Here is a 109,713-nt window from a genome sequence, read left to right on the forward strand (position 1 = left end):
AATTAAATGTCATGTCATGTTCTTTATTCTCCAGTCTTTTTCCTTAGCCACTTGATCACCTATTTCCATCTCCTTGAGCCACTGAAACCTATTTTCTCCTCCTTAGGCCAAAAGAAAGAAAGAGACAAACAAATAAAACAAATAAAAATATCAAGTGACAAACACTGGCTTTTCTCAGGCCAATCTGAAAGGCTCAGTGAATGTGCCTAGATATTCCTGAACTACCTAGGTGGACACAGTCTAGGCTCATACTGGGATTTCCTCTGCACACCTTGTACCAGCTAGGCAGAAGGCAAGCTTGAAGGTGTCAACTCTGACTCTTTGAGCCTCTGCCTCTGAGCTCCTGGGATCCCCAGCAGCAAGTACAGTCCCTTCTCAGAGGCCTGAATCCCACCTTGCTGGGTCCTTCCTCTAGGCTCCTAGGTTATGACAAGCCTCATTTTTTCTCTTTTCCCTTTAGATGGTAGTTGTTACCTGGGGTTACTTGTCTCTGTGTTACCTCAGTGATCACCTTTGGCTTTTTTAGGTCTTTTACAGCCGACCATTCATTCATTCATTATATTAAATGATCATAATTTATATGACTGGAGAAGTTCTGTTTTCCTGACTGGCCCCTTGGTGGAAGGAAGCTGACTTCATGTGAAGGAACCATGAAGCTAACTCTGGGAGTTCTTGGAGATAAGAATCCTTCTCTGCCAGGCTGAGAGATCCTTTGCTGAGTCAATATTAATAAAATAGGACACAGTTAGGAAAGAGCAAGTTTTCCAACTTCCTTGCTCCAGCATTTTCTATTGGCTGAGCCTGACAGGGAGCCACCATATGGCACAGGAGAAATGTGCTTTGCAGAGTCAACCCCAGTATCACAAAGGGTAGGTTTGAAGTTGAGCTTTAAAAGTGCATATGGACTCTACATAGCAGGCAACAAGTTATAACACTGGAGTCATACTATCGTGTTTTCATCTTTGCTTTATAAAATATTTTCTATTTTATTCTACCTAGCACAGACCTATTGTTAACATAAAATAATGATGCTGCTTTAAAGAAAATAAGAAACAGTTTCTTCTGAGCCAAATATAAGTGACTATGGCCTGGGAACATGGATTCAAGTTACTCCAAATGATGCATTTCACCATGGAAGAGGTTACAAAGAGTTTTATGACTACAGAACAAAAGGAAATCATAAATCAATACATTTGCCAATTATGTTGGTTAGAATATCAGGTAGGCATCCACACCAGAAAGTGGGGAAATTTCTTGTATAGGTTTCAGATATTATCACATTCTTAGCTTTAGAGCTGATAGAGGCTGTTGACCTGCTAAGTTTAGCAATAGCTTTGGAGAGACTTACCTATTAGTCACCAGAAATATTAGGTCAGATATAAAAGTTAAGGTAAATGGCTAAAATAGGACCCATAATGACTCAAGATGATTTTGGGTTTCGACCTATAGCATTCCATCTCTCCACAATCGCTATGTTCTAGTCAGCCAAGTTCAGGCAGTCTCTAGGATCTTTAATGAATGCAGCTTATTCAGAGAACTTGAGTTCATACTGTAAATATGCAAGGGATTAGGATATGGTAGCAAATAAAATCAAGATGCTTTCAGCTTTTAAATCCCCAGATAGACAGTAAGCAAAATAATGTAATAAGATGGTTGGGTGTTATTATATGGAAAAATTGCCAATTTGTACCTAATGTAATTGTCCAAGTATTTGGAGTTGGAAGTGTTTTCTGGAAGAGCAAGGTTTAAGTTGCAGCCTGAAGGAGAGATAGGAGTTCAGCAGGCATTGGGAACTAGAGTTAGCATGGGAAGAGAAATGTGGGACAGTTGTGAATAGCATAAAGAGGAATGAAGAAACAGTAGAGTATTTCAGGTGGAGAGTAGGTCACATAAAATGACATATTTCTCTAGGCTGAAAACTCCTTTTGTATTATTGTGGTTTTTCCTTTTTACAGCAAAGCAAGGAAAAGGCAAATTCATTTTTATATATTGTTTTCATACATTATTTTTACTTTTTCAGTTTTGTGTCTCTGATTTTAAAAAATAGTCATATTTCAGCTTTACCTAAAGCATTCAAAAATAAAAAACATTAAAATGTAGTTTTATTTTATTTTTTAAATCTTTGTTTTATTTATTTATTTATTTATTTATTTATTTATTTATTTTTATGTGATGCTAAGTATCCAACCCAGTACCTCACATGTGGGAGGCAAGTGCTCTGTCACTGAGTTAAACCCCAGCCCCTAAAATGTAGTTTTATAGTTGCTATAAAATATCCTTTCATAGTTCTTTAAAATGGAGCTAGAAAATATTCTATTTAATTTATTTAATATATTTTATGTTTACATTTTAAGTGGTAATAGGAATGGAAAGCTGTTTATTAGTTTATACATAAAATTTTCAAACAAATCCTTGAAGATGTGAGATGTGAAATATTTTTCTACAAATATAATAACAAAATAGCATGAGTTATTTCACAAGTCTATAGTCAAATTCCTAACTGAATAAATAAGCACATAATAACTAATGAAACAACATCATTTTTTAAAAAGTGTTTTAGATAAATTTCTAAGCTAGTATAAATAATGAGAAGCAAGGAAGGAGGGAAGAAAGATTAAATAAAATGCCCATTTTATTTAGTCCATTGTTTTGAACTAATCTCCTTCCCTGGGCCCCATTAGACCAGACTAAAAATCAAAATAAGTCACTTGTGCTTAAGTTTCTAATTACCAATCTGAAACTAAACTGTATATCTGACCTTCTGAGGAATTAGAATCAGAGCAATAATAGCCAAGTTTCCTAAACAGACATAACAATGAAGTTATCTCCTCTTTCATCCTTGCACAAAAGAAGTAACCTGAGGGCTGGGGATGTGGCTCAAGTGGTAGCGCACTCGCCTGGCATGTGTGCGGCCCGGGTTCGATCCTCAGCACCACATACCAACAAAAGATGTTGTGTCCGCCGAAAACTAAAAAAATAAATATTAAAAATTCTCACTCTCTCGCTCTCTTTCTCTCTGTCTCTCTCTCTTTCTCTCCTCTCTCACTAAAAAAAAAAAAAAAAAAAAAAAAAAGTAACCTGAAATAATCTGTTAACTAATAAGTTATTTCCTTATTGTTCTGTCTTCCTGCATGGTGAAGGAGACAAGCCCATGATGAGAGAGCCTACAGAATGGGAGAAAATTTTCAACAGCTTCGACAGAAGAATAATATCTTGGATATATGAAGTACTAAAAAATTTAACACCAAAAATATAAAACCCTTCTTATTTGAGATATTTCTCAAAAGAAGAAATGCAAATGGCCAACAAATATATGAAAAAAACATTCAACGTCCCTAGCATTCAGAGAAACACAAAGCAAGACTGTAGAGATTACATTTTACTCCATTTAAAATGGCAGCCTTCAAGAATACAAGTTACAATAAATGTTAGCCAGGATGTAGGGGAAAAAGTACACTCATGCAATGTTGGTGGGACTGCAAATTGGTTGGGAGAACAATCACTCTTCAAAAGAGCAGGAGTGGAACCATCATATGATATATATAATTTCTGCAAGTATATTTAAGAGATAGCCCTTACTTCCTACTAGTGCACAAAATTTGATTCAAGGGAGAATTATATTTCCAAACTCATTTAAGAATAAGTCAGGAAAATACATGCAATTGCAATTTAAAAATGATGATAATGGCCAAAGTAAAAGAGAGTGTTCTTTAGATTTATTAATTTTTTAGGCAAGATGATCATTTGTGTCTTCCTGTTCATAAAATCTAAAAAGAAAAAACTCATTAGACAATTTTTTTGGCCTACACTTTTTTAAAAAAAGCTCATTCTTTTCATTTTGTGGCTAATGTTTTCCTATTATCAAGACTGTGCATACTTTTAACACCCACCCTCAGCATATAATTTTTATTGTTGTTGTTGAGGTCTGAGTGACAACTACATTGATACAACTGAATCATCCTTCTGCAGGCCTGTCTTTGTTATCAGATTGGTTTTCAAGTAGATTTATACATTTAAAAAGAGTATCCGTTGAACAAGATTAGTCTTTGCATAACATGACATTCACCCAGCAATTGGCGATAGAACTTTCTAATCTCGACCTGTGAACCCAGGTAGACAGTAAGCTGACATATTGCTAAGCAGTTCTTTTCTTTCTGGTTATCAGATTAAGCCACCAGAATGGAGCTGGAAGGGTGTTGTCATGAAAGTTTACTGGATTTAGGCCAAGTTTCGACCCTCCTATGATGCCAGGATTTTCCAACAACCAAGCCAAGTTAGGTCTTGCCTTAATATAAAGAGAATTCAGAAAAACTGTCAACTGAGAGGTGCAGTAAAGAATCAAAAAGAACTTGCTGTTTTCTTGGATTTATATTGTAAGCCTAAAAAGCATTCCAAAGAGAACTATAAAAAAACTAAAATGGGGCAGGGGGTATATGAGCACTTAGTTAGCCAGTTTGATCCCCAATACTGAAAAAAAAAAGTAAAAGAAAGGTTGGAATAGTGCAGTCTAACAGTGTATAACTTTATAAAAAGAAGAAATAAGCCATATGCTATATAAAATATCATATTGATATATGTTCCCTAATTAAGATATTCAAAATACATATTAATAACATAGTGAACATCTAAAGTCTTATCTCTGAGAAAATGAAAACAACCACAATTTAAAGAGTCTTTTCAGAGGAATATAAAGAGTTTTAGTTGTTGATGAACCTTTATTATTTATTTATTTGCATGTGGTGCTGAGAATCGAACCCAGTGCCTCACACATGCTAGGTGAGCGCTCTACCACTGAGCTACCACCCCATCTCGTGCTGTGTAATCTTTACTGATTATGAACATACAAATGTGGAAATTGACCAAATTGCACTCACTTTTCAGAAAAGAATTCCCTTTTTCTTGGTGGAGAAGTAATGCTGAAAAAAAAAGAAGAAGGAGGAGGAGGAATAGGAGGAGAAGGAGAAGGTGAAAAGATTTAAAGACAGACAGACTGCTGTGTAAACTTTCCAGGCGTTATGGAGAGTGCCCTCCCTCAGCTTTGGACCAGTCTCCCCATCCATCTTCTTTCCCTCCCATTTCTCCAAGCTACTCTGTTTCCTCTTGGCCTCTTGCTATATATGCCATTGTCATAAATTACACAAAAACAATAGCTGGGGATTTAGCCCCAATCCTGTCTTCTATCTCCTAGATTGCTATAATCTCAAAGTCATTGAATGCCTGACTACTCTTAAAACCGAGCATGGATGTTTTTTATTTATTTGATTTTTGTCTTTGCAGTGCTGGGGATCAAACACATGGCCTTACATATTCTAGGCAAGTGCTCTACCATGAGTTATACTTGTGTCTGGTCATTGGTGTTGGCTATTATCTGAGATTCCACCCAGTTCAGCACTGTTATATTTAACCATCACCTCTATTGGTTTTGGAAGAACTATTCAGTAATCATTTGAGCAGCGAAAGTAGAAACTTCTCATATTTTCAGACCTAGTGAAGGAACCTAAACATGTACTTTCTGGTTTTACATTCAAAGATCATATTTGCTATGATTCAAGAAGAAGGGCAGTGAATTGAATTTTTCCATTTATTTATTTATTGTGGTGGTGGAGATTGAACCCAAGGCTGTACACATGCTAGGTAAGTGCTATAACACTGAGCCACATCTCCAGTTCTCATTATTATAATTTTTTATAAAAATATCATAAATGATCTACATTAATATTACTTAGAAAGGGGACATTTTATCAAAAGTTTCATTGTTGAGTTGTGGTTTTTTAGATAAGCATAAACTTTTGAGTAAAATATCTGTTCCTTAAAATTTCCAGACAATTAATGTGTTGGGTAACATGTGAAAGAATGGGGACTACAGAATTTCACAACAAGACTTTTCCAGTTAGAAAATCAAGTCCTTGTTACACTAGCTTGCCTGAGTTATTTTAGTATAAATTTTAATAAGAGAATAAAAAGATCTTTTGTGATTATTCATGTATACCTAGGAGGCAGTTTTCAGAATTGTGGCTAGTGATAAAAGGAAATCCCACTAAAAGCCATCTTTCTCAGCTTTTGCTCCTTGTCATACAAATGATCACGATCAATGTGTTTGCCATTGATTTATCTATCATTAACATTTTTGTTAATTGTGAGATCTGCAAGCATGAAGCTGTTAACATGGTGGTATTTATTAATGTTTCCTGTGAAAATGTTTTTGGGATGATAATTATTCTGGTTACCTACACAAGGGATTACTACACAAGGGATTACTCTAGAACTTAGTGGCTTAAAATAGGGACAACATTTATATTTGCTCATAAGCCTGCAATGTGGATAGGATCAGTGAGAACAGATTGTGTATTCTGCTCAGCATCAGCTGGGGTGTCTGGAAGGCTGGTGTTGGGATCATCCAAAGCTTTGTTCATACCTGTGTCTGGTCGTGGGTGCTGACTATTGCCTGGGATTTCCCCTAAGGCACTGCTAGAACACTATACATGGCCTTTCCATGTGACTGTTTGGTTTCCTCACAATATGGTGGCTAGATTCTTAGAGTGATCATGCCAAGAGGATGGGTGGAAGCAGTATCCCCTTTTATGACTGCTATGGTCTGGATATAGAATGTGCCTCAAAGGCCCATGTGTTAAAGGCTTTGTCTCCAGTTTTTGGAGCTATTGGGAGAAGGTGGAACCTTCAAGAGGTGAGGCCTAATGGCAGGAAGTTAAGTCACTGGGAGGTATAACTTTGAAGAGGATATTAGGACTACAACTACTTATGCTTCCTGGCCACCAGGAATGGAGCAGACCTTCACTTTTATGATGTACATGCCACCATGGGCCCAAACAACAGGGCCAACCAACCATAGGCTGAAACCTCCAAAATAACCTTTCTTCTTCTTCAGTTGCTTTATCTTTGGTATTTGTTTCATCAACAGAAAGCTAACTAACACAAAGACTTAACCTTGCAGGTACATAATACAGCTACCACAGTAGTCACAGATCCACCCAGTTTTAAGGAGAGGAAATATTTCTCTTTGTTGAAAAGTCTTCATTTCTAAGTGGAGAAGTGTCAGCATTACATGGCAAGAGCATGTTGGGTGGTATGTACAGATGTGGTTATCTTAGGAAAATATGATCTACTACCACGGTAAAATCCATACGGCTTGTTGTTCCTCAGGGCTAATTCTTATTCTATTTATAGAAATGCAAACTTGGCTATAAACCTTTCAGTTTTATCAATGTATTTATGTGTATGAGTTGCTGGGATTACAGGCACAAGCCATCATGACTAGGAAAAGTTAATTCTTGCTTAATTAAACCATACCTTAGATTTCCATGTCAATAACACCTTTAGTTTGCATTGTACTGTACAGTTTAATAAGTGTTTGTACACAGTCTATTTCATATGAGGTCTTTAGCTTCTCCCTGTCTTTTGCTTTTTACAGATTAAACAGATGAATAATAAAAATTAATTTCCCCCTTCCTGTTCATTATTTGGCTTTGCCCATTCTAAAAAAATGTCTTGTAATATGTTTGTGATAAGATACTACCAACTCTAAAAATAAAGTTAATTTCCACCTTTAGTGGAATTTGGTAAATAAAAATAACTTAGAGATAGCAATTTCTAGTTGTACTCAACTTTTGAAGAATATATTATATGTGAAGTAATTTGAATAAGTCTAAGAAAATTTCACAAAGAATAGATTCATGAACATTGGTGAAATTTTTGTTATATTTATTTTTGTTCCTAGATTGTAACTAAATAGAACTTGAAATAGCACAATGGTCTGATTCGTGATTTTGAAGATTCTTCTAGTCTAATTAACAAATTAAAAATTTTAATCATTAAGAAAAGATATCAAAAGAGTACAAAGAAATAAAAAAGAAGATGACTAATCATAGTGACCCTTTCCTGAGAGACATAGAAATTAGGAGCCAACTCTTCCAAATGATCTTTGGTCAAATAACAAAAAAAAGTGACCAGTATCATGTGACCTCTTTTCAGTGCAAATTTGTTTTGGGAGAACATATACTGCAAAAATCCATCGTCCAACACACAGGCAACACTGTTGTGTAACTGATCCATACCCTAATTCTCAGGGCGAGTGGCACTTCCAACCATATATACATATTCAGGTGAAGAGGAAATGCTTTCCTTCTATCTTCCCAATTTTCCTTCTTAAGAAAATCTAATAAAAACCTTCTTCTGTGGCTTAAATTATTTTACTCTTGTTTTCTCGAGAGTTTTTTTAGAGTTAGGTTCTCAACATGCCTTGATACTCTACCCCATCTTCTCCTTTTCAAAGAAACAGAGCATGACAGGACAAAGAAGGGAAATTCCTGAAACAGTTTGCTCTTCTAAATGGCTTCTAATGAGAGCCTTTTTTACCTTTTTAAACCCTGCCTTTTATCTTGAATCTTTTTTTTTTTCTGTTTTAAATTTGATTTGCAAATTTTCTTTGCTTTGACTTTTCCTTTGGAAACTAAAACTGCTTTGCCCTTTGATTTTTCATTAATATTCTGTTGGTGCCTTGGAGCATTTTGTACTGTGGATACACCTCTTTCCCATGGCTAAATAGGGTTCTGTGGGTCTCTAAGTTATACAAACACAGAGTGTGTTCAAGATGAAACTCAGAAATGAAAAATTAACTGATGATAGAAAAAGTCATGGGCATAACAAGGGATGTCCAGCAAGCCTGAATTCAGACCAGGTTGGGTCTAGAAAATAAATAGTTCATGTATTCTACTAAAGCATCCTCATAACAGCTTTCTTTCTTAAAGAATACTATGTTCAGGGCTGAGGTTGTGGCTCAACGGTAGAGCACTGGTCTAGCAAATGCGAGGCACTGGGCTCAATCCTCAGTACCATATGAAAATAAATAAATAAATGTCCAACTACAACTAAAAAAAATTTTAAAAAATAATACTATGTTCAGAAAGAATGGTTGGGTGGGAGCTGTTGTTTTAAAGATTTCCAGATGGGTTTGGGCACAGTGGCATGCACCTAACATCCCAACTACTTGTCAGGGGGATCAACTGAGTCCAGGAATTTGATTCCAGCCTGGACAAAATACAACAAAGAGACATCCTATCTTATAAACCAAAAATAAACAAACAAACAAACAACCTAGGTACTGGTGATTGAACTCAGGGATGCTAAATTGCTGAGGCTGGCCTCAAACTTGTGACCCTCCTTCCTTCTGAGCCTCTGAAGTTGCTGGGATTCCAGGTGTGCACCACTGTGCCCAGCAAATTTTTAAAATTAATTAAAAAATTAAAAAACAAGATTTTTGGAGTTGGGTATATCGAGGAATATTGGTAGCTTGACTCTGATTTCTTTAGCAGTGTTGACAATAGTAAATGGTTCCAATGCCCAACGTGCCTCTTTCTCTGTCACCAAATTATGGGAATTATAGAAGCTTCTCACCACTCATGACAGTGACAGAAAGTCTCTACCTTCAGATTGACTGGATATTTACCAAGAACCACTGAAAGGGAACTTTTAATGAAAGATAATAGCTTTATTAATATATAATTAACATATAATGTAAATCCCCAGTTTTATAGTTATACATAGTAGAGTTGGGTTCATCCTGAAAAACTCATATGTGCATGGAAATTGATTAACAGTACAGCTTTTAAAACAGCTTTTGATATATTGACAAAGTAGTGCAATTGTTTCCACAATTTTGGAATAGTTCCTTACCCCAAAAGAAACCTCTGCTCATTAGCTGTCACTCAGCATTTCTTCCAACCACCCCAAACCTAGGCAGCTACTAATGTGCTATCTCTATATATTTGCCTTTGCTAGACATTTCACATAAATGGAATCATAAAATAATTTGGTTTTTGTTTTTGGCTTTCTTCATTTACTATAATATTTTCAAGGTTTATTCATATTGTAACTTATTATCAGTACCTTACTCCTTTTCACTGCCAAATAATATTCTACTATATAGATATCCTACATTTTATTTGTCTGTTCATCTGTTAATGGACATAGAAGACCTACCTTTTTTTAACTATTATGGATAATGCTGCTATAAACATTCAAGTACAAGTTTTGTGTGGTCACTTTATTATTTCTTTGGGGTATATAGAGAAAAGACTCATTTAATCTAGAAACGGCTCAGAGTCCCTATTTCCATATTATTTGCTTTTTCATTTCTCAGTTTCTTTTTCCAGACTTCTGATCACATTGATGTTTCCAAAATCATAAACTTTTTATATTTTACAAAACATACTTATTTTCTATGTTATAAGTATAGTTCACAGTCATTCAACAAAATTTGTTTCATGTAATTCACTATCCTGGGTGCTGGAGAGATAATATAAACGAAAGAGGGTACCTGCCTTGAAGTAACTCAGGTCTAGTTGGGAGGTGGATAGGGGTAGATGAAAACATGGACAACTTAAATATGTGTTATAGCCCAGACAGAGGGTATTCTGAGTGCACAGAGGAGCACAGTTATTCTGCCAGAATCAAGGAGTATGTTTCAGCATATGTGATGCTAATGGGGGGCTCCCTGAGCAATAAGGAGAACATGGGGATAGAAGGGCTTTTGAGGCTGAAGGTGTAGCATGTGCCAATGCCCTGGAGCAGGGAGAGCATGGCTGGACTTGAGACCATGAAAGTAGGAGCTGTGGCACAGAGTGCCTCCAGTGGGGTGTAGCTAAGATAGGGAACCAGGAAGCAATGAAAATCACATTGGAACTCCTTTGAAATTCTAAAGGGTTTGGACTTAGAATCTTTCCATTGAAAGATTTTACACTGGGGGATTAATTACTGCTAGAGCATTTAAAACAACAAGAACTGTTGAAAAAGTGAAACGTGTAAAGAACTTCTGAAATAGCTTTATTATTAAACTTCTTGACAAGGTACTTAACAGCTAGAGAGCCTGAGACTGGGGGTTGAAAGACTCTCCCATAGAAGTTTTCGCCCAGGTGTGATTGTCTTGCTGGTATTCCCCATGTAGTAGTTTAGAGGACTTTTTTGCGTTCTGTTTTGTTCTCTCAGGGGTTCACTCTGCTTTATAAAGTTCATGACCCCACTATTAGCTTTCCAAGGTTTTGATACGTTCTGCAGTAAGCTCTCTAATACCACCCAGAGATTTTTAATCACCCATGGAATCTTCTTTGAAGATCTGTTCCAGTGTCCCTGAAAGACCTCCTTGTTGGTTTAGTTATACTATCAGCCCTTCTGCCAAACAGGGAATCCCTGGATGGCTTCACTTCCTTGGCGGGCAGAGCTTTGCCCATATAAGGTCCCGTTCACAGAATCGTGTCAATTTTTACTCAGATTTCAGTCTTAAAAAGAAATAAAGAAAGGAGGAAAGAAATTGGGAAAAAGAAAAATGAATAATATCCGAGGAAAGTCAGGGGAAATTACATAGAGGAAGGTGAAAATACATTAGCTCTGGGCACGTGTGGTGGCACACACCTGTCTTCCCAGCTGCTCTGGAGCTTGAGACAGGAGGACCGCAAATTTGAGGCCAGGCTGGGCAACTTAAGGAAACCCTGACTCAAAACAAAAATAAAAAAATAAAAAGGACTGGGGATGTAGCTCAGTGGTAAAGTGCCCTTGAGTTCAATCCCCAGTGCCAAAACCAAACCAGACAAACAAACAAAAAGGAAAGAAAGAAAGAAAAAACTAAAATCAGAGATAGAAAGAAAACAGCCTGTATTCTGTACTCTGGTAGCTATTTATGCATTCCTCAATGAATTTTAACATTCAACATATCAAAATCCTGAATTTTTATTTATAGCTTCAAAACAGGACAGTATAAGGGTATAGAGGAAATATTTGAAATGTATACTTGAAATATACATGTTAGACACACATATATATATATATATATATATATATTCATATCTGTGTTGGTCAGCTTTTTGTTGCTGCGATGAAATACCTGAGATAAACAACTTAAATGAGAAAATATTTATTTTAACTTACAGTTTCAGAGGTTTCTGTCCATGGTCATGTTGCCCCATCACTTTGGGCCTTTGATGAGGTAGAACATCCTGGAAGGTGGGTGGCCGAGCAAAGCTGCTTACCTCATGGCAGGAAAGAAAGAGAGAGGAAGCAGGGAGGGGTAAGGGATAGAGGACAAGATATACCTTTCAAAAATATGCTTCCAGTGACCTACTTTCTCCAGTGAAGCTCCATCTCCTACCATTTCCTACACTTCCTAAAAGCCTGTTACATCAAATGATTAGTCCATTGATGAGATTAGAGCTTTCAGGATCTGATCACCGTCCAAAGGCCCCAACTCTGAACTCTGCTGCACTATGGATCAGGCTTTTCATACATGAGCTTCTGGGGAGTATTTCAGATCAAAGTCATAGAAATCAATATCTAAGATAGATACAAAAATTCCATTAAGTATTTTTTTTCATTTTTCTTCAGTTTTCTAAAATTCAGGTATAACTCACATAAAGTGTATAAATCTTAAATGTCCAGCATAATAACATTTTAGGCATGTATAAAAACTTATGATTCATGCAAATCAACACACAGAAAATTTCCATATCTCATACAACTCCCTTTAGGTCTCTCTCCCCCAGCCCCATTGACACTCATCTCAGAAGTAATCCACATCCTGTCTTCTATAGAATGTTTTGCCTATTCTAAAATTTTATCTAAATGGAATAAAACAGCAGATACTTTAGGTCTGGCTTCCTTGGTTCTTACTATCTATGCTTGTGAGAGTCATCTATGTTGCTGTATTTATATATCTACAATATCTGCTCAGACAGTGTCAATCCTCCAACATGACTTTTTCTCAGATTATCTTGGCTATTCTAGGATCTTTGCACCTCTGTTGACATTACAGAATTTGACTACAATTTCCACAACAAAATACTAGTATTTTGAATGAGATAACACTGTATATAGACTTATTTGAAAGGAATGGACATCTCACCTACTTAACATAATAGTACTGACTTTTTGAATTCATAAACATGGTATATATTTTAATTTAATGTAATTTTCTTTATTTCCAGCAATATTTTCTAGTTTGGGATATATATATATATATATATATTTCCTTGTAATTATTTGGGTATCAAAGGAGTGTGTGTGTGTGTGTGTGTGTGTGTATGTATTTTTTTCCAGTCTTGAGGGCAAACCCAGGGCCTTGTGCATCCTATGTAAGCAAACGTTGAGCTGCATCCTTAGTCCCTGAGATTCTATTTTTATACTAATGTATTTCTTTTTAATTTTTATTTTTCTATTGTTTGTTCATTTTATATATTAATTACATAAATTTTATATAAGATTTTATAATTTCATACTTTGTATATAAATTATACAATGTGTAAAGTATACAATTTTGTGTATTATTATTGCTAATTAACTTCTTAATTTTAATGGTTTAATTGCATATCTTTATCTTAAAAATTTTTAAATTATTATATACAGTTGCATCAAGGTTATATAAGAAATATTTAGTATTAAATAATTAAAAGTTGTGTAAGATCAGACACTAAATTCTAGAAAGCATTAAAAGAAATTAAAGATCTATACAAATGGAGAGACATAATGTGTATGTGTTGACTCAACGTTAAAATGTCAATTTTCCCCAAATTGATGGACAGAGGAAGCAAAATACTAGCTAAACATTCAGAAGGAACATTTGTAACAATTGATAAGCTATTTTTAAAATTCATTTGAAAATGCCAAGGGCATAAAAAGAGCTAAAAGAACTTTGAAAGAGTTGGAGTAGTAATACTACCTGATTTAAAGATTTACCAAACCATAGTAATCATGAGAGTATATAGTACTGGTGTTAAGTTAGGTCAGTGGATCAGGGTATCATTGAAAGAGAATGGAGATTCCAAAAATAGATCCACTGTGGAAAATGATTTTTTTTTAATGGACTAGGGATTGAACACAGAGTCTCACACATGCTAGGCAAGCATGCTCTACCACTGGGATACCCAGCCTTTTTTAATTTTTTGAGACAGGGTCTCGCTAAATTGCCCAGGCTTGAGATTCTCCTGCCTCAATCTCCAGAGTAACTGGGATTACAAGTCTTTGTCACTGCACTCACCACAATAGATTTTTGATAAAGATACAAATGTGATCCAGTGGAGAAAGGATGTCCTTTTTTTTAAAAAAAAATGGGCATGGAACAATTAAACATTTGTATGCAAGAAATGAACTTTGATCCAACCTTGTAACTCAGTTAGGAAAATGTATCCCAAAACTAAATGTAAACCCCCAAACTGTAAACCTTTAAAAATACAGGGGAAAGTGCTTAGATCCCATAAAGATTTATTAGATTCAAAATCAATAACAAAATCCATTAAATCAAAAAATGACTATTTGGACTTTTATCAAAATGAAAAACTTTGTTCAAAACTGTTAAGAGAATGGTACTGTTAAGAGAATGAAAAGATGAATCACATACTGGAAGAAATATTTCCAAATTACATATTAGATAAAGGAATTGCATTTCTCATACAAAAAGTACTTTTCAAACTCAAACACAAATACCCAGGTTGGTTGTATAGCTTAGAGTTAGAGCATTTGTCTAGCATACCTGAGGCCCTGGGTTTGATGCCAGGCACTATAAAGAAAAACAAACCAACCACCCAAAACCAAAACCCAAAAAGCTGGAGATGTAGCTCAATGGCTTGCCTTAGGTATATGAGGCCCCCGAGCTCAATTTCCAGCACCACAAAATAAACAAAACACCATATTAAAAATCAACCAAACTGGAAATCCATATGCAGCAAACTGAAAATAAACCTCTATCGCTCACCATGCATGAAACTCAACTCAAAGTGGATCAAGGACCTAAGAATTAGACCAGAGACCCTGCACCTAATAGAGGACATTATTATCCTAGCTGCATGGTTGCGCATATGGTGTGACGCTGCATCATGTACAACCAGAGAAATGAAAAGTGCTGCAATTGTGTACAACGAATCAAAATTCATTGTTGTCATATATACTTAATTAAAATGGATAAATCAATTAATAATGAAAAAAATCAACCAAAGACTCAAACAGATGCTTTATCAAAGATGGTATAGGAATGTCAAAAAGCACAATATATTTTGATCCCATGAAATACTGGAAGGATGAGAAGGCTATGGAACTTCATCATTCTTGGAAATGTTATGTTAAATGTTAGCCATTTTCTTTAAAAAGCTAAAAATTATCTACTATATCATCCAAACATCTCTTCCTAGGTACTTACCCAAGAGAAATAAAGTTTATGTCCATACAAATATTTGAACATGATATTTATAGTAGTCTTATTTGTAGTAGCTGAAATTGAAAACAACCCAAATATATATTAATAAGTTAATGGAAAAACAAATTGTTGTGTATCCATACAATGGAATTCTCATCTTTGATACAAAGGAATGACCTATTTATTGATTTAAGTACCTACATGGTTGAATCTCAAAACAATTATGTTGAGTGAAAAAGATAAAGAAGAAAAATATACTATATGATTTCATCCATATAATATTTTAGAAAATGAAAACAAATCTATAGTGACAGGTGATCAGTTGTTGCCAAGAGCCATGGTGAGGAAATAGGAAGGGGCAAAAAGCCTTGAATATTTTGGAATTTTTATATTCTGGATATAAAAGTACTTGAGGAATCTCTTGGGATTCTGGATATATTCATTATCTTGATTGGCTTGATGGTTTTACTAGTGTACATATGCTAAAAGTATACATATGTTTACTTAGTATACATATGCTTAAAGATACTAAATTTACACTTCATAAAGTGATACCTTCATAAAGCTGTCAAATTTTTTTTCAGTAATGTAGTTAAGCTATTTTCACCAATTAATATAAAAAATGAATTCTTTACTTGTATACATATGGTATTTGTGAGTTTTCTCATAGCAACAGAGTCATCACTATATTTCTCTTTTTGTATTCACTCATTCATTCAGTAAACATTTAAAATTCCAGATATCAGGATGGTAGAGAAACAAAGATACAGCTTTCTAACTAGTGAGGTAGAGAAATAGCATTTATTGAGTACCCATTGTGTCACAACTAAAGATATTCTTATATATCCATTTTACAGATGAAGAAATTCAGCTCAAAGATGTTAACAGACAGAAAGCAGCAAAATTAGGCCTCCAACATTATGGTACTTTCCAGTAAGCCATAGTCACTCCTAGAGAGCACAGATGCAGTGGGTCAAAAGTCTGATACTTTCTGAGGAAGTCAGTGAGGCCTTTGCTATTGGGACCCTATGGTTTGAGAAGCTTTGAGGTGCTCCTGAATTTAGAATTTTGAGGGATTGAGTGCATTCTTGATGACAGAGTCAATTTTCATACCACCTCCCAGGCAGAAGTGTTCTTTTCTTATTCACTGCTCCTGTACCACTTTATGTGGTCAACTCATAATTCATTTTCTTCAGTGAGTTAGTTCAGTAAGTTGTATCTAAATTAGTTACTGATGATTACAGTGGAAGGGAGGCTGCCATTTATATTTTAATAACAGTATTTTTAAGCGTCTTCAATGTTCTGTACTATGACCTCTTCCATGGATAAATTATTATTCACAACTCTAGAAATTAGATAGTATTACTATCCCCATTTGTCAAAGAAACAGGCTGCAAAATAAAAAATTATTTAAAGATGTAAACAATAAAAAAACTTAAAATCATACAAAATTAGCAACTATATGTTTTTTTCAGAAAAAATTTTATCTCTGAGCTGTACTAAATAGCAGTGATAGTTAAAACATTTCTTAGTCAGACATATTCAAATGCAGGTATAAATTATCTTCTAAGCCACTTACAAATATGAGTTAAATTTGTATTACTCTCATTATTTCTTTCTATTGTGGATTATCAGAAGCTGAGCAAGCTCTTAATTTGTTTCTAGAATTTGACATTTGCCTTTGATGCATAGTATCACCATTTCTAAAACACAAGCTCAAAGGAAGTGAGCATGATAATGAGGTTGGCTTTTATATAGCATTATTAACTTTATGTTCTAAGGAATGAGGACATTTAATAGCAGGTTATAGATTTAGTATCCCCAACATTCATCATCACCACCTAAGGCCAGTGCTATGTCTAAAAAGGTATATTTAATATGCTTAGCATGTTACACATGATTATGTATTCAATGAATGTTCGCTGGATACTTCATGACATTGACGAAGATCCTTTACAGAGCTAAGAGCAGATAGTTGTTTACTAGACGTGTTAAAGGAGAATGGAGTTCCTATATGAAGTCTTGAATTATTCAAAATCAGATTGGCCTATTGTAGCCAAATCTAAATTCAACCATATATTTTTATTTAAAACTGATGTCCCCCTCCACCTCCCAAAAAAGAAAAAAAAAACCTGGCCTATTTCTTATTTTGCATTTTATACAAATTTGTGAGCTTAACCATGTCTCAAAGATGTAAGTTGGATAAACCAAGCCCTACTCTTATTGAGTACACAGCAGCTTTTTCAGGATATTATCAGAAATGAAATTTGGAAACCCAGAATGCAGGCGTAAGTCAAAGATCTCTGCTGGTAACACGTAATCCGGGCTAGCAAATTGTAGGCGGCGGAATTTCCCAGCTTTGTAAATCCACGTCAGTCAATTTGCCCGTGGGCGGGGCCGCTCCAAAAACATTCCTTCCATGCGCATGAGTGCGCATGCGTCTCAGGCGGAGTGTGACCCTGAGAGGTTGCCGTCGCGCAGTGCGCGAAAGACGTCGCGCGTGCGCAGGCGCTTGGCGCAGAGGCCTGCCGGAAGCCAAGATGGCGCGTAAGTGGTCTCCAGGCCGCAGTTGGCGCCTAAAGAGTATCTGAGCCGGGTGTTTTCGAAGGTGCTGTGGCAAACGCCCTGTCTTGCTGCCATGGCCCGGCATCGGAATGTCCGAGGCTACAACTACGATGAAGGTAGGTGACAGGGTCACGCCGGGACATTTTTACTATTCCAGCTGGGATTCCAGCCCGTTGACATTCACTTCAATCCGAGTTCTTAAATAGTGGCGCCCGGCTGAAATTCTGGGAGGCCCAGTTGGGGAAATAACAGGACGTTTGAGAGCCAGCGAATGGTGTTAACTCGCAATTTCTGATTTCTATGATTTATTTAGGGGAGGGGGAAGTGCCGCACAGCTTCATATAGGAAGGATATTTGGCGAGGTTAGGATCCGATGATATTAGGCACATAATATTATAACCAATCCCGTTGTTTTTTCCCTGGTTGGGCACTTGCTTGTCTCCATCTAACCCTGTTTTCCCCTTTAGAAATGTTCATAAAAAGTTGCTTATTGGTAAAACACTGATGGACTTAGAGCCATGTTTAACCGATCTGTAATTATGTTAGATTTACATGGTAAATCTTTCTGTGTCTGTCCATATGTTTTTACTCTACAGCTTAGCTTGAAGTAATAGATGGATTTATTTTTCAACGAATTTCAAATAAAAAAATGTATGAGCCAGTAGAAAAGATACTTAAAAGACTCACAGAACAAGTTCATCAGATAATCTCGAGGCATGTACTCAGCTCTTCACTATCAGTATTTGATATACATATATTTTGATATGGAAGTAAAAAGTAGTGTTAGGATTAAGGGCATGGAAATGAACTTATTGACTTTAAAAAACTGAAAAGAACAAATGTGTGTATGAACACTGTCTAGTAGTTTAAAAGTAGTTTTCAGAGGAGGATGTTATGCAGTGCCTAATTATAGGTATTACCAAGCATCATTCAAACTGAAAAATATAAACACATATGGACTAATGCAGAAGAGGAATAAAGACCTATTGCTTTGTAAAGTGCAAAGCATGTAGTGTTTAATATATTGGTGGTTTTTATTGGCACCTCCAGTAGTTTTTGTTTTAAAATATCAGTGTGATCTGGTAGTTTTAGGCAACTAACACTCTGTGCTACATTTGGAGACTGTGACCCACTACATTCTTCCTGGTATATGTTAGAATGGAGGTCCTTTTAAAGTAAGTGTTCTGGTGGTTGTCAACATTGACATGTGGACCACGGACTCCTGGGAAATGACTAGACTGGGAGCTTTTATTTTTTTGGTGAGACATTATTCTGCTATGTTGCTCAGGCTGGCCTTGAACTCCTTCAAGTGATCTTCCCACCTCAGCATCCTGCATATCAAGAACTACAAACCTGTGTCACTGTGCCTGATTGGGAGATATTTGTACAATTATAAAATAAATGACATGAATAGGTTTTATTATTACTCATTCATTTCTTTAGTAGCCATCATTTCCTTAAACAACCAAAACTGAGTGCTTAAAGCACTAAAGCTGGGGAATGACATTAAGATATTGAGGGTAGTCTAAGAAGGAGATAATAAAAAGTAACAGAAAATAATGAGAGAGACTACAAAAAGTAAGGATAGTGCTATGGAGGCTGCAAAAAAGAGTGTCTAATTCAGAAAGGGTTGGGGGTTGAGGTGAAGCAGGATTTCTGTGTGAAGGAAAGTTTGCTGGTGGAGAGGTTCTTGGCTGCAGGGAGTGAGTGCTAAATATCTTCTCATCTTGGCCACCTGAGGTCAGGTTGCCATGTTTTCTTTGGAACAATTGCTGACATCATAACCAAGCAGTTCCTGTAGCATGGGGGGTTCATACCCCTGTTCTGCTTATGAAAGTTCATACATCTTCAGGGTCCAGTTTGTTTCTGTTCTTCCTAATTAAGCGTTCCCTTGCATTCTCAATAATAATTAAAAAAAATTCACATAAGTAATTTAACCTCATTAGCATTTGTGCTCTAAAATACTTTGAATAGTACTTTACATGATTGCCTCAGATACTAGTTTAAAAGCCCTACTTTAATTTTATATTTGATCCAAATAACATTTGTCTAATTTTTCTCTGCCAATTACATTTGGTATTAGCCTTTAAGCATGATGTTTTTAATGCATGAATACCTTAAAAAATTGGCTAACTTCATCCTTTGTTGTTTTGGATGTTATATTCCTGGAGATCCTTCCCTAGTACCCCTACTCCTAATTCTAGTTTTGTTCATATGTGTGTTTATATCATTGTGCTGTAAATCTCATGTTGAGCACTTGTGTAGTTTTGTAGTTGTCCATTTTTTTTTAAAATATGTATTCCCTGTCAGAATTTTGGTTTGGAAAGGGTTGAAATGTGCTCATTTTTGTACTGCAAGTGCCTCCTAAGTAGTCCCTGTTCCAGTGTTAGCATCTATTAAATAAATGAATGAATACATTTATATATTCCTTGTGGGTTTTAGTTCTTAATAGTTTGACTCATTAATTTATATTAAAACAAATAATTATTTACTGTCATATGTGTGCCAGGGACTTGGCTAAACCAGTTCTTGCCCTGATGAAGATGATATGCCCATAGATTAAAACAGGAGTGGTGCTTTGAAGACAATAAATTGAAGTTGTGTGCTAGAGGGCAAAGGTGGAAGGGAGGCTTGTTGCATTACCCAGGTCAGGGAAGACTTCTGGAAAGTGATGACATTTAAGCTGAAACCTTACCAAGGAGAAGAAACAACTTTAGGGAGATCTGGGCAAAGAGCATGTTCCAGTCAGTAGGAAAAGAGGCTAGTTAGCTGTAAAGAAAGTGAGCACAAAGCTATTTAGGGGTAAGCTGATTTTGTAAAGATTACTTAATTGTATAGTGAAGAACTACTGTTCTTGGACCTAGACATGCTAGTCAATTCTATTGAAAAGAAGGATTTGTCTATAGAGAGTACTTGGTGAAAAACATGGATGGATGGCTTAGTTTAAGATTTTGTCAACACTGGAAAGACAAATTTATTGCTATAGGATTATTGTTATTTTTTGATAACATGGAGTGAAAATTTGGGAAAACATTAAAAATCAACCTAAAAGCACAAGAACCATGTATGTTTTTATATATAGAATGTCAGTAAATACCTACTTTGTAAGTGAAATACGTAGAATTTTTTGAAAGAGTTGACATTTCCAAGTTTTGACAATTTATTTTGGAGAGAATTTAGATACAGTATTAATAAGGGAGGACATAAAAAGAACTTGTAAATTAATTTATTTCTTTTTTGATTTTAGATTTTGAAGATGATGATCTCTATGGTCAGTCTGTAGAGGATGATTATTGTATTTCGCCATCAACAGGTGAATTTTTAAAAACAATTCAATTTCCTTAATTTGAATGTTAAAAATGTCAAGTAAATACTATTGTTATTCTAGGGCCAGAGTGTTCTATATTACTATAACATGTAATATTTAAAAAGATAAATGTATATTGATTTTTTTTACCCATGAATAGCATTTAAAGTTTTGACACCATCATTTAGTTTTAACAGTTTGAAGAAAATTCTGAAGACTATGGGTTTTCAAATATTCTTTACAACATGCAATTAATCTAAATACACTAAATGGTAATTTAGTTAGTAATGAAGTTCTAAAGCCTCTGGAGGCAGACAGCAGTTAATTTTATATCTTTAAGGATATTTTGAATATTAGAGAGAGATGTTGTGCATCCACTTTTTTTTTGTAGTACTTTAGTGTTTTTTTTTTAAATTGACACAATAATTGTGCATATTTATGGGGTACAGTATGATATTTAGTACCTTAGATTATCTACTGTTAAGCAGTATGGTAAATACACCAACTACCCATAGTTCAGACATTTTTTTAGTGGAACCAGGAATGACTGCAGGGGATTTCTACCCCAGCCCTTTTTAATTATTTATTTTCTTGAGACAAGGTCTTACTGAGTTGCTGAGACTGGCCTTTAACTTGAGATCCTCCTGCCTCAGCCTCCTGAGTCACTGAGATTGCAGGTGTACACCACTCTGCCTGGCTATTTCAGACAGTTGATAGAGCCACAGAGAGATTTAGAGTTCAGATTCCTATATGATTCCACATCAGAGCTGCATCTTTTATTCATCTGTTCAAAGATTTCTTTGCTACCATATAAACAAAATACTCCTTTCTAGTAAAGACTGAGTTTTCTTTAACCTTTCTTTTATACATTTTTCTTCACATCTTAGCTATTATAGACAATGGTTGAAAATTCCTGTTAAATTTTAATGTAGCATTAAAAGGGGGTATGATTTAACTATTGCTAGGTGTTACAGAAGTATAATTCATTAAACTCACTTTCCATTTAGTTTAAATGTTTATTATAATAACATTACCTTTAGAGCCCTTTGCTATGGCCTGAATGATTGTCTTCTCCAAATTCATATGTAAATCTTATTCTCAAGGTGATGATATTAGGAGATGATAGGTCCTTTGGGAGGCGATTAGGTCATGAGGGCAGAGTGCTCATGAATGGGATTAGAGCCTTTCTACAAAAGGTCCTAAATAGATTCCTTTGCCTTTCTACCTTGTGAGAACACAGCAAGTAAGTGCTATTTGTGAGCCGGAATGCCTTGATCTTGGGTTTCCCAGCTCTAGGACTTTCAAAAATAAATTTCTGTTTATAGGTTGTCCAGTTTATATGATATTTTGTTATAGCAGCTTGAATGGTCTAAGACATTCTCCTCATCATAATTATTCTATCGTGTACTGAGATGCCCTATAGACTATACCTGCTTTAGTCTTATTTTTAGACTTTGAAGACCAAATATACCCCTTTTGAGGCATAGGTATGCTCTAGAACTTGTCTTTAATATTTCTATTCTTCCTGTCATCTCTTTCCTGTTACTTGTTATTCTGAAATGCATCTGGTTTTATTTGTAGGGCTGCTCTTAAGATCAAGTACTTTACTTATGTAACCTAATCATGATCTTTTCTCTCTCCCTTTAATGTTTCACTTTTGTCATTCAGGATTCTGATAATAGAAGAAAATTTTACCAGTTATTTTATCAGAGAGAATTTAATACAAAAAGAAGTTGTTATCCAGGAATTACAAAACAAATGTTGCAGAAAGGACAACCCAGATATCAAGAATGTAGTAACTATAGGAAGAATTTACCATCAGTAGTTCTGTATAGAACAAACAGATGAGGTTGAAACTGATCTTTTGAAGCTTGTGGGATCTCCTTGGAGATAGGACTCAGACAACAAGGAGGAGTTCTGCTTTGCCTCTGAGGTTCACCTGAGGTACTAGGGAGCCTGGCTGATGCTGGTGCCTCTGAAGTGACTTTTTGAAGCTGGGTTTCAGCCTTTTGAAGAAATAATTTCAATTTACTCTCTGCTGTGGTGTTTAGGGAGTGAAGGGGCAAGTTGATGTTGATTCTGGGAATTTTGAAAAAACTGAAAAACTTAAGTTAGTTACTGTTTACTGGAATAAACTGCTTTTGCAAGATAAAGTATTGCCAGGGCGATGCTGACCAGAACAAAAAGCAAAAGGGAAGGAGTGTGTGCTTTCTTCCTTCAGCCTTGTAGTCTTCCTTTAGCATCTTACTGGATGCTAAAAAGGAGCCAGTTATCAAAGAATAAATGTACTTTGTAATACTTGAACATCAGCATCGCAAAGCTGAGTAAATGTGGGTTGGAAGCTGAGAGATAAGTTAACAACCAAGATTCCTTTAGAGCTCCTTATTGAGGGATTCAAAAGAAGACATTTTATAGGGATATAGGCATAAAAGAAATTTCCCTTTTTCCAAGGATCCCCCTAGGCACTTGCCCTTTGGGGCTCATACAATTCAGTGTCAAAGTTGACTAGGCACTTTAAACTTTGGAGGTAACAAAGTGATGCCTGGTATCTCTGTCCTCATTACTCACATTCTAAGTGCAGTAGAAAGCAAGGTACATTTGTGTAACTGAGAAGATGATGTGGATATAGTATTAGAATTGACTTTTAAAACGATCTCTTCTGCAGTGTAGACAGTGGATTGAAAGAGGTACATGAGCTAATATAGGCAGATTAGTTAGAAGACTATTATACTAAAGTATATAAAGGATATTAGGACAGTGTTCTCAAAGTGTGGTCCCTGTACCATCATCATGACTGGAGAGTTTGTTAGAAATGTAGTTCAGAGGTGATGGTGGAGGGAACCAAGAGTCAGAATCCTAGGGTGAGGTGAGACACAGCAATGGTATAAAAACCCCACTAGATTGTGTTTTTGGCTTGCATGGGGAACAATATGTTTAGGATAAGAGTGGATTTGGACAAGAGATTTACAAGATTTACAAGAGTTGAGATCTTCAGTACTTGAAACTTGGTAAATATGGCTTGTATAAGGGTTGAACCATTCATAGAGTGATTCCTGAAAGACACCTTACTATTGCAGGCTAACTCTCATTTAGGTAGGCTTTTCTGGATAAGTAACATTTACTATTGAGTAATGAACTAATAGTGCAAAGGTCAGGCCTTCCAAAGTTGTTTTTTTGAGATTTGCATTTGTGGCCTAGCTTTCTTGAGGACAGAATCATAGTTTATCCATGTGTCTCTCAAAGCTCTTGATGAGCATACGTTGATCTTGCATATGTTTGTATTCTAGATAGTCTGGCTATGAGAGTCACATTTTTTACACATCAACAAGTCCAATATCATTATCAAAGCAGGAGATAGTTAATTCGAATTTCTTTCACAAACTTGTATATTGAGCAAAAGCATGTGAATTTGGATGTTTTATTAAAAAATTTACAGAGTAGCAGTAATATCAGATTAAAAAATTTAACCTCCTCTTCAGTGGTAGGTTTTCAAGTAACTGCCAATATAAAATGAATAGTTTAAGAATACCTTGTTCTTAAAGAAGCAGCTTGCTATGGCAACATCAGTAGGATTTACTGTAGTGGGAGTCATGGGCTTTGAATTTGATCCGTATCTCTATTAATAATATCCTAGTTGGTGACTGAATACTTTTTGGAATAGTGTTTGGGGATTGATGGACAAGTGAAGGTTTGAGAAGCTCATCAAGTAAAAATTAACCCACATATTGAGTCTCCCCTCCATATGTGTTCTACTTCTAAATTAAAATAATTGAAATAAAAACACACAATTGTCTCATTGAAGTGATCTTACTAATAGTCTATTGAAGTCTGTTAATTGAGTTACTTTGCCAGTTAATAGGAATTTCTCTCTAAAATGTATCAACCTGTATATATTGTTTTGAATTCAACAAAGTGCAGTTTTCCTTATGGAAAGGTGATTTCTAAATGTAACAGCTTTTTTTTTTTTTGTTTCCTTTAGAAAGATTGGTTTTGATACTGAGTATTGAATGAATATAAGTTGAGGAGCAGGGTAGATACTCAGATAGTTTTACAGCTCTGTAAAACTACGAGTGTCTGTTTTTGTATCAACTAGTATGATTAGAAGTAATCTATATTTGCTCTATCCTGTTTAAAATCTTTATTGGATATCAATTTAGGTGTAAAAAAATCTCTCTTCTAATAAAATTTCCTATTAATTTGATATAAGGCAGCTTATAAAGGCCTGTTCACAGCTGACTGCAACAATTTGGTGGGTGGGTGAACATGAACCTGACTGGAATCTCCTGGGAAGGCTTCTGGCAGATGGGAACTGGGCTGGCAAATTTAGAGAATGGCATGTTAGGTAGAGCAAACAACATTGCTTAAGTAGTGGCCTCTTAGTGAGGTTTGTTTCCAGAGACTCACAGGATTCACAGAATTTGCAGCATTAAAAAGAACTAGGCAGGGAGAAGTAGGAACCAGATTGTGAAAGATGTTTTAATTTTGGGTTTGTGGTGTCAACTTTATTGGAGCTTTTTAAGTCAGGGGGATGGTATTTTAGGCAGGTAACTGATGACAATTTACAGAATGGAGTATAGGTAGGGTAGATGAGAGGGGAGATTTACAGATCAGAGTTTCCTAACCTTCCCAGTGGTCTGAATCAGTGCGAGTAATTGTTAAAAACATAAATTTCTTGCTCCATTCCAGCACCACTGCATCAGAAGCACCAGGGGATGAGAGAGCTGTACCTCTGCATGCTCACATGATTTTGACCTTAAGGTGTTTGGGGAACAATTTTAGGTAGTTTCAGGAGTTAGGTTTTGAATTCTCTAAACTTTTATGTTTGTTAAAATGCCTTACATTTGAAAAATCATTTTGTGTATCTGTTTTTTTCAGACAGCACTTCCATTGTAGTGCTTTAAAATTTAGAGTTTAGAGAAGAACAACATTTTATATCTATTACCATGCTTTTCTCTGATTTAACTTTTATTTTATTTGTTGCCTTTGGGCTGTCATTTCAAGCATTTGGAATGCTTCCCTTCTCTCCCCCAGTATCTATTTTTCCTACAAAAGTTTTCTCGACTTGTTTTCCTCCCTAGCAAATCTAACCATTTCTACTTCCAAAATAGTGGCAATAGCACAAGTTTGTGAGTTGGATTCATGTGTGAGGGAAGGTGCAGTGGTATTAGGGACCCTCCTCTGTCAAGAATAGCTCCTGTGAGGTAGAGTAGAAGCCTGAACATCGAGAACTGTCTCTTCCCTGTCAGTATTTTCTAAGTAAAACTTGTTGAGGGAAACATCATGATTTTTTGCCTCAATGTTTGGGTCTTAGATTTCTTCCTTATAGCTAGAGGTAAGAGGGAACATGAAGGAAGTACATTTGTTAAATTTAGGCTAAACTTAATACAATTTAAAGGGCAGAATAGCAGTTTGTAAATCACAGACTCAGAATGGCCCTTTTTCCATTTTTTAGTATATTACACTATGTTAAATCTAAGATGTCTTAGATTTTAAGGCATCTCATTACTTAAAAGAAGGGAGAAACATACACATACACAATATAATATGTGTATTCCTGAAATTCTTTGTGGTTTTCAAAATTAAATACTAAAAATAGCTCATGGGAAGTAGGAGGATCAGGACAGGCCGCTCAACCTACAATGTATGAACAAAATCTAGTTATCTTAATAAAAAATGCTTGCACATTTGAAAAGATGCATTGACTTCTCAGTGAAGAAATACTCCAGTAAATGTAAACCTGGTATACTTAAGACAAATTGTAAAAGCTTGATAGAAAATGAAGAAAGGGTTGAAACTAATGAATAATGTTGCAGAAGCAAAATACAGATCTTGGAGACGCAAGCAGTAAGCACTGTCAAACAGGGTACTTGGCCAAACTGAGCCAAGAGAAGAATGTGAGGCTATGTGGCACTATAATACAACTAGAGTTGCAGTATTATATTTGTTTTTGTTTGGTTTTATTGGGTTTCAACCTTATGCTATTACATTGTGTTGCAGAACATTGAAGTGTTAGGGGAAAAGTTTAAAAAATTAAAGCATCTTTAATGTTACATCCTCATCATTCCTCTGTGTACCTATTAGTATGAGCTAATTTGTGATAAGGAAACATGCATTATAGAATAGGTTGAATTCTCTCAACTTCTCTGTATGTCTCTTACTCAGTTCTCCTTCTCCAAGATTTCTTCTACCTCTTCAGCTTTTCCTGTTTTCTTACCTCCTTTATTAAAACTGCTTTAGAGCTGGGCACAGTGGCACACACTTGTAATCCCAAGGGCTCTGGAGGCTGAGATAGGAGGATCATGATTTCAAAGCCAGCCTCAGCAATGGTGAGATGCTAAGCAACTCACTGAGACCCTGTCTCTAAATAAATAAAATACAAAATAGGGCTGGGGGTGTGGTTAGTGGTTGAGTGCCCCTGAGTTCAAACCCCTGTACCAAAACCAGAAAACAAACAAAAACCAAAGCAAAACAAAAAACCCAACTGCTTCATTCTTCACTTACTAATCCTCTGCAATACTTTCCTATCTATATTATTCTTTTAGCTTTTAAAATATGTTGTTACATTTTCCTTTTTTGCCTTTCCTGTTATAATAAAGCCATCAGTTTATACTCTGAATTGAGAGCATCTGTGCAATGGCCTTCTCAGTATAGGTGTTACACATAAGCCATAGGTTGTTTTTTTTTTTTTTTTTTTTGTACTGGGAATTGACCCAGTGGTGCTTTACTGCTGATCTACATTGCCAGCCATTTTTATTTTTTATTTTGAGACTGTGTCTTTCTAAGTTGATGAAGCTGGCCTCTAACTTGTGATCCTCCTGCCTCAGCCTCCTGAGTTACTGGGATTACAGGTGTTATCATAATATTCATCTTGGGCCATAGGTTTATGTTCTGTGTATTATTTGTAAATTTTACATATGATTTCCCTTTTATAAGTAATGCCTTTCTGAAAACATGTACAAAAGTCAAATGTAGGCATTTTATGTGAGGGACTTAATATGTTACATGTTATTAAAGAAAGCTTAGTAATGCAAAACTCTAATAATACCTTGCCTTTTGGATATTGTATTTATATTTTTGCCCTTCATAACATTGGTTAATTTTATTCTCTTGTAATTGAACAATCTTTGAGACTGATTTCAATGGACCATCTAGTTAAGGTAGTAGAAGTGTTAGTATTTTGGGGGTGTGTGTGATGATTTTTCCTTTTGCTATTAGTTCAGTAATAGCATTCAAGGATATATTGGCACTGTGATAGAGTGTCTTTCCTCCTTTTAATGCAATATGTAATACCTCATAATATCACTCACTAGTGATGACACTGCTTGTATTGTAGAAGAGCACAGCCTGATGTCTGAAAGTTGAAGGTTTTTTACAGTGTAAGTGAATGATTGAATGAATATTTACAGTGTGAGTGAGTGATTGAAAGTATACATTGTTCAAAAAATTAGGACATATTTTTGGTCATGTCCTAATTTTTTGGGAATTGAAAACTATTGCTAATTTTCTTAATTATACAATAAGTCTTTAGTATTTTATAACTGAGCAAATAAGTATTTTTTAGAACTTTTGTTAAAATAAAGAGTTAATGAAAAATGTCAATACCACAGCATTCTTCAATTACTTTACATTCTAGCTGCTCAATTTATTTACTCACGACGTGACAAGCCTTCAGTTGTTGAGCCTGTAGAAGAGTATGATTATGAAGACCTGAAAGATTCTTCCAATTCTCTTTTGAACCATCAGCTAAGTGAAATTGATCAAGGTATAGTAAAAAAAATAGTGTTGTCTATATTTATTGCCTAAAAATAATTAATAATGAAATATATTGAATTTTAATTTTATTGTGATTATTCATAATAGTGACAGGACAGTAATGATACAAGAATATCTCATCTTCAAGGAAAATTTACATTAAGCATATTTTGAGTAGAATATTTAACTATGTGATTGAAAGTTTAATTGTATGGCTACTGTTCAGTAGCGGGAATTTTTTATCTAATTTTCTCATTCTTTCATCTTTCTTTTCCTTAGGAAAAAGCTCCGGGGGCTGGGTTTGTGGCTCAGTGGCAGAGCGCTTGCCGCGCACGTATGAGGCACTGGGTTCAATCCTCAGCACCACATAAAAATGAATAAACAACAACAAAAAAATAAAGATATTGCAAAAAACAAAAAAAAAAAAAAAGAGAAAAAGCTCCAGTGATTTGTTATAAGAACATTTTTAAGAATATGTATTGTTTCATAAGCTTTATGGGGAGTTTATGATTAGAGGATAGAAACTCTCTTATTTGCAAAGATTTTTAAGTACCAAAAGGCTTTAAAAAAACAAGCTAAAGGCCCAAATAACAGCTATGCAAGTGTCCTGATGGTTCACATCTGTTTAAATTACACTTCAGGTTGGAACTTGTAAGTTCAATGGAAGTAACATTGGTTGAGCTTTCTTACTTTCAACTCCTTTAAACATTTTAACAAAAGTACTTATATTTTATCTTGTAAATTTGAAACATGATGTTGCTTCAAACATTATTTAAGCACAGATTGATAGTAGAACTGAAATGGCCAGATATATCACTATGTATCTGTTAACAGTAAGCAGGGATAAGCTGATTTGCTCTTTTTCTGCAGTATGACTTTTTCCTGTAAATATTTATAATGAATGAGAAATCTGTGAGCTGATCTTTAAATAAGTCAACAAAATTATGCCAGCTGCTAAACAAATCAAGAAAAATGGAAAGAATACATAAATACATATAAAAATAGAAAGCAGAAAGACAAATGAGACAGAAGAAATAAAAAAAACAATTTCTTTATCAACTCTGGAAATACATTTGAGGGTTAGTCTCTGTGTCCTCTATTCTGTACCATTGGTCTACCAGTCTGTTTTGGTGCCAATACTATGCTGTCTTTGTTACTATTATTCTGTAGTATAGTTTGAGGTCTGGTATAGTGATGCCACCTGCTTCGCTCTGCCTGCTAAGATTGTTTTAGCTATTTTGGGTTTCTTATTTTTCCAGATGAATTTCATGATTGCTTTTTCCTGTTTCTATGAGGAATATCATTTTGGGATTGCATTAAATCTATATAGTGCTTTTGGAAGTATGGTCATTTTGATAATATTAATTCTGCCTATCCAAGAGCAAGGTAGATCTTTCCATCTTCTAAGGTCTTCTTTGATTTTTTTCTTTAGGGTTCTGTAATTATCATTATCATTATATAGATCTTTCACCTCTTTCATTAAGTTGATTCTCAAGTATTTTATTTTTTTAAATATTTATTTTTTAGTTGTAGTTGGACACAATATCTTTATTTTATTTATGTGGTGCTGAGGATTGAACCCAGGGCCTTGCATGTGCCAGGTGAGCGCTCTACCACTGAGCCACAACCCAGCCCCCCCCCCCAAGTATTTTTTTTTTTTTTGAGGCTATTGAAAATGGGGTGGTTTTCTTTGTTTCCCTTTCTGTGGATTTGTCACTGAAATACAGAAATGCCTTTGATTTATGGGTGTTGATTTTATATCCTGCTATTTTGCTGAATTCATTTACTAGTTCTAGAATTTTTCTGGTGGAACTTTTTCTAGGGTCTTTTAGGTATAGAATCATATCATCAGCAAATAGTGCCAGTTTGAGTTCTTCTTTTCCTATATGTATCCCTTTAATTTCTTTTCGTGTGTCTAATTACTCTGGCCAGTGTTTAAAGAACTATGTTAAATAGAAGTGGTGAAAGAGGGCATCCCTGTCTTGTTCAGTTTTTAGAGGGATACCTTCAATTTTTCTCCATTTAGAATGATGTTGGCCTGGAGTTTAGCATAGATAGCCTTTATGATGTTGAGGTATGTTCCTATGTGAATAAAAGTTGGTAGAGAAGCTATTATGTGAACACTTCAGTAGTGTTTTTATTTATTTGTTTTTGCATTACTGGGGATTGAACCTAGGGGTGTTTTACCAATGAGCTACAGTCCCAGCCCTCTCCACCCGCCTTTTAAAATTTTGAAATAGAGTCTTTCTAGTTTGCCAAGGCAGGCTTTGAGCTTTTGATCCCTCTGTCTCATCCTTCCTAGTAGCTGGCATTATGGATGTGTGCCACCACCCTTGGTTTCTATAGTATTTTTGAAAAAAGGTGTTACAGTTCCCATTGTGGGATGAGAAGACAGAAGAAGACAGGAATAAAGTATAAGTTTCATCCTTTCGTCTGCTAGGTATGCCTCTGTGAACAAAGATTAAGGAGTAGTGTAATTCAAAATCATGTTTTAGAAGGAAAGTTAAACTTCCAACTTTATATATAAGTAATTGCCTGATAATAGTAATAATGATTATGGCTCACTTTTACTAAATGCTCTCCAGGACTGTTCTAAGTGTTGTTCAGTTATTAACATATTTAATCATCACAGAAACATTGTAGGAAAGCTATTGTCCTTCTTTTTACAGGGGAGAAAAATGATACTCAGGAAAGAACTTGTCTGAGGTTGCACCAGCTAAGCCAACTAATTCTTTAACCTCAACTTTTAACTGTCTCTTTTGTGTAGAAAATAGTTCTAAAGTGAGAAGAGATTCTGATATTCACTATGCCATGTATTCTGTTCCAGTTTCAATAAGTCATATATTTATCAAATTGGTGTTATTTTCCCAACATTGCTCACTTGCCCTTTAAAATAAATCTTGGACTAAGCAAGTCAGAATTGCCCAGTTACGTGAGGAATTTACTTTCAATAATTGAGACATGGAGCAAAGTACCAAATACCTTTTTTTTGTTCTTGAAACAATTACAGTATTGCTAGCAGATTCTTTGTTTAGCATGTAAGCATATAAAATGAAACATAATTGAATTCTGTGAAATGATTTGGTGGAGTAGGAAGTCTGTCTTAGTGAACTTTTCAAGGCTATGACCCAAACAACTTGATAGTAGCAATATAAAGGAAGAAATATAAATTTTAGCTCATGGTTTCAGAGTTTTCAGTTCATGGTCTGCTTGCTCTAAGGTAGAGATGTTGTGGCAAAAAGGCATGGTGGTGGAAAGTGCCCAGCTCATGACAGCCAGGAAACGGGGTGGTAGGGAGGCAGCCAGAGGCCAGAAGCAAAGGACAAGATACTGTCCCCAAGAGCATGCCCCCATCCCCTACTCCTGCCACTGTGCCCCACCTGCCTATACTTTCTACCATCTCTTAGTAGTCAGTCAGATATTAGTGGATGATTTGATTAATCCACTGATGAGGTCAGAACCCTCATGATAAAATCACTTCCCGAAAGCTCCACCTCTCTGGACATAGCTACATTGGGGACCAAGTCATTAACACATGTGGGTACATTCCACATCCAAACCATAACAAAATCCAAAAGCCTCAGTTCTTTTTGATTATTGCTAACTTCATAATGCTGTGATTTTCAATCTTCATAATTTTTGTAATTTAGAATTTGCCCCATATGACTAACTCATAGAGTTATTGTATTACAGAAGGTGTGCATGGGTCTGAATTGTGAAAATTGCCAAGTGGAATAAAAATATAAATGAGTATATTCATTCATTTTTATTCACTGGCCCTTAGGTACCAGGTCCTATTTTACTTCATGAATATTGTTAATAATTACTTTTTATAATGACATAATCATAAGAAATAAAATCCTTGAATAGTTTGGACAACTCCAGGTATGAATTTTTGTGTGTGTGTGGTGCTAGGGACCAAACTAGGGCCTCATTCATGCTAGGAAAGCATCCTACCACCAATTGACATTCCCAGTTCTTAAATTTTTTATTTTAGAATTAAATATTTATGTTTCTCTTATTCTATTAGACTTCCTTGTTATGCATTTTGCTTGTTTTTTAAGAGTCATTTAAGGATGACTTGAGTTGGCTGGGGAAAACTGAATTAGCTTAAAAGAAAACTTAAAAGTAGTAATTTATAAAATGTAAGAAATATATCTAGTTATCAGCGCAGTTAGGAATAGTGTACATTGGCCCTCCATTTCCACACATTTGAAAAATGGTTAGTATAGATACCATCATTGCTTTCTGAAAATAGATATTAGTGTGTACCAGTTACATTTTTTTCAAGCATTAGTCAGTTTTATGGGAGAGACATTTTATCATCATCATGAGATGAAAATAGATATTATTGTATACAATTTATATGTTTTTCAAATAGTATTATTCAGGAACATTTAGTATAATGACAATAAAATTGTTCCTCTGGTAATAAGGGAAGAAAGGTATATTGTAGAAAAATATGATCTTTATAAATAATTTTTGCTAAAGAAAAAGGAGAGGTGAATATCCTAGTATACTCTCAAGTCCTTTTTATCAGTTTTTAAGATTGGGGTTCTTTGGCGCTGTTTAGTATAGTTTTTAATCTTTGTTGTCTGTCCCAGCTCGTCTTTATTCGTGCCTTGATCACATGAGAGAGGTACTTGGAGATGCTGTGCCAGATGAAGTACTGATTGAAGCAATTCTGAAGAACAAGTTTGATGTGCAGAAGGCTTTGTCAGTGGTTCTGGAACAAGATAACATGCAGAATTTGAAGGGAAAGAGCGAGAGAGCAATATCTACAGGAAAGACAGTAAAAGGTATGACTTTATATGTTCCCTTTTTGTTGTTTTATGTAGTTAATGGTTTTAGAGGGTCTTTAATTTGCTCAAGTTGTTAAAATATTGCATGTTACAGTTAACTCTTGATTATTATCAATTGATTTTCTGTCGTGAATTTTCCAACTGTGTTCCCTTCTCTGTTACAGCCTATTTTTTGTTTGTTTGGTACCAGGGATTGAACCCAGTGATGTGTAACCACTGTCCACACATCCAGCCTGTTTTTTATTTTTTATTTTGAGGCAGGATCTTGCTAAGTTGCCCAGGGCCTCTCTAAATTGCCGACTTTGAACTTTTGATCCTCCTGCCTCAGCCTCCTAAGTTGCTGAGATTATAGGCTTATGCCACCATGATGGCTCCCCCCCACCCCTTAATTCACTACTTGTTTGCATAACACAGCATCTAGGAAATAAAATCAGATAAGCCTTTTTTTTCTTCTTGGGTTTAAGAGAACTTTTTAATTTTCTTCAAATCTAGTGAGATAGAAAATAAAAATTAATACCTAGCCATTTAATGTTTAAAAAACCCTTGATGCTTATAGCATGTTATAGCATATATAATTTCATTTTATTTAAATATTAAATACTATAACCACTAGAGCTATACTACTATTCCATTTCATGCCAAGATTTTTAATTTTAAATTTGTAGGATTTGAGTTTAAATTGGAATTTAATGGATATAAGAAGGGAACTGAGGTACCATTATATTAATCAATATGATATCTGCTAGGTGATTTACTAACTGATTTGATAATCTGTGGGCTAGAATTTTACTACAACATAGTGGCATATAATCTGTTACCATGAAATAAGAAGTGTTTTTTGTGGGGAAGGGATGTGGATATATACTTTTAGCTGACCAGTGTGGGAATGAATCAGTAATACATTACCTGTATTTATAGTGTAGCCCAGATCACAGTAGATATTATAGGGAATTACTTGTTTGCCTGTTTGATGTGTTTGTATGGTGTGTGTGTTGCTGGGGATGAAACTCAGGGCCTTATTCATGCTATGCAACTGCTGTACCAGGGAGCTACGTTTTTAGGTGTGTGTGTGTGTGTGTGTGTGTGTGTGTGTGTGTGTGTGTGTGTGTTTTAATTAATTAACTAATTAATTAAATTTTTAAGGTTTTTTAAAATTGATTTTTAAATTTTTTAAAAGTTTAAGCTGTGTTGTTTTTAATGCATTAAAATACCACTATTTAAAAATGTTTTGACTTTGAGACAATTATAACTATTTATTTAGTTATGGTAAAACCTCACTTTATTAAATTTATGACAATTGGAACATTGACTTGGTACTTACATTTGTAAATACCATGAATTAAGTATGAAGGTTACTTTTTAGATTATTAAAAGCAGGTAATATTCTTTATTATTTTTTTAGCATGTTCACTTAATGTTAGATAATGATCAACTATTGCTTTATTCATGTTATAATCAAAAGAAACATTTAGTAATTAAATGCCTCATTTCATATTTCCTTTTGGTTGCTGTGGCTGTCTTCTGCATATGTCAACCTATTCATCTGAAAATTAATGGCTCTTGTAAGGTAAGGAGTCTTATTTTCTTCTGAAGTTTCAACTGATAATGTTCAAAGTTCTTATTCTCAGTCACAAAATCATTTGGATTACAGTAACAAACCCTTTGATTCAGTAGCAAAACATGGATCACATAATTCTTTGGTTGTACCAAGTCACTATTTACTTCATAGGAAAAAGAAACTTGACAGACCTAAATGTGAAAAGAAGCTAGAATCATGTAAGTTAACAAAAGAGGTTTCATTAGCTGACCTAATTCATGATATGCCAAGAGATTCTTATCAATGTCAGCCAGAAGGCAGATCATCATCCTCAAATGATTTGAAAAGGCTGCTTTCAGAGAATCTAGATGCTGATTTGTTAAGACCTCATGCATCTGAATGTGTTTCCAAAGATGATTTTGCTTTCAAAGGAATACCAGACTTAAAGACCTTAATGATAGAGAGCACAACAGATAATAATTCTTTATTTATTCAAAACAGTTCATTATCTGATTTCCAAAACATTCCAGTACAAAACAGCGTGGGAAGTTTAAATAATCCTTTGCACTTAAGTAGCTCATTGGAAAATACGACTGGTGATAATCTAAATCCTAGTAAAAAGACTGAAGTTGGAAATGTTTCTTTAGTTGAACAGAGTGCCAAGAATTGCATTTTAAAAAATGACAGTTTGCAGTTTTCCCAATGTAAAAGTCCATCCCTAGCTGAACTGTTTCAGGAACACAAAGAAAACCATCCAAACCAATGCTTTACTTTATCTAATCTTTGTAACCAGTCATCTGCCAGTTTTACAGATCTAAGTTTGGGATCCTTTCCCCTGTCACAGCTAGCAAATCACTGTCAGTCTTCTTCTGGAATATCAGAATTAACAGGATCTCTGTCATCTTTGGCATTTCGTAAAGCTTCTCCCACAAGAGACCTTGAGAATTTGTCACTTTCTGATTTGATTGCAGAAACAATTGAGGTAGACAATTCTCAGATTAAGAAAAATTCTTTTGAGCTCAGTTTATCCGAAACGAGGTCTCCTGGAATAGATTCAAATATTGATCTTAGTGTCCTGATAAAAGCTCCAGATTTTGTTTCAAAGCCTATAGTTGATCAATCAATTGCTCCAACACCAGGAACTGAAGTTCTTAGTTCAAAATTAGGGAAGAATTCTAATTCTGCTAAAGATAATAAGAAAAACAATAAAGGCTCTCTGACTAGGAAACCACCTTTTTCTCTCTCTTGGACCAAGGCCCTTGCTGCTAGACCTTCAGCTTTTGCTTCAACACTGTGTCTTCGTTATCCACTGAAAAGATGCAAGCGGCGCACCCTTGACCTCTATAAGACTTTTCTTTATAGTAGACAAGTTCAAGATGTAAAGGACAAAGAAATAAGCCCTCTTGTAGCAATAACACCATTTGACTTCAAATCAGCATCTCCTGATGACATTGTAAAAGCTAATCAAAAGAAAGCATTTACTAGAGAATAGTAGCAAAAGGAAAACTTGGGTTACTGCTGTAGAACTTTTTATTTGAAATTAATTTAATGTCTTTGTAGGATCAACTTATATTATGGGATTCAAATTGTGACTTTTATTAAAATTATCTTATGTCAGTTGATAACAACTTAAGTTGATATGTATTTTTGCACTGAAATTTTTTTTTTACTCTTTCTTCTTGTAGTGATAACTGGCTTTATTTGAGTTGATAACGAGTATATGTTTACAAAATGGGTATGGAAACTTGATATTGTGAAATTGAACCTCAGATATTTTTATTTGGTGTTCAACTTTATAAGTTTTTACGATGGGATATTTTCTTCTATAAACTATTTTTGTGCTTTTTTCTTAAACAAAAATGCCACCATTTGGTATTATTACAGTGTGAAGATTATTCTTATGATATATGGCATAGAGTAGTTGAGACATAATTACATTTTAAAATATTATTGGTATCATTCCCAGTTTCATTATTTTACTGAATGTGAATATTAGAAACATTTCTATTAGAAAATCTTAAAATTCCTGACTTTTGAGAGTACTATAGATGCAGTTGAAATACATTTTCGATGATAATAAAATGAAAATCTTTTAAGGGTCCATGTAAATATTGAAGATGAATTAATGCATAAATTATTTTTATACATTTTCAAGACCATTTGTTCTAATGTATACTTTAAAATAAATACATAGAAAGTGTTTTCAAGAATGGTTGCATGTTCTTTGAATAGATGGTTTTACCAGATTTCCTAAACTTTTGCTTTGCAATAAAAAATGAAACATGGAGTTACTGACACTTGTATACACTGCAGTGAAAGTTTCAGTAATGGCAGATCAAATAAGAGCTCTTTTAGTTAGAAAAATAGTTTGCAATTCATCCCTTACCAGCAGTCGTCCTCAACTAGTAGTCAGAATCAACGGGGGAATTTTTTTTCGAAATAGATATTGTGGTTTCCCTCCAGACCTACTGAATCAATCTTTGAGGGATGGCACTTGGGAATGTATGTTTCCAAGATGATTCCCCAGGTGATTCTGAATGTCTGCTTATATTCAAGATCCACACCTTAGAGAAATAAATCAGTAGAATGGAATCACTAATGACAAAATATCTGAGCAACTTAACATGAGGAGGAATACCAAGGAGAATAGCTTATTTAGGAATCATGGTCTTTTGTATAAAATGATGAAGATATTTTTAGTGTTTCTTGAAAAACATTTCAGTAATATCTCAATGTTTTAATATTAAACCCCCACTCCCCAGTACTGGGAATTGAATATCCTTAGCATTTTTATTTTGTATTTTGAATCAGGGTCTCTAGTTGCTGAGACTTTGAGCTTGTGATCCTCCTGCCTTAACCTTCCTGATTGCAGGGATTATTGGCATGTACCACTGCATCTAGCTAAAATGTTATTTCTTTTTTCTTTTCTTTCTCTTTTTGGATACTAGGGATTTAACTCAGGGGCACTCAACCACAGAGCCACATCCCCAGCCCTATTTTATATTTTATTTAGAGACAAGGTCTCATTGAGTTGCTTAGTGCCTTGCCATTGCTGAGGTTGGCTTTGAACTCACGATCATCCTGTCTTGGCCTCCTGAGTTGTTGGGATTACAGGCATGTGTCACCGTGCCTGGCAAAATATTATTTCTTAATGAAAACAAAATAACTGTCCTTTTTCCAGTAAAGAAAGATGCTCCTCTGGCAACTATTTGACAGCGCATCTGATAACATTTTATATTCTTGTTTATTTTCAGAATGACTTTCCAGTATTTTTGGTGGGAAAAGTTAAGATGGCATTATGTTTTTATTGTTCTTCACAAAATGCTTTTTGATGTCTTGTAATGTCTTCAGGTTTTTTTTTTTTTAAAGTGATACTGACGTTTGAATCTAGAGCCTTCACACGTGGCAAGGAAGCTGTACACCAGCTACATCTTCAGCCTCAAGTTTTATTTTTAATTTCTTATTTCAGTGTACCTAATGCAGATGCTTAGGATGTCATAAAATCACAAGCTGTCTAGACAAAGTGGTGCATCACTGTAATCCCAGCTACTTGGAAGGCTGAGGCAGGAGGATCACAGGCAGGTGCTCAATGGCAAAGCACCTTGAGTTGAATTAGGTACAAAATATGTTTTAAGATCAGTTTTAAATTTGTGTTACCCTCAACTGTTGGGTTCATTTTTCCAGTCTTGAACCTTGATTAAACAATTTAGTAACTTTGAACTATTAGTGTACAACTCTAATTTAGATTTATGTATAGGAAGTCTCTAGAAGTGAATATATTCTGAAGTTGTAACTGATGATAATTCCTAATAGGTTAAATCCTCCACAAGTGCTTCACTTTGCCCGTGAATTTGAAAATATTTTTTTAACCCACACTGAAGTTGAATAGTGGTACTGTTTTACTGTCTTCATAACAAACTAACATTCAAATGGAAGTATAGTACTTTAGGTCATGGAGCAGAACCCTTTTGTTTCTAATTAATTGAACCACTGCTTATAAAATTATTTTTTTGGGGGTGGGAAAAATTCTATATTATGGAGTGATAAGGGAAGGCAAAAGAGTATTTTAAATAAGTCTTCAATCTTCCTATTTTGCTTGTCTTGGCTACTGGTCTATCAGGCATGTACCTGACAAGCATTTGCCATGTAGACCAAGGGAATGTCACAGTCTGTGAGATTCAAAGGGTAGAACTAAGAAGACTCCTTGGTAAAAAGACAGGTGGCAGCTCCATCATGGAGCTGTGACAATTACTGTTTGCTTTAAGTGCATATTTTGCATCAGCTGCTGTTCACTGACTGACTGCTATCTTGGTAGCTCAGGTATGCTGAATGTTTTAGGTTTACTTTATTTTCCAGTTCAAATACCAACTTTGAGGTATAAAACTTTTTATTTGTATTATAAAGTGCATTAATATTTTAGGAATAGAAATAATTCTAATAAAAAAATTATTCATTTTGCTCTTCATTTTTTTTTCTTTAAAAGATCTAATGTTGTTCATGAATGTTTTGTCCTTTTGCTTTCTAAAGTCTTTAGTTGACTCTTTGGTTGTAGTTCTTCTTACAATTAGTTGCCAAGAACTGGAGTTTCATTTCAATTCAGAACACTAATTTCTCTTTATTTTACCCTTTCTATCTTGCTGACATTCTTACCTATTTTCTTCCCTTTAGCTTTGAATTTTCTTTCTTAAGCTTTTTTCCTACTTTTTTCTTCTTATAGAAATATGGTATTTGCAGTGTTTTTTATATTTAAATTTTGGCATTCAGTGAAAAGGTCATGAAACTAATTGTCATACCAAGGATAAAACTAACAAGATGCTTTTCTTTGAATGTAAAAGGAAACACTTAAGATAAACACAGTTAAGAGAAAAATAATGAATTCTTATATGATTATTTAGTTTTAAACTGACCTTAAGTAAATATTGAGATTATTATATATTGAGAAAGAACTGTGTATCAGCAAGCTTTATGTTTCATGTACTCAAAAGTGTATATTTGATTATAAAATCAATTTTATGGTATCTTAGAAATTGTTTTCTATTATCTAAATAATGGAATGTATATAGACAATGTTGACTAGACAGGGAGGGATTAATATGAATTTTTACACTAGTTTTCTTCTATCTGTATACATGTATTTACTATTTAAGGCTCAATTTATGTAGAATTTTAATTGTAGATTGTAAAGGATTTGTCACATTTTAAGCATATATATACAGTTTTAGAAGAGCTACATTGAAAGAAAAGTAATGAATTGAAAGAAATTATAATCTGAGGTTTTCTTAAATCAAATGTGAAAGCATAACAATTTATATTTTAGAATTTTCTATATAAATTTGATTTCAGAATGATATTTTGATACTTTATGCAGAAGGTATTGCTTTATGTTTCTGTAAAACAAATTTTTAAAAAAATTCATTGGATTGTAAGGAATTTCTTCTAAGATATATTTATAATTTTGCTTTCCATGGGGTAAATTGTTTTGTGCGTGCGTGTGTGTGTGTGTGTGTGTGTTTGTGTATAAAATATATATGTATGTGTTCGGAAATATTGTTAATTACTCTATAGGTTATGGCAAATATTGATCATGTTATTGCAGAAGTGATAGTGGAAGGTAAAAGAAATGATAAGAGTATATTTCTGATGCTGTCATGCCTGATTTGCATTGCATGACTTAAAAGAGACCATTTTAGACCCAGGAGATATACTATTATTAACAGATTCTTATTCTGAATGGGAGGTTGAGTATTGACATGTAAACACAAATTACATTTAGCACGGTGTGGCTTATTATATTCATCAAAGCAGACATCTGTATTAGTCAGCTTTTTTGCTGCTGTGACTAAAGGACCTAACCAGAACAACTGTAAGGAGGAAAAGTTTGTTTGAGGGCTCATGGTTTCAGAGGTCTTATTCTATAGAAGGCTGCTGGTTCCATTCCTCCAGGCTGGAGGTGAGGCTGAACATCATGGCCGAGTGTGTAGGAGAGAGAGGCAGCTCACATCATCAGAGAGCAGAGAGAGAGTCTCCACTCATTACATACAAAATATATACCCCGTAGTAATGCCCCCAATGAACCAATCCTCCAGCCACACCCACCTCCCTCTAGCTACCACTCACTTAATCCCATCAGGATTAATTCACTGATTGGTTAAGGCTATAACCCGATCATTTCTCCAAACCTTGCATTGTCTCACACATGAGCTTTTGGGACACACCATGTCTAAACCATGCATCTTTGTCTTCCTCATCCAAACTGCCATTCTTCCTTTTTTTCCTATCTTTGTCATAAGTGACACTATCATCTTAGTAGTTGCCCAAACCAAAAATATAGCATTATTCTCAATTCCTCTTACTTTGCCTACTACTCAAAATCAATTACCATTCTTTTTATTTCTGTCTTAGGAAGAAGTAAATATTTGTGTGTGCACATATATATGCGTAAGTGTTGATTCTTGTTATTTGGGGTAGTCACTGTCACTGCATCTGCAGAATTAAGAAATACAACACTGCTCCCTATCTAGGAAATACAGGGATAGGTTCCTGTGAGCCTCTGATCATATTTCTGTGAATCACTCACTATATAACCTTGTTTTCTATGTGTGTCTATTTAAATACGCCTTATATATATCACTGGTTCATTAACTTGGAAATCCTGGTGTATAGCACATAATTTAGGCCTAATCTAACACATTCTTTATGCATAAGGCACATTATAGCCTTCTTGTACCTAGACACACTAGACTGCACTTAAGCACTACACTTGCAAACCATTTGAAATAGCAAAATTACCAACAACAAAAATACTCCACAAAAGTAGAAAAACATAGTAATAAATAGACCATAGAAAGTATACTTGTTTACTTTATGAGAGCTAAAACAAAAAGACATAATGTTATCTGTTTTTTCACTTGAGAACTTGCATGTTGGTGACTCAAATTCTTCATTGCTCTGCACATGTATGCAAGTGACTGCCAAAATGTTATAAATAGTAATTTTGGGGTTTCAAATACATTCTAGTGAGTAGGAAAATTCACAAATTTGGAATCTCTGAGAATGAGAATGCAGAATTGCTGAAATACCTAACTGGTTTTATAATTTTTCAGTTTATTTTCTTTTAAAATACTTACAAATAAAATGGTACAGTTCAAGTAATTTTTCTAAAAGTAGATATAATTTTCTGTTTCCCTGTCCAAATCCTTTTATTTCTGGAACCCTTTTGTTAGCTGGATCCTTTCTGTGTACGATGCCCCCCCACCCCTCTGGCCCCTGTACCCAAACCTACCCTAGCCCACCTTCCTGATGTTCCCTTTCTTCTACAGTGTTTCCCTTCTCCCTCTCCCATACCCCTGGCTCCTTTTATCATCACCCTGTGTGGAATTGTAACCCCACCCTCATACATTTACTCTGTTTCTCTTGTAACCCTGTTTAATTGTTCCTCACACCATTTATATCATCTGGTGTGTGTGTGTGTGTGTGTGTGTGTGTGTGTGTGTGTGTATTTTGCATAAATTCTTATACACAGTATTCTTCTAGGAACTTTACTTATATATATTATGCATATGTGAGTGAACATGTGCACTTTTACACAAGCAGGAAACTGTAACACATTTGTACCATTTAAAGCATTTTGCAAATCTTTCTGTACCAGCATTTATAGATCAGTCTCATTTGTTTTAAAAAGCTGTATAGAATTCTATGATATGGTTGTAACATCATTTTTATAAACAGAGTTGATGAACATTTTAAGTGTTTCCAGTTGCTATCACTAATGATACCAAAATGAACATTGTACATTTCTAGAAATTGAATTTCTAAGATTCTCACAGATGGGGTAGGTATTATTACTTTAGGTATTATGCTAAACTGATAATTGAGAAACTTTTTTTTCATTTTTTAAAATATTTCTTTACTTGACTGAGGCTCACTGCATTATCATGTATTTAAAGCTATTTGTCTTTTTTCTCAGAACTGTCGCTCTTAAATTTTGTTCATTTTTTTGTTTTTCCTGGATTATCATTTGTCAGTTTTAGGGGCATGTGTTAATTGTATTTGTAAACATAATCTCATGAACATATTTTTTTAATATTTATTTTTTAGTTGTAACTGGACACAAAATCTTTATTCTATTTATTTTATTTTTATGTGGTGCTGAGGATCGAACCCAGGGCCTCACAAGTGCTAGACGAGCAATCTATCGCTGAGCCACAATTCCAGTCCGCATGTACATATTTTTATACTAAGGAAATTAGTTTTTATAATTATTATGCATGGAAAATATTTTTATAAGACAGATTTTCAATCTTTATACATTTATATTTATCAATCTCTTTTTCTTACGGTTTTTTTTTGAGAATTCTTTTTTACCATCTTTAGGAAATGGAGAAATAAGATAAGTTGCAAAGTCGTATTTAAGAGGGAAAAAAAGTTGGACTGAAAGTTCTTTGCTATAAGTTAATTTAAAATTAAAATCATTATTTCTTATACCTTTGATGTTAATTTTTTAATATTTGTATCTTTGATCCAGTATTAAGAGCAAACCTAGAAGTCCATTTTCCTCCCACCCACATCTTTTCCTCTTTTTTTTTTTTTTTTAAATTCAGAGATGTAGACAGAGATTTATTGAGGAAAGCAGAAGCACATTGAGAGGAGAATGCAGGCTGTCTTGTGAGTGAGAAGCAGCAACCTCTTGGTGTGGGATGTAAATATTTCTTAAAGAATGATTGCTAGGGGCTGGACTAGAGGTGCAGTCAAGGCAGAGTTACACAATTTTGCACCAATTTTCTCTGTTGCACATTGTCCTCACATTAGTTTTTGCAGACAAGGATGGGTCAAGGGTGTGGGCGAAGGGTATGGGCTGGGTTGCTTAAGAGTTGCAACTGTAATGGGTACTTTCTGTATTTCAGTAATTAATGGGCATTTATCTTGCATTTCAGTGGTTTGAGATTCGGTATCTCTCCCCGCCTTTTTTTAAAATCCCCAAATTCCTAAGTCATCCCTCTCTTCCAGACTTTGATACCTTGATCTTAAGGGGTTTCGAGGGAGAGCTTTCTTCTGTGACTGTTTCAGGCTTGCCAAGGGGCAGTGATCCTGCCTAGTCAGGAATCAGAAGTCTTATCCTGACTGATCTAAAGGAGATAAGACACTGTTCTCAGTTGCCAGGATGGGTTGGAATTCTTGTCTTGCCATCCACTTAATATGGAATTGTTGTAACCAAGTCACTACCTCCAAAGATCCTGGTAAGGGCTATCAAGAGGTTTCACAGGGAAGAGATATCTCTGAAGAAGAGTCTGAAGGGGAAGAGGGAACTCCATTCAGAACCAGCAGGGTTCTTGGCATATGTGAAGGAAAAGAACTTTAGCACATGCCAGTCAGAAGTATAGATAGAGGTTTATTTAGGAAAACAAAGGCACATTCAAGATTAAATGTGGATTGTCTGGAGATTGAGAAGCAGCCAATGTTTTTCTTATTCATGAAAAGGTGGATTTGTCATCCTACTTTGCCAAGTTACTGAAAAAAAAATCAAGCTACAATTTTTATTGGGGTGTATGATGATGTCAAGACATTTTTGGAATAAAAGAATATTATCTCTATAAATGCTAAAGGCATTTATGTTTAAATGTTAAATTAAATGTTATATTATTATTTTAAAATTTCTACTATTTATCTAGCCTTGTAACATTCAAACATCTCGAGTTTGTCGTGGTGGATTACTCTTTTCATGGATTCATTTTATTCTATTTAAGATGATTTCATTTATTAATAAAATTAGTTTACAATTGTGTATGTACATCTTCTGTTGGATTTTGATGTTTCCTTTGATATTTTTATAGATTATTTAGAAAAAGTTTTCTTAATCCTTGATTTAAATAACATTAAAATTATGTATCGTAGTAGGATTCATCTTGGTGAATTGGGAGTTTTTAAAGCTTTAGTGTTCTTAGAAAACCATCCATTTCATCCAGGTTGACAAGTGTGTGAGTTTAGCATTGTACCAAACATTGTCTTTTATTCTTTTAGATTTCTTCTTTACCTGTGGTTAATTCTCTGTTCTTATTTTGTATATTGTTTTCTCTTTTCTATTTTTCCCTTCCCCTCTGCTCAACGTTTTTCCCTCTTGAATATTACCTTGCAATTTGTCTTGTCTTCCCTTCACCCCCAAAATTAGCTTTCCTAAATCAATAATTAGTTCTACTGGTTTTAATTCATTACTTGTAAGTTTATTTTTCTAAGCAGAATATTTAACTTTAAGCATCTTTAATTTTCTCCTAGAACTTAATTTTCGTGTATAAAATTTTAAAAAGAAAAATGCAGAAAATAATTTAAAATAACAGTATGCATAGCTTCAACAGAAGCAGACATTTTGCCACATACATTTCAGATCTCTATTTTAAGAAATTACTTGTAGATTGGAATTCTAATTTATCTTTTTCTTGTTCCTACTTGATGGTTGAATGTACATTATTTCAAAAATGCTCCTATTATGTTCCTAGAATCAGTATTTTCCTATGAATAGTGCATTTGCTTTGGCTTCTGTGTTCTTGTTAAGCCATTGGGTAATTATTTTCTGGGTAATCCACAATTTTTCTCTCATTTTAAAGCCAAGGGTTTGTCTGAATTTTAAAATTTCCAGGTTGTTTTGGGAGTTTTATTGTTTTTGTTATGATTACTAGTTTCATTATATTGTTAGCAGAGATGGCATCCATATTCTCCTTTTTGAAGTTTGGTGAGATTTCTGTGTCTTGTGTGTGTGCATGTGCGCATGCTTGTGTGTCCCCATTGTAATTTTAAATGCCTTTATTGGCACTTGTCAACATTACTATTCTATTTTCAGAATAAAATATTTCTGTTATTACTTTTTAAAAAAACTTGAGATAGAGTTTGGTATTATTTAAAATGTTTCCTTGATTGGCTATTGGCTGAGAGAGATGAACTAAAATATAACATCCTTGCATTTTTATTTCATCTTATTTGCTACAGATTTTACGATGTAAATTTCAATCATATATGAAATGATAACTGATCTTTCTGTGGGTTTGTTGTTTCATTCATATCAAGTCCCCCTTTTGCTAGTTTTATGCTTTTTGCCTTACATTGTTTCTTTAATATCACGATTATCACTTTTTGTCAGTTTTATTTGTTCATTTTTTCTGCTTTCATTGTTCCAAGTCACTTTGGTTTGGTTGTGTCTCCTAAACTTATATATACTTGGTGTTGTCAGAGACTTTTTGTTTTAATAATGAGTTTTTTTACCATTTATGGGATTAATATAATAGACATAATACTGCCATTTTTAAGAAAGTTGTGGTCTTCTGCATTTACATATTTTGATGTGTGACTTGTGTTTGTTTTGATCATCACATCTACTCTGGCAGTTTGGACATTTTATAGTTTATAATATAATAACATACTTGAACTTTTAATTATTTAAGAGTTTGTGTTGATGTCTCATTATGAAAAACGAAGAAACTCATATATATATATATATATATATATATTTTCCCCCTATTTTATAATTTTCATTAATATTCTAAGTTCTTAGGTAAGGTTTTCATGTTTTATAATATTTATTTAAAATGAGTCCCAATTTTAAAAATTGAGCTTATCAGAGTTAGACTTTCTCTTAACTTATTCTCCGTTAATTGCCTGAGTTTTCTAGTTATATTATTGTTAGGATGTATAATATTTTCATTTTATTCTGTACTTAAATTTTTTTTAGTTTTAAAATGTAGTTATTTTTAAATTAATTAATTTTTCTCAATTAGACCTCTGTTTGTTTGACATGGTTCAATCCTCACCTTTTTCTCCCTTAAAATGTACATATGTAAGATATTTTCTAAGTTAGTAAGTATTTGAAAGTGATTTTGTGGCCTATATTTGTAAGACATATTGACGAATAATAGAGTTCCCTCTGTTACCTGCAGGACACTACAGTTGTTGCTCCACTGTTTTCTAATATTGTCTCCTATGAACTAGCCCAATTCTGCCCAGGGTATGGCAGTATGGCAGTTTCTCTGCCTCTGTTGTTCTGAGCTCTCCTTAGGCTTATTTAATTTTCTAGTCTTTCTTCTCTTGTTTGTATTCTTTTCTTTCATCCTTTGTGTCTTTCTTTTAAGCTTCTCTCTCAGAGATAGTTTCCTTGCTGTAGTTGATATAATAGAATTTAAAAACAAAATTTTCTCATTGACATATAGTATATTCTTTATCTGCTTTTATTTTCCTTTCATTATTTGTCCTTAGAATATCTTTTTATGCTTCTATGTCCTGTCCAGTTTCCCTATTTCTCAGTTTGAAAGGGAAGGAATTCTTTTTTGACATCATTGTGTGAAGAAGAATAATGTAGGGAAGAGTATAGTGATTGAGCTTAGTCTAACTTGCTGCACACTCTGTCCTTGGGTCCTGTTTCAGCAATTTTATCAACATTCCATTTTCTCTCTTTGAAGCAAAACTGAACCTCTAAAAGTCTAACAGTGAAATTTTCTTCTTTTTTTTTTTTTTTTTAAAGTTTCCTTTTGTTTGGTGTAGATGACTTTCAAGATATTTCTTCAGCCTTTACACATTTTCAGATCTTCATTTTTTCATGATGGCTCTTTTGTTGAGTCCTGAGAGGAATGCCTCCAACTGTGGAGAACTGTGCCATCTGGACAAAATCTGCAGTCATATGTAACCCTGCCTCTCAGGGTATCAAATGTATCAAATATTTGTCTGGTGTATGCTCTTCATAATTTGTGCTTTGGTATTAGGACTTTTCTACTTTTATTTTGGAAGAAAAATAGGATAGAAATAACTTTGCTATGATTTTTTTTAATCTGGATTTTTCTCCCCAACAGTATTTTCCAACTGACACTAGAGGCTTGTGAATAATTTTTTTCTATGCATGTGATTTGGCGACACTTGTTCCAAAGGTTTAGAAACTTAGGTGTAATGATGCCATGATCCATATCAATCTTGTACCATTAAACAATCTAGAAGGACATTTAGTTCTCAATAAGAGAATTTTAAAATATTTTTGTCTTTTAAGAATTTTGGAATATTAATTTTTTAGTAGTTAAAAGGTTAGCCTTTTGTAGTAATAACTTAGAACTATATGATTATTAATGTATCTTCTTAATTCAGGCAACATTTTATTTCATTTTGTTAACATTGATTAAAGTCACCAGTAGCAAATACATAAGAATGAATTGCTAAAAGAACATGTATTTGAGGAGTAAAATCATGGGATAACCTTTTAGCCTTTTTTTTTTCCTGATATTTTTTTCTTGTCACCTTAAACCTACCAAGGGAGGAGAAAACATTCCTCAAACTATAAAATGGAGTAACACATATTCTTAATTATTTTTCCATAGAAAAATCAGGAAATGAAAATACATATAGCATTATTATTGTAAAGAAAAATCATTGAAAATTAAAATTTTATAATTAGACATTCTAACTGGAAAATCAATAGGATAGTTATAGTGTTATTGTGTGAAGTGAGATTTCTCTCTTATGATTGCTCATTCTTTTTTTAATATTTATTTTTTAGTTGTAGTTTGATACAATATCTTTAATTAATTTGTTTATTTTTATGTGGTGCTGAGGGTCAGACCCAGGGCCTCGCCCGTGGTAGGTGAGCTCTCTACCACGGAGCCACAATCCCAGCCCCTGATTGCTCATTCTTAACTGTGGGTTTATTTTGATTCTTTTAGAAAGTAGTTGATGTTAAGAACAAGGAACAGGGAGGAAAAAATGGTTCTATAAATGTAAAAATAATTGTGTAATTTAAATTTAATATTTTTATAGTTCTCAAAATTTTTATTGCCTCAGAAAAAACATTTATATGAGTTAGATTATTAAGAGAATTGGTTTTTAGAAATGATGCCAGCTTTGCAGAAGTACATGTGTATGTGCTTTATAATAGAGCTATTTTTGATAAAGTTTACTTTAATAAAACTGTTGGAAATATATTATGCATTATTTTCCTTTACCTTTGAATTTCATCTAGTTTTCTGTTAAAGTATAAATTTTATTTAGAAAATAAAGTGTAATTTTATATAATGAGGATATAGTTATTTTCTAGTAGTGTTTTTTTTGTAGTGTTAGTCTGTTAAACAAATGTTTTACAGTGTATTTGTATACTGAGATTTGAATATATGTACAGTATTATTTATAACTGTATTCAGGTCTTGATTATCATATTTTTGAGTCTTAATGGCAGACTATTCCCTAGAGAAGAGCCAAGAAATTTTAAAAAAGCCAAATGTATCATGAGATTTTTATGCTATGACTAATTTGAAAAGTCTATATTATGAATAAAAATTATTAATATGAGAGTCTATATAATTCTAAATCAATATGAACTTTGGAATAATGGACTTGAAATGTTTCATTTTACTTTAATTCTTTAGGTTGTTAAAACAGGCATATTTGACTGTAACTCCCCTTTAAATATATTTTCTCTGAAAATCATTTTAACTAATTCATCTCAGAGTATTTTTATTCAAACAATTAGAGGAATTTTATACTCTTCTGTACCCATAAGTTTAGAATTAATTGGCCTTCTGCTTAAAATTATGTGGGTTTTTTTTTTTTTTTAAAGGAAGTGGTTAATTTCAGTGAAAAAACTTAAGTAGTTCAGAATGTTCTCAGATATGTTCTAAGATTCTCTTTGTATATATACACCTACACTGGAAAAATTGAAACACTAATTGCCTAATTTAAAAATAATTTGCTTTAGACTCTTAAAACAGCTTTTTATCAATATCTAGTATGAAATATGAATCATGAATCTTACATAGTTTTCTTTTAATTCTTATTTTTTTGCTTTTTAAAATTTTGCACATTTTAATTAGATTATATATATTTACATACTTATTCCATTCTAAGACAACTGTAACTATTTCTAATAAAAATTTTTATTTTTTTGCTTCCTGTATGCTGAGTATCAATGAATGGTTTAGCAGTTGATAGAATGGAAAGAGAGAGGATAGATCAGATTCAGTTTAGCCAGCATTTGTTGCATGCTTCTTTATTTTAATCAAAAGTACTAGCTATTGGGGACATAAAATTTTTATTTCCAGCTTTTTCCAAGGAAAAAGGGCTAGATTTCTGATTTAATGGAAATACCAAATATAGTGCTGTGAACATGTTATTTACTTGTTTAAAAATTTCATTTATATGTAAAGTTTTCTGTTCTGGGAGTTACTGCCTTTCAAGGGAAGGTAGAGATGTGAATTAATATATTAAAGAGCAATCATGTGTCACATTTTGTATATGTTTTATTTGTTCATTACAAGAACCTGTGAGGTTGGTGGAGAAAGTTGAGGCCTTATTTCAGTTGGTTATTTAGAGCCAAAGTTTAATTTGAACACAGTTCTTTGGATCTCCAATCCCTTTTCATTGTTACATATTATTTTCTTGCCACAAATTTTTTTTTTTTAATTATTGGTCGTTCAAAACATTACATAGTTCTTAATACATCATATTACACGGTTTGATTCAAGTGGGTTATGAACTCCCACTTTTACCCCGTATACAGGTTGCTGAATCACATCAGTTACCCTTCCATTGATTGACATATTGCCACAAATTTTTAAAAATATATTTTTCTTAGTTGTTGATGGGCCTTTATTTTATTTATTTATATGTGGTGCTGAGAATTGAACTCAGTGCCTCACACATGCTAAGCAAGCACTCTACCACTGAGTTACAACTCAGTCTCCACAAAATTTTATTCTGTAACAATGTAATCTGGTTTTAATGATAAGTATCCTAAGGATAAAATTGAATTCCTTGTCAGAGGAACTAGCTTTTCATCATTAAGCTATATTTTATCTTTTTAGATTCTTTTTGCTTGTATTATATCAGTTTCTAAGTTCTCACAAATTAACAAATTAATCCTAAAAAATGAAGCTGTTTTCTTATTAAATTTGAAATAACTTTATAGTCTTTGATTCCTTATGTAAAGCAGCAATTCTGTTTGATTTAAAGTAGTATAAAATTTAGTTTTTTAATAGCTGCTAGCTTGGTGTTATTTGTTAAGCACAAACTTATAAATTAGATTGTTAAGAAAAACTAAGGGTTGAGGATGTAATTAAGTGTTAAGAGTGTTTGCCTGGCATGCTCAGGGCCTGGCATGCTTCAGTCCCCTCAACCACCAGATAAAAAAGTAAAACTAGAAAATTTAAATGGACCAATACTTATTTTTTAAAAACCCCAATTCCATTATTGAGAATTTAGAATTGTTTAGCAAAACTAGGAAATTCAAATGAATCAATATATATTTTTAAAAAAACCCAATCCAATTATCGAGAATTTAGAACTATTTAGCATTTTGATATATCTAAATTATACTAGGTAATATTAATGGGTACTAACTATATACTAAATATTGTACTGAACTCTTTATCTGCTCATCTCAGTAATATTCATAATAGTTATGCAGTGTAGAGATTACTTTTATCTTAGTTTTACACATATACAATCTAAAGCTTAAAAATGGCTAGTCAAACTAGTAAGTGGCATAACTGACATTCAGAGCAACATTAATACCAAAGTCTTCATTTTTGTATTTTGTGTAAGTTTATATATAGAGAGTGTATTAATACCTCTACTTTATATATCTATATATCTATATCTATATCTATCTATCTATCTATCTATCTATCTATCTATAATCAGCAAATTAGATTTCTTAGTATTCTATTTTTCAGGTTTCTGGTTATTTATTTAACCAAATACCTATCAGGGGTTGGTTTTAAAATTTATTATTATACAAATGAATTAATAAACATTTTTGTACATTTGTGCATTCTTAATTATATCACAAAAGATACAGATCTGGATAAAAGGTAAGGATATTTTTTAGGATATATTCTGAGGTTCTCCTTCAAGAGGTTTGTACTAATTCACTTGTCACATTTAATTATTAATCATAATAGCATTGATGATATTATTTTATAAAGACTAATTATACTACATGGAAGGATTTCATATTCATACTGAGGTTTTTACTTGTTAACTAGTGAACCAGAGTCAAAGATAAATTATGCAGTTTTTTTTGGGCCTGCTGTGATGCCATTACTTATGTGTCCCTCAAAATTGTGTCCATGATGCATTTAGCTTAGTGTTATGGGTTAAATAACATTGTTAAAAGTACTAATAACCTATGGGAAAATAGTATGTATGTTGTGTTTATATCCCACCCTTCTGCCCTATCTAGAATTTATCTGTTTCTCCCTTGTTCCTCCTCCCTACCCCACTATGAGTCAGCCTCTGTATGTCAGACAGAACATTTCTGTGTTTGGTTTTTTGGGATTGGCTGACTTCATTTAGCATGATATTCTCCAACTACATCCATTTACCTGCAAATGCCATGATTTTATTCTCTTTTATTTGCTGAATAATATTCCATTGTGTGTATATGCCACATTTTTTTTAATCCATCTATTGAAAGGCATCTATGTTAATTTCACAGTAGCTATTGTGACTTGTGCTACTGTAAACATTGATGTGGCTGTGACCCTGTAGCATGCTGTTTTTTAAGTCCTTTGGGTATAGACTGAGGAGAGAGATAGCATGGTCAAATGGTGGTTTCATTCCCAGTTTTCCAAGGAATCTCCATACTGCTTTCCATATTGGCTGTACCAATTTGCAGTCCCATCAGCAATGTACCTTTTCCCCCATATCCTCTCTAACACTTAATGTTGTTTGTCTTCATAATAGCTGCCATTCTGACTGGAGTGAGATGAACTCTTAAGAGTAGTTTTGATTTGCATTTCTCTAATTGCTAGCAATGATGAGCATTTTTTCATGTATTTGTTGATAGATTGCATATCATCTTCTGACGGGTGTCTATTCAGATCCTTGGCCCATTTATTGATTGGGTTATTTTTTTTTTTTTTTTTTTTTTTTTGGTGTTTAGCTTTTCGAGTTCTTTATATATCCTAGAGATTAGTGCTCTATCTGATGTGTGAAGGGTAAAAATTTGCTCCCAAGAAGTAGGGTCTGTATTCACCTCAAAGATTGTTTCTTTTGTTGAGAAGATACTTTTTAGTTTGAATCCATCCCTTTTATTGATTATTCCATAGCTTTTGAAGTAGTAAGAAGTCTTATTGCTATAAAATGGTCACAATATGGTAATTCTATTATTAGATTATAATTTTATGTCAAGGCTTTAATCCAATGTAATATAGAATATGAAATCTATTTATAATTTTTAAAAAATTGTTGGTTCAGTGATATTTACATTAAATTGAAATCTAGTCACAAGAAATTTTTTGGATTTTTTCCCTTCTTTGTGATAGGAGATGGATGCTGCATGATGGATTTTATGAGGAATTTATAAAGTTATATTATGAAGTGAATAATTCATATCTAACAAATCACAGTTGGTGCAGATGTAGTATTGCAGGAAGTGGTTTATTCTCTAGCTTTGTTGGTGTAATTTCTCAATATGTGTGGTAACTAGAATTTTAATGTTTTTTTAGATTTGGTGAGATGATTTCTTATTTGAGGTAGGTTTTCTAATGAAAATTTTAATACTGATTTCTTTGAAGTTTGAAAATTTATTTTTTTTGTCGCTATATGTACTAGTATATTGAAATCCATTTATAGGAAAAATGATTGTTGGCAAATCTATTACCTGGAAAACCCCTGTTTTTAATTTTTTTTTTTATTTTTTAGTGTTTTTTAAACTTGAGGTTTTTTGATCTCAATGACTTTAAATGGTGAATTAGTCTCTTTAAAGGAGTTTATTGTGAATTAATCTGAATGTTTCTAAACCATATAAATATAGTAAAAAATTTTCTTCTTTTGAAAACTTTCAAGTCACTCTTCTGCAATGTCAAGGTAACATCTATTGTATAGGGAATTGCATCCAATGGCACTCTTATCAATGAACAATACCCCATTCCTTTTTATTTTTTGTTTTGAGTCCAGAGTTACTGAGGCTGGCCTTGAATTTGTAATCCTCTTGCCTCATCCTCCTAAGTCACTGCTTACCTCAGAGTGATATATTCTTGTCAAAAAAGAGAAAAAAATTCATCATAATTTTGTTACCCTAAGAAAACAGTGAGAGTTTAAAAAAATTTTTTAGTTTTGTTTATTCTTAGGCCATATTTTCTTTCAGGTTTTTATTCCTATTCATTTTTATTCTTTATGTTACAGTGTACTTACATTTTAGATCCTGTACTTTCAATCTTTTAATTATAGATAATATGTGTGTGTGTGTGTAGTGTGTGTGTGTTCTGTGTGTAGGGATGTATATATGCATATATTTGTGGGTATTGTCTGTGTACACACATTTTAAAATATGCAATCATTTTTTAGATTCCTGTTTGATGTAGAGAGTACTGTCAAAACATTGACTAAAAATTATAAAGGCATTTGTAGCTTAGCACAAAAATTAGTGTTGTAATTTTTTTCTATCCCTAATAGCTTTATTGGTAAACTAATAAACATTTAAGTAAGAAATATAACCACTGAACACATTTTCTTTCATAAAATAGAAAACGTGAGAAGACATCCCAGTTTTCACCTTTATGCTGGTATTGCCAGGTTACGCAAAGTAAAAACTAGTGTTTTATACTAGTATTTTCACATCCATATGTATTATTCAAATTTTATTTACTTATTTATTTATGGTGGTACTGGGGACCATACCCAGGGTTTTATGCATGCAAGGCAAGTGAGTGCTCCACCACTGATTTATACCCACAAGTCCCTACTCAAATTTGAGATTACTTAGTGCCATAAGTTTACTGTTTAAAATTGTCTCTTATAATATTACTCACATTTAGTTGTATATTTTTGTGAAAAAAAGCACCTTGATTATTTTGATTGGGGTTGAGAACATTAGTCCCTAGACAACAATTTTCATTTTGTAGTACTCTGTTATGTTGATGATAGTATTATGATGTTCAAACATTTTGTATTTGTCATTTAGAGAGTGAGATTCTCACTGAATAGACTAAAAATTTACTTTAAAAAAGAGACAATAAGGGCTACATCTTAAAAGGTCTTCTGAAGTGTTCAGTTATATTTTAGTTATGAATCTGAAACCAGTCTACAAGAAGTAGGTGGTTATAAGTTGCAAAAAATGTTAAAGTGGCATGGCAAATTGTTTAATTTACTTAAGCCTCACTTATGCATCATTAAAATTAGTTTTATACCAGATAAGTATTCTTAATTTTTTTTTTGTTCCTGTCTCATGACACCTGAGAGAAAGAAGTGCTTGTCAACATCATTGTCTTCCAGTGACAGTGATTTTTAAGGGGGAAGGAGTAAAGATGTCTCTGTTCTTTTCATCTTCCTGTTCCTCCCAAAATGAGACTAGCTAGATTAGAGAATATGTAACCGTTTTTCAAGTGTAAAATTATACAACTTTATTATTTATTTGGATGTCTAATATGTACCAAACACTGGATGGTATGTTGTAGAAGTAACTTCTGGAGCTCAGGTTTAACTGCAGAGGTAAGGCACATACTATATTTTAATATTTTATAATATAGAGAGAATACAATATACTGTACCCAAAGCTCTACAACAGAGGCCTTTGATATTCAAGTCATATAGTTTTGACATGAAGCTATCATCTTTTAGCAATTTGGGATTATTACATGTGAACTAAAATTAATCATAGTGCTGTGATGTGTGCCTTAAAATCTAAATATCATTTTCTTCTTAAAAATCACCATAAGTAGCTGGGGTTGTGGCTCAGTGGTAGAGTGCTTGCCTAACATGCATGAGGCACTGGGTTCAATCCTTAGCACCACATAAAAGTATAATGTCCACCTAAAAACTAAAAAATAAATATTTAAAAAAATCACCATGAGAAGAATAAGAACACAATTTCTAGTGTTTATTATTGAAGGAAGTATAATTTAGCCTTCTAGTTTCCTACTGGAAATTAAAATTTAATAGAAATTTTCCTTTGTTAAGCAGAGAATAATCTAACTGCTAGGTTGTAACTATATACAGTATATTCTTAGATTTGAAATACAAACATTAAACTTAATCAGCATAGTTGAGTTTAACATTAACTCATTCACAAGTATCTGAGTAGATATTAATAATGATTAGCTTCACTAATAATGATTAGCTTCACTAAACTCACATAATTATGATTTGGGCAAAATGTTTTTATTCTCTAGAGGTTCTTAATTAGCACTTTTTTGCACATAGTTCACTTCAAAATGATCATGATTCAGTCATCTTGGGAATACTACTTCTGTATATCCTGAGGAGGTGCAGCCAGAATACATGGAGTACAAAGGAGAGGATGCTTTGGAAGAAGACTGAACAGAACAACAGCAAAACTTCCATGTAGTCTTGGAGATAGATGTATTTAAGCATTCATCTGTAAAGTGGTAGGCTGGATTAAATAACCTCTAAAATATGGCCTCCAGATTGTATAATGTATGAATCTTGATTTTATATAAGGACTCTACAGAATATTTTCTGATTCCCTCTTTATATTAGTTTCTTCCTTGGCTGCCTTTTCATCATTCACTTTCTGTAAGCTGTCTAGGTGTTGAGTTGCTTCAGGTGTTTTAATGGTGCTCACATTACTTTTATAAACCTGATTATCTATTTTCTGTGGATTTCTGTCTATATTTCCTAAAGGAATCTCAGACCTAGTGTGTCTGTTTCATTAAAAGCATCTAGACTACTCTAGAGTCTTAGTAGTCACTTAAGGTTCCTTTTTTTTTTTCCTTTTTGTCTGCCTAACTTTAATCGTCAATATGTTCAACTAACGTACTGTCTCTTACGCATTCTCTTATTCATTTCCTATGCTGTAGTACTTGTTCAACTGTAGTCATACTGCTTGTGGTCTGCAGAATTCTCTTAATTTCCCTGTCTTTATTTCCATCTGTGTATCTTGATGTTGGTCACATATGTTAGAATGAAAACTACCTAAAGACTGAGTTATTCATTTTCATCTTCCCAATGCCAAGAAGATATTATTTTTTAAATTTATTTATTTTAATTAGGTATATATGACACCAGAATCCATTTTGATTCATTGTACACAATTGTACCCCAACTTTTCATTTTTCTGATTGTACACGATGTAGCGTTGTACCATATGTGCAGTCATACATGTACCTAGGGTAATATGTCCATCACATTCCACCATCTTTCCTGACACCATACCACTTCCCTTCCCTTCCCCTTTGCCCAAAGTTCCTCCATTTTTCCCATGCCCTCCCCCATTATGGGTCAGTATGCACTTATCAGAGACAACATTCAGCCTTTGATTTTTGGGGATCAGCTTACTTTACTTAGCATGATCTTCTCCAACTCCATCAATTTACCTGCAAATGCCATAATTTTATTCCCTTTTAATGCTGAGCAATATTCTATTGTGTATATATACTACAGTTTCTTTATCCATTCATCTATTGAAGGGAGTCTAGGTTGGTTACCACAGTTTAGCTATGGCGGATTGAGCTGCTATGAACATTGATGTGCCTGCATTACTATAATACGTTGATTTTAAGTCCTTTGGATATAGACTGAGGAGTGGGATAACTGGGTCAAATGGTGGTTCCATTTAAAGTTTTCTAAGGAATCTCCATACTGCTTTCCAGAGTGGTTGCACCAGTTTGCAGTGCCACCAGCAATGTATGCATGTGCCTTTTCCCCCACATCCTCACTAACATTTATTATTGTCTGTATTCTTGATAACTGCCATTCTGATGGGTGCGAGATGAAATCTTACATTAGTTTTGATCAGCATTTCTCCAATTACTAGAGATGTTTAGCATTTTTTCATGTATTTGTTGATCAAATATCTCTTCTATGCAGTGTCTGTGCAGCTCCTTAGCCCATTTATTGATTGGGCAAAATGTTTTTATTTTCTAGAGGTTCTTGATTAGCACTTTTTTTTGTTGTTGTTCCTGTCTCATTGGTGTTGAGTTTTTTGAGTTCTTTATATATCCTAGAGATTAGTGCTCTATCTGATGTGCATGTGGTAAAACTTTGCTCCCAAAATGTAGGATCTGTTCACCTCATTGTTTCTTTTTCTGAGAAGCTTTTTAGTTTGAATCCATCCATTTATTAATTCTTGATTTTATTTCTTGCACTTTAGGATTCTTGTTAAGGAAGTCAGGACCTAATCGGATGCGATGAAGATTTGGGCTTACTCTTTCCTCTATTAGTTGCAGGGTCTCTGGACTAATTTCTAGGTCCTTGATCCACTTTGAGTTGAGTTTTGTGCATGGTAAGAGAGAGGGGTTTATTTTCATTTTGTTGCATATGGATTTCCAGTTCTCCCAACACCATTTTTTTGAAGAGGCTATTGTTTCACCAATGTGTGTTTTTGGCTCCTTTGCTAGTATGAGATAACTGTATTTATGTGGGTTTGTTGCTGTGTCTTCTATTCTAAGAAGATATTATAATGTAACCTGAAAAACTCTATCACAGAGATCCAAGATAATATCCACGCAATGTTTAATAAAATACATTTTTTTGTGGTAGTCCCCATTTATTTAGGAGTTAAACAGATTTCTTGTATGAACTGCTGAATTTTGCACTGAGTGACAGAACTAAGAGGTCATGACCAAAAGACTTCTAGTTCCCTTGAAGGTGTTTAATATTTGTTAATGGTACAACCATCCACCCTTTCTTCCTTGGTAAAAAAAGTCTGGGGATTGTTCTTTTTTTCACCTTCTATACCCATTCTGGTATCAAGGGTACCTGATTTTACTTTGTAATATCTTTTTGTTATTCCCATCTTTGTCCCATTATTCTTATTTTAGGTTGATCCATAGAATTTCTTACATATATTTGTGTAACAGTTTTCTAACTGCTTTCTCTTCAATCTTGCTTCCACAGTTAATTTTTCCATTCTGTAGTTACAGTAAGTTCTAAGTGCCCAATATGATAAGTCACTTGGTACTTCCATTCGTATACACACCCTTATATTTAAAAATCAAGTGATCTATATGATACACATGGCTCTAAATAACCGACCTGCTTTTTAAACCATTTGTCTTACCACTTACTTTCCCATGTTGCACCCCCAGTGATCTACTGGAAGTCATTTCCTTTCTTTTATGTGGATTTTGTCTTCTTCAAGATTTACTAGCAATCTTGAAGGACACTTGCCTGGTTTGTCAAGAATGGGTTGCTTAGTACCTTAACCATGCACTCTCATTGTGCCTCCATTATTGCAGTTCACTTGTTTATGTGCTAGCTCTTTTTAGACTTGAGTTTCCTTAGGATGGGAGTCATATTTTATTTTTGATTTCTTTATCCCAGTACCTATCACAGTGTTGCCCAGTTGGCATTTTCTCCCTCCCCATCATTAACAAATGTGATTTTCACAGAATAATTGTGTCTATAAGTTTTCCATTATCAAATGAGGAAAAGGAGAAGGAAGTTGTTATTTTGGTGATATCAGAGACCCACAGATTGTGTGCTTTCTCTTGATGTGAACATTAACTATAAGCTTGACAATTCTCTAAGCATTTATTAACTTATCTATTTGTTCAAACATTCCTATTATGGATACTATTGTTATTCTACAGATGAGGAAATTAGGAACAGAAAAAATTAGATTGATTTGAGGCCATGTAGATAAGGACTGTCTTCAAACTCTAGGAGTATGGCAGCAAAGTTTATATCTAAATTACTAATCTCAAGAGGCTGGTGAATTGGCTTTTTACATGGTATGGTTATTGAGGTCTCCTTGGGAGCATGAAAATATGCATATAAACTTATACATACTGTATTTTGTTGCTTTTTACACAGAGGAAACAATTCTGTGGTCTTTACCTCATAGGCTCAATAAATATATGCTGAAGTTGGCCTCTGTGGCACATGCATTATCAAGCCTTGGCTTTCTTTTATTAGTTACCAAAAATCTTTCTGTAATTTAAATTAAAGCATATTTTTCTTGAGGTTAGTAGCATTCACTTAGAATACAGAAATCGCGTGAGTTATAGTCATGTATATGAAAAAATGATTGTTTATGTCAGGAAACCCCAGTCTGCATATGGGAGTACCAAGGAAGAGGAACAGATGGAATCAAGTTGGGGGTCGTTCTGTCAAGAACTGTATATGGTATTAAGAAATGTCTGTGAAGTCAAAAGTAATATTAATTGGTAAATTAAGACTGTGAGGAAAGGAATTAGAAATAAATGACTAAAGTCAGGCTCAGCTAGATAGGAAAAGGATATTAGGATTGCTGGTTTTGTGGGCAAGAGGATGAGTTTAGGAGATGATATTCATTTTTATGTAATATGGGTAGTACGCTTTTAATTTTCTTGCTACTCTTAAAAACAGTAGTTCTCAACTTGAAGCAATTTTGCTCCATAAGGGACATTTTGCAATGTCTGGAGACATTTTCTAGATGGTGCTAACATTCCTTGGGGCAGAGGGCAGTCCCCCAACAAAAATGAATTATCCCAGCCTAAATGTCTATAATGCCAAGGTTGAAAAATCTTGCTTTAGAGATGATTTGATGATTGCAGGATAATTTATCATGAAAGTTTTGTATGGTAAGAGGATGTATGTTCAAAAAGTCACCCTTAAAATTCCTTTTACTTTCATTTTTATTTCATTCCTTTAGAAATTTATCAGAACATTGAAAGAGCTGTCAAGAAATTATCTTATTTGTTCATATATTCAGCATTCAGTGAATATGCGTGGATGTTATATAGTATGTAAAATACTTAGGTTGTTGAAGCAGAGCAATATAAACCACAGTCCTTGCAGCCCAGAGCATGAAAGTCTAGAACAGGTAGTTACTTAACACATAAAACACTACTGTTAAAACTTTCAGCTTTACTAGAGAGCATTCTGAATATAAAGTAGTCTTTGAGTGATTGATTGGATAAACTTTGTACCTTTGTTTCAAAGCAGGAGATTTTCATTGGTGCTTTTAGTAGTATATTCTATTCAGAATCATTGATGGAAAGATCCAGGGTTGTGGTAAACTAAGTATTATTGCTAAGTACAGTTTTATAGCTTTTAAGAAAAATCAAGTGTCTGAAGATTAGTATAGATATAAGTGTTTAGCAGTTTAAATTGTTTTAGTATGTATGCTTTTTGCTTAAAATAATTTTAAATTTAGAATATGTAGTCATTACTGCATTGAAATATATAGTTTGAAATGAAAGTCACATTTTCCCTTTTGTACCATAAGTATCATATTTAGAAATAATCATGTTTAAAAGTTCACTGACATGCTTGTAGACTGTTTAATGCCAATAATACAGTGTTGTGGATTATTGCTATATAATATTGTTATTGTTTTTTTGACTTTGGGTGCCATAGTTTTCTTTTAGCCACCTATGTCTACTTGAATATTTTGTAATCTATTTAACCGTTCCCTTATGGTGTGCTTCCATAGTTTTTTATCATTACAGATGTCACAACAGTAAACAATCTTATTTATATATTGTTTCACAGTAGTGTTATTATGTCTGCAGGCTACATTCTCAGATTTGTAATATACATAATACATTTTTTATTTTATCAAATTTTTGATACACTTGCCAGGAGTGGCCAAGCTACACTTGCCAACAATGTCAATACCCTCCTCCCTGTCCCCTTGGCAACACTAAGATGTTCATAAAATAGAAGTATTTCTAGGAATCTACACTTCCCTCTCTTCTATGTCCTCACTCTTATATTTTCTTTTGTCATTTCTTCTCTTTCTCCTCCTCCTTATTTTCTTCCTTTTTCTCCCTCTTTCTTTTCTTTGACATACTTTCTTTGACTTGTGTTTCTTTCACCTGGTCTATTGCCCTCTTTCTTTTTGAAAATTTTTATTTTAGTGTATAGGAACTATATTTTATAATGTGTATTAACCCCTTGCATTTATTTCTGGAATATTCTTTGTTTGCTTGTGGTATCTTTAATCAGAGAGAAATTTTAAAATTTTTATATCAAATTTGTCAGTCTTCTATACCTGTTTTCTTTTTACTTTATGTTCTTATCTTTAATCAGTAAGGAATTTGTATATGGTAAATCAACCATGCTAAAGTCTTTTCTTCAGATGAATTGTCAATATTCCCAGTACAATATGTTGAGTAACCCATCCTTTTCCCACTGATTTGAAACACTCTGCATATGCCAAATTTCTGTTCATAAATAAATATATATATTTCTTTTTTTTTTAAAGAGAGGAGAGAGGAGAGAGGAGAGAGGAGAGAGAGAGAGAGAGAGAGAATTTTCAATATTTATTTATTTTTTTTTAGTTCTCGGCGGACACAACATCTTTGTTGGTATGTGGTGCTGAGGATCCAACCCGCGCCGCACGCATGCTTGAGCCACATCCCCAGCCCAATATATATATTTCTATTCCTATATCCTCAATTCCTTTTAGTTCCTATATATAAAAGACATAGAAACATATTCCTACTTATTGATATATTTGCAGATGTACTGTTCTTATTTATAGAGCTATTCCTATCCTATTACCAGACTTTAATTTTCACCAGCTACATAGGAGGTCTTGATATCTGGTAGTTCAGACCCCCATCATTATTCTTAATTTAAAAATGAAATTGTTTTGGTCATTGTCTCACATTTACTCTTCCAGATGAACTTCAATATCAACTTTGCATGTTTCCCCCCAAAATAGTCTCATTGGATTTGTACTACCACATCATTCTTTTTTTGTTATGTACTCTTGAAATTTATTTGCATGACAGTTAAGCAAATAAAAAATACTGTGTTCAAGCCAAGGTAAGGTGCTTTGTATTACTATCCCTTTGTGACAGAAAATGTTTATTCTAGCACTTCTTGACCCTCTAATTACCTAATTACTTAAAAACCCAAGACTAAATGGATACAGAAATATTCAGACTAAAAATACTGTAAGCATGCTCTGACTAACCACAAACTTCAGCAGTTATTTTTGATTTAGAGTTTTCTTCCAAGGATTTATGTAAACAACAATTAGATAATTCTGTAGGGCAAAGGTCTGATTTTTTTTTTAGTTTTGTTTGATGATATTTTTTAATGCTTTCACAAAATAATGTATATTACAACTTCATTGTGAGGTAGGTGGCACATTTTGTAGAAGGGAAAAACTTAAATGTCTTTGAAATATTTAATAACTAGTTCAAGGTTCATGTTCTGTGAATTTCCATGGCAGAGCCTTGGATTTCTAGCCATACCAGTCTAATTAAAACTGATTACTCCTGGCTGGGAGAGATCTGTAGGATATAAATGGAATCTTAGGGCGAAGCTTAGGAAATACCTTTTTAGTTGCTTGGAGAAAGTGAAGGAATTATGGAACGATGAAATACAGCAAAATATTTTATGGAGAAATTGTCATTATCACATGTAAGTACATATAGATTTTTCTCATTTAATCTTCCCTATCTAAAGAGTTTCAGTAATTATCTTTCCTAAGAATATTTGATACTCTTTCTGTTTTACTTTCAACTTATTAAATGAAGAGTCCTTGAACATAATTCTGTAAAAGAGCTTTTAAAAAATGGCTTTCCTTCAAAACCTCAATCATATAGTCTTTAAGTTTATTCAGGCTCAATTCCAGATTTGATGAAATACCTCCTAATGGAATAGTTGCCAGAACAGTTTTGAAAGGGCCAACTAGGGTCAAACCTGATTGGTATAGAGTATAGAAGGCGGACTCCAGTTCTGGCAAATATCAAACAGTAATAAATTTAGAAGTAGCATTAGGTTTCTTTTATCATTCTTTGTTCATGCTCGAGTTCGTTCTCTCTCTCTCTCTCTCTCTCTCTCTCTCTCTCTCTCTCTCTCTCGTGCTTTTTGAGTCTTACTTTTGTTTATAGTAAAATTCTTTTGCCAGCCCCACAACAGTTTATTGACTATTGCCTAGTCTTTTTCAGAAGTATTGACCTTTGATTCCTAAAATTTGACATTTCCCATGTTATTTCTACTTTTTTAAAAGTTTTTAATCGGATTAAATCTCATTTTTCTTTTTTTCATTTTTTCTTTTTTGGTATTGGTGCTGGAGATCAAACCCAGGGCCTTGCACATGCTTGGCAAACATTCTACTGCTGAGCTACATCCCTAGCCCCTCAAATCTCATTTTGCTTGTTAAGCTTTCCATAATTACTCAGGTACATACTTTGACTTTTCTTATTTATTATAGTTCACATCTCAGAATAGTTCATAAGCTCTTGGAGAATAGCAGAATTGCCACTGTGTGACCCTGCCCCCCTGATTTTTAATCTGGCTGTCATAGGCCCCAAGGTTAATGTCCTCTGGCAAATTAACCCCTCTGAACATCAGTTTCTACAAAGTAATGTAGAATAATTATACCTGTTTTACACAGTTATTATGAAGGTTAAAAGACAATGTAAAAGCACCTGGCAGATGACAATAGAGAATGCCTATAGCAAATACCAGGTTGTCTTTCTAGAACTCATATCTCCAACATTAGGAGGTGTTTGGTATTTATTAATTGTAAGAAATAGATAAAAGAGATTATATTGAGGAGGTTTTTGCCTGAAGTAGAGATTTAAGATAATTTATAAAGATAATAGAGGTCAACTTTTGGTTATATAATTTAAATCCATTGGAGTTAATCATTAAACTGTTTGTTGAATGTTTTATAGGTAGAGCACTGAGACATATTCAGTAGACTGTGTAAACATATGTATCAGGTAATTCCTGTCCTCAGAGAGCTAGTAGTAATCTCATATTGAATGTGCTTAAAGACCATAGGAGTGAGTCAAAATAAATCATGTGGATGTGCAAGTAGAGGGTTTCATTAAATTCAAGTGTCAGTAACAATTGTGTGATGCTTTAGATATCTAACTTTGCATCCTTTACAAAGGAATAGTCATTGAAAAAGAACCTTCAGGACAAGAAACCTAGATCATTTCATGATTACGAGAAAACCTAGATCTTCTAACTAGATTTTAGCCCCAGAAAGGAAGCATGGAAGCCCTGGAGGAAGCAGCTCATCAAGGGGACAAGGTGGCAGTTTCTAATTATGCTTTGCTACAGAGATAACTGGAGTATGAGAAAGGTGAACTGGCAGGGCAGGTGGGTAATTTGGTGTTGGATAGACCCTGCCAGGAAGGTGAAGTAATTTGACTTTTTGTCCCTTGTTTCTTGGTCAATAAAACTAGCAGACTAAATTGACTGAGTAGCTGTTATTTCTTTTGGAATGAAAAATTGAAAAATGAACAACTTTCTATTTAACTAGGGACTAAATACTGTTAATATTATTATCAATCTTCAGGATGTATTTTTTTTTGGGGGGGGGAGGTGATCATAATTTGATGGAGGTAGTTTTCATGGCTTTAAGGAGAACATTGGTAGTCTTCCTTTGGAATAGAATACTTTACTTTTACCTCATAGTGGCCTGTTTGACTTAAAGGATATCTTAGTGGTTTAGGAGTGAGATACAAATGTCCACAGAGGTAGAGATCTTAATTGACTTTATTATATAAAGTGGAAACTTCATATACTTTATATAAAATTAAGAGGAAGGCTGATGACATAGTGTATATGTGAGAGTGTATATGTGAGGCCTTAGATTTCATCCCCAGCCCTGCAAAACAACAACAAAATCTTCAGAGGAAACTGAACTTAGTGAAATGAACTGCCATAAGGTAACTGCTGATTAATGGCAGGGCAGGGAGCAGAATCCATGCTATTTCCCATCCAGTGCTCATTTCTCATTGTCATATTTGAGACTTACTGAAAATTTGATGATTGATTTCTTGGGATTGTTATACAGTGAATGAATTTTCATTTGATTGGGGAAGATGAGAAGACACTAAACATTTCAGTTTTTTTTTTCTTGTAACATGATAGATTTGAATCTTACAGTGTATCTCTTAATGATTCATGACCGGTTATTTTAATTATTAGTTCATTTCTGAGCTGTGCCAGTAGATCTACCTCCTATCCAGTATAGTGCACATCATAAGGAGGACTTTTTAAAGTATATAACATTGCCTTTTACAGCTCAGTGAATAATTTAATGAACATATTTTTATTTTTGATGGTAGATATTAATTTGAATTAATATGCTTTCAAAATAGCCAGAGCCAAGGTTATCTGGTAAAGGGAGGTACCGGGGTTGGACTTATTGAACTCCTTGAAAAAACTTGCAAAATACTGTGTGTATGTGCATTTTTCTGTTGTTAGCCTTTTAAAGGGAACCTGACTTAAAAAAAAAGTTTAGAAATCACTGCTTTAATAGATGTTATTCAGATCCATAATGTTGGCTGCTTTCTTTCTACTTTCAACCAAATTTTTGAAATATTGTGTCCTAAGTTTGATGTCCTATAGATAAAACAAAACAAAACAAAAAAACCCTGTTTATTGCATCACCAGAAATATTGGTAGATCATGGTGATTTTCTCTATGCTTAGAGACTTTTTATGTCATTCTGTGACCCACCCACTTTTTAAAAGTCACACATCTAAAATACTAAATGTTTAAGTTGATCAAGAAAGTTTTCATATAAACATAGTTGGAAGAAATAAAAAATGAACCTTAATGGGAAGTTGGAATTAGTCCTGTGGAGCCTGGGTTGAGTCTCTTATTATTTCCCATTCTTGTAACAGAGGCCAAAATCCACCATGCCTCCTTCCCTTGTTTTACTCAATTGGGAATCTCCTTTCTCCTTATCTGCACACCTACACACTCACCCACACACCACACACATACCTCACCACCACACCATTGTTATCATGTCCTAAGTATCCTCCTTCCTTATCCATTTACTCCTTCACCTTATTTTAACTCTGGGAACTGCCTTTTCTTGAAAGGCCAACTGTTTTATAATTCTCAATCTTTTTTCCTAGTGTTTTACTACTTGTTTTATTTCATTTTTATCTTCTCAAACCCCAGGGAGATCAACTTTATTCTTTTTCCTGCCCTCCCAACATCATTATTCATCTTTTTTTTCTTCCCTTAATCCCCTGCTCCATTGAGGTTCAGGTCTTTTGCCTGAATCAGTGTTTTGTTAGTTCTCCTGCAGTCATCTACTGAATAACCTCACAACTCCTTTTCCTTATCCTTTAGACTTTAGCTGCTGGCGGCGTAGTTTTCTTCTCTACCCTCAGCTCTTCATGGTCATAGCTTACTTGAGAGCATCTAAATGTAAAGCACCCAAGTCCATCTGAAACAAATGCTTGTTCCTTGACAGCTCCATTTCCAGTGACCTTCACTTCTCATCAGCAATTCACTGTAATTTCTTGTGCTTCAAAACTGTACTTCTCATACCATGACCTTTTCTTCCATTGTTGACCTTTGTACTTTCTCTACTATATCAGTAGTTTCCCTTTATCATTTAATTTACCTGTCTTAGATTTCATGGTCTTTAATAATTTTAATATCATTCTATTTGGGTGTTGGTATCTTCAGTGACTTTGTTGCTTTCTCCTGGCTGGCACCTATCGGTTAGAACCTTAACCCTATATGCAGCAGTTAATGCCTTTTCCTGAATGGCTGACCATTGCTAGAGAAAGTCATGCAGAAAGGTGGGTTATTCTACACTGAATTCATTATTTTAGTAGTTTAATGGGCTTTAGTACTATTGAACACTTGCCCTAAATTTTATGTTCAACCTATTCTTTGAGCAACAGTTATTGAAAATCTTATTCACTTTCTAGATTGTTCTATTTTTCTCATCCAGCCTCAGTCCCTGCAGGTAACTAGCTGCTATGTTAAAGAGAAAATAGAAGCATTCCATTGGGAATTTTTTTTCTCCCCGGTTCCTAAACAAACAAATCTACCTTCTTTTGCAATAAAAGGGCCTTTTTCCAATCTTAGTTCAGTTTCTGCCTGCGCCTTAGACTCTATCCCCTCAAAAATTAAAATATTTTTTTTTTTAAAAGAGAGAGGATTTTTTTTTTAATATTTATTTTTTAGTTTTCGGCTAACACAACATCTTTGTTTATATGTGGTGCTGAGGATCGAATCCAGGCCGCATGCATGCATTGTTGTACAACCAGAGATATGAAAAATTGTGCTCTACGTGTGTAATATGAATTGTAGTGCATTCTGTTGTCATATATAACAATCAAAATTAAAAAAAAATAAATATTGGCAATCTCTTCTTCATGTATTCATCTGATCCTTTTCAGTTTTATCTTTTTTCATGAACTGATTCCACATCTCTCTTCTATCATTCTCCTCCATTTCTCCCTTTCCAACCAAACATTTTTGAAAGAATCATTTTTATACATCTACAGTTCCTTGCCCAAATCTCTTTGGGCCAGATTTAATTCAGATTTACGAATCTGTTTGGATTTAGAAAAGCATTACCATATATGTACCATGTGTGGTGTTAATAGCTCCAGTGGGTTGTAAAGCAGCACCCTGGAATCAAACACTTGCTATTTCTTCTCTGAAATGTTGGGCTTTTCACTTTAAGTGGGATAAATAAGGATTGTGGATAAATAGTCTCATTTTGGTTATTAAAAGTAATTAAAAAATAATTTTCATTGCTTGTGGATTTTGGTGTTAACAATGAGAGGTAGTGGGTATGTACTTCTGCTTTTGTTTTCTCACCTTTTTTTTTTTTTTTAACCCATTCTGGTGTTTACTTTCCCTTACTTGCTTCAAGTGATTCTTGCTAATTCAACCAGTGACCTTTATCTAAAGTGATCATTTCACCAGTAAATGTTTTCCATTCTCAGTTGACTAACTGGCCAGCACCGTCAGATCCTGGTGATGCCAACTCCATCAAACATTCTCTTTCCTTAGCTTCACTGGTATCACCCTTTGCTGGTTCTCCTTTTCCTTGCTGTAGCTATCATCCTCCTAGGACCACTTTTTTTTTTTTTTTTTTTTTTTTAATTCTCTCCTTTGGTGATTGTCTGTGTTGTCAACTACAAATTAGGTGTTAATGAATCACAAATATACACTCTAGTTCAGACCTCTTCTTTGAGTGTGATCAATATGTTGAACTGCCTACTTGATATTCCCTTTTTTTAAAATCTCAGAATATCGTAATCTTATGATTTTCCTGTGCCCAAACTGGTTGTCCTTCCACTTTCTCTTCTTTCTCTTTCCCCTTCCAACACATGCTTATCTCATTTTTGGTAATATTCATTTCTGCAGAACAAAGATTAGGATCTTTGGTGTGGCCTAAAAGGCCTGCGTGGCTTGCCCACCTCTTCAGCTTCACTTAGCTCCCCTTCTGCTTTCACTCACTCTGAAGTACCATGCTTTGTCCTATAACAGGGCCATTGTACTACAAAAGCTACTCTATTTGATATGATCCTCCTTTGTATCAGTTAATTTCTTTTTTACAACTTAGCTTTCTCACTTTCCAAGAGAAGCTTGTTAATTCATGTGCCCTGTCATCAAATCTTAGGGCACTATATATAAATTCTTTTTTTTTTTTTTGATAGCAAGGAATGAACTCATTTAACCATTGAGTCACATTCCCACACTTTTTAAAAAACACTTTAATTTAGAGACAGGGTCTTGCTGAGTTGCTTAGGGCCTCACTAAGTTGCTGATGTTGGCTTTAAACTTGCGATTCTCCTGCTTCAGCTTCCTGAGCTGCTGGGATTTCAGGCATATGCCACTGTGCCTGGCACTATATATGAATTCTTTATGAAACTAGTAACAATTTTAATTTTGCTTTTTTTGAACTACTTAATATTTTTCCTCACTATACTGTAAGTTCTCTGAGCACAAGCATTGTATCTGCTCTTGTTTACCATTGTATTTCCAGCATAATGCTTAGCATGTAGGAGGCAAACAGTAAACATTTTGAGTGAATTCTGGACATTATCTTTGTGAATTAAGTAGTTTCTGTATATTTAGTGATGTAGCAATGTATTCTTCACAGGTTTATGTGTATTTAGTCCTGATGGTACTCTTTTTGGAAATTATGAAGATATGTTTTTTTAAAAAATTCAATGTATTATATAAGGAGCAGATATATATACTTGATCTAGCTCATTTATTTCATGTTGATTCAGTTTTTTAGATCAATCTCTTCCTCATATTTGTAGTTTCCAGATATCTTACTAAATCTAGTGTATATAAGAAAATACATGTAGTGTTCTAACAAAATTCAGCAGACTCTCAGCTTGTTTATCAGTTTGTAAATCTCACAGTATTAAAAATAATTGAGCCATCTGCTAACTGAGGAAACAATTTTAGTGTTTTGAAAGTGTGTAGTAGGAGAGGGAGTTAGATGGTCTAGGTATAATGACAGAATAAGGCTCAGTGCAGAAACCACGTTGTGACCTCTTAATACTGAAACTTAATAGTCAGTTCAAAATTAGGAAGAGATTTGGTAGAGGTTAAGCAAAGGAGAGTCCTGACAATGGGGAATTTCCCAGAATGGGGTGACAGAATTTTCTCACCAAAAATTTATTTTTTTTAAAGAAAAGATAAGTATTTATAAAGACCCAAATTCTGTGAAAATTATCGTAGTCTATAATTTATATAACATATAATATATGTTTCTAGAAATTAACTTTAATTAGCCTTTTATATTTTACTCTTTAATTAGGAAAATCAATAGGATCTCAGTCATCTCGAAGTGAATCTGAAATTGTGCCAAAAGTTACTAAAATGACTGTATCTGGAAAGAAGCAAACTATGGGATTTGAAGTACCTGGGTAAGATTTTAAGTCTTTCTCCCTGTTTTTTGAAATCAATATTGTGTCCTATTAGTCTATTAGAAAGAGAATGTCTTTCCATTTTATATAACATTGGCATTGAAGTATCCCATTGTCCTCATTATAACATAATTCAAAGAGATGGGGATGAAAGATTAGACTTGAATTCTATAGCCTTGCCTGGGTGTATTACTGCATCTCACTGTTAATTTCCTCACATAAATAATTTATAATGATTTTGTGAAAGCTAGCATGTTGAGGTAGGGAATTTTTTATACCATTAGGTGGCGTAGGTAATCAGGGCTTAGGAGTTATATGAGTCAGTCAATCATAGAATCACTAATTAAAATTCTAGTAAATATTATCTTTGAGCTCTTTTAGATTTTCTTATTGAATAAAATGTATCATTGTAGAAAATACATAAAATGAAACATACCTAGAATTTCAAATATCTATTGAAAAGTGATATGAAATCATAAATTAATAAGCAGCTGTTCTTTTTTAAAAAATCATCTTTCTAGAATTCTTCCAGAAGTCTTTATAGACAATGAAAGTAATTGCTTGAGTCTCAGATGCACTGTTATAAACAGTAATGTTGAACCTCTTAAATTTTTTGAATTTTTCAATCATTCCAAAAGGTATACTTTTACTTACAAATTTAAGTATTTTGCCTCTCAAAAAAAGAAAACTCAGTGTTACCAAATATAAATAACTGAGTTTTTTTTTTTTTTTTTTGGTAATTTCAAGAAAAAGAGCCCAGTAGCCTGGTCTTTTCTCTATTATAATGTTCTCTTGTATAAATTAATAGGAGTATCATGTGTTGTGCAGAATCTTAATGATCACCTATTTCAATTTTGTACTTTATTATAAAAGGAAGATTTTATTCATTTGGTTTAAACTTCAGGGTGGGAAAGGTCTCAGGATCTACAATATAGTAAGCATTCACTATATATTAGTTCAATGATTGTATGAAAGAAAAGTTGATTTTTATTTTGAGTAAGCTTAACCAGTTAAAATAATTTTGAGTTGTGGTTCAATTACAAAAGCTTAAGGAGTGTCTTTCTTCTCTCTTAATTAGGGTTAAGTTCACATAAATACTCTTTATGTACTAAATGTTTTAAGTGCTATTTAATCCTAAGTATTAGTATTTTCATTGACAAAGAGAAATAAAGGAAAACAATTATACAGTACCTTTCCTAAGGATTTTATAGTCTTAATGAAGAAGGTTTCAGAAGTCTTAAAAGCAATATGAAGTAAATGTTGTTATAGAATTATATTAAAAGTAAATGTATAGTTCTCTGAATAAGGATAAAAATAATGGGTAATAATAAAAGATCAAGAATATAGATAATTTGATGCAAAGAAATAGTTTACACATTTGAACTTTATATATATGATTATAAAAGTAAGTTTGGAAGTACTATAAAGGTAAAAAAAAAAAAAAAAAAAAAGCCCATGAGGTAAATTTGATGTGGCCTATGAGAGAAGTCATCAGAATGTGAATGTGACTTATTACAGATTGAGGTACCCAGAAATGCTTAATAATACTTAAGGCCAACCAAATTATACTTTCATAGAAATTTTTGAGATTTATAATAGGGATGAGTACTTAAGATTGTCTGATTTAGTCTAAGAAAGCACATTAGAAGCATGACGAAATAGTTTTAGTTGAGACTTCAACATTATAGTTTGATTCCCAATGGTGTTTTTAAAAAGTATAGGATAGTTAATATTTTGAGAACCAAAAAGCCTTTCAAATGTTTTTGTTTTAGTAATTTTGTCAGTCCAAGCACTTTTGTATCTATACAAATCAATAGCTTAAAAAGTCAGTCTTTTCCTCAATATTACAGCAGATATTCAAGTTTCGTAAGCTTAGTATTGTGTCTGGATATTGGTAATCAAAGCCTTTGAAAGTGCCTGTACAAATGATTGCTAAATGTTTAAATTAGTTGAAATGATAATTTAATATGCAGTATACTGTAAATACGTACATAGTTTTAAGGTTAAAATATCCATTGTAAAACTATGAGTTTGATTCTTATTTAAGCTTTTGGGCTAATAATACATGTCACACAGTGTGTATTATTGATGAGATCAGTTCTGAGAGAAAGTTGACTAAAATATACTTTAAAAATAGAGATAATTTATTGAAGTTATTCTGACAATCTGACTTATTAGATAGCAAGTAATGTATGGTACAGAATAGTATTTCTTTGCTCAGAAATGGAATGTGAAAAATGTAGAACATGTAGGTTATTTAACTTGAGTTCAGCCTTTTTGTCACTTTTTTGAAATTGCAAATAAATCTTTGGATTAAATAAGGTATACAATATGCATAATTTCTCAAATTTAGGTTTGTGTTTTTGTCTTTTTTGTTACTGGGGTTTGAACTTGGGTGCTTGATCACTGAGCCACACCTCCAGTTTTTTTTTTTTTTTAATAATTTTTGATTTTGAGACAGGGGCTTGCTAAAGTTGCCTAGAGCCTCACTAAGTTGCAGATAGTAGCCTTGAACAGTGATCCTCCTGTCTTAGCCTCCCTATACTGGGAGTATAGACATGTGCCACCATACCTGGCTCAAATTTAGTTTTAAAATCTAAAAAATAAGTCTATCAAAAAATCACATTCACAGATAATATGTTAAGTTTGCTTGGAAACCAAAACTTTTTAAAATAAAACAAAGAACACTTAAGAGAATATAGAATTTGTATTAACAAAATATATGTAAGTAAATATATGCAAGTAAAAATGGTTAGAACATTGTGTAGAACAAATACTCTACACTTAACCTCTTAAATTTAAATTATTAGCCTCTAAATTCATGTTATTAATAATCCCATTTTTGGAAAGATAGTGTTGGAGAAAAAAAAACTAGTCGTTTTATAATATTAGATAAAGTTACAAAATTATATCAGAAAGCACCTGAAAAAATTTGACCAACTTATTTTTTCATTCACATCAGTAATTATAGGACTGAATCTAGAATAGTCATTTTTAGACCTACCTTGGAGGTTTTTCAAATCTTAAAACATTGATTTTTGTTGTAATATGTGGAAGTTTTTATTAAGTGCAGATTTACCTGAGGACGCTTTTCAATTGCTTTGGTTACTTTCTTCTAATACTATATAATTTTAATGAATTAATTTGCAACTTGAGAAAGGGAATATTATTGAAAGTGAGAGAAAAGTAACCCTTTCCTGTTACTGAATTGTAAATGAAAGAGTCTTGTCAGCCCGGCGTTTTGTGAATATCTTCCTACTCAAGTAGCCCCTCTAAGGGTTTCCTAGAACTTGGTGGGTGTGCTAAACTTCAAGGACCTGCCCACTCTGTCAGCCATAGCTGTCTACAGTTATCTGTTTTTTCATATGGATTTAGCATAAGCTTTCCTCTAAAGAAAAGATTCTGAAGCTAAGAACAAAAAGATTTGAAGCCAGAGATTGAGATTTCTCCCAGGTCTATTCAGAACCAGAGCCTATGACTAGTCATTGCAGTAGAATACTTTTATTGTATTATGTGTATATATTTTCTTATTTTTTCTAATTAGCTGTACATGACAGTAGAATGCATTTTGACACATTATACATAAATGGAATACAACTTCTCATTCTTCTGGTTGTACATGGTGTACAGTCATATCAGTCATGTAATCATAAATGTATATAGGGGAATAATGTCTGATTCATTCTATCATTCTTTATCACCATACCCTCTTTCCTCCCTTCACCCCCCTCTGCCTATTGCAAAGTACCTCTACTTTTCCCTAGCCCCCCAACATTATAAATTATTTTTTATTACCTTTAAGTTTGATTTAAAAGTGTTGGAGACAGCTTCCACATACTAATTTTTTCCTTATAGTTCAAGATGGAACTCATCTGTCCGAGTAGTGCTAAAAAAATGAACACTTAACTATTAGAAGAAAATTGATAAACAAAGTGAGAATGGATATGAGGATTTGTTTGTTTGTTTGTTTGTAGTACTGGAAATCGAAGCCAGGGCTGCTGTACTACTTGCCCCATTTTTTTTTTTTTTTCTGATGAGGCAGGGTCTACATAAGTTACTCAGGTCTTAGCTTCTCCAGGAGCTGGGATTACAGGCATGTACCACTAGTGAGGTTTTTTTTTTGTGAAGTTGCAAATGTAATTAATATGTCTTTTCCTGAGGAATAAGATGAAGGGTTAATATTGAGCCTATAAAAACTGTCCTGAGAAGGTAAAAGTCATCTGTTAACAGTGGGCAAGAAGGAAATAGATTTACTCTTACACATTTTCATTTTACTGCAATCTTGGTCAGCTCCATTTGAGTTGGATATACTTTGCTTCATTTTTATTAACTTGCAATTTAACCTGCTCTTAGACCTCATTCTATTTATCCTAGTTGTTAAAGGAAGCTCAAGGCATAGTGTAATCTGATTAATGAGGTTGTATTCTTTATGGGCATGCATGGGATGAAGTGCTAGTGTTAACTTTTGCAGGGAATAGTCAGAATCACAGAGTGAATGAAGCAGTGTTTACTTTTGGAGGCATTGTCATTGTCAAGGAGAGGATAAATTAAGTTAGGGGTCTTGTTTCTACTTTATATATTTGAGTCCCTTATTAGAGTGTAAGCTTTTTTGAACCATGAATAATTATTTCATTTCTGTATCATTTTTTCTTCATAATGTCAGTACATATTCTATGTTGTAGATCTTAATAATAGTGCTTGTTGAACAAATGAATTTAAGCTCTTCTGACAAATTTTAAGAAACAGTAGACGTTTATCAATATCTCTTAAGCTTAGTGTTTGAGCAGAAAAGATCATAGTCCTATTGAAAGGATGAGTTAGTCGAAAAATGATTTTTTAATACTAGATTATCTCCATTATCATATTTGGTGCTATTTTTAATAAAATATCTCCTTTTTATCATCTCTTTTGACAGGCTTTATTATATGGCAAAAGCTATGGGTTTGGACTTTGAATTTCAGTTACTTTATAGTATACATTTTTCTTATCTAATTTTTGGTAGCCTTTTTCTCCTGGGAGTCTATATTTATGTGGTTTGGGTCTGACTACTTTTCATTTCCACCTTAACAGACAGTAGCCACTTAAAAGGGATCATTTTTGGTCTGGAATATAAAGAATTTTGAAGAGGCATCTTTGCTCTCCTTATGACACTATAGGACATCAGTCAAATTGGTTTCAAACACTTCTTTCCTGTCTGCTTTCTGTAGAGTAACATCTGAAGAAAATGGTCATAGTTTCCAGACACCTCAAAAAGTACCTCCTGGTGAAGATACCAGCATTGCTTCTTCTGACATTCTTGACACCACTTGTAAATCATCTCTTCCACCTCACAACATTCAAGCCTCGGAAGAACAGAGTTTGACACCAACACCAATGAAAAAGGCTGGCAAGCTGAGACAGCAAATAGATGTGAAAGCTGAACTGGAGAAACGGCAAGGCGGGAAGCAGCTCCTCAACCTGGTGGTCATTGGTATGCCCTCTGTTCCTCTGGATTGTCAGTCAGCTCTGTCTTAGCCTGACTGTGGTCTAGAGACAGCAGGGAAACTCTGAATGTCTCTCTGGGTATAATGGACATGATGTAAGGGGGCATTGCATCATAATGCTTTCTGATTACCCTGGGTGAAATAATGCCAAGTTGCCAATCATTAGATTTGGTTTGTGGCATTTTCATTTTGTGAATATTTTGAAAATGGCATGTATTTCCAAAAATCAGGGAAATTCTACCCACCTCTCTGAACAGATGTGCCCCCCTCTCTTTAGATGTTTTAACTGTCATTTGATAAAAATTGGTATTTATAACTCTAAACACTGACCTGAACTGTTGAATCACACATCCATACAATGCCTCAATGTGAACAACATCTGGAAATGTATGAAGTATTAATCCTGAATCAATTTTCCTTAGGTCATGTTGATGCTGGGAAAAGTACCCTGATGGGCCATATGCTTTATCTTCTGGGTAATGTAAACAAAAGAACTATGCATAAATATGAACAAGAATCTAAAAAGGCTGGCAAGGCTTCCTTTGCATATGCATGGGTCTTGGATGAGACTGGTGAAGAAAGGGAAAGGTAGTCATTTTAAGATTTACAGTTTGAAATGATAATCTTTTAAGTGTGTAATATGTTTTAAATATGTTAAACATACCATGAAATAGTTTTAATGATCAGGGTAATATTTTTATAATTCACCATAATTACTTTTTTCCCCTTTTGAATTCTACAAGAACAGATTAAAAGAATGTTTATCAAAAACAAATTAAGACAGAAAGAAGAGACAGATAATCGAAGCTAATTTTTCTATAGGAGAGGTTTCAATTGTCATTTCTCCAAGTATATATCAAATTGAATTAAAGTTATGAATGAGAATTGTAATCTTACATCAGGTTAAAAAGGAACGATTAACTGCAGTAAATTCTCTTTGTCTGGATTCAGAATGACCAATGAATTAAAAATACCAGACTGAGTTCATTTTATACTTTGTACACTACGTTTTTATGAAACAGTGAAGAATGACACAATTAAACCATATCATACCATACAGATATAATCTAGCCAGTTGTTCCTTATGTCTCTGTTTTGGTGCTTAATGCTAATTTTGGAGGGATTCTAGAAGGATATTATGGACACATACTTCTGGCAAAAGAACTGTATTTTTTTAATATATGTATTTTTTAATTTTTATGTGGTGCTGAGGATCGAACTCAGTGCCTCACATTTGTGAGGCAAATACTCTACTGCTGAGCCACAACCACAGCCCCAGGATTGTATTTCTTCTGAAGTCTTTTTAGAGTGGCCATATAAATCATATTAGGGCTATTAGGGATGGGGACCCAAAGGACGCATTAATAGTTAAACGAAATAGTACATATACCAACTATGTTAAGATAATGACTAATAACCTGTGAAGTCCTGTGAAAGTTCTAAATGAATTATGTTCCCCAATGTGAATATGATTAGAGAACATATCTAACTTTTCATACTTCTTTTATGTGTATGTTTATTTTTTTGAGGTCTTAGTCTACATTGTAGTAGGCAGTTCTCAATAAAGTAGCCCACAGTATTTCTTAGCTCTCTGATAAATAGAAATTTATATCATAGTGATCTTTTTTTCCATATAGGTATCTTTTAAACTTAGTATAGTATCACAAACCTGTTTTTCACCCTAGAAAGAAAAGTAGTATACTATGCAGTTGCCAATTTTAGGAAGATACTAGAAGCTAAATAATTTCTTCCTGTTTAATAAGGAGATTATTAAAGCATGAGCCTTTTAGTTTCCTTCATGCCATCTAGTTAAATAGCAAGAGAAATTGAGAACACTGTAACTGAAATTAGAATGACTTGTTAAATTTATATGTAAGTTGAGCTGGCAGTGAGCTAATAATCTACTCTCTGCCTATAGTGATTAATAATTTTAGTTTTTTTGAATACTATGTTTGCTACTCAGCTGTCATAGTTTTGCTACTGCTAGTTCTCTATTGCTCAGCATGGTATAATTTTTAGAATATTTTTTCGTTCTGGAAGCAGAAGCTTTCAGGTACATGTTAGAAGTTTTATCTCACTCCCTATCTGTTCTTAATAGCATTTTAAAAACATACTATGTTGCTTACCCAGTCATGTTAAATATTTGTATCCTCTGTTCTCAGATGTGGAAGAACAGAAATTATTGAGCTTAGTGACATTTTCATATTCTCAAGGTTACAGATTCAGACCAGAGCCGGGCCAGAAGAGTACACTTAGATCAAAGAGTCTAGGGAGGAACTTGGATAGTTAGTGATGGTTCATGACTTATTCTGAAGGTGCCTATGGTTCCTAGATGATTTGAAGATATTGAAGAGAATTATGTATCACTTTGGCAAGCTCAAATGGCTTTTGGTTTCAAATTAAACCAAAGGGCTTGACCGCGGAGACCCAGAGTTACCTTACTGCCAGGATGAACCTGTTGTTTATTATAATTATTTGGATTCTTTTGTTAGTAAAAAGGAATGCTATTGTTTGATATTTTCAATGATCCTGGGGCAGACCTTATTTATTGTATACATGATTTCCCTTTCTAAATCCTGGAGCTTTAGAATAACTTAGTGCCCTTGTAGATTTTCCTTATGCTTTTTAATCTGAATTCTCATTTTTGTGGCTGAAAAGGCCACTGTATTGGTCTCCAAGAAGGATGAAATGAGAAATGAAGCCAATTTCTGTTTATCTCTCTAAATTCTCAAAAAAATGGTCATATCCTTTAACATTTCCCATTTTCTAAATATGTAACATATTGATCAACTTTTCAAATGAAAGTTTTATAAATTTTTGTTTATAATTAGTGAAGTATAACAAAACACAAGGAACACTACCTCTTGATAATGGCTTTTCATTTTATCTTCTCTCATGCTTAGTATATATATTTCTCCCATCTAGAAATGACCTAGTGTAGTTTTCTTTGTTCATAATTTATACTGTTTGTCATCATTTTGATTGAAATCTTGCTGCATTCACAACCTTATTTTAAAGCCATATGGGTATAATTCTGTGGTCTATTTAATAAACTTTCTTTCATTAAACATTTAGATTATTTAGCCTATTGATAAATAATTTAACCCATATCACTGATTATTTATAATAGTACATTCTAATCATTTTGTTTCGTTTAAGGGGAGTAACAATGGATGTTGGTATGACAAAATTTGAAACTACAACCAAAGTTATTACATTAATGGATGCTCCAGGCCATAAGGATTTCATTCCAAATATGATTACAGGAGCAGCCCAGGTACCAGAAATTTTGTTAATTCTATATAGTATACTGATTAAACATAAATTTTTTTTGGTTGGGGAGCGGGTACAAGGGATTGAACCAAGGGGCATTTAACTACCGAGCCACATCCTCAGCCCTTGGAAAATATTTTATGTAGAAACCGGGTCTTACTAAATTGCTTAGGACTTCACTATATTGCTGAGGTTGGCTTTCAACTCCTGATCCTTCTGCCTCACTTCCCAAGTTGCTGGGATTACTGGCACATGCCACCATACCCTGCTTATACATAACTTTCTTGATGCTTGGTTTACGATTCTAGGATTTTAGCTTTTAAAATATTTTAAAATTAAAAATTTTAACTTTGGGGACTGGGGTTTTGGGTCAGCGGTGGAGCGTTCACCTAGCACGTGCAAGGCCCTGGGTTTGATCCTCAGTACCACATAAAAATAAATAAAATAAAGGTATTGTGTCCAACTACAACTAAAAAAAAAAATTAACTTTGAAAAAATTGAGGAATGGATTTTTCAAAATCTCTTTATGTGAACTTTATAAAACCATTTCATTTATTGATAAGATAGAATGACTATTTTAAGATCTGCTTTATTACTCTGTATTCAAGTCCTGTATCTTTAAGGAGCTAATTTATGCAGAAATAATGAAGCTTGTGGTTTACGACTCAGTGATTTATTTACCTTATTTGTAAAAAATTTATATTATTTATTTTTAAAGAGTGTATTCATTCATAAATGTGAAAGTGCAAATTAGAAATCTAAAAGCACCATTTCCCATCAGACTGGCAAACATCAGAAACGTCCCAAATACATGGATAGCTGTCATACAGGTGTGTGACAGTTGTGACCACTGGAACTATTTATTTCCTGTACTGAGTGCAATTCAGATTTTATTTACTTTCTATAAGGATTGGAAGCCAATTGTAATTATTACACTTATTCTTAATAAGTATACTGAAAAAAATGTCAAAGATATATTATTTTAAGTAATTTAAACAGTAGGGCATTGATTTCTTTTATAATGGATTATTATCAGAAAATATGAAGAGTTCAGAATTTGTCTGTGTAACATTGAAAGAAGTATGAATTCAAGCAGTCGACTCAAGATTCCATTTATAGAAAGGAAATGCTTACAAGCATTACCAACCTAAAAAGGGTATTATATGAATAAATTAAAATATACATAGCTATAATCTCAGAACTTGGGAGACCAAGGCAGGAGGATCACAAATATATATATATATATATATATATATATATATATATATATTTGAAAATAAATGAGAAATTATTTGATTCTTTTTAAGAAATTTAATATAGAATTTTAGAATATTAATTTGAGATTTATGGACTGAATGTTATAAAAGATTGAAATGATTTAGTACCTAATGTCTAATATGGGTAGACAATGTGCTATGTGTTCAGATGCATTCAGTATAATATAATACTTACAAGAACTCTATGAGGGATGTATTTTCCCCATTTTAATACCCCTTAATATACTTGTGAGTTTTATCTTTATCAAGGGATACAATATAATTTTAATTTCTTTTCTTTTACGTATTTGTCTATGTGTATATGTGTGCGCATGCATACACACACACATGTATTTTTCAATACTTATTGAATACTTTCTACTAAACCCTGTGGAAAGCAGTGTGGGGATATGATGATGGCAAAGCACATTTTGATACTTTCATGGGAGAGGTAAACCCCAGAAAAAGCAGCAATGTGTTGGAATTCTAGAACTTGAGAATCCGGAATTATAAAGATCATTATTCTAAACTCCTTATGGAATAAGGGTGGGACAGTATTTTAGAGACAGTAATTGAATTTCATTACATTCTGTTATATTCCAAATACATAGGCTTTGAGCTCCCAAAAGACAAGAGCACTGAGAATATATTAATAGAGAATTTTGCCCAGCATTTTTTAGGGATTAGATAAAGCACTTATAGCATTAGGTGTATTATTAATAGCATTTCAGTGAATTTCAGATTTGAACCTAAGAAGGTAAAATTTACAGTTATTAACAAAACTTGATGAGAAAAAAATTTATAATTATCAATCCTAGGATTTATAAGCTTGGAGATGGAGTCTATGTTTACTCCTTGTTTTCTGTGACTAGACAACTTTCCTGAGACGTGAAACATGTTAGTGACTTAAAGTATGAGTTAAAATAGCCTGTTTTAAATTGATTGCTCCAATTCCTACTCTTTCTTTCTTTTTTTTTTTTTTTAACTGAGGATTAAATCTATGGGCCCTTAACACCTGAGCATACCCATGCCCCCCCCCCCTTTTTTTTTTTGTTTTGAGAGAGGGTCTCACTAAATTGCTGAGGCTAACTTTGAACTTGCAATCCTCCTGCCTCTGCCTCTTAAGGGATGACAGGCATGCACTACTATCCCCAGCCTAATTTGTACTCTTAACTAAGAATCTTTGATCAGAAGAACTGGATCTCATTGAATAAGATAGAGTTCAGCATTAGAAGTCATAAAGGATTAGAAATGAATACTACACTTAATAGGAGAAGTAAAGCAGAAAGAGTATTTGGACAAGAGTAAGGGGAAAAAAAAGTAGTAGTGTAAATGCTGCAGCAAACAAAGCATGTAGATGATGCTTTTTATTTTTTTATTTATATATGACAGTGGAATGCATTACAATTCTTATTACACATACAGAGCACAATTTTTCATATCTCTGGTTGTATACAAAGTATATTCACCCAAATTCGTGTCTTCATAGATGTACTTTGGATAATAATAATAATAACCATCACATTCCACCATCATTTCTGATACTTTTAATTTAAATCATAAAGTTCTGTTTAAGAGCATAGTATTTGATAGTATTTATGTCCATTTCATTTCCCATTATGGTGAGAATTGGATGTAAATATATCTGAAATTCCTTAAGAACTGGACAGCACAAACATACTTTCATTGAGGAGGCAACAAAGAGAAACACTATTTCTAACCCAAAGCAACACTCAGTGACGTGGGTGTAATGTCAGAGAACCCTGCAAGAAAATGATGATCAATCTGAGATAACTAGCCAAAGGAATATGGTGACATTTAATCATTGTATGCTGGATTATCGAGAAACAGGTAGATTTCATGAGAACCCTCGGGCACTCAAAGCAAAACTGTGAAAGGGAAAGTGAATGTTCTTTAAAAAATGTCCAAATAGTACATTGACAAATAAATGATAAGAATGAAAATCGAGGGACATCTATGGTTATATAAACTGTTTCTTGTAAATTTTTTCTGTCTGTATCCACCACATGCAATAAAGAACCATCAACACAAAATAATGGGAACCTACAAAGGTAGTTTCAGTAAGACTAACAAAGAAAATCAACTACCCTAATGTTAGCTTTTTTTTCTTTCTTTCTTTCTTTTTTTTTGTGTGTGTAATTTGAGTATGAAAGGAGAACTGTCTTTCTGATTCACAAAATGATCCACAAAGGTTATAAAATTTTGTTACACTAAATTCTTTTTCAGCAGTCATTGGGGATGAATGTTATTTTCCTTCATTGATAATTTTTCATCATTGTAAACAATACTCTGATGAATATCTTTGTAGATCCATAGTTATTTATCTAGGATAAATTCATGGACATGAAATATATATAATTTTTACTTGCTGTGGAAATGTTCTCCAGAAAGGTAGACACAGCAGCATGTGAGCATGTGGAAATGCTCTCCAGAAAAGTGTAAGAGAGTCCACAGCAGCATGTGAGCATGCCCATTTTGCAGCACCTTAACCTAATGTGAATAATTTAGTCTTAAATCTTTAACGTCGAGACTTGTAAAAACAGAATGTAGGGTCGGGGGAATTTATCCGTGTACTTTAAATTTCTTTTTATTGTCTCTCTTTTTTTTAGTTCTAATGATTTTGAATTTTTTGTTTGTTGGCTATTTGTATTTCTTTAACAGATTGCTTGCTTGTATTTTCACTAGTTTTCTAAGGTGGTGTGTCTTTTTTTTTTTTTTTTTGATGAAGATTCTACATTAGGATTATAGTTTTTACTTTAAATATTGGGAATATCTGTCCCTGTTTACTATATTTTCATTTTGTTTATGTTTTTTCCCTTCTGCCTAAAGGTGAGGTAATCAATTATGGAATTTCTTGTTCTTTATATCACTACTTCTTGTATCATGTGGGTATGTGCTAGTACTTTTTAAAATATTTTAATCCATTTGTGGAATTCTTTATTTCATTTGTTGTGCTGTTTGGTGTCAGGTTGGGGTCCAGTTAGGGTCTGTCTTTAAAATCTGACCAGTTAATTGGATAATTTGACTTTTGAATTAAGGTAGTATGGAATTATTTTTATTGATTGTTTTCTGTTCTTTAGGCAGATGTAGCGGTATTGGTTGTAGACGCTAGTAGAGGAGAATTTGAAGCTGGATTTGAGACTGGAGGACAAACACGAGAACATGGCCTTTTGGTTCGATCTCTCGGAGTAACACAGCTTGCAGTTGCTGTCAATAAAATGGATCAGGTACCTGTAGCCTTTGTGAGAATTTGTTTAGATGCTAGATAAGATAATATTCTGCCCATATAGATGATTTCAGGTGTGACTAGTGCACATTTCACTAACCAAGTTGGTATATTTTTCAAGATAAAAACATTTTCCTGAGGTGAAATAAATGAGATGTTAATAATGTTTAAGGAAGAATGTCTTCATATTTTCAAAATATATTTTTGAAACCTAAAAACTATTTTTAATTATAAAATAATATGCATTTATTGTAGTAGAAAGTATGAAATCATTTTGTATATTCACCCATTTTTTTTAGGTAAGACTCTTATATTGGGTTATAGTATATTACTCTTTGCATCATATTTGCAAGTAATTAATGACCATTAAATAAAAGGGTATTTTTTATAGCTTTATTCTAGTCTGTTTTCATGAAGTGATTTATCTAAATAGGCCTGTAGTTTTGAAGATTTCCAATAATGTAATAAATTGTTCACTTTTTCCCTGTAAATTTGAAATACATTTAGTCTATGTAAAAAATTCTATGGCTAATACTTGCCAAAATATATTGTTATATTGTGTGCATGTATGAATATATGACAACAAATGCCACCATATGTACAACTATAATGCACCAATAAAAATATGGAAAAATAAGTAAAGTTGCAGCCTTCCTGGAGTGATCCGTTAAAAAAAAAGTCTAGCACTGAAGATATAGCTCTGTGGTAGTGTGCTTGCCTAGCCTGCACAAGGTCCTGGGTTCAGTGCTTGGTACTGGGGAAAAAAAAGAAATCTAGAAATATTGTTTATAGATTTTTTATTTCTGGAAAAATTAATTTTAGGTTATGTTAGTGGTAATACTTATATTTTGAGTTTTAATAGATTTCATACTTAGTAGATTTTATATTTATGTTTTATATAGTCTTGATTATATTTTATTGCAGAAATTTAAATTTTCTTTATCATGTTCTGAAGGATAATTCTAAAAATAAATCGGATCTTTATCAGGTTAATTGGCAACAAGAAAGGTTTCAAGAGATAACTGGAAAACTTGGACACTTTCTTAAGCAAGCAGGTTTTAAGGTATGATAATTTTAGATTCATTTGGCTATTAATTTCTAGAAATCATGAGAACAAACCTAAAACTTTCATATTCTTGGTTTTTTTAATAATTTTTTTTTATATTTTATTTCCTCCTTGTACCATATATGTAATATATTCTTTGGGTTACTTCACCTTAAAAGTTGCATATGTTGAATAATTGACTTGGATTTTATATAAGTAAAAGAATTTCTCCCCACCTATTATGATAGTATAAGGTTTAAGGAGGTCACAGAACAATGTTGGTATAGAACAATTTCTCTAGCCTGTTTGACCAGGTGAAAATGCTTGACAGTTTATGGAATAAATTTGTGTTTTGCACAAAATCAAAAAAGTTGAAAACTATTGGATCAGATAACCTCAAGTTCTATGGTTTCTATTACCTTTAAAAAAATACATTGTTGCTTTTACAAATTTGATGCAGTTATGGTAATGGTGACTCAATTTTTTTAAACATACTGTTACATATTAAACTTCATACATTTAATCTTTTTAATAGGAGAGTGATGTTGCCTTTATCCCTACAAGTGGTCTCAGTGGTGAAAATCTAATTACAAGATCTCAGTCAAGTGAACTCACCAAATGGTATAAAGGACTGTGCTTGTTAGAACAAATTGGTAAGTAAACTGCCATTCTACTTTCAATGAATTTTAAACTTGACATTAATTATTATTTAGAGTTCTTATAGGAGACAGTAATATGTATGAAAAAGCATAGAATTTGTGATCAGAGGAATGAGGTGACTAGTTTTGAGATTGTACGTTACTGTTGAACTCTAATACAGTTTTCCTCAACTTCCTTAATGAGGCTAGTGCCTGCTCTGCCTGTCACAACTATTCTTATAATTAAATGTGATAACACATGTGAATACATTTTATAAAAGTGTTATATGAGTGAGAGTCATTTGCTATTACTATTTGTGAAGTATAATTATTTTCTAGTAGAAGTGGACTATAATGGATTCATTGGAGTAAAAAAAAAATTAGAAAGAGTCAGACATAATTACCCTATATACATGTATGATACACTAGTGGAGTAACTCTGAACTATGTACAACCAGAGGAATGAGAAGTTGTGCTCCATTTGTGTACTGTATTTCAAAATGCATTCTACTGTTAAATTAATTAGTTAATTAATATATACAAAATTGTTCAGTTTAAAACAACAACAAAAAAAATTGCTTTTCTTTTAAAAAACCGTGGCGCTGGGGATCAAACTGAGAGCTTTGTGTATGCTGAGCATGAACTCTACCATTGAGCAACATCCACAGTCCCACATTTTAAATTAAACTTTGTTTTTTGTCATTTCTCTCAGATTCCTTCAAGCCTCCTCAGCGATCTATTGACAAGCCTTTTAGATTATGTGTGTCAGATGTTTTCAAAGGTAAGTGCTACCTCTGTCGGGCTGCTTCTTTGTGGCCCCTTCCTTTCCATTCTCTTTTGTCCTCCTTCCCTGGACTAAGTCATTGTACTTTCTCCAGGTTCTTCCTTCCCCATTCCAATATAAGGATCAGTGTAAAATTAATCTTAAATGCACAGTTCTAGTTACTGAGCTCCTCTGCCTAGAAAGACCTTCAGTTTACTCACCACTTCCCATATTATTCTTATGTACCTGTTAGACTTAAGAAAACCTTATTCTTTATCTTTCTAACCTTGTAATCTTCTCCAATTAGATCCTTTTAGTTTCTGTGTCTTTCAACCAAACTAGATTTTTCACTATTTCTTGACAACCTGGGATCTTTATTGCCACTTCCTCTACCAGTGTTTTCCATATTTTCGTGTTTTTTTACTTGCCCATTTTCTTCCCATCTGTAACAGCTAGGAGATAGATACTACACATATATTAAGTGAGACTTACCATAGAGAATTACTAATTATGATAAAAGAATAACCATAAGATATAAACAAACCCTAAATAGCATCCTAGGGAGAGGAAAGTCAGAAGAGGTCCATACTTTGCTGGGAGAAGGTATTGTATTAAATGCCTAAGAATATATCTAGTTTATATATATATATATATATATATATATATATATATATATATATATATATACACACACACACACACACACACACACACACACACACACACAAGAATAATCAATACTGAAAAGATGTCATTTGCCCCCAGATTTCCATGATCACAGATCAGACAGTTAAGAATGGATTTGGAACTGAGCAGCAATAGATTGATAACTGGCATGCTTACCCACACACTTACCCAAGGCATCTCTTATTTTCTCTGTACCCTCTACCACTAAATTTTTTTTTTAAGATAAGCCATAGATTAGAGAAGATGTTTGCAAAATACCATATAAGGGATTGTTATCCAAAGCATACATAGAATTTTTAAAAATTCAATGATAAAAACACAAACAGCTCAATTATGAAATGGACCAAAAACTTTGATACAGACACATCAAAAAAATGTGCGCGCACACATACACACACACATATACACACACAGTCAGTTGGTTCTTCAATACATTTTATGCTAACAGAATGCCACTGACTTAATAAATCATAAACTATGCAAGTTTGCTTGTTTGCTTGGTTTTGGTTCTGGAAGTTGAGGTTATTGAGGAGGTGCCTCTGGTGAGGGTCTTTTTGAATCTGTGAAAGGCTGAAAGGTATCAAAGAGCACATGAAAGAGAGATAAAATGAGAGTAGAAAAAGCTGAACTCATCAGAATTGATTACTAACTTACTCTAGTGCTGACTCCCAGAAAAACAGCCTCAATCCATTCACAAGGATGGTATTCCCCAGATGTTAATCATTTCTTTAAAGGTCCCACCTTTTTTTTTCTTTTCATTTTTTACTTTGTTGTAATTAGTTACACATGACAGCAGAATGCATTTTGACACATTGTACACAAATGGAGCACAACTTCTCATTCCTCTGGCTGTACATGGTGCAGAGTCACACTGGTGGTGTAATCATTCATGTATATAGGGTATTAATGTCTGTCTCATTCTACCGTCCTTCCCATCCCCACAGCCCCACCCCTCCCCTGATTCTCCTTTGCACAATCCAAAGTTCCTTCATTCTTTCCTACTCCCCACCACTCCCACTGTGGATCAGCATCTGCTTATCAGAGAAAACATTTCACCTTTAGTTTGTGAGATTGGCTTATTTCACTTAGCATGATATTCTGTAGTTGCATCTATTCACCTGCAAATGCCATAATTTCATTCTTCTTTAAGGCTGAGTAATATTTCATTGTAAAACTGCACTTTTTAAATATACTTCTTTAGTTATAGTTGAACACAATATCTTCATTTTATTTATTCAGTTTTTATATCATTTTTTAATTTTTATTTTAATTTGTTATATATGACAACAGAAAGCATTACAATTCATATTATACATACAGAGCACTGTTTTTCATATCTCTGTTTGTACGCAAAGTAGAGTCACATCCTTCATGTCTTCATACATGTACTTAGGGTAATGATATCCATCGAATTCCACTGTCTTTCCTACCCCCATCCCCCTTCCCTTTATATCCCTCCCCCTTTCCCCTTTGCCCTATCTAGAGTTCATCTAATTCTCCCATCCTCCTGTCCCCCACAGCATATTATGGATCAGCATCCTTAAATCAGATAAATCATTTGGCATTTGTTTTTTTGTGATTGGCTAATTTCACTTAGCATTATATTCTTTAGCTCCATCCATTTACCTGCAAATGCCATGATTTTATTTTCTTTTAATGCTGAATAATATCCCAATGTGTATATATACCACATTTTCTTTATCCATTCATCTACTGAAGGTTATCTAGGTTGTTTCCACAGTTTAGCTATTGTGAATGGTGCTGTTATAAACATTGTTGTGGCTGTGTCCCTGTAGTATGCTGTTTTTAAGTCTGTTGAGTATAGACCGAGGAGTGGGATAGCTGGGTCAAATCGTGGTTTCATTCCCAGTTTTCCTCTGAAAGAGAAACAAGGAAAACTACCCCATTTATAATAGCATCCAAAAAAAAAAAACCCTAAAAAAAAAAACAAAACAAAATAAAACCTTGGGAATCAACTTAATGAAAGAGGTGAAAGACCTCTACAGTGAAAACCACAGAATGCTAAAGAAAGAAATTAAAGAAGACCTTAGAAGATGGAAAGATCTCCCTTGTTCTTGGATAGGCAGAATTAATGTTGTCAAAATGACCACCACCAAAAGCACTGTACAGATATAATGCAATTCCAATCAAAATCCCATGACATTCCTTATTTATTCATTTTTTATGTGGTGCTGAGAATCGAACCCAGCGCCTTGCACGTACTAGGTGAGCATTCTACTGCTGAGCCACAACCCCAGCTCGTAACCCTGCATTTTAAAAACAATATTACGGTTGTTTCTGTGCTGTTTATTTCACATAGACTATGAACTCCTTTAGGGCAAGGAGCATTTGTATCTGCATGACCCAGCCCAGTACTTCACGTACCATACATGTTTAATAAGTGAATAGAAAAATGAGTGAAAAAAATCAATGAAATTGAAATATATCATTATCAGCTTCTAGTGCCATAATAGTAGACGAAATAAGGCAATGGTTTCCAAAATGCTCACTGTCTCTTAATAATACAACAGGTAGTTAATCTTTGCTGACTCTACAGTCTTTTCTTTCTTTTTTTTTTTTGGTGTTGGGGATTGAACTCAGGGACACTTGACCACTGAGCCATCTCCCCAGCCTATTTTGGATTTTATTTAGAGATAGGGTCTTACTGAATTGCTCAGCACCTTGCCATTGCTGAGGCTGGCTTTCAACTTGCAATCTTCCTGCCTCAGCCTCCCAAGCCACTGGGATTACAGCATGCACCACTGTGCTGATTTATCTTCAGGTTGCTTACTGGCTTTTGCATGCACTGCTCCCCTCAGGGTATTTTGGCTGAGGTCACCAGGTGACCTCTTGGTTGCCAAAGTCAGTACACACTTTCGTTACTATCTTATTTGAATGTGGCATTACTTCTAATGCTGCTAACCATATCTACCTTGAAACTTTTCTTCATTGGTGTCTGTGACGTGCTTTCTTCTGCTAACCTGTATATTCTCTGACCTCTCTTTAGCCTCTGTGTGTGCTACTCATTCTCTGACTCTGAAATGGTGTCCTGTTGCCTCAGTCCTCTTCTTTTACTCTGCCCAGGTATTCCAAGAACTGATGACTATAAGTTCCTCCCTTGCCTGCATCTTGAAGCTTTCTCAGTTGTCCAAACCTGTTCTTTTATCTGCACACACTTGTGGCTGGACATCTCCCGAGGAGTGTGCAGTTGGAATTATCATTCTTATGGATCATGGTGTAATTAGTGCTCCTTGGAATGCAACTTTGCCACCCATATCCCATAGATACTTCAATTTGCCAAAGCTAAAATAGATCTTGTGCCTTAATTTCCTGTATCCTAGGTAATATGTCATATCCTCACATTTCTCCATTATTCTTTACTTTCTTTATCACTCTAAACTTGTTATTCTTTATTCTCAAATTCTTGGATGTATTCCCTTTCTATAGTCAGTGTGTACATTTCCATCAGCCTCCTTTCTGACCCCAAAATACCATTATGTGACTTTTCTGTTCATAATTCCTTATTGGATTTACATTACTTAACTGCAGGAATGAAATTCAAACCCTAAATGTCACTTATGAGGCTCCTTTATGATTTCTCCCTTGTCTCATGTCTTGCCTCTTCTTCAGTATTTCATATTACCCCTTACAAACAATACATGTGGCTTTTAGCAAATCCCGTGTTTGGTTTTGGCTTTGCACATTCAGTTTCCTGGGTCAGCAAGTGTTTTCATTTTTCCCTCAATTCATACACACAAGGTGCCTGGTAAACTCTATTCCTGCTTCTTCAAAATGCACAGGTAAAGTGTATGTTCTCCCCATCATGAATTTGTGTGTGTGTGTCTGTGTGTGATACTGGGGATTGGATTATGGGCCAATGCATGCTAGGCAAGCATACTCTACCACTGAGTTACACTTGCGGTATGCTATCATGGATTGTTTGTGATGTACCTTTTTATTTTAAATAGCATTTGTGTCTTAGTTCAATGTACTTGTTTTTGTCTTTCATTTCACTAGTGTAAATTTCTTACAGGTGGGGTCTTATGTTTTCATTCATCTCTTTGTCCCAAGCTTGGCATAATGCCTGGTACCACTCAAATATTTGAGAAAGAAACACACCTCTACTTTTTTGTAATGTGAATATTTTTATTTGCAAGGAAAAATGTAGAATGTGTATACCTGTATTTAGTAGAGATGTTTAAAATTCTGAAGGGACCATTAATTAAGTAGCCATTGAACTACTAGTTTTATGAAACTACGTGGGACTAAATATTATAATACTAATTATTAGAAACCTGCTATGTAAGATTTTTGCATATTTTGCAGATCAAGGATCTGGATTTTGTGTTACTGGTAAAATTGAAGCTGGTTATATTCAGACTGGTGACCGACTACTAGCAATGCCTCCTAATGAAACTTGTACTGCAAAAGGTATTCATCTGTGGGCTGCTTTTGCTAATCAAGCCTTGAGATAGCAAATTTTTTTTAAAGTAGTTTAGGTTTAACCTCTTACTGAAATTGTAACTGACTGTCAAAATGATACTAACTGTTGAAGATTTAGATGTGAAAACATTAAACGATTTTTTTCTGTTGTGACTGTGTGTATATATGTACATATAGCATTCTAAATGTGGTAGCATTCTGTTTTTGACAGTGATTCAAGAAGTTTGGTTAGGATTGAACCAGATGTGTAACACCTGACTGATAAATTTATAAGATCATGCTCTGTAGAAAAAATTAAATCTAAGTGTAACTTGACACTAATTTGTCAGTGACAAAGCAAATAGTCTGTCATTTTGAAATGTTTATTACAGAACAAGTTATATAATAACTTATATCAATAAGTTATATAATATATACATATGCAAGTCCTAAGTAAGATACAAATGTAGAAAATCCTAATGCTGAAAAAAATTAATAAAGCTAGTTTAAATTGCCACAGGAATCTGTTTTTCCATGATGGTTTATAACTGTTTCTGTCATCTTATTCTTTAGCTTTACATGATTACATGTTATTCTTTTCCTAATTTGGTTTAATAGTTTATAGTTCTGGATTTATCTTAACATGACATCAGTTAAATCTGAAGAAGTGTCTTATGCTATGAAATAGTATTATTAGTAACAATTTGAAACTGAAGTAAAACCTGTTTGGCATGTTCAAATTTTCCTTCATTATTCTTAATTTATAGTTTACATCCAGCGTTGCAACTGACTAGTTTATAAATTTGAATATATATTTTTTGCTTAAATTGCTCACTTTAAAAGCAGATATCTTGCTTATTAGAAGAAATTAATGAGTGTGTTTAGGTAGCATGTTTAACCTATATTTAAAGATGAATAAGGGAATGAAAGCAAATGTTATTTCTACTTAACCTTTTTTTTTTTTATGCCTACTAGGGATCATGAAATTTCTATTTAGATTAAAAGTAATATGCACTTTAAACAGTGTCACTTTCCATAGATCTGTTAATTTTATTTAATAACTTTATTTTATTTATTTATATGTGGTGCTGGGAATCGAACCCAGGACCTTGCACGTGTGAGGCAAGCATTCTACCACTGAGCCATAATCCCAAACCAGATCTATTAATTTTAAGTGCAGCTCATTTCTTTCATTTTTTAAAAAAGTGATCAAGAACTGCAATGTTTCTGAAATACTAATTTCTACCTGTGTTAATGAGCTGTTGTGAGAATAATATGTATAAATATACATACATATATGTATTTTAATAATCAGCAGTCATGAATTAAGACCATGATTCCAAAATTATCACAGACCTTGGGATGGACCCTCTTGTTACTGCTAAAATCTTTATTTGGTGATCAATGAAAGTCCTACAGTCTTTACTTTTCTTCTCTGTCCTTTTCCCACAGAAAAACTCCAAGCATTACCTAGAATCAGTGATTCTTAAAGAGAAACCCCATCAGAAGTACCGGGTAGAAACGCCTACTCCTTGGGAGCCTCTCTTGTAACAAGTGGGAGGTTCTCAGCCCTCAATTTCTGACAGGGCTGCTTTTGCTTGTTTTGCTTGACTGTTCAACACACCCTTTTTGTTGAATACTTGAGTGCTACTGTGGCTTTCTAATTGTTAGTGTCCCAAAAGGGAGACTTGACTAAAATAGCAACCCCATATCACCTTTTTATTTCATTAAAATATCAAGTGTATGGAGTGTTATAAAAGAATTTCTTTTTGTAATATCAGGCCAATGAGAAAAGTCCCTGGAAGACAAATATGGAGTAGTCTAGCATGATTGGGGGAAGGGAAAACAGATGATATGATTCTCTTTGGAAATTTTTATAGTGTTCATTGAACTTGTAACATGAAAGCTTTTCAAAATCTTAAGCCAAAGGCAGTCCCTGGATAAAGGACATCAAAACACACTTATATACATAGCTATTGTATATGAATAGCTACCTTCTAGTTTTAATCTTAAACTTCAAAGCAAATGTCAGAATGATCATTTTTAATTTACATTTTATAAATTGAACTTAATTACTTGATATCTGACAAATATTTCTTAATACCATAATTGGTAACATATTTGGAGTCAAGAATCCCTCTTTTCAGATTAAGGCTGATGCATGTATGAAATTCTGTACCAAAACTGTAGGTTATCTCCCCCCCAAATCAGAAATTGTTCCTTAGAAATATGCTGCATGGGAAATAATATATATTTCAGAAGGAAATATGGAAATTGTAGTTCATTAAAATTATGTCAGTCCAAAACTATTGTACAGTCATTGGCCTGTACATTCTCTTCATCAGAAGATTCAGGTTCCAGTGGAAAGGAACTTTACCAATAAACTTAACCCATAAAGGCAGAAAGAAAGTATGGAATATCTTTAAAAGCATTTGACTAAGATTGCTGAGTATTGTCCTCTGGAACTGCTCTCCAGGGCAGGATTGTGTCTAGATAAATAGGTGTCTATTTCTAGGTATAGAGCAACACTAGGGATCTTTTTAAAATTAACTTTTCTTAACACTATTTCCTTAATATCTTTCTCTTCATATAAGTAGTGATCAATATGCAGATTCTGGGAAGAAGTTCTCCTTGAGCCAGATGCAGTTAAGGGACCTCTGAGAGGACCATTTGAAGTTCTGACTGAGCACTTTGCACCATGAATTATTTAGAGAACACATGTTATGTTTGAGTGGTTATCTAATTATAAGCAAAGCTCAAGAGATTAAAATACTACTAGGCATCTCCACCAGTCCTATCTTTTTTATGTCTTTAGGAATAATTTGAACTTTTTATTATACCTTCCTCTATTAATATAACAAAAATAATGGAATGGGACCTGTTTAATGACTTCATTGTGTAAATTAATTTAAAAATCTTGGTTAAATAAGCAGAAGACAGCCTTTTATGGGCAAATACAAGTCACTTTATGGTTAGGGTGGTGTTATAGAAGAGTCAAGTCTAGAGGAAGTGTGTTTTCCTCAACGCTCACAGTTATATTTCTCACTCTCAGTCCATTCATATTGAAAATGATGAGTAGTGACTGATGAAGCACAAACCAGCCAAACTCTTTTGGTTGTTATGGTTCAGTGTTGAGGTGTTTCACTGTATGCTTTGGTTCTTACTCATTTCCAGGAATCACACTGCATGATGAACCTGTTGATTGGGCAGCAGCAGGCGATCATGTTAGTCTGACTTTGGTTGGGATGGATATCATCAAAATCAAGTGAGTAAGAAAATAAGTTTAAGTAACTATCACTTTGGAATAAAGGACATCAAAACACATAGATTTTGCAATCTACCAGCTCAATTTTGAATTTTGAATTTTGGCCAAAAATAGACATTTACAGTATTAGCAAATATTACTTAAAATTGGAATCAGTACCTGTCCCTGTACAAACTCTGCATGTTGATGGAAAAACTGTAATGCATAAAGTCATGCTTTAACCTTGAAGAGAGTATCTTGGAAAAGTTCCTACTTAATTGTTCTAGTTTTTTTAATAAATGCTTTTAGAAGTACTCCTGTTGGATGTAAATTTATTTGTCCTCCAACTATCCTCCCTCATTTACTTATTTTTGTTGTTACAGTGTTGGCTGCATATTTTGTGGCCCCAAAGAACCCATTAAAGCTTGTACTCGTTTCAGAGCCCGAATTCTCATCTTTAATATAGAAATTCCTATCACTAAAGGATTTCCTGTAAGTTTCAAATATTTTATTGTTCTTTTAAAAAATTCAAAGTAGTTTACCCAAAAAGTAGTAACATTTTATGAGTCTGTTTTTATTTTCAATTAATATCTTGTTATTTTCATCTAGAAAAACAAGTTAGAATTTGAAAGTCATTTTTATTTTGATCTTTTAGACTGAGAACTTTTTAAGAGAGGCATTGAAAAGATATTTCATAATCAATAGGATGCAAACTGACAATAACTAAATTTGGAGATAACAATTGATCAGTTTTTACTGTAAAGTTTGTCTAATATTTTTGGACTGGAACTTTCTGGCTTTTTATTTTATTTAATATGCTTATTTCTGGTGCTTCTGATTATGAAAGAAATGGATTGTTTTAGAAAATTTTGGAAACCACAAAAAAATGCAAGAAATAAGAATGTTCTATATTTGCATTAAAAGTAGATGACTACTCTTTACATTTCATTATATTTTCATGTGTACATATTATCCACTCAGTATGTATACATTTGATATTTATGGGTGTATCCTGATGATCCCTTGACATATGGTAAATTTTAATTGTGCTAAAGCAGCATCACATTCAGACCATGCATGCTGTGATGTTGGTTTAAAGTATTCATTGATCAGCAGCATTTGAACAATAAGAAGGGGATTTTAATACCATAATATTACTTATCCAGGAAACATACTACTTGTGACTAGTCTGAATTTCTTGTTTTATATGGAAATTATTTTTTCATAAGTTTAAGGCCATACTCCATAGGTTAGCACCTTGTTTTGTAAATTAACAGGCAAACATTTTTTCATTAGACTTATTTTTTCTGATAGTACAGATTTTGTATGACAAGGAAAAGTGTTTCTCAGTGAAATTATATACCTTGCCTTTTAAAATATAAAGTGACTATTTTTATTTGATGCATCTTTCAAATAAAATTGAGATAGTTAAGTAATTGTCCCTTCAACTTTTTAAAATTATTGTTTTAGAAGTTGGTAATAAATTTATTTAGATAATTCAGATTCATCTTAGAATAATACTACTACATTTGATATAATCATGTACTTTACTTGTCATTCTTTAATTATTTCTGTGTAATTTTGATGATATAAAATTATATGATACTGTTTAAGTACCTTATATATTACATTTCTTCCATATACTAAAAAAGGAATAAAAGCATGTCACAAAATTGTTACAATTGAAAATATTAAAATTTTAATTATATAATATTTATTATAACAATGGGGAAGTAACTGCAAATTAATTGCTTTTGGGTGGATGGAACTCATTCATAGAAAGCAATGTGTCCTATGGTGGAGAGGGTAGTTGCTGCATGTTTTTACTCAGCAATAATAATATTTGCCAATGGAGATGTGGAGAGGTCAAGAGGTCAGTAGTCACTTTGAATACTAATGCTTTCTTCCTGTTTACAGTAGTTTCTTAAAAGTTGGCATGAATTGAAAGTTTTTTGGCATATCTTTATGAGATTCTACTTGTGTATATTGATTGACAAATGCCAGGATGAAATTTAATTTAGAAAAAAATGGTTGTATTTGATCAGCTCACTCCCAAGGGAAAAAACTTCCAGAGAACTTCTTTTAAAATTTTTTTATTTATTTTTTAAGCATCAGAAATTTATTGGTTGCTCAAAACATTACATTGATCTTGACATATCATATATCATACATTTGTTTCAAATGGGGTATGAATTCTTATCATTCCCCCATGTACAGATTGCAGAATCATGTTGATTATACAGCCACATTTATACATACTGCCAAACAAGTGTCTGTTGTATTCTGCTGCCCTTCCTATCCCCTTCCTATCCCCCCATCCCCTCCCCTCCCCCAAGAAAAGGGATCTGTTTTCCCTACTTTCTTGTTTCTCATCAATGTATATTTTCCATTTGGGTGGAATGGAGGCAAAGATTAGTTTTTTTTTATAGTAGCTGAACTAGTGAGTGAAAGTGGTATCTCATGGTGGTTTTTATTGCATTTCTGTAATGATTAATGTTGTTGAGCATCTTTTCAGTGCTCATTGGCTATTTGTGTATTTTTGGAGAAATATCTGTTCAAGTCCTTTTCACATTTTTGAATGAGATTATTTTGTTATTGTTGAATTACAGGAATTCTTGATTTGTTCCATATGTTAATCATTTTATCAGATATATGATTTAAAAATATTTTCTCCTCCTCTGTGAGTTATCTTTTCCTTCCCTTCAATGATAATAGTGTCCTCTGATGGGCTAAAGTTTTTAATTTTGAAGAAGTCCAGTTCTTTTTTATAGTCGTTGTTGCCTATGGTTTGGTGTTATGAACTTTTGCCCTATTTTCTTCTAAGAAATCATTAATCTGTTTTGAGTTAATTGTTAGATATGCCATTGGGTAAAGCTTCACCTTTTTTTGCATGTGGATATCCAGTTTCCCAGCACCATTTGTTGAAAAGACTTTCCTTGCACTAATGAGAGGATCTTGGCAACCCTTGTTGAAAATCTAATGTCTATATATCCATAAGTTTTTTAAAAATATAGTTTAACTAGAGGTTTAAGGAAAATAATAGCTTATTTTGCCACCTAACATTATTTAGCTCACTATAATTTATAAAACACTAATTTGATTCTTATAACTCCACAAGAAGCAGAGTTCCTCCCTGAAGCCCTTTAAGCCAGTGTATCTCAGAATTTAGAAATGTTTGGATATTGGAAAGGTAAATGCTATGTACATATTATATAAAACACTTAACAAAAAGTGAGACAGCACCCAATATTTTATAATGAAACACATTGATATTCCTGCACCAAAACTTAACACTATATGAGATACACAGGACTCTAAATTGCCTCACTTCAAGTCCAATTTTGCTGCTTAAATATATTTATAACAGACTTTGGAAAAAGAAACTTTTAGGTTTTCAGACTTTTGGAATTACAGGTAAGAGATTGTGGAGCTGTCAGTATTGTCTTTATTAACACATAAGGAAATGGAGACTCTGAGAGATTGTAACTATATGACTAGAAGTGGTTCAGCCAGGGCACATTATTCATCACTTTCATTATGAAATCCAGTACTTTTCCCCCCTGTTACATTGTGTTGCAGATTGGTTTGAATTATAAATGACCTTGTTTATATATAACATGAATAAAAATGTCAAGGTAGTATAAAACCACTTCTTTCTTATTTTAAGCATGTAGATTCTTTTCACTTGTATTTTGTTTGAACTACTTTTGGTGAGATGCTGTGGAGATAGAAAAATAAAACCTAAATACATACTGCCACAACCATTCTTTATCCACCCTAATTTTACCCCCAAATCCACACATAGCTCAGCTGAAGGTAGAAGGAACTTAATTAGGTTCATATGCCTCTTTTTTAAAATTTGGCAAACCATGAGGACCAGTTTCTCTTATTTGAATCTGAGCTGATTGAAGGGAATTCTGCTTACTTATCTAAGTTGTTATGAAAGAGATGTTTCTTAAGTATTTAGAGTTAATAGAGTAGTATATGAGACCTGAATTTACTGAATGCACAAAAGTATTTCTCATCATGTTAGCCTGTGTTTTGGCATTTTTTCCCCCAGAGTCAGTTGTTAATTTTTTGTAATATTTGCAGTTCACTATCATCAATTGTCATTGAAAATGAAAGCCAGTTTGCATTTTTGGAGTAATGGTGCTTCAATTGTGCCTGTATTTATTTATTTTATCACTTGATTTTCAGAAAAGTTTCCAAAGACTAGGACTGTGCATTCACAGTCCCCCTTGCATTAGTCTTCTTTTTTTCTTTTGTATTCTTTTTTGTCTTTATGTCTTCTTTCTTTTGGCCTTTGCTTTCTGGGGATGGAACTCAGGGCCTAAGCAAGTGTTCTATCACTGAGTAATACCCCCAGCTCTCATTTCTGATTTCTGAATGTGCAATCTATTTTGACCAGGAAATTCCAGATTTGAGATGGTTGTGTTTCTACAATCAAATAGCCTAAATTGATGTTTATGAATCAATTAAACTTTGATTATTTATTACTTCCTGGGGATTTGGTCTTCGTACTATACTCAAACTATAGACGTATTGCACACTTAAAGCCTATTATTTGAATGAGGATATTTGGCCTATGTTCTGGTGTGTAAGCCTTAGCTTTCTTTTTATAAAACAAAAGGTTGCATATATGCAATTTTCATAGGTCCTTAGTAAGCTGAAATGGGGGAAAGCTAGGGACTTGTAGCTCCAAAACTGATGAAAGGGTAAAATTCAGCTCTTACATATAGTACCATGGCCCCATTGAATTACGTTGCTTTTTTGATATTAGTTTTCCTTACATGTAAAACATGGACAGTTATAGCTAATATATTGTCTAATGTATGGTCGTCAATTAACTGAATGTTTACCACATGGTGGGAACCACTTGAAAATGCATTATCTGAATTTTCTCATTTTAGTGAGAAATGAGAAACCTGCGGCTGGGACTTTGTAGGTAGAGAACTGTTAAAGAACTTTCCCCAAAAGGAAGTGATTTGAAACCAGATCTGTAAGACTTTCAAAGCCTAATTAAACTTCCATATACATAAGATTTAGTAGTGTATATGAATCACATCACACAGTGCTTGGCACTCAGGGGAGCTTAAAAATGTTATTTTCCTTCCTTTTATCTCTATATTTATAATAGTTTATTCTCATTACCTAGTAATGAATATGTATTATTAATTGCTGCTAAGGCTTGGACAGATCCTAATCCAAACAAAAACTATCTTTGGATAATAGACTTTAAGTATATAATATGTGTGTAATTTGGATATAGCTGAAAAAACAAGTTCCCAGGAAATAGTAAAGTTATCAAAGTTTAATTGATTTGTAAACACCATATCCCCATTCCCTCATTTTTAAAATGAAACAATTAACAGTTGGTGAACATCTACTATTATAGGTACTGTGTCTCATCTATTTAATCCTTGTCACAATGCCCTAAAAGGCTTCTGCTGTTACCAAGGGAAAATTGAGGCATGGGCAGATTACAGGGAAAGAGTAGGGGTTCAATCCCAAGTTCTTTCTATACTACTCCTTAATAATAATGACTGTACATCAACAATAATAATTGTTCTAAATGATAAAGTCTCCATCTTTACAGGAACCCTAAGATGCTGTCATCCTCTACTTTTACAGAGGAGAATCTGACAGGAGGGTTATGCAGTTTAAACCTAACGGGGGAGTAGATATTTAAACTGCCTCTCGTGGCAGTTTCTCCCTTAGAAAGTTAAGTGCTACCTGCTTACAGTAGGGGGATTCAGGCAACTGAGGACATGGATTGACCTTAAGTAGCAGCACAGAATTGAGCATAGTTAAATGTAAGTACCAAAGAGAAAGCCAGAACTGCTGTGGTAAATGCTTTTTCAGTTTTGTAGTTTATATATATTTTTTTTCTTTTTTTTTTTTTTTAAGGTGCTGTTACACTACCAAACTGTCAGTGAACCTGCAATTATCAAACGATTGATTAGTGTCTTAAACAAAAGTACTGGCGAAGTCACAAAGAAAAAGCCTAAGTGAGTATTTTAATGCAGAAATCATAAATACTAACAACTTAAGCAAGTTCCTTACAGATAAAGTCATTTGTATAATATTTGAAGTAAGTGAAATCCATTTTTACTTGTTCTAGAAAAAATTTTAATGACTAGATTAAAATAAGCATAGCAACAAATATTTAATTTCCTATTTGTGTGTGAATGTTAGATATAATTATTGTCATGCATGATGATTGGGATGTGATTTGTAAGTAAAAAATATAAATATAAATTTATGTATCAAGCCCTAGACACTGATGATGTAAAGATAAGGGCATTGTAAAAACTCATCTTACATTTTAAGAGGTGAATTTGAATTATGTCTAGCCACTGGTTCCACATTTCAGCTTTGCACTTTCCCGAACTGTCTCCTCACCCACATACTCAGCTCATGCCCAATGCTAAGAAGAAAGTCATTCATCTATATAATTTGCAGTGCCTCATTTTCCCATCTGGAAAGTCTTTTCTGCTTAAAACTCCAGATGGAGCCTTCAGCTACAGTGATCACCACCATTTGATCCTCTGATTACCATTGAATATCCAGGCCTATGTGTGAATGGTTTCCCTTTGGCTGAGACAAATTTGAAATTTTTCAAAGGAAGTACTTCTTAAGAAACTAAGTATTGTACATAAAAACAAAACACAAAAGGTTAAAGATGAATGCTACAAAATACTGATTTCTTATACTAATTGAGCAAAAAAGCTAATCACACTTTGTCTTGGTGCCTCAGTTTTGGTGTTTTCTTTAACCTCAACCCTAGGGGGAATCCCACCTAAAATCCCCTATTTTGTCCTTGATTGTTCCTCACCTTCTGCACCTGCTTAAGCAGCCCACAGTGGTTAGTGGTTTAATGGGTTGGCTGCAAGTGGAAGAGAATCTTCACGTTGCAGCTCTAAATGGGCAGATTTTGCTTCTAGCATTAGTGTTTACCATCATGATATGAGAAATGTGATTTATATAAGATTTTTGTTCTTTTTCTTCTTTTCCCAATGTTAGGGATCAAACCCAGGGCCTGTACATGCCAGACAAAGTACTCTAGTACTGAAATGTTTCCCCAGCCCTAAGACTAACATTCCTTTTTTATAGGCTCTACCATGAATACTTTCACATGTTATATATTCTCAACAATCATGTGAAGCAGCGATCAAAGTAACAGAGAGTTTACAGATGGCATAGTCAGGGATCTGATCAACTCAGTTGTTTTATCATTTTTTTTGTGCTGGAGTCAAGGTATTTGACCCAGAAAAATTGACTTGGAGAATCTTCAAACTGAAATTGGCTTGTCAACTGTAATCCTGAGTTTTCCCTTGCCTCCTCCTGCTACACTGTCTTAGCTGAGTAATGCTGGGGTTTAACATATTCTCAGTTAGTTTTCCTTGTCATCTACATGTAGCTTTGTCCTTTTATTTTACACGAAAACCATTTGACCTTTCCCCTTCATTCCATTTCAGACACATCATAAACACAGTTGCTTTATGCAGAATGGAACAGAATTGTATTTAGGAACTGAATTAAGCATAAGTCATGAATATTAGATTTTTTCCTTACTAAAGAATTAGACTTTGGACTGAAATTAGCCAAAGCCAATAATTGGAAATTTTTTTGGGGGGGGGGTGTTTGTGTGTGTAATTGTGTGTTTTTCTAAGGAACTTGTTTGGCTTAGTCAGTCTGTCCCTGAACTAATCTTTCAGAAGGAGAATTTATGATTTCTATCCTTGATCCTTCTTCAGTACATCAATATTAAATTAGAGGACATTTCCAAAGTGTCTCTTTTTTGGATTGCACCTTTTTCAGTGAGTCTGGATGGGGCCCATGCCAGGGATTTTGTTTACTTATTTGTATATTATCATTTATAATGTAGCCTTTCATTTTCCTACAAATAACATTCCATATATGATCTTGTCCTGAACCCCTCCTAACATGGGGAAAGAGGTGGGGAAGAGATTGTCCTCTTTGAAGATAACTTCTGGACTGGGGAGTATAGCTCATTGGTAGAGTGTGTGTGCTTAGCATGAGCAAGTCCCTGCACCTAAAGACAAAACAATAAAGGTAACTTCTTAACACACATTCTGCAAATTATAATTATTGGGAAAGACACAAGGCCTTGCAGTTCTCTTAAAATGTAGACACCTTCTTTTAGAATTAGCATTACTTTATGAGATAATTAAACTTCTCAGTTTTTTCTTCAGGGAATGAAAAGGAAAGTATTGATTAGGAAGGGCCTTGAGCATTTTATGTTGTAGTAGTTCTTCAAGGGATAGAGCTTTATTTGGATGATAGGTTCCCAATACTTATATGAACTAACTAATGTATGAATTACCTGATATATAGGAACTACCTAATGTTTCTTAAATCTAGAACCTCTCCTCATTTCTTTTAGGTAATCCAGAAATATTCAAAGGCATATATTTTCCTTTAAAAATGCACACACAAAGACACTTAAACTTTCAAAAACCAACTTTCTTTTGGTTTTTGAAAGTTTAAGTTGATTCATTGATTGTGAAACATTCGTTTTTCAGGTTGTTATTACACTTACTCATATGTGTTGTATGTCCATTTGTTCCTTTATTCTGCTTTTCTTAAAAGGTTGTTGACTAAAGGGCAAAATGCATTGGTAGAGCTACAAACACAAAGACCAGTTGCCCTAGAGCTCTACAAAGACTTCAAGGAGCTAGGGCGGTTTATGCTGCGCTACAGTGGTTCTACGATAGCTGCTGGCGTCGTCACTGAGGTAATTTCAAGTGGCTGCAGGGTTATGTTGTCTTTTCTTTTTTACGTTTTAAGGATAGTTACTGTGATTTTATGGTTTAAGAGAACCACAAGTAAGGAATTAGAACAAGAAAATGAAATTTATATTTAAAAAAATTAAAAAGAACTATGGGTAGAAAATGTTTGATCTTAGACTTTCTCATAGTGAAAGTTGTTGTTGTTCATTGGTGAATTGTTCAGAGTTAAAGGGAATCTGTTGAAAATAGATGTTAAAAATGCAGTACAAATTAGAATATAGAGACTTGGAATTAAGTGACTTGGGAATAGTGATTTTTGTCTAATAGAAGAGCCCTCATTAATTTTTTTTCAAAAATTTTTTAGTTGTAGATGGATAGAATATATATATATATATATATATATTTTTTTTTTTTTTCTATCCATTTTTTTTTTAAATGTGGTGCTGAGAATCGAACCCAGTGCCTCACATGTGCTAGGCAAGGTTACTACTAGGCCACAACCCCAGTCCCCCAATTTGTTTTCTTTAACTAATTATCAGTGCATTTGAAATGATTTATTCAAAAAGTTTAACTAATGTAGTAGTGGTGTTTTTGGAATGTGTCTATTATATAATGCAAGGTACAAATAAATTTTGGAGAAAATGGAAGACATGAACAAGGAAACTTTAGTAATTTGAATTTTCTTCCACATTATCATTATTAATATGAATCATAGTTATTATATTTTAAAGGAGACTTTATTACTTCATATGATTTATTATTTTCTGCATAAAACTATTTCATTAATTTAATTGAATATATACTTTGAATATAGAGTTTTTAAGTTGCATCAGAATTTAGTGACGCAATTACCCTATATACATGGATTACACTATCTTTGTGACTCTGCACCATGTTCAGCCAAAGGAAAGAGAAGTTGTGCTCCTTGTGTACAATGTGTCAAAATGCATTCTACTGTGATGTATTACTAATTAGAACAAATTAAAAAATAAAATGAAATAAAAAGAATCTACTGACACATCCTTTACATGAAATATATGTGGTGGAGGGCTGAGGGATATGACTCAGTGGTTATGTGCCCCTGAGTCCAATCCCTAGTACCAATATATATATATATATATATATATATATATATCTATATCTTTGGAGTTAAACCACCCATTTGTGTTCTTGCTCCACTGACTTCTAGTATACATTTCTCCTTCAGTTTGTCCATGTATAAAATTGGAGTAATTGTTTTAAAATGAAACGATCCATTCAAAGTACTTGCCACAGTATTTGTCACTGCTTTCAATAATACTAGCTAATGTCACCATTGTCATCAATCGCATGTTTAATCTATAAAGGCATTCTTGATAAAAGAACATTCTAAAAGTGTGACTTTCTTGTGGAAAATAATGGAGAGATTAGAGTAAACCTTATAAATTGCCTGATGATGGAAGATAGAAAAACGTTTTAGAAAAAAGATAAAAATTTCCTCTTGATACAATAATTATCTCACTGTCATTTTCTCTTTTTTATTGTTAATTTTCATTAATATGATTCACTAAATTATAGCAAATATCTTTTTTTCCTCTTTACAGATAAAGGAATGATGTTTCTGAATTTCTACCACGATCCCAAATGGAATGAAATATCTGACCACTGATTTTAAAGAATCCAGTTCTGAAGTTAAAGAAACAATGTGCAATCGATATTTTTTAATGAGAGAGAAAAATTAAAGCTAAAATTAACTACAAAGAAGTATTAATAATCACTCCTGCAAAATTTCAAACTGCCAACAGGCAAAGAAAGGCTAATATTGCACTTTCATTTAAGAACCCATCTTTCCCTCTGAAATGTTAGCAAATGGATTTACTTTGCTAAGATTTATGGAAAGTATCAGAAATAGTATTAGAAGATATTGAAATTATCATGAAATACACTCTACTTCCAGCCAAACCACAAAATATTTGCAGTTTTCTCTTTCCATTCAATTGTACTGCACATGTTTTAGGGAAAAGAACAAAATTGGGCTTTTGAGGTAGTAGATATTTAAGTTAACTTATTTTTTTAGTTAACTCTAAGATTTGCTGAAGATTATAATAAAGGTATTTTGTTTTGAGTATAAAAATGTTCCCCTTCTAACAAGTCAACTCTTGAAATTATAGTTTGGAATTAGTGGAAGCTGTGTTCCTTTGGTGACTAAGATTTTATTTAAGTTGTAAAGCCAGCTAATAAAATGCCTTAGTTGAAGCATAATGCAACGTGTGTTTTGTTCCTTAGACATTTATGAGAGCTCTATAATTTTCACTAAATATGACTTGGGAGTTTTGTGGGATCTTTTTCACTTAAGGATCTTTCTGAATTCTTGCTTGTAATCCTAACAGCAAGTCAAATTTAGTCTCACCCATTTGTAACCACAACTTAATTTTCCCATTCTTCCTGTTAGACTTACATATATAATGACTAAGGTAGAGATTATGGGGTCTTATATGAGTTAGAGTCATGTTTTTCTTTAAACGGCAGACCCTAGGGTTTGCTTATTTGACAAGTATTTGTTGGGTTGCCTCTAAGGAATGTTCAAGTAGATTTTGTCTTCCTCTAAGCCTAGGACTCTGATCTGAGGGAGTATTTATGGTAAGCCTTTTTTTTTTTTTTTTGCAGGGGTGCCGTGGGGTAAAAAAATGGTGTGATTTTTTACATTGATGGTGTACCATATACAACACTGTTTATTCTTAATTGAAAAATAACATCCATGTACTAAAGTGCACAGATCATAGGAGTGCTGCTTGATGGATGATTGCCAAATGGACACACCCACACAATGCATTTCTTTACTAAAAGGTGTGTCATCACTTCAGAGTAATTGTGCTGAGACAAGAAGATGTTCTATTTATGTATTATATAAATTAGGAATTTAACAGATGGATATGGCAGAAACCTAACAAAGTAACTTAAGCAACAAAGGAAATTTTTTGACTGACTGACTTAAAAAATTTAGAGGTAGCCCTAGCTTGGATCAGTCTAGATTAATACAACTCACAGTGTCTTCAGGGTCTTATCTCTCCTAGCTCCAGTGCTGGTTTTGCTTCCAGGCTCTGTATAGAATCCCCTTGCAATGCCAGGTTCTAGACAGGATATGAGAATTCCAATTGTGTCCTTAGACCCTCCATCCTAGGCAAGGACAGGCTCCAAAGAGCATATCTTTTCTGGAAGTCCTAGAACTGGTCTCATCATTGACTATGATTGGTTTTTATTTCCCTCTGTGAGGTATTTTCATAGGGGGTTGTGAAATGAACATAACTCAAAGCAAAGCTGGACTGTTGAAATTTAGGGTGCTATTAAGGGGAGTAGACTGGGGAACTTAACAAGAATAAGACAAATTGTGTATGTTATAGAAGATCATGGTAGATTGAAAAATTTTAATTAAGAATTTAGCATTAACTAGTGGTAATAGTTGTAGATGAAATGGATGCATTTATTCATTTCTTCCCCCTTAAATTGTGAAGTATGATCTTTTTATTTGTACTATGTTTATAATGGATTGTTGTTTAAGGGAATGATGAAGTTACTAAAAGGAACCACTGTGAGAGAAGACACTGGCAGTGGATGGTTGGTGTTAATTAGTGATAACGAGGTACAACAAGCATGCCCAAGCATGGTTGTGATCTGGTTTCCTTGATCTGGCATTTCTATCCAGATGAAATAGTATTCCAGTTTGTCATTTTGCTTCAGGTATTTCTTGACTTCCTTTTCATAGTTTGACTGTTATATCTTACCTTCACTTTGTCCTATGACCTTGACTTACAGATTTAATGCAATTCCTATTAAAATTCCCATGATGTTCTTCTTAGAAATAGAACAAGCAGTCATGAAATTCATTTGGAAAAATAAGGTCTAGAATAGTCAAAGCAGTCCTGGTGAGAAAAGTGAATAAAGAGGCATCACAATATCAAACCTGAAGTTATACTGCAGAGCTATTGTAGCAAAAATGGCATGGTATTGGCACCAAAATAGACATGTAGACCAATGGTACAGAATAGAAGACAGAGACAAGCCCACCAAATACAGATATCTCAGACAGAGGCACCATAAACATACATTGGAGAAAAGATAGCCTCTTCAACAAGTGGTGCTGGGAAAACTGGGAATCTATGTAATAAAATGAAATTAGACCCCTATCTCTTGCTGCTCAGGTTTGTAGTGGGAAATATGTTTTCTTTAAATAGCTATAACTTAGTATTTAAGATGTAAGAGAAAGCTAGTGTGTTGAGAAAAGTATTGGGATAGGTTAGAAGAGACTAGAGATCCTAAATCCTAGATTCAGATACTCAGTGAAGACTGGAATAGATTGAAAAGGTAGAATTGATAGAGAAACTGACCTGCTAGAATGCAGAAACCACTGCTGCAATGCATACAGATGAAATTATAGACAGCCGAATTTTGCACGTGAGAGCACATTGCATTTTATATAAGTCACAAAGGGATTACAACTGCATTTTTTTCAACAATTTTTAAATTGTAAGCAAGACAAAACTACTGAAATAATTATTTGCAAAGAAACAAAATGTTAACTGCATCAAGCTTTTTAACTTCATATTAAAAGAATTGCAACCTACAACTTCACACTAGCCCTGATGTTGTTCAAAGACAAAGGTCAGAAAGTCTCAGGTGCCCTGGCAGAAGGGTGAAGAATTGAAGAATACTTGGATCATAAAGAGGTAATTCGAAACCTTAACTCATTTTGTTCGATCATCCCAGATGTGGAACCCCTATAAAAATTTAAATTGAGCAACAAATATACTACTTCTGTGACTTTGAAATAATATTTGAATATTATGTTCAGAGAACTGAGAACTTGGAATTTAACGGGTTAAGACTGGGCAGTGATGGTGGAAAATCTGCAGTAAGTATCTGTTGATACCCACAATTTGTTGGTGGCATCGAAGACCACCAGGACACAAGTGTAGTCAAAATTAGTTTTATTGATGCTCATTACAGCAAGAGAGATTGTAAACCATAAGGAATTATAGGTGCTTCACAGTAAGAAGTTGCAAAGAAGTGTTTGTTACAGAGTTCAAGCAGGTGCAGTCAATTGGGGGAGGACTCATGGGAGGTTGAATGCTGTCCCAAAGTAGGGTACTTTAATTTTTACATAGGAGGTTGGAAGACTGGAAAGAAGCAGCAGTCCCTAATTCGAACCACAAGAGGGGGTTGTTTAGTCATTTTTATGGTCTACGAGTGACTTTATGCCTGCACTTTGGCATAGTAACAGAGATTTGGGAATTATTCAACAAGAGAACTCCCTGGCCTAGCTGTGAATGCCAAGTCAGCTCTTAGCTGTCAGAAGCTGATTTTGCCCCCTCACATGGAAGCCATTTAAATACATAGAAGTTAAATTAATAATGCAATTGTAACATACAGTGTGAAACAAAATAATGAAATAGTGAATTAAATTATCTCTCCAGGTATGGAGTCATGAAGTGGAAGAAAAGGCATTGAGTTACTTATAGTCCATAAAGGACTGTGTTATTTGTTATTCTGACAATCCATAAAGTTGTAAGACTAAGGTAACTACTAATGGAATTAATAAAACTATATCAATGCAGAAGACAAAAGCAAAGCAATTTAATCTGTAGAGAGATAGAAAATAGCAAAGTTAAATGCAGACACAGGCAGCAATTATAATAATAGGTGAAAGTAGTTTAGATTTTTCTCTTAAAATGGTACGCTCAAACTGCAAAGTTAATGATATTTATAAAATCATGCCTAAAATTATGGATGGAATGAAAAAGGAGCCCCCAAATAACTAGTTGGGTATCTACTATGTTTTAGGCAAGTTTTGTACACTAGTTCATTAAATATGACATTTATGTAATTATGTGAGGCAGGCATTATTAATCTCAGTCTATAAAGGAGAAAAGTGAGAGAGGGATTATAAAACCTTGATTTGAGTTTAAATCTGAGGCATGATCACTATACTGCCTCTGCAGAAATCATGAATAGCTATTAATATTGGGCTAAGAATTTAAAGTAAGCAAATGAAAAAATTAAAGAACATTTCATCTTGTTAAGAGGTATAATGAACAATTAGTATGAAGTTGAAACTATCCAACTGTATAATGAAAATTTATTAGAAATTAAAGGACTAGTGGGTGCAGTGGCACATGCCTGTAATCCCAGCGACTTGGGAGGATCACAGGTTTGAGGCCAGCCTCAGTAACTTAGCAAGTCCC

At 33.6% G+C, this 109,713-nt stretch overlaps 1 protein-coding gene across 2 annotated transcripts; it reads left to right on the forward strand.

Annotated features, from left to right (window-relative positions):
- The first annotated feature begins 17,672 nt into the window (after nt 1–17,672).
- Nucleotides 17,673–105,736, forward strand: Hbs1l (HBS1 like translational GTPase). 2 transcript variants are annotated; one of them, XM_026391857.2, is made up of 18 exons: nt 17,691–17,871; nt 21,003–21,068; nt 28,696–28,824; nt 33,419–33,613; nt 70,576–70,684; nt 75,892–76,154; nt 76,590–76,755; nt 79,327–79,444; nt 83,798–83,944; nt 84,932–85,006; nt 85,524–85,641; nt 86,339–86,407; nt 91,403–91,507; nt 94,673–94,763; nt 95,126–95,234; nt 100,650–100,750; nt 103,356–103,500; nt 105,079–105,736. In XM_026391857.2, the coding sequence occupies exons 1-18, from the start codon at nt 17,829–17,831 to the stop codon at nt 105,088–105,090; spliced, it is 2,061 nt and encodes a 686-aa protein (XP_026247642.1). In that variant the 5' UTR covers nt 17,691–17,828; the 3' UTR covers nt 105,091–105,736. The 2 variants fall into 2 exon arrangements, with proteins under 2 accessions (XP_026247643.2, XP_026247642.1); XM_026391858.2 differs by lacking the exons at nt 70,576–70,684; nt 75,892–76,154; nt 76,590–76,755; ... (9 more) ...; nt 103,356–103,500; nt 105,079–105,736 and adding an exon at nt 35,189–36,714 and having other exon boundaries at nt 17,673–17,871.
- The last annotated feature ends 3,977 nt before the right edge of the window (nt 105,737–109,713 follow it).

Source organism: Urocitellus parryii, chromosome 8 (assembly GCF_045843805.1).
Source record: "Urocitellus parryii isolate mUroPar1 chromosome 8, mUroPar1.hap1, whole genome shotgun sequence".
Classification (NCBI taxonomy): domain Eukaryota; kingdom Metazoa; phylum Chordata; class Mammalia; order Rodentia; family Sciuridae; genus Urocitellus; species Urocitellus parryii.

Coding starts and splice junctions, on each gene's coding strand:
- Hbs1l (XM_026391857.2), top strand. CDS start 17,829: ATGGCCCGGCATCGGAATGTCCGAGGCTACAACTACGATGAAG. Junction 21,069..28,695: donor TTGTATTTCGCCATCAACAG/GTGAATTTTTAA, acceptor TTTACATTCTAG/CTGCTCAATTTATTTACTCA. Junction 76,155..76,589: donor CCTCAACCTGGTGGTCATTG/GTATGCCCTCTG, acceptor AATTTTCCTTAG/GTCATGTTGATGCTGGGAAA.